General features: G+C 52.6%; 2 protein-coding genes, 1 long non-coding RNA gene and 1 other non-coding gene across 7 annotated transcripts in view; 1 reads left to right on the top strand and 3 right to left on the bottom strand.

Moving 5' to 3' along the window:
• Nucleotides 1-3,235: 3,235 nt before the first annotated feature.
• SYNE3 (spectrin repeat containing nuclear envelope family member 3) lies at nucleotides 3,236-100,840 on the bottom strand. Of its 4 annotated transcripts, none has more exons than XM_041759170.1 (18): nucleotides 100,392-100,840; nucleotides 65,241-65,398; nucleotides 55,663-55,835; nucleotides 54,419-54,728; nucleotides 46,110-46,271; nucleotides 43,661-44,008; nucleotides 39,916-40,052; nucleotides 38,600-38,774; nucleotides 29,363-29,545; nucleotides 27,922-28,065; nucleotides 26,964-27,098; nucleotides 23,497-23,658; nucleotides 23,171-23,343; nucleotides 22,625-22,754; nucleotides 20,909-21,067; nucleotides 16,902-17,051; nucleotides 15,820-15,858; nucleotides 3,236-5,060 (listed from the first exon to the last, which is right to left on the bottom strand). In XM_041759170.1, the coding sequence occupies exons 2-18, from the start codon at nucleotides 65,382-65,384 to the stop codon at nucleotides 4,842-4,844; spliced, it is 2,943 nt and encodes a 980-aa protein (XP_041615104.1). In that variant the 5' UTR covers nucleotides 65,385-65,398; nucleotides 100,392-100,840; the 3' UTR covers nucleotides 3,236-4,841. The 4 variants fall into 4 exon arrangements, with proteins under 4 accessions (XP_041615104.1, XP_041615103.1, XP_041615102.1 ...); XM_041759169.1 differs by having other exon boundaries at nucleotides 100,377-100,408; XM_041759168.1 differs by lacking the exon at nucleotides 100,392-100,840 and adding an exon at nucleotides 99,574-99,647.
• A 13,572-nt stretch (nucleotides 100,841-114,412) lies between these two features.
• LOC121493764 lies at nucleotides 114,413-116,717 on the bottom strand. Its single transcript, XR_005988548.1, has 4 exons — nucleotides 116,399-116,717; nucleotides 115,967-116,105; nucleotides 115,037-115,194; nucleotides 114,413-114,917 (listed from the first exon to the last, which is right to left on the bottom strand). It is a non-coding gene; the product is annotated as an uncharacterized LOC121493764 (long non-coding RNA).
• Nucleotides 115,965-116,242, bottom strand: LOC121494095. The gene has a single exon (XR_005988732.1).
• Nucleotides 116,718-116,853: 136 nt separating the features above from the next.
• GLRX5 (glutaredoxin 5) overlaps nucleotides 116,854-121,896 on the top strand; it is a 9,708-nt gene continuing 4,665 nt past the window's right edge. The window contains exon 1 of the mRNA XM_041760003.1: nucleotides 116,854-117,168. Coding sequence (XP_041615937.1) covers nucleotides 116,874-117,168 — 295 coding nt within the window. The 5' untranslated portion in view covers nucleotides 116,854-116,873. The remainder of the gene's footprint in view (nucleotides 117,169-121,896) is intronic.

The following is a 121,896-nucleotide window of genomic DNA, read 5'->3' as shown; positions in this document are numbered from 1 at the left end:
AGAACACCCTGCACCCCTCCTTAACCCCCTCTGCCCCAGGCACAGACTCTCAAGGGGGTCCCCCGGTGCCCTTGTTCTGGAGACTAACAGCGGGCAGGAGGTGGGGAGGGGCAGGGGACAATCCTAATTCTTGGCCAAATTGATCGAGGGAATGTATACTTCCAACCCAGAAAATCTCCAGGGTGGAAAAGTGGGCTTCTCAGTTTGGTATTTCCAACCACAAATTTTTTACCATGACCCATGATTGTGGATGAATCATTGTGCCAGGAATAGAAATGACAATAAACATGCAGCATTTGAGAGCTTGCACATCCATGGCTTCCACCTTAGGCCTTGCCAGAAGCTTCCAGAAACCTTTTCCAAGACACAGCACACCTCGAGGAACCACCTCTTGACTGAGCACAGCCCGTCCCGGCTCCTGCTGCCGTGCCCAGGCCCTGACCTTGCCTCACAGCTGCATGGTGACCTCCAAGGGACAGACATATCGGGTTAGTGTCACCAGGTCTTTGGGGGCAACGATAGCAGAGATTGGCTCCTGAGGACTTAGCCAAGGGAACTTCCAGGGGAAGCAAGACACATGCAGGCCACGGCCTGGGCCATCCCAGCACCTCCTCCTTCCAGCTTCTGTGATGGTGGCTGCGCCACCTCCAGGAGGGCAATGGGCAAAGTCAAGCGCAAGGACTCAGTTTGGTTTGGCATCTTCTGTGGCACAAACCCTTCCCCTGGGCTGTGAGCTCCCAGAGGGCAGGGCCTGCAGCCCCTGGCAGGGCTTTTATTCACCTGAATTCTCCAGCACGAGCCTGGCACAGACAAAGGACCTGAGAACGCCTGCTGCGTTGGCTTAAAGACAAAGGCACAGGGACCCTGCCTGGCCCCGTTGTCACAAACCACCGGACTCGCACTCTGTCCACTTCCCAGGGCTCTTTCCTCCCACTCTGAGAGTCCAGCACAAGGCATTTCTTGAGCTGCCCCCTCACATCTCCTGGCCTTCTCCGGCAGGGATCTCCTGGCCTTCTAGAAAGAACAGTGACTTTGGGGAAAACCAACATTGACTTGGCAGCTTTTAATTTTGTCCTCTAAGGCCCCTGAAAGCATACCCAGAGGAGGCTGCAGCTCACCCGCACCGCATTCCTCCAGGCCGCCCAACGCCAACAGGAGGAAGGATGCTCCAGAACAAAGGGTTGTCGCTTAGATGAAACATAGAGCAAACCTCCAGGCTTTTGTCCTTATTATGACTATTATTTTCATTTTGTCTTCGGTCAGTGAAAACTTTGCCATTAGTCCTTGTTTCTCAGATAAAAGTTGAGAAGTAAACACATACAGCCTGGTCTCCCTCCCTCCCTTCCTCCCTCTCCTCTCTCTCTCTCTCTCTCTCTCTATAATTGTAGCAAAACTGAAATTTACTGTCTTCACCAATTTTAAGTGTACAGTTTGTTTTTTTTTAATTTTTTTTTAAATTTTTGTTTATTTATGAGAGAGAGAGAGAGAGAGAGAGGGAGGGGCAGAGACACAGGCAGAGGGAGAAGCAGGCTCCATGCACTGGGAGCTCGATGTGGGATTCGATCCCGGGTCTCCAGGATCGCGCCCTGGGCCAAAGGCAGGCGCCAAACCGCTGCGCCACCCAGGGATCCCCATAAGTGTACAGTTTGGTGACATCGAGTGGCTGTCCCCTCCTGCCTTCGACGCCCATTCGCCATCCCTTCCTCCATTGGCTCTGTCTGCCGTCTCTAACCGGGACAGCTTCCGGGCAGGTCCCCAAAGCCACGCGGGGCTGCTCAGCGCCCCCTCGGGGGTCAGGCCCTGGTTCAGGCTCCCGGGAGATGCCATCACCCCCGGGCCCTGTGCTGCCCGGCAGCCTGAGCCAGGGCCCCGCGAGGCAGGGTAGCCCGAACCGCCGGTGGCACAAGCTGCCCAGGTGCAGATCTGCTGTCCCCCAGTGCTGCCTGGGGACATGCATCCTTGGACACTGGGTCCTTGCTGGGAACTCCAGCCAGACGCCAGGAGGTGAGAGGTGGTGAGAGAGGCGAGTGAGTCCACGGGGAGCCACTTCCTCTGTATCCTGGGGGGGAGGGTTGGGGTCACCTAATGCACCCGCCCCTGGGGATCTTCACACCAATCAACAACCACAGCCGAAGTCCCCACCCGGCGCTGGGCACTGGGCTTCCCTCCACTGGGGTCAGCCACGCCTGGGGCGCACAGGACAGAGAGGTGCTCAGCCCCCCCACGGGCAGAGGTTTTGCCCTGTTTCCCCTGCCGCGGGAAGCGACTGGTGTGCGGTGTCTGCAGAGGACCCCGTGACTGTGCCCCCCGGGCGCCCCCGCGCAGAGCCCAGGGCCGGGCCTGCAGGGAAGCACCCCGTCCAGTCCAGCGGGCTCGCTGAGGGGCACGTGCACCCGGGCCCCCAGCCCCCTCCCGCGGCCTGGGCTTTGCACGGGGCCACCCCGGGTTCAGATCCCAGCTCCCCACGGCTGGTGTGTCTGTCTTGACGTGTCGGCTTTCCCGTTTCAGAGAAAGCAGGTGAAGGTGATGCCGCCCCGGGCGCTGTCGCGGGGGTTCGGTGGACGCTGGCTCCCCAGGCGCCTACCGAGGGGCCGGGCCCCGCCTGCACCAGGTGCGAGGCGCTCTGCGTTAGGGGCAGGCCGCCTCGGGCCCATGTGGGCCCCTCGAGCCTCCTCTGCTGCCGCTTCCGCGCATCCCACCCCTCACCCTTGGGTCCTGCCTGCATCTCTCCCTGTGGAGGCCCAACTGAGGTGGGGGGAGGGAGGAGGGGAGGCAGCTGAGGAGGGGACCCGCACCTTTGATCATACTCCTCTTCCTCCTCCTATCCCCTCCCCCCTCCTCCTCCTGTCCCCCCTCCTCCTATCCCTTCCTCCCCCTCCTCCTCCCCTGCCCTCCCCAGTCTCCCCTCCTCTCCCCTCCCCTGTTCTCCCCTTCTCCCTCTTCCTCCGCCTCCTCCCTCCACTCCTCCCTTTTCTTCCTCCTCCTGTCCTCCCTCTTATCCCCTCCCTCCTCCTCCTCCCTCCACTCCTCCCCTCCTCCTCCTGTCCCCCTCCTCCCCCTTTCTATCCCCTCCCTCCTCCTCCTCCCTTCCCCTCCTCCACTCTTCCTCCTCCTATTCCCTCCCCTTCTCCCCCTTCCTCCTCCTATCCCATCCTCCTCCTCCTCCCCTCCTCCTCCTGTCCTCCTCCATACTCCTCCCTCCTCCCCTCTCCCTCTGCTTCCCCCTCTTCTTCCTTCTCTCCCTCTTTCCTTCTCCCTGTCTCCTCTCTCTCTCCCTCTCTCTCTCTCTCTCTCTCACACACACACACACACACACACAGACACACACACACACAGCTGGGCTGGGTGGAGATATTCCCATTTCTCTCCACTGTCACTCTGGGGACAGAGGAAACAAACACACGCAGGTCCCCCTCCGCCCCCCTTCTGGAAAGGCACCTGAAAGCTCTTGGCGGTGGTCGTTCGGGGAGCTAGGAAGTCATAAACAGCCTAACTGTCAGCATCCACTTTAAGCAGAAGAGATGACACTTGAGAAGCACCAGCAAGTGCTGTTGTTACTTCACAACTGTATTTGTAGGAAAGTAACGAAAATAGCAATTCTCTCTTTAAAACAGTTATGCAAACAAGCAGGCTCTGCGGCCTCATTATCAAAGTTTAAAAAACACGCAGGGACGTTGCCCCTGGCCAGCCCACCCATGGCCTCCCCCTCCCCGGCGCGGGCTCATGGGACACAGCTGCCTGGGCCTGAGCGCCTGCTGGATGCGGGGGGAGGTCGCACCACAGTGGGCCTGTGCTCGGGGCTCGGGGCTCCGGGTCGGGGTGCCCAGCTCCTCCTGGGCCTGTGCGGTCAGGGCTAAGCAGTTAGGGCCCTCGGGGCTGGGGAGGGTGGGCCCGTGGGTGCAGGGGTGCGGCGGGCAGGGCCCTCCCCGGTCCTCGGTTTCCCTCCCTTTACAGGCCCTTTCCACGGCTCGACACCTGCCAAACCCACAGGCCTGCAGGACCCCCTCTTGGTCTCCTAGGAGAGGAGAACAGACGAAATCAGTTTGGAAAGAGTGAGCGCGAGGCATTTACTAAAAGGACACTTAGTGTTGATTTAGGGAAAGCACGATACAGTTCTAAGGCAGTTAGGAGCCAGCCTCCACCATCGCTGGGTGCTGGGGTCCAAGGCTGCGAGGTGGGGGCTAGCGCTCCCGCCCCCCACCCCCGCGCACGGAGCCCCCATCACGTATGCTGTTTTCGTGCCAGGTCTGCTCGCTATAGTTCTTCTCCTCCTCCCTTGACATCACTCTACCACTTGGCACTTTTCACTGCGGTCACCAGGCCCGCCATCGATAGTCACCATTTCTGCTTCAAACCCAGAGAGCGTCCTCTGTTCTCACTGTGCACAAAACAAGAGTAACTGGGGGCCGAGCGAGGGCCTCTGTTGCTCTGCTATGTCCGCAGCTCAGGGGCCTTCTCACCAACATCTGGGCTTGGGGCTTGGCTTCCCGGGCAAGCGGTTGCCCTAAAAGCAACACATTATGATTGCTCCTATGATGGGGGGCGGGGTGGGTGTGTGTGCAAACGTGCCCCGAAATCCCGCTGGACACACCAACTGCTGGACATCCTCCCACCTACAGACAGACGTCGTATATGAAACTAGACACGCCGAGCAGCCACATACAGAGGCTATAAAAATTCTATACATTCTTTCCGAGGCACACAGAGGTACGCCTTTCGTATAAATAGACTAAGACAACACCGTATAAAAAGTGGTTTTGTTGTGGGAACATCAATAGAGTATTTACACCTCCGGGGCTGGCGGACGGTCGGAGAAGAAAGTCACCTGCTGCCCGGGCGGCTTAGGTGGGCGGCGGGCCGCTGTAGCGGAGCATGAGCCGGAAGGAGCGGGCGAAGTTGTTGGCCAAGGTGCAGCTGCGGTTCTCCTCCCCGACCGGGAGCAGTAGGAGCAGCAGCAGGAGAAGGAGCAGCAGCAGCTGCAAGGGCAGCGCCACGCAGCACGCCTTCCGGAAGAGGGAGCAGAGTCCTCGCCACCGCCACTGCCACCGCCACCGTGGAGTCTGCAGAACAAAAGCAGGCGTGAGTGGGCTCAGGGACCCCCTGACCCCGCGCTACCGAGCAGGAGGAGAGGGTGAAGAGGCCGCTGGCCCAGCAGTGGCTCTGGGCTGACCGGTGGGCCTTATAGGCCTCAGTTTTTCCGACTGTGAAATGGGGCTAATGTCAGTTCTCCCAGAAACAAAGATCTCTGGTTTTCTCCAACAAAGATCTCTGGTTTTCTCCAACCATTCCAGGTATGAAAGGTAGAAAAAAATGCAGAGTTGCAGGCTTTGGTTGGCTATTATAGAAATCTTTGCCTGGTGGTAAGAGCCCTGGTTGTAAACCTTGAGAAGGTGGCTCAACTTCTCCAAACTTCAAATTTCTCATCCATAAATACGGACAAAAATGGTACCCACGTGACAGAGTCGCCGTGAGGGTTCATGAGACAGAGCCTGGCACATAGCAGGTACTCAAAGCTGCTGTCATGATGAGCATGCCTCATTAATACGATCACTATCTAAATCATGGTCATTACTACCATGCTCATCATCATTTCCTCCTCTTCCTCTACCTTCTTCGTCACCACCTGCACCATCAACACCACCGATATCACCTGAAGGTCAGACACACAGGTCGGAACGCCTAGTGAACTTCCTTGCTGCAACAAGAAAGTGACCAAAAGACATTTCCTAAATTCTAGAGAAACTAGTTGGGTTGTGGCCTCATGGGATGTCCTCACCGCCAAAGACTACAGGCCCAAGAGCTGGTTACTCACGGAAGTAGAGGTCTCGTGGCCAAAATATAGCATGATGCAGGGCAGGGGCCTGTCAGGAACCTGGCTGACTAGGTTCCAGAGCAGACTGTCACACAGTATCTGTGTGACCTTAGGACAGTCAGTAACCTCTTTGAGCCATTTCCTTCTCTGCAAGATGGGGATAAAATATCTACCTCATGTGCCAGGTTGTGGTGAGGACTCAAAGCAAAGTACATTTACGTGCCAATTTAAAAGTATATTCGCTTCTATTAGTAGGACTGTTATTACAGAATGGATCTGTTGGCTCCCTGAAGAACCAAAGGGTCACTCTCCAGGACACTAAAGCCTGCAGTCATGTGATGGTGAGGATGATGGTGAGGATGATGGTAAGGATGGTGAGGGTGATGGTGAGGATCATGACGATGATGTGATGAGGATGCTGGTAATAATGATGATAGCATGATTATGATGGTGACAATGACAGTGGTGACGGTGATGGCAATAGTAGTGATGATGGTGAGGATAATGATGGTGATGGTGATGGTGGTGTTGATGGTGATGGGGATGGGGAAGGTGGTGATGATCACGGGGAGAATGATGACGGCGATAGTGGTAGTGATGGTGACAGTGATGATAATGTGGTGATGGTGAGGATGATGGTGATGGTGATGGTGATGGTGATGGTGAGGATGATGATGGTGGTGGTGCTGATGCGGATGAAAAAGCATTGCTGAATGGGAGTGTTCCTGGGAGGTTCTGACCTGGGCACTTCTGACTCTCTAGCTCTCACACCTGAGTCACCTCACCTGCTCTCCTGCCCCAACAATCTCCTCCAGGTTGCTAACCCTTGACCCTATCACTCCAGCTTCAAATGTTCTCACTTGCTGAAGCCCTTTGACACTGATTTTGCAAAAACAGACTTACAACCCACAGGGCAGAGACACCCTCCTGGCTGCGCTGCAGTGACTCCCAGGAGCGGGGGGAGGTAGGTCGCCGGAGCAGCTGAGTGCGCAGGAGTTCCCACGGCTGCCGGGCTGGGTTAGACCTGGCTGGCATGTGCTCTGTTCACTGGCACATGCTTGGCTCACGTGGGGCTGTCTTAGCCTGCGCGGACTCTAACTTGACTCCTTGACATTTCACACTGACTGTCTGATTCCAAATCTCTGACCCACCCAGGAGAAAGAAAAAGAGAGCAACATGCTGCAGGCCCATGGTAGCCTGGCTTTACAGCAAACTAAAAGCCTAATATTAACAGTTTTTCAAATGGAAAATCTGTTTACAGTGTCCTGTTTGTTTGCACCTACATTCCCGGAGCTAACACTTTGCTTATTTAAGTGAGGAGAGGTGCCTCGGCCATGATCCTCTGGGGAAAACATCTCTGAAGTTTCCAAAGTGTGTTTGCATTTACAAGTGTTAACAAGAGGTGGTCTTTTTCAAAAGACTCCCACAGTCTGCCCAGTGGCTCTTCGCTTGGAGCTCACATCTTTGTTGTGAGGGACCTGTCTTCTAAAATGTTCTTTGAAATAAAAAATGCACTTTCGTATGATCCTTGAACACTTAGAACACACAACACACACACACAGGCATGAGCTACCGTTACCTTCCTAGACGCCAACAAAGAAGTTGATAATCTCAGCTCTTCCCAGATCTGGGAGCTGCTCCGTGCCTCAGTTTCCCCACAGAAAGTACTACCTGTGTCCCACCCAGTCAGAACTACCCCAAGACAGAAGGGAAGCGATAAACTCCCAAACCCTTAGGATATAGAAGTGGAGGCTCGACAGCACGTGGTGGTAGGGAGGAACTAGGAGACGTTATATAGGGTAACTACATGCTTGGGGGTCCTTCAAGATCTCATGCAGACTGGAGACTCTAAGGAATTTTGAGGGGTTCAGGCAAAACGAGTTTATCACAGTAACTCTGACCTAATCTTCTACCCTTGATGAGAGGCGATGTGGGGGAAAAGAAAGGGTTTCGAGTTCTGAGGTGTCCCCTGGCTCTGCCACTCCCTAGCTGTGTAACCTAGGACAGGTCGTCCAGCCTCCCTGAGCCACAGTTCCGTCATCTGTTGGGGAGAAGTCAGAGATTGAGGCCTGCCTGCCAAAGTCAGAAGGATAAATGAGGCAATGCATGCTATGCTCAGTAACTGTCCACTCCCTTTCTCCTCCAACTGGTGGAGACAGGGGCAGATAGGCCACTCCTATGGCCCTACAAGCTTCCCCCTTTACCTGATGGAGCCAGGGATCAAGGACCCAGGCCCATTGGAGAGTAAAGCACTGGCTTCCTTAAATGCCATCTCAACAGTCCCTCAAGGGCCCTCCTGCCACTGGGCCTTTGCACAGGCTATCCCTGCTGTCTGGAATACTAATCTCCCTCCTTTGTCTAATGCACCTGGTGAGTTTCTACTGATCACTCGAATTTCAGCCTGTGAGTGGCGTCCTCGGGGGGACCGTCCCTGCTGTAGAACACAATAGCCCCATTACACATTTTCATAGCCCCAGTACCTTTCCTTTGGATGACTGATTAAAGTCTGTGGTCCCCTGGACTCCCCTTGACCTTAATTTTGCTCAACAAATATGTGCTGAATGAATGAAACAGTGAATGAAAGAGTCCCTCCTCCCTTCCTGGGCATCTGACCACCTGTTGCTCCCTTGGTGCCCATCGTGTGACCACGCAGGTAGGCAATGACCACTGGCTGTGGCTGTTCTCACTGCTCAGAGGCTCTGCCATTGATGGACACCCCGAGCACAAGCCCCAGGCCCAGCGGCTTTTGTTCTGCCCCCCAGCCCGCCCCGGTCTCCCCGCGAGGTCACACAGACAGGCACAGCACCAGTATCGTTCCACGCCCAGGCTCTGCCCGCCATCCTGCGTGGCATTCTCACGGGGAATAACTTAGCCACACCACCAACAATGAAGGTCAGCCCAGGCCCGGGGTTGCCAGTCAGCCTTGAGCTGTTGAATCTGGTCCCATCCCGAGCCGGGGCTCTGAGTATGGGAGTCACACTGCATCACCCCTGGGGCTCGCAGGGGCTTTCCTGGGTGCAGGCTGGTGCTCCTTAACCACCACAAAGGTGCTTCCAGGCCACCGCCAAGAGTGATGGGCAGGGGCCAGCTTTCCTCTGTTAACTCAAGATGGGCCAGCCCCCAGGCCTCCGTGATGCTCTCACTAAGCAATTTGTCTGGTCCCTGAGGGTCCCTCTGGTGGCCTGCAGTGCCACATGCAGACTGGCTTCCTCTCCCTGGGTTTCCCTCATAAGGGGACCCCTCCCCATCTATGCCAGTGGGTCTCAGGACGGCCAGGGTTTCCTGGGCTGGGGCCTGCTCACCATGCCTGTGATCATTTCCTCACTAACTGCTCACTGCCGAAGCACTGAGGTAGCCCCAGATTCACCTCCCGTGAGACCTCAGGGGCTCTGGACAGTTGCCAGGCAGGGACAGGATGGCAATGGCTGGGGTGGGGCTAGGTTCATTTTATCTCCTCCCTGGGTCATGATGCACATGATGGTCAGGCCACAGATAGTATTTTTCCAGAACCTTGAGTTGGTTTTGGAGGGAGATGGGAGGTAACACCATCTTAGCTGGCCTTTAGGAGGTGGTTTAGTTAATCAGCGGCAAAACCTCCCTCTGGTTTTGGAGGGAGATGGGAGGTAACACCATCTTAGCTGGCCTTTAGGAGGTGGTTTAGTTAATCAGCGGCAAGGACCTCTGGAGTGAGGAGAGATCTTGTCATTACTCAGGCAGGGACGGAGACTCATTTGGGAGCAGATGTATGTGCATATGGCTTCTCTTCTACCCCATCCCCTCCCTTCATTCCCTCATATCTCTCATCTGAGTTCCATCCATGGCCAAGCTCTGAGCTTAGGACCAAGGTCAGTGAAGGTCTAAGATGACCTAGAGACATCCAGCTTGGGAATGTGAGTGGTCATGACATTTTTCACTGATACAGGGACCAGGCTTTGGTTGGGTGCAGGGAATACAAGGAGGTCAGCTTTGGACATGCTGAGTCCAAGGGTCTATGGGACTCCCAAGTAGGCATCCAGCAGATGGTCGGGCCTTTGGGACTGAAGCCAGAAGGGAGACCTGGACTGGACAGATGGACCCAAGAGAGTGGGAGGCCTGGAGTCAGCAGCAGATGCAACTGCCCAGATGAGTCATGGGAAGAAAGAGGCTGCAGAAAGCCCCATAGATCCAACCACTGAAGAAAGAGGCCCTGTATTTCCAGCGTCTCTAAGCAGTGCCCCACAGATGACTTATTAATTACAAACCAAAGGATAGCACTGTACAGGGGAGAAGCCTGGCAGGCACCCCCTTAGTCACGTGGTCAGAGTTAGCATCAGTGATGTTGGGGCCATAGTAACATCGTGTGTCTCCCAGGAAGACGCGCGAAGAACACAGCATCCCTTCTATGACATTCCTGCCAGAAATGCACAGCCCGATTCCAACTGCAAGGAGTTATCAGGGAAATGTGCCTTGAGGGACATCTTATAAAATCTCTGACCTGGACTCAAGGTAAAGGTCAAGAAAGATGGAAGACTAGTTCTAGCCTTGAGGAAAGCAAAGAGATCTCCCAGCTGAATGCAATGGGTGGCCCTGGACTGGACCCAGCACGGAGGAGAGAAGCCTATTAAAAGGCCATAAGTGGAATATTAATATGATGGAATATTACTCGGTGACAGAAAGAAATGAGTTATCAAGCAAGCCAAAAACCAGACAGGAGCCTTAAATGCATATTATCAAGTGAAAGAAGCCAATCTGAGAAGGCTCCATGCCGTCTGATGCCAGCTCTATGATGTTCTGGCAAAGACAAAACCGTAAAACAGACAGTGGTTTCCAGGGGCTGGGCTGGGGGAGGCATGATAGGTGGCACATGGGGATAAAAATCAGGGCAGTGAGGCTGCTCTGCAGGGTAGGAGGATGGAAGAAACGTGCTATTACACATTTATCAAAATCCATAGAATACACAACACAAAAAGCGACCCCTGACATAAATTACGAATTTCAGTTAATAGCGATGCGGCAATATTGGCTCAGTGATTGTAACCCACAGACCATAGAAATGCAAGATGTTAATAATAAGGGAGGAACCCTCCGTATGATCCACTCGACTTTTCTATGAACCTAAAACTGCTCCTCCCCAAAAAATGTCTATTAATTTTTTAAAAGGCTATGGAGGCAGCTTTAAAATTTTGAATGTGGGCTCTGCCTTACTTATTTCATCCACACTGGGTTTTGTCTACACCAAGTATGTGAACTGGGAGAAGTAAAGAGAGAGGCACCCACGAGAGTGAGAAGAACAGGAGCGGCTGTGGGCGGGGAGCGCGGTCACCAACCCGGCTGCCCAGAGGCCAGAGACACGCTCACTGGGCGTCGTGAAGCAGTAGCTCCTGTTACGTGGCTGGGGTGAATTTCAGAGGAGCGGGGTGGCCAGGGCAGGGGTGCTCGGTGATGGGAAGATGAGCACAGAGAGCTTGCCTGGATTTCTGAAGTCAAAGACAGGTTTCAAAAACTTGATGTCAGAAGAGTTTGCATGGACTGTGGACTCTCTCTCTCTCTCTCTCTCTCTCTTTTTAATTTTATTTCTTTATTTGACAGAGAATGAGAGAGAGACAGCACAAGCAGGCAGAGGGAGAAGCAGGCTCCCCGCCGAGCAGGGAGCCTGATGCAGAACTCGATCCCAGGACCCCGGGATCACGACCTGAGCTGAAGGCTGATGTCAACTGACTGAGCCACCCGGGCGCCCTGCGTGGACTCTTTCATATGCAGGCAGTAGCCAGTCGCTTCTGGGCTCGGGGGACAGACAGGCAGACAGGGCCCTGGTATAACACAGCACACAGGTTGAGGCCCATCCCGGGCTCTCTCCTTTTCAGGGTCAGAGACTGCACATCCCCAGCAAAGCCCAGCCCCTTGGCCAAACTTAGCCCCCAAAGCGACACAGTGGATCACAGTGCGACCAAGTCAAGTCACATCTCCTCTGCCCCCACGCCAATCGGGCCTGCTCTCACGGATGGAGAAGGTGCCAAGAGGCTGCGCTGCTCCCACTAAAAGGAGAAGGTGTTTGTGAGCAGCAAAGGCCGGGCAGGTGAGCATTCCGGCGTGGTGCCTGGCACACAGCAGAGATTTTTCTTTTTTAAATCATAGTTATCACGAAAGACGCTTTACCATCTAACGTGGGAAACTCACTAAGGCTTCCTGAGACTCCGCAGCAGAGTATTTCGTCTCATCTGGGATGCCTGTTGTGAGGTGTGTCATTATTAATATCACAAACCGCTCAGAAAGGACACAACCAGCCGAGGTGGAGCCTCTGACCGGAGACTCCTCACAAAGCTGGGTACCTGGGGGCCGTGCCTTCCGCGCCAGGGGAAATGGAAAGGGGAAAACGAGGAGATATGAGGTATCATCTCGGTGCTGCGTGAAGCGAGGGGGATTCCTCTTCTCTGCGAATGTGAACTGCAGCCTGGAGCTCCCAGAGGCTGGGCGTTTGCATTTACACAAGCAGTGTGAGCCAAGGGAACACAAAACAGAAGGCCACCCGCAAGCAAAGATTTTCAAGCTCAAATCCTCGCTGAAAGGAGTAATCATAATAAGCCACCCAATATTCCAGAAACGTGAAAATTTTTTTTCAGAAACAAAAATCGTGAGCCTTAAGACCTATGAGATACGATCAAATAAATAGGATGCTGCTTTGGGTCACTCCATGTCTGGGGAGACATCCCCAGAGCTCCCAGTGTGCACGGGAGGTGTTTGCTCTCCGCTCCCGCAAACTGGCACACTTGGCCCTGCCCCACTTCACCCGGGCAAACAGAAACACTGGCAAATCTGTTCTTCAACTCAAAGTTTGCCTCAAGAAGGACTGCACCACCTCCCCGGGCCAAGGCAGGGATTCAGCTGACTCACGGCCCAATTGCAATTTAAAAAGCAATTACATTTCATGTGCCTGAATGCTGCAGGCCTGTGTATCCGGTGCCATGGAGCTGGCAAGTGTGGAGGCAGCTGCAAATTTAATAAATCTTAATTATCGTGTTTATACAAACAAGCAGGCTGAAGCCATTGACGTCGTTGGAGCTTTCGATGACTTGGTGCACGGAGAGAAAAAAAAAGTGTGGAGAACCAACTGCTCATAAATAATTAGCTTTGGGGCAGTTTTTTTCCCTTTCCTTTTGGACTAAAAATCACATATGAAATGTTTTTAAGCTGGCAAGATTACAAGGCCTGAAGACAGAGTCTATATTTTGCCTGTTAGGCCTGCGTGTGTGTGTGCACGCGTGCTCGTGTGCACATAGGTGAATGCACATACATTGAGCAGCAAAAACCACACGAGGGAGGTGTCCTCCCACCCCCTAGAAGTATCATTGCTGCCTTTGTTCTCATTAAGATAAGCAGGGGCAGGGTCACAGAAGTCTTACATGGCAATTATGAATCCGCTGTGTTCAGGCTGTTACAAGAACTCTGCCTACTGTTAGCTCAGTGGACCCTGTTTCTATTCATCAGAAAACTGTGGCCGAGTGTCTCGTCAACAGTCACACCCGCTAATGGTGGATCCTAGATTCAAATCCAGTTTGCCAAGCCGTGGTTCTCAGAGTGTGGTCCCAGGCCAGCAGTAGCAGTGTCACCTGGGACCTTACTAGAAATGTAGTTCTTGGGCCACCTTAGACCCAACGAAACAAAAACTCAGGGTGGGACCCAGAAATCTGTGCTTACTTGGTCACATAAGTGAGCCCAAGATGACCTCTTGCACATCGGTTTGCAGGCTGCTTACCTCTTCACAGAGGGCTTCACAGAAGCCAGCCTGCCAGCACCAAACTCAAATTTTCACACATCCAATTATTTTAAACATAGCCTGAATAAGCCTATTCTTTAGCCACGTAGAGCCTCCTTGCTTTGCATACCCTACAAAAGTGTGCCCAACATCTGCCCCTATAAAGACCCCAATCCACTGCTGCCCTTTGGAGCACCTGCCCCAGAGATGGGCCACTACGCAGAGCACCACAGTCTGGACCTGCGAGCCCTTCCTCCTAGGTACCCTCACCCAGCCAGGACGGGTCGTTCACCAGGACAGGTCTCTGCTCTCATGCTCACTGGTGGATCCCAAGTGCCCAAATCAGTGCTTGGCACAAAATCAGTGCTCAGGAAATCCTTGTGAAATGAATGAATGAATGAATGAATGAATGAGAGACAACAAATGAACACAGGGCTGTGGATACTCCACATTAAGCCAATCACAGGCTGCCAGGAAACTGAGCCTGTTCTGGAGGCCTGGTGCCCACAACCACGTGTCCCCCCTACTCGGAGGCATTCAGTAAGCACTTACTGTGTGCAATGCATCAGGGGACCCAGACAGGACTCCCATGGATTGTGCCTGGGAGCTCCAGATCAGATGGGGGCTCCCCAGTGAGGGCCTTAAAGTGTGGAGGCCTCCAGGAGCCACGAGGCTGCACTGTGTGAGCTCCCCCCCCCCCCCACCGTCCTTCCTGATGCTCTTGTCCGTTTCTTGAGGAGACTCTCTGTTATTCCAAATGGAGGGGGCAGGGGAGGAGACCGGACTTTGGTCTCTCTGAAGAATTCTACAAACAACAGTTCACACCACCTACAGAATTCATTCATGAAGTCAGTAACGGCAGCGTTGATAATTCCATTTTGCAGGTGGGGAAAGTAAGCCCCAAGAGGCAAAGCGACTTGCCCAAAGCCATAAAGTTAGATGATGCGCTAGGCCCAAAGCACGGCATTGGTCTTGCGACTGCCCCACGCAGTCCAGGGGACACCCACTCTCTTGCATGTGGGAGACATGAACAGCAGCTGGGGTGGGGGGGGGGGTTCCTGGGTGGCTCAGTGGTTGAGCATCTGCCTTCAGCTCAGGGCATGATCCTGGGGTCCTAGGATCAAGTCCTGCATCGGGTTCCCTGCAGGGAGCCTGCTTCTCCCTCTGCCTGTGTCTCTGTCTCTCTCTCTGTGTCTCTCATGAAGAAATAAATAAAATCCTAAAAAAAATTAAAAAAAACAACAACCAGCAGCCGAGACCAAGAAGAAATCCTGCAAGGCACCTGGAAACAGATGCCATGGCATTAGGGATCTTGAGGAACCCAGAGCTCTTTGGAGCAGAGCATACTGAAGGCTCCCTTCATTATGGGCCAGTGCTCGGCAGAAAAACCAGTGTGTTCCCTTGGAAAAGGTGACGTCAATTTACTCTGGGTTTTCCCTGAAGTGGGGACACCCACCAGGGATGCGGTCTCCAAAGCACAGTGTGGAAAGTCAAGATGAGGGCTTTGGAGCCCGAGGCCAGAGACCACCCAGAAGCTGCACGCCTGCGCTGAACGAACCATTCCAATCCTGTCATGCCTCAGTTTCCCTATGCTCAAGTGGAGGGAATAATGCCTCTTGGAGTGTTGATGGGACGGTTACATGAGATGCCCTAACCACGACTCAGCACAATTCCTGGCACAAAGTGGACAGTCACCACGTAGCATCTAGAGTAACAGTAATTGTTCCTCGTTATGATTATTATCATTACTGCTGCTACTGTGACTGCTTCGGCCTGAAGCACACAGGAGGGGCTCTGAGCACTTCTTGGCGGGCCTACATGGAAACACCTGCTGGTGGAACAGGACAGGCACAGCCATGCCTGCTCTTTTGTCCTCCACTGAGCCCCGTATGCCCACCCACTGCTCAGTGGCCACACGATCCAGGGTGCCTGGAATGGTCCGGGTTTCCTGAGACAGTCCGGGTTTATACCTGTTGTCACAACATAACTATCACTACTGTCCTGGTCCATTCCCACCACATGGTTTTGCCTGAAAAACTCTAGGGTCCCTCTTCTACCACGGGGGTGTCACAGCTGAGTACATTCTGCATGTTCCTGGGGCTTCCCAGGAACAGGGGGCCCAGCACAGGGTAGCCCAGAGCTCATTCCCTAGAAATGTTCTTCGGGCCTCATGGAACCTTCCAGAAAGCCCAGGAGTTTGGCTTCGGCATCGCAGGCCTACCAACCTCCAGACGCCCTGCCCTCTAGCGTGTGGAACAGATGGCAGACACCGTACCTTTTGGAATCCGGTCGGCTCCCCTGGAGAACTCTGTGTCTGTTATTTTCGGGAAGGAGAGGAAAAGGGGAAAAAAGACGTTAAGTGAGTGAAACTCAAATCCCAACAGAGCCTGTAATGGAATATTCGTTCTGTCAGGGGAGTGTTTCTTTAAAACTTCTGGTCATCTGGATAGGCTGAACCAGCAGGTGATTCGATTTAATGAGCTTTTTAACGCACTGCAGGCCCAGGTGGGATTCCGTCTGGGAAGGCCTGGGCCGGGGCCACCTGGCCAGGGCTGCGCTGACACCTAGTGGCCAGTACGGCTGCTGCGGGGACCGCTGAGCTGGCTTGGACGCTTGGCATCTGGGGTCTGAGGGCCCAGGGGGCCCTCGGAGGCCATCTCAAACAGCCCCCCATCTCGAGCTAACCCTTGAGCCTCAGTTTCCCCCATTGCTTCTTAGGGAATAACAAGGGTACCTCCTTTATAGGGTTCTTATGAGGACGTCGCATATCGCAAAGCCTCTCATGGCTATTGCTATTGTTTTGCTTGGGGCGGACACGGGGACACAAAAGGGGAAGGCACTTGTTCTGCATCTAGAGCAAATGAGTGGAGGAGCAGGGCTGGATCCCAGGGCCCCGGGCCCTGGGCCCCAGGGGAGCACTCTCCTCTATTGCGCCTTCCACAGCAGGGCGTGCTCAGTGCTGGCTCTACTCTGTGACCCCAGGAGTTGGGATTCTCAGAGTCTCGGCTCTCCCTTTAGAGACTGGAGATGGTGACTCTGCCGTAAGGACTGAACGGGGTCCTGAAGGTTTCAGCTTGCTAGATGGCGAAGTGCTCCCCAAACATTAACATGATGGCTACTGCCGTCACTCCTGGAGCATCGGCCACAAGGGGTAGCAGGATGGCCACATGACACCTCACAAGCCAAGCACCTAGGACCTGTGAGCCTCTGTCGCCTCTCTTGGAGTGGTCACCTCAGTCTGGTGAGTGGAGGCACAGGACAGAGTGCGTGTGGCCCAGCGAAGTCTCCCCAGATGAGCCCAGCCTCAGCCAGAGTCCCAACCCCGGAGTCCAGGACCTGGGCTTCCTCAGCACCTACCAGCAGGTAGCCAGAGTCCTTGAGTTTGGACTTGTACAGCATCCACCGGTAACGCAGGTCTTCCAGTTCGTCTGAGGTCCCCCTTGCTGGCCCGAGATGAAGGAGGTCCTCGAAGAGTTGCTGACCTTCTGGTACCCGAGTCTCTAGCTCCTGTGGGGAAAAGGCACAGCTGCACTGCTGACCTCCACGGTCACTTCCGTTTCTGACATTCTAGAACCAAGTCTTCCGGAGGGCTTGACATAAGAGTTGCCATCATTATAAAAGCTACCATTGATGAACATGCTTTTCTGTTGGCATGTTTAAGCCTGACAGAGTGCTATTGGGATTGGACAGATGTTTCTATCCAAATATAGTACATGTCACCCCAGGATGGCACCTTTCATCATCAGGACTCCCAAGGGGTAGTGATGTGGGGTTATGAGTGGAGCTCTAACTGAGCATGTGGGTCTGAATTCTGGTTTTGTGGCCTACTTTCACCCCATCCTACTCATAATGTGATATGGGCAGTTTGCTTAGCTTCACAGAACCCACTAGAATGTGAGCTCTACAAGAGTAAAGGAGCTTAACCTGGGGCAATTGCAAGTCACCTCTGATATGGTTGGAGTTGGCGGTGGTGGCACGAAGTGAGCTGTGGCCGAATGTGAGGTAGGAGGTATGTAGGGAGGACCTTCTGGTCATAGTCCCCTAGGTAATCGGATCAAACCTGTCACTGAGGACAAAGTATTAAAAACACTTAAAGGGAATCAAAGAGCAAGAGAGAGAGGCACCTCAGACTAAAATCCAGGAAAGGAAGTAAAGCCAGTGTTCAGGCCTGCTTTTGACAATCTGGAAGAAACAGTTGTGCAACAGATCATGCTTTTGCCAGCCCCACAGGGCTATGGAGACAAAGGTCAAGGTCTGGGCTCTGCAGAGGTGGAGACTCTCATAACCCACTTCCCCTGTGGCTGAGACTCTTAAAGGTGAATCAGAAATAAGCTCACACCCTATGTGCACTGCAGTCCAGCTCTAAGTCATCAGGGGTGCAGGGAGCCTCCAACTCTGAACCTGGATCTGCTGGTTTCAGAACAATAAAGGCCTCCTTACCTGGCAGCCACAAACAAAATCCTCTCTGGAGAAGAGATGATCCTTAATCTCAAATTAACCCTATATCTAGTTTGTCAAATACAATGCCTGGCACACAATCAAAAGCAGCTCCAAACAAGCAAGACTCCAACAACAAGAACAGGCAGAAATAACACATAGAAGAAATGCTCCTAAAATGACTCAAATTATTAGAATTATCACACATACTCAGTAGAACAGCTCTGTTTACCGTGCTTGAAGAATTAAAAGCCAGGCTTAAAAAGTTCAGCAGGGAACTGGAAACTACACAAAGTAACACAGTGGTATTTCAAGAAAATTGGGTAGAAATTTTAGAACTGGGGAATACAGTATCAAAAGTTAAAGGCGTAACAGACGCATGTAATAATGAATGAGACACAGCTACAGAGAGAATTAGTAAACTGGAAGGTACGGTAGAAAATGCCAACAATCTATGTAAAAAAAAATGTATTACATATAAATTTCAGCTTACCATTTGTTAATGAACTGGAAGACATTTTTCAGTTTAAGAATGGTAGTTTTCAATTATATGAAAAATATGACATATAAGAGTGCATGTTCTCTCATTTAAATTATACTATTGGCATTTATTCACATAAACATGAACATCTAGAAAACATATACAAAAAAGGGCTAAGTCACTTAATCCAAAAGAAACAAAAGGGATAATCTTTTATTTTTTTTAAAAAAATCCAATATAAATAAATACAGATTAAAATCGACACAATAGCTTCCCACTGACGAAAACTATAGGTAGCACCGTAGTTCTGATAGAGGTTTGGGTATTTTCCTTAAGCCCGAACTCGGTTATAGACTGGTGTATTGAAGAAATATTACCTAGCTTTATAAAACTTATGGAATAAAGGACTAAGAAAGATGATTTATGCATAATGCTTACCATTCCCTAGAGTCTTATTTATGGTCTCTTTTTTATGAGAATTAATTCAGAAAAAATGTATCTGTCATTACCAATTTATCTACATCATCACGCCTCTCATCATTTTGCTTTGACTAACAAAATCTCCCTAAAGGAATATGTACTGGAATATGCATTTTATGCAATTAGGAATACAGTGAAGTGCTAAAACTATATTTAAAATATAACAGGGTAGTTTGCAAATACTATGTTGAAATTGTGTAGACAAATTTTGTTTTGCCAAACACTGTATGGACTGGGAGTGACTTTGGGATCAGAGAAACAAAAATATTTGAACTTCTTTTAATTGTAGCAAAAAAAAAAATAGTTGATAAAAAATATATAACAAGGTAAAAAAACTGTAGCCTTATAAGTACATGTCTAATTTAATAAACCTTTTCTTTGAAATAATATTTTAATAAAAAAAAAAAAAGAAAATGCCATTGGGAAGAGACCAGAGGACTAATAAGACACAAGAGAAAGTAGGAGACATAGAGCCCACAGGGAGAAAGAATATCACATTTAAGCAGCATCACGGAAGGAGAGGAGAGGGGGGACAAGGAAGAGGGAATAGGAAAGAGACAATATCAGAGAATTTTCCCGAAAGACTCTAGACCACAGATTCCAGAATTCAGATGAATCCCAAGTAAGAAAAATGAAAAGAAATCTAAACCTTAACATTTCATAGTAAACCTGTAGAGAAATAAGAAAAAAAGGGAGGTGGGCTGGGGCCTGGTTGAGAATGACCTCATGTAATATGCTCAGGGTTAGGGGCCGGGGGTTGGACTCTATCCTGAAAGGTTTTATCAGGGGAAGGACAGAGTCAGGTTTATGATGCTGAAGGGCACTCTGGCTTCAGAGTGAACAGTGACCTGGATGGGAGCCCAACAGGAAGAAAGGAGGCCAGCTGGAGCTGATTGCCATAATCAAGGTCAGAAATGGTTAAGTATCTAGATTAATAGTGGTAGCAAGAGGGCACAGAACAAAAACATCCCAGAGGTGGCATTCAGGAGGGCTGGAGGACTAATTAGATGTGGGAGTGAAGGAGGAAGAAGAGTTGGGGTAGAAGGATTGCAAAAATGGCCACGATGCCCCCATCCCGCCTCCCCCCTCCCATATCTATGCCCTTTGCAATATGACCTTGAGTCCTTCCCATAAAGAGGTGGAGTCTGTTTTCCCTCTTTGTGAATCTGGCTTGGCCTTGTGATCTTCTTCATCCAACAGAATACAGGGGAAGTAATGTGCCAGTTCATCCTCTAGGCCTCAGAAGCCTTGAGCTGCCCCACAAGATGATGAGAGATGTGTGGTCCATCTCATGCCCATCCCCAGCAGCCCGACAACTCCCAGAAGTAGAGCCCACCCAGCCGACCTATAACTGACGGCAAATCAGGGAGCCCAGCCAAGACCAGAAGCATTGCCCACACGGGCTCAGCCTAAATTGGCAACCCTCAGAATCATGAATTAAATAAACATGTGCTGTGTGAAGCTACCAACTGTTGTAATGGTTTGTTACGCAGCAATAGCTAGCTGGTATCAGAGCGGCGGTTAGTAGTGATATGTTTCAAGTTGGGGAATATAGAAGTAGGCTCAACGAATGAATGGTTCTTCTAGAGCTTTTCTAAGATATGTGAACCAAAAAAGTTTAAGAGCTATTATTTAGGGGCAGCTGGGTGGCTCCGAGGTTGAGCATCTGCCTTTGGCTTGGGGCCTGATCCCGGAGACCCGGGATCAATTCCCACATCGGGCTCCCTGCGAGGATCCTGCTTCTCCCTCTACCTGTGTCTCTGCCTCCCTCTCTGTGTCTCTTATGAATGGATAAATAACATCTTTTAAAACAGGAACTATTATTTATACACACGGGAAAATGGCTCATAAGCCACGTATGTGATTGTTTTTTTTGTTTTTGTTTTTGTTTTTAAGAACTCTCTGGTAGCAAACATAACCCGGGAGGCAAACTCTGTGGAAGAAGGGCCTTTCCGTGGGAACATACCCGTAGCTTCGTTTCCCTGGTCTTCAGATCCTTGGCTGTGGCCATTCTCATTGCGATGATTCTAACCAGCTTAGTGTTTTCCACCTCCAGCCACTGCTCAAAGTCCCTCAGGAGCCGGGAGAAACCTTCACGGCCGCCCTCTCCCTGGAGCAGATTTGCCTGCAGACACGCACAGCACAGCACGACCAACGCATCAGAGGTGAAAACAGCCTACTGGCCCCACGGCCCCGCGTCCTGGGGGTCTGCAGTGACGCAGGGAGCCCAGGATGCTCAAAGGAGGTGCGAGAGGCCTGGGGGGAGGAGGCTTGTCTCTCCATTCAGTGTGGCCACGTTAGGAGTTGCATTCTGATTTGGCTCTGGGGGTCCTGTGGGGTTGGGTGGTCCAGGGTCTCTGCCTCGGCCCATACTCAGGGCCCCCGGGGCTGTGCCGCAGGACACAGGTGCCAGCAGACATGCAGGGACACTGTGCTTTCAGCCCCAAGCTGCAGGAGCTGCGACAAGGGATCATCGCGGTCACCTGCTGGCCTCCTGGGGGCAGCCACCCCCATTCCTAACCGGGATGGCTATAACGGTGGTCACCCTTCTGCTCTGCGTGTCCCCCAGCCCCAGGCTCTGTGGCCAGAGTGAGCTGTCCAAAATGCAGGGCCGTTCAGCTGAGTCCTCGGTGTGGTCGGAGGGCCCAGATTCCGGCCCTGCCTCACCCGAAGCCTGAGCCGCAGACAAGCCTTGGCCCCTGGCGCTCGTGTGGCCTCCCTCTGCGTCTCTGCACACTCGCTGTCTCCTCTGCACGGCACACAGCCCTCCTCTCTTCTCCTCGACTCCTGCTCTGCCACGACGATTGCCCTGACGGTTCATTTTTCCCGGGAGGACTTTGCTGGCCCAGAACTGGGTCCCGATCCCTCCGCAGCCGCTCCTACGGCGTCTGCCCCTCTGCCCTTGCCCACCGCGCTCTCTGCGAACCCTCACTTCACTGCCTGTGGTTCCTACTTCCTCGCTCCTCGCAGCGTGGGCCACATGGGCACCACCGTGAGCTCCGGGAAATGCAGTCCTGGGCCCTGCCGAAGCAGAATCTGCATTTTCCTACACCTGGGGCGCCCTGCAGTGGGAAAGGCTCTGCACTGGAGTGGAGGTTCCTGCGGGTTCGAAGCGCTTCTGCTCCACTCAGAGCTGTACCCCGGCCCTGAGCGCGGAGCTCAGAGCACAGCGACCCTCGGCTGGTGATTTGGGGTAATACGAGAATAAGGGGCAGGATGAGAGCTGGCGTGTGGTTTTTGAAGCACGAGAAAGGAACATCTTTTCACTGTGGTTCCTTTCTTTAAAAGCCATCAGGAAGAGGGATGGACACAAGGCGTATTTGAACAAAATACAGCTTATGGCATAAAAAAAAATGTACCCACCCTGCAAGATTTCAGTTTGCAATCTGGGGCCAGCTGGAAGCTCTCACCCTGCGGGGCCACCTGCTACTGTTTCTGAGGGGTGAGAGCCTGTCCATCCAAGGGACGCCCCGACCTTCCCCGTGGCTGGGGCTGGGGTCTCTGTGGCCCTCTGCGCAGTGGTACAAGGAACAGGGGCAGGTTCACCCGGGAGGGGACACGGCCGCCGAGTCCTGAGCTGTGTGTGTGGCCCCAGGCAGGGAGGGAGGCTTTGTTGAAGACCACCCCCCGCCACTGACGCGGGCCCCGGTCTCCCCCTGGAAGCCCCACCAGGTAGACACACCTGACGGGGATGCCTGGAAACAGGATTCGTGGGATCGATGACAAACCCGGCCTTTGGGATGTTGTTGGTGAAAATCATCTTCTTCCCCGAATCCACTTCCGTCCTCTGCAGCTGCTGGTTTCTGATGAGGCTGAGGAGACAAATGGCCCAGGCCCCGGGTGATGTGATGGGGACTCGTCAGGTCACAGAGATAACAGAACTGGGGCATCACGGGTTAGGAGTCAATCCTTTGGGTTTGCTAGAACGTTCCCTGGGCACATATATTTCCAGCTTCCTACTTGAGACCTACGTGACTCTGTCATTAAAGTGCATGTACCCATTGATGCGGGGGAGGGCTGCAGGCTAACCCCCAAGCGGGACACTTCCCTGCTCCCACTGCTCCTGCTAGAATCACCCTTGGGCCAGACTGGAGACGCACGGAGGTGCCTGGTACCGCGCTTGGCACACAGCAGAACGCCAGGCACCTGTTCCACGGGGACCGCTGAGCTCTCCTCTGGATGGAAAGGGCTGTCACCCAAGAGCAGGCTCAGAGCCAGGGACCCTCACCTCAGCAGGCTTTCCTCCAGCAGCCTCAGGGCCTGCCACGAGGCCGCCAGTTCCTTCAGCTCCTCCTGGACCACAGCGGCCCCTTCTGGAGAAGACTTCTTCATCACCAGCTGGCCGTGGGCTTCCACCAGGGGCAGCTGGGCCTCCTTCTCCGGGAATTCAGCCAGCAGCCTCTAAAGGACACACGTGTGCACACACGCACACACACAGTGAGCTCTTGGGGCAGGGGTCTCTGCTCCCCAGTATGGCATCTTTGGCCTCCCAAGCCTGCTTTCTGAGCTGCAAGTGAGCTGCAACCGGCATCTCCCTGGGGAAAGACACCTTACCTCGACTTGCACCTCTCGGGACTGGGCGTCCCATGGGCCTGCCTCCTCCTGGTGTGACTCTAGCTTCTGGGTGACCATGGTGATCCACTGCTGCAGCTCCAGCAGCTCGTGGCTGAAGACACAATGTTCCTGCACGCTCTGCTGGCACCTGTCCGTGAGGTCCTGTAGCACAGCCCCCGGGGCAGGGGGGCGCAGGGCACCCTGAGTGCTGTGGGCACCACTCCATCCTGCAGGACCCCCAGACCTGCCCCAGGGCGAGCTGTGCCCCATGGCCCCCCACCCAGCAGGAACACAAGAGGCTAGTCCTCTTCTGCACAGTATAGGGAATTTATTCTGGAAAGACAAGCTCTGGTTGAAAGTATCTCTGAGCCTGTCTTATCTTTTATAGACAGTTCCCTGCCTGGATGAGGGTGTGGGCCATCGGAGCTCCTGTCCACCACCGCTGTGAGAATAAATCATACACCTTTTGGGAAAACCATAGGTCAGTATCTACTAAAACTGAGCACAGACACCCCTCTGACACAACCATTTCACCTCTGAGTGTATACGTAACAGACACAAACATACTGTCACCCAAGGGCATGCGTGTGGTGCTGCTCATAATAGCCCCAAACTGGAAACTACCCAAGTGCCCGTCAACAGAAGTATGGATAAATACGATGACGTATATTCAGACAATGGAATATTTTACAGCAGCAAGAACGAGCAATCTATGCAGTAATCTAATACAACATTATGAATGACTTTCCAGCCAACATGTGGACAGCTAGAAGCCAGACACAAAAGAAAACATTAAAATAACGTATAAAATCAGGCAAACCCAATGCATGGTGTTCCATGTCGAAAGTCAGGGTTACTTTCAGGGACCAGGAGTGGTGGGCAGTGATTGCCGGGGGCAGGAGGGGCTCTGGGGGCCTGGGGGAGCCAGCAGTATTCTGTGTCATGATCTGGGTGCTGGTAATGCGGACGGGTTCAGTTTTTTAAAATCCATCAAATTGCCCACTTAGATGTTTGCTTTTTCTATATAGGTTTATACGTTGACAGTGTTTGAAAATGGTCTTGCTTTTTTTTCCCCTCTCCTCTAGGTCAGCCACTCAGCTCTTTGAGGCTGGGGCCTATCTTCTTCTCTGTATTCAGGAAAGGAGGGCGCCTGTCCTCCTGGTCACCCAACCTGGGGCCCTCCGAGGCCTCCCTCTCAGCCCACCGCAGACCAGACCTCAGGGGCTCTCTGTGATCCCTCCCCAGGCCACCACAGGCCCTGCCCTCCTGCATTCCAGACACTGGCTGACACCACTGGACGCCAGGCCCACTAGAGCTGGGGACACAGAGACGGTGCGTCCCACCTTTCTGCAACAAACCAGGGATGGGAGCCTCAGCAATTGCCTAAGACTCCACTTCTCCACACTCTCGCTACCACCACCCCTCCTGTCCTGTGTGCCTTTAATGGCCGTGGGTTGCATAATGGGGTATGTGCCCCCACCCCCAGGGGGAGACAAGAGGATCACCTGGGCTGTGGGAGGACTTATTAGAATTTCTTAGATTTAAAAAGCCCTAAGTACCGCAGTAATAAAAGGAGGGGCAATACTTCTTTGAAGAAATATATATTTATGTTCATGTTCTGTCTCCTGTTCTGAACATGAAAGACTCCTAACTCTGGGAAACGAACTAGGGGTGGTGGAAGGGGAGGTGGGCGGGGGGTGGGTGGTGGGCACGGAGGGGGGCACTTGACAGGATGAGCACTGGGTGTTATTCTGTATGTTGGCAAACTGAACACCAATAAAAAATAAATTCATTAAAAAAAAGAAATATATATTTAGACAATAAATCAGGAGGCATGAGAGAATTTGAATATCAACATCCTGCAACTGCTAATCACGCTCAGTTAATGCTGCTTCTACTTATTATCACGATCGATCTCATGCATCATTTAATGCAGGCATTAAAGCTGATGTTTGGTGTTTCTCTGGGCTCCATGGGCTCCCACGCAGCAGGGACAGTGATTCTTATTTCTCTAGGCCCCCACCTTGACCCTGAGACCGCTAGTGGCTAATTTATTAAGGGGAGTTAAATCAGTTCATCTAGACCTGATGCCTCACTTAGACCAACGGGCTTGTGCAGGTGGAGCTGCTGTGGTTGCTGAGACGACGATGGCGCAGGGGTGACACCTGCAGATACAGTGAGAGGCGCAGGTGCTGCCATCCGGCGGGAGGTCCCCCCCATGGCCGACAAGGTTTCCCCGAGCCCTACCGGTATCCACGGTGCTGAAAACCCTGCGATCGTGACCCCAGCTCAATGACGTTCCCTGGCTCAAGGACAAACATAGAGGTTTTCTGCAGTCCTAATAAACACACCGATCTTCCCAGGAACGCCTCTACTCCGTCAACGGATGGAAGGCTGTGCTTTGGTTTCACTGAAACTTCACCGAAGGTCGTTCACATTTCAGAAAATCTCATAAAACAGGGGCATTTGTGGCTGCCACCCAGAGGGGGCGCGTCTTCCCTGTGGCTGCTTTCAGAACTCACGTGTTGAAAGGCAGCATTTTATTTTATTCTATTTTTCACATCATAAACCAGCCAGTTTATTATTTTGTCGTAAGTCGGGTAACGTTTTACCAAGCAGACTGGTGTGCCTGCACCAGCATGAACGGTGCATGCTCTTCCCAGAAGCAGTTACGTGGAAACCAAGTTACTATCAAGTTACTTGCAAGTATGAAAGACAGCATTTTAGTCTAACTTTCCTTTTCTCTTCTCAATCACAGGAAGGGCGTTACGTTAAATTTTAAGGTGTGCGGGGACCTCACGCTACCCATGAATTTTGGGGTGGCATGGGAATATTTGTTGTTAAAATAGGCCGGGTCCCCGTAGGGTGGAGAACCCCGTTAGGCTAAGTGTTCTGGAGGCTACTGGAGGGCCGGCCCTACAAGCCCAGGGCACTTGTTGCAAATGCAGACCCGGCCCCGGTGTGAATGGGTCGTGGAAACCTGTCCTGGGCCAGTGTGGGAGCTGCCTGCACCCTGTTCCCTTCCCAGGGCTCCAGGGCCCCCCCAGGGCGGCCGCTAGAGGGCACTGCAGGGGAGGCTCCCCGAGGCCGAGGCCGAGGCCGCGCTGCAACTTTGAACCTGCCTGCTGCACCCCGGAGCTGCTGAGGTGGGGGGTGCTCAGAGCAGCCTTTTCTGTTCCTTGGCCTCCTGGCACACCTGGAATTGTATCCGAACTTGTTTTGCTGACTCATGACTCGTTTACCCACTAGAATATAACCCCCCGGGGGAGCAGGGGCTTTGGCTGTCCGGGCCTGCGCTGCCTTCATCCTCAGGACCCAGAACACTGCCGGGCATAATGATGGGCTGAATGAATGAGGGAGAGAAGAGAGGAAGGGAAAAAGACAAATAGAAAGGTTTGAAGGACTAAAGGAAGAAGAAAAAGCAGAGAGGGACCCGCTGTGTGTAGGATCCCGGGTGCCCCGCTTACCTCCAGACACCCCTGCAGGGCCTGGTAGTCGGTGGAAAGCTGGTCCATTTTGTGCTGGTGGTTGGGGTTCCCCTGGATGAGAGGCCTCATGGCCTCCATCTGTGCCCCCAGGTCCAGGCCCTCTTCCTGCAGCCCCTGCAGGAAAAGGAGCGAGTGAGGCTGTCCTGTTTGCCTCTTGTCATGGGAGCTGATCGGGTGGTGGTGGGGCACGGGGTCCTCTGAGTGGGTGAGCTGGGGAGGATCCCTTCATGATGAGGCTCCCCCACCCCAGTGGCTGCACTATACGGCTGTCTGATGGGCCCCCTCTCAGATTTTTAAAAGGAGACATAAATATTCTAGGACACCAGCTTGGGACGTATCTCTGGGGGTCAAACTCCCATCTGAATTCTGACTTCATGACCACCTCTCACTATGAAGAACCACACCCCAGCTTTAGTTTCAAAGGCCCCAAATGCACCATTAAAAAAAAAAAATTTGTAAATACAGTTTTATTGGGACACACCCTCTCAATGTATGCATGAGCTACGCTCGGGTCTTAAAAGGATACTTGTGTCACACGCATTTAAAATCCCGCAAGTTCCTTATCAAGCCGATAAGTACTGACAAGTCAGCCAGTGTATAGTCTGTTTTTTAAAACATTTATTCTCACTTTCGAAATCCAACAATTTAACTGAAGGCCTCTGTACTCATTAGGAACCCTTGGCAAAGCAATTTAAAAAAGAAATGAATACCAAATACCAACGTTAGACTTTGGAATCACAGAGTAAACATCATTTTGCTGGGCTCGAGAATCAGCAGTGTGTCGGTACTAAGGGTCCCGCAGAGGCCAGAAACCACCAGATAAATCAGCAGAGATTCGGAGGAAAGGTCAGAGCTCAGGTGAGGGGCCCGGTGGCTGCTGTGCCGCAAGTCACTGCCGCAGGAGGGGAGCCGCTTCTGGGCCCCATCAAGCCCTTACCTGCAACCTCAGGAGCTGGGCCTGTTTCCCAGGAAGGTCGTGCCGAAACCCGTTCTCGGCTTGGACCCTGGCTTGGAGGTCCGAGAGCTTCTTCTGGAGGGGTTGGAAAGTGTCCCCAAAGTCTCGGTGCTGAGCCAGCAAGCTCTGCGGAGACACAGAATGGGCAGCATAGAAATGAAGAAGTCTCCTCGCAGGCACCTGTACAACCGGCCACTCACAGTCACACTGCTCTTTCCCCAGCCTTGTCCTGGCCGGCTCATACCCACTCGGGCATCACCTCCTCCGGGAAGCCTTCCTGGAGCCCTCCTTGGAATCTCCGTGCTGTCCTCCCGGGACAGTTGCTCTGCTCTCTGGTACAGAACGGACGTCTCCTAACAGACGCACCAGAACCCACCAGAGGGCCCTTTTTGCAGAGCTTTATCGGGACACAGCCACAGCCACTCATTTATAGCTGCTTCCCGGCTACAGAGGCCGGGCTGCGGAGCTGCAGCCGACACCGTCCGCCCCACGAACCCTAAGATGTTTGCTGACCGTCTGCTGTGCGGGGGGACGGGATCCTGGACGGGAAGGAGGCTCTCGGCCAGTGCCCGGCCCCTCTCAGGGTCCCGCTGCCAACAGCTACGTTGTCACGTTAGCAGATGCTCAGCACACGTTTGGCACGCAAAAGAGTACACTCCGCACACATGCCGCCTTGCGCCTCGGATTCAGGCTCCTTGTCCAGAAACGTGCTCCTAATAATACTGGCTTTCGGTTCTAGGGTGCTTTACATTCTACAGGCGATTTTCTCTGCATTTTCTGCTTTGACTCCCCTCCCTACCAACCCCTCTGGAGAAGATGGTTGTGTTTGACAGCAGTGTAGACAGGGTTTGGGGGGGCAAGAGGTGGGGGAGCTGGTGGGGGAGGCAGGGGCCAGGGAGGCAGGGGTGGAGAGGCAGGGGTGGGGGAGCTTGTGGGGGAGGCATGGCTGGGGGGCAGGGGCCAGGGAGGCAGGAGTGGAGAGGCAGGGGCGGGGGGCAGGGGTCAGGGAGGCAGGGATGGGGAGGCAGGGGTCAGTGGTCAGGGAAGCAGGGGTGGGGGGAGCCAACTGGGGAGGCAGAGGTGGGGGCAGGGGTCAGGGAGGCAGGGTTCAGGGAGGCAGGGTTCAGGGAGGCAGGGGTGGGGGAGTTGGTGGGGGAGGCAGGGGTGCAGAGCAGGGGTGGGGGGCAGGGCTCAGGGAGGCAGGGATCAGGGAGGCAGGGGTAGGGGGAGCTGGTGGGGGAGGCAGAGGTGGGGGACAGGGGTGGGGAGGCAGGGGCAGGGCAGCTGGTGTGCAGGACAGCAGTTGGGAGGCTGGCACATCCGTGGCACCCAGCCTAGCGGTGAGGAGCGAGGCCCGGGGCCCGAGGGCTGGCCAAGGCACCCAACGGCGAGCACCCCTCCACCCCCCACCCCGGACACGCACCTGCAGCTTGCTCTTCCTCTGCAGGAGGCTGTTGTGCAGCAGGTCCCTGTCCCGCACGGAGCCGGCCACCTGCTCCAGGAGCGCCGCGGCCCTGTCAGGGCCGAAGAGGCTCCTCAGCACGTCTCTCTTCAGCTGCAGCGCGGTCAGCTGCTCCTTCAAGCGCGAGCTCTCGGCCAGGGCGGCCTAGGAGGAGCAGGGCCCCGTGAGCCTGGCTGCTGGTGCACACGCGTCCCTGCACCTGCCCGGATTGGGGGGGGGGGGCACAGCACGCTGGGAGGCCCTGCGTTTCAGGGCCAGCCTGATTCCTCTCTTGCCCCCCACTCCCATCTCCCCCCCCCCCGACGCCTGGGCAAGAGCCTCACCTCCCCTCCAGCCATGGCCACCGCCCGGCGACCCTTTACTCGGTGACCCCCACCCCCGACAGCAGTGGGACCACCTCTCGGTGCTGTTTAGGACACACTGAAGGGGCTAGGGGCTTATGGGAGCAGGAGCAGTGGGAATCCAGGAAGGCTCCCCAGAGGAGGTGACAGCGATGGAGTCGTGTTGTGTGGAGCTCACCAGGTGAAGGAGGGACCTAAAGGAGACTTATGGGATGAGTGGCGGCAGGCTCCGTGCAGCCGGAACTCTGCACAGCCCAGGCCCCACCTCCCCCAGGAAGCCTGCCCTGACCACATCCCCAGCCTACACTCACTCTTCCCGCCCCCAAGCCCTGGGCCAAGCCTCAGGGTCCTGCCGATTGGGGTCAGCACCTCTTGCTGCTCTGAGGGCCCAGGTCCCGGGGGCCAAGGGTCTTGTCTTTAGCTGGCCAGAGTCCTTCCGTTTACACCTGTGATGTTACTGAGACGCTGAGCTAGCCACGGGGCTGGGAAGGGAGAGCGGAGACCCCCGCCAGGTAGGGAACCGCGATCGGAGGCAGAAAGTGATCATTTCCCTTAAAGTCCCCACAGAGCCCTGTGGGCGTTCGAGGCAGAGCTCAACACTCCCAGTTGGGGAAATCCGAGAAGGCTCCCCAGAGGAGGCAGCTTTGCCAACAGCTGGGACGGCAGAGAGAGTCCCCAGGGGAAGGGCGGCATAATCACAGCTGACACGGCTGGACCGGTGTCACCTCCCCGCATGGGCACGTGGTGTGTGATCGCCGCAGAGAGGACAAGCCTCCTTAGGGAGAGGGTGACCTGTGCTCCCTTTTCAGCAAATCTGGACACAATACCACAGGGGTTAAGAGTTCCGGCTGAGAAGTTGCCATGGTGAGTGTGAATTCCATACTAGTTGGGAAGCCTTGGGTAGTTCCGAGACTCAGTTTCCCCATCCATAAAATAGGCGTAGTCACACCCAACTCACAGAGCTGCATGAGGCTGAAATGAGGTGAGGCCTAAACAGCATTTTACGTGGTCCATGACCCGCGGCCCCCTCAGCTAGGGCCACGCCACCAGTGCTTATGGGTTGAATTGTGCTCCCTGCAAAAAGATGCGAAGTCTTGGCCACCCACCCTTGCCAACTACCTCAGAATGTGACTTTTTTGGAGACAGGGTCTTCACAGAGGTAATCAAGTTGAAATGAGGTCATTAGGGTGGACCCTAATCCATGGCGACCTGGGCGCTTATTAAAGAAGGAAATCTGGGGACGCCTGGGAGGCTCAGCAGTTGAGCATCTGCCTTCAGCTCAGGTTGTGATCCCAGGGTCCCGGGATGGAGTCCCGCATCGGGCTCCCCGCAGCGAGCCTGCTTCTCCCTCTGCCTGTGTCTCTGCCTCTCTCTGTGTGTCTCATGAATAAATAAAGAAAATCTTAAAAAATAAATGAAGGGGGGATCCCTGGGTGGCGCAGCGGTTTGGCGCCTCCCTTTGGCCCAGGGCGCGATCCTGGAGACCCGGGATCGAATCCCACGTCGGGCTCCCGGTGCATGGAGCCTGCTTCTCCCTCTGCCTGTGTCTCTGCCTCTCTCTCTCTCTCTGTGTGACTATCATGAATAAATAAAAATTTAAAAAAAATAAAATAAAAAAAAAATAAATGAAGGGGGGAATCTGGACCCAGACACACAAGCGCGGGGGAAGACAGTGTGAAGGCACAAGGAGGGAAGCTGTCCCTGTGACCGCAGAGGCCGAGGTTGGCGTGGCGGGTCTACAGGCCAATGAACACCAACAAGCACCGGCAAACACCAGGAGCTGGAAGAGGAAGGGAAGCATCCTCCCCTAGAGGCTTCAGAGACAGCACGGCCCCCCGACAGCCTGATTGTGGACGTCCAGTCTCCAGAACCAGGTTCTGTTGCTCTAAGCCACCCAGTTTGAGTCCTTTGTCACAGTCATCCCTGGAAGCGGCTATTTCAGCCATGCCCCACTTTGGGGCCCGGTGCCTCCGTTTTAGAGGAAATTTGCAGGTCCAGAGGCTACTCTGAGCCTGGGTGTAGATGCTGAGCCAAGACAAACAGGGCTGGCAGCTTGAGCCTGGCCCGTGAAATCCATCCTTCCCGGGAAAGGCTGGTAGAGTGTAACGCAAGACAGGATCCTGGGCAGCAAACGGCATTTAAACACGGGCAAACCACAGTCCTGCCCACTTTTCTAACACACGAATCCGCAAAACTCCTGCCCTGGGAGTCCTGAGTCACGCTCTAGAAAGGCCCAGGTGGGGATCCCTGGGTGGCGCAGCGGTTTGGCGCCTGCCTTTGGCCCAGGGCGTGATCCTGGAGACCCGGGATTGAATCCCACATCGGGCTCCCGGTGCATGGAGCCTGCTTCTCCCTCTGCCTGTGTCTCTGCCTCTCTCTCTCTCTCTCAACCTGTGAATATCATAAATAAATAAAAATTTAAAAAAATTAAAAAAATAGAAAGGCCCAGGTGCTGGTTAGCTTTCTGCCCCAGCGAGAAGGACAGGGTGGAAATGCAATCGGGATCCAGTGGAAAAAGCACTTGCCATGGAGTCAGAGACTTGGGTCAAAGCCAGCCCTGACATCGAGTTACCTTGAGCAATGCCTTCCCCTCTGAGACACCGTTTCCTTAGCCGTCAATTGATGAAAATAAAATTTTTCAGCCTGCTTCACAAACCCGTTCCCAGGACCCAGTGTGACATCAGGAATAAGAGCATAAGATGAGAGTCTAGAGCCCACCATTCTGGCCTCAGCTCTGCCTTTCAAGTGGCCTGAATTTGAACAAACACCCTAACTTCTCTCTGGCTCTGGTCCCTTTTCAGCAAAACGAGGAGGAAAATGATGGAAATGGAGACCAAAATCTGTGTACACAGGTATTCAATGCATACAAATTATGACAAAAAAAAAAAAGCTGGAAACAACCTAACTATTGCAAGAATGGAAAACAATATTATGCATCCGCTTACACTGATGGCTTTTTGGAAACATTTTACCCTTTTTCCCTAAAATTTGTTTAGTTGAAGTGTAATAGACATATAACACTACGTTAGTTTAAGATGCACAACATAATGATTCAATACCTGTATGCACCGCGATGTGATCACCACCATAAATCTAGTACCATCTGTCACCATACAAAGTTAGACTTTTTTTTTTTCCTTATGACAATGAGAACTTTTAGGATTTACTTTCCTGGCAACTTTCAATACGTCCTATGATATTGACTGTAGTCACCATGCTGGACCTGACATCCCCAGGACTTATTTATTCTAGAACTGAAGTCTGTATCCCTGCAACCCCTATACCCATTTTACCCACCCCGACACCCCATCATCCCACTGGCCACCTCCATTCTGTTCTCTGTTATCTATGAGATTATTTTTTTAGATTCCACATAAAGGCAGGACTGTGTAGGCAGGATCTCTTTCTCTGTTTGACACTATCTCATTTGATATAATGCCCTCGAGGTCCCCCCATGTTACTGTAAGTGGCAAGATTCCATTCTTTTGGGGTTTTTTTTGTGGCTGAGTAGCATTCCATTATATACATATGATGTGTTACATATATATATATATATATATTATCCTCTTTTATCCATTCATCCATCAGTGGACACCTGGGTTGTTTCCAGGCCTTGGCTATTGTAAATATTGATGCAACGAATGTGGAGGTGCCAATAGCTTTTCAAATGAATATTCTTGTTTTCTTTGGATAAATACCCGGAAGTGGACTTGCTGAATCATACAGTAGCTCTATTTTTAATTTTTTTGAAGAACTTTCATACTGGCTTTCCACAGTGGCCACACCAGTTTATATCCCCACCAACAGTGCACCAGGGTTCCCTTTTCTCCACATCCTCACCGATGCTTGCTATTTCTTGTCATTTGATGCTAGCCATTCTGACAGTTGTGACAGGTGCGAGGTCGTATCTCATTGTGGTTTCCATTTGCACTTCCCAGATGATGAGCCACATTGAGCATCTTTTCGCGTGCCAGTTGGCCATCTGGATGTTTTCTTTGGAAAAACGTCTATCCAGATCCTCTACCCAAAGTTTCTGCTGAAAAATCTGCCTAGAGCCTCATGGAGGTTCCCTTCTATGTAACACATTATCCTTCTCGTGTTACTTTTAAGATTCTTTATTTTTAACTTTTGACATTTGAATGATAATGTGTCTTGGTATGGGCCACCTGGGGTTCATCTTATTTGGACTCTCTGTGCTTCCTGGACCTGGATGCCGGTTTCCTCCCCCAGGTTAGGGAAGTGTTCAGTCTTTATTCTTCAGGTACGTTTTCTGCCACCCTTTCTCTCTCTTCTCCTGGGACATCTATCATGCAAACGTTATTCTGTTTGAGGTTGTCTCCTAGGGGCCTTAAGCTATTTTCATTTTTAAAATTAATTCTTTTTGGGGGGCACCTCTGTGGCTCAGTGGTTGAGCGTCTGCCTTCAGCTCAGGTCATGATCACGGGGTCCCGGGATGGAGTCCCTCATCGGGTTCCCCGTGGGGAGCCTGCTTCTCCCTCTGCCCATGTCTCTTTCTCTGTGTCTCTCATGAATAAATGAATAAAATAGTTTACAATTTTTTAAATAAATTTATTTTTTCTTTTTGACACTCAAGTATGTTCCACTGCCCAGTCTTCCAGATCAGTGATCCCTTCTTCTGCTGCATCTAGTCTGCTTTTGAACCCTCTCATGTATTTTTCATTTCAGTCCTTGTATTCTCCAGTTCTGTGACTTCTGTTTGGTACTTTCTTGTATTTTATATTTTTGGTTGAAGTTCTTGCTGTGTTCACTCCTTCATCTCCCAAGATCAGTGAGCATCTTTAGGACCATGACTTGGGACTCTTTATCGGGTATATGGCTTATTTCCATTTCATTTCTGAGGTTTTATCTTGCTCTCTCATTTGGAACATATTCTTCTGCTTCCTCGTTTTGCTTGGATCCCTGCATATGTTTCTATGTTTTAGGCAAAGCAGTCATCTCTCTCAGTCTTGAAGGAGTGGCCTTGTGTGGGACATAAAGCTTATTGTCCAACCCTGACCTTGCTCTTGATTGTCTCTGGAACCTTTGTGATGGTCTAAGCAGCCTGTTTTGTTCTTTTTTTTTTTTTTGTCTGTTTGTTTGTTTGTTTGTTTGTTTTTTTAAGTAAGCTTTGTGCTCAATGTGGGGCTCGAACTCATGATCCTGAGCTCAAGTGTGGCATGCTCTGCTGAATGAGTCAGCCAGGCACCACCAGCCTGATTTATTTGTAATAGCTCCAGTTGTTAAGGGAGTACCAAGACCTCCCAGCATGCCAGAAGAAGGGATCGATTGGCTCCCAGTTTCAGGCTGATTAGAAGCCAGACCCTCGGGCAACAACTTTTATGCAAATATATATAGTTCTGCAGAATCACAATTGTAAACCTTGCTGGTCTCCAGGCCAGGTGATTTGGAGGCATTCTCTGCACAACAGGTGCAAACATTGGGGCCCCAGAGGAGTGTCTAAGGTCATCTCTGGGAGATGTCAGCAAGCCATAGCAAGGCCAAGGGATAGTGCAAAGATGTTGTATCTCACCCTATGTTCTCTGACTGCACCTCTACAGGCCCCTCAGTAGGTGGCAAAAACTGAAGTCTGCTCCTGAGGCTGAAGCTCCAGGACAAGCAAAGAGGATTTTTTTTTCACTGAAAGACTAAAGGTATGTCTCAATCTGCTGTCTGGGCAGGGCCCCAGGATCTGCCTCCCAAAATCTGCCTCTCTGATTGTTAGAGTCCTGGGGGACCCAGGAATGTAAGCCCTCACCCCTACCCCCAGCCACCCCAACTAGGAGATCAAGGGGCTTCCCTTGTGTGAATGGCAAGCACTCACCAGCTTTACAAGGCGGCAGGAAAGCACAGGGCTGGGGTGTATGTACTGGTGCTAGCGAGGCAGAAGGAGAGTGCAAATGGCACCTGCCCCTAAGATGAGCAAATGAATCTCCTTCATATATAGTCCGGGGGCTTTTTGAACTGCTGCTATCACCCTGGTCCCTGGAGCAAGTGTGTTTGTGCGCAAGACTTTAGGAAAAGCATCTCAGTGCCCTACAGCCCTTTGGGTTTCCTGGACACAAGCCCCATTAGTTTTCCAAATGAGATGTTTTGGGGATTTACCTTCCCCCACGTATGCCTCAGGGGTTGGGGTGCTTGATGTGGGGCACAAACCCCTTGTTCCTCCATCAGAAGCTCCAGATTGGAGATCCTTCCTGACTGTGGGTTGCTGCGCTAGGAGTTGAGGTTTTTGGCCAGATGCTGTCTCTGCCTCTCCTTCTCATGTCAGTGATGCCCTTTGACCATCAGATATGAGGCAGCTGCACAGTGAGTTTTCAGGGCATTTTCAAACGGAGGTTATTCCATGTGTAGCTGTAGATTCAGCATGTCCACAGGAGGAGGGGAAGTTCAGGATCTTTCTATGCTGTCATCCTGGACCATCTCTCTGAACCATTTTAAATGACGCCAAGAAAAAGCTCAGATGCACCAACTAAAAGTATCCTGATGCTCAACAGTATAGCATGATCCCAAATACGCAAAAGTTGTTAATTAATGAATGAAGGCTTCTGTCTATTGGTGACCATATTGCACAGAAATGACTAGATGGATTTTCATCAGACCTAAAGGGTATATATTTTGGATTGTCTGACCTAACAGTGATTTTAGTGACACACAGAAAAGTCACTTTTGGGAGCCCTGAGGAGTCCCTCAGAAGGATGGACAGTCATCTTTCAGAACATGGAAGAAAGAAGCCCCCAGGACCCTCAGAAAGAAAAGCTATGCCCCACAGTTGAAGAACTGGACAGAGAAAACCAATTCTTATGCCAGCATGAGCCCCAAGTGGAAAATCATGAGAACAGATGCTCCAAAATGCAGGCACCACTCTGTGGCTCAGTAGCGTGTTTAAGGGTGAGGACCCCCAAGAAATACCAAGTCAGGTAGAAAATATGATGTGTCCCCTGACATGTTAACAGTGGTCCTACGGCTTGTGACATAATGGACGCATTTTGTTTCCTTCTCCACAAATCTTTACATCTCCAAGCAGGCATGACCTTTATAACCAGAGGAAAATTAATACAGAACAAGGCTTATATCTCATACTCTTTTGTGCCTCCTCCCATTCAGGGTGTCTTAGAATCCCTGGACCTGAAAGTATTTTCTGGGCTTCAGAGCTGCAAATACCATAAGGCAGTATTGATGGGCTAATCAGAGCTGCCACGCTGATGGACATTTGTGGTAGACACCACTGTCCACTCACCCAACACGCATTCCTCCTTCCTGGTCACCAAACCCAGCACTGTGTTTAGATGGCCTCCCAGTTAGTGGTGTTGAAATACATTTCTAGGCTCAAGGTGGGGCTCTTTCACCCTGGATGCCAAGGCAGCAAAGTGAAACTCCCAGATAAGTTTTGAGTTCCCGTAAATGCTCTGCTTGACCAGAAACACAGTATATCTAGTCTGCGATCCCCAAATGTCAAGCCAGCTCTGGACCTTCTCCCCCCAAACAAGGCTGACTGACCAACAGCCAATCAGATATTTCCTGTCTTTCCTTGTTCTTTATTCTTTATCTTATTAAACCTTCCTGCCATCTGCCCCATTTTGCAGTTCTCCAAAAGGAGGCTGTCCACTCGTGAAGTGTTAAATAACGTTTGTTTGTATCATCTAAATTGTCTTCTTTGGGATGCCTGGGTGGCTCAGTGGTTGAGCCTCTGCCTTTGGCTTAGGGTGTGATCCCGGGTCCTGGGATCGAGTTCCACACTGAGCTCGCCGCAGGGAGCCTGCTTCTCCCTCTGCCTGTGTCTCTGCCTCCCTCTCTCTGTGTGTCTCTCATGAATAAGTTAATAAACTATTTAAAAAATTAAAAAAAATACATTGTCTTCTTTAAACACATTTTAAGGGGATGCCTGGGTGGCTCAGCAGTTGAGCATCTGCCTTCGGCCCAGGGTGTGATCCTGGAGTCTTGGGATTGAGTCCCACATCGGGCTCCCCGCATAGAGCCTGCTTCTCCCTCTGCCTGTGTCTCTGCCTCTCTCTGTGTCTCTCATGAATAAATAAATAAAATCTTTAAAAAAAAATAAAAAATAAACATATTTTAATATAGGGTTATGTCTGAAATTGGTAAAACCAGTCTTGGCAGTCCCATCATCCTCAGCCAGTGATTGGTCCAGGGACAGTCATGTGCCCAGCTGAGCAGAAAAAATGCAAGCCCCACTGGGGCTTCTGGGAAAGAGGGTCTGCCTCCCTGTTGGAAATGATGAATAGAGAAACCCTTTTGCCCCCTTGCTGTTCCTTCTGGAACAAGATGTTCCTCAGGTGAAGATGCAAGCTTGCTGTGTGGCAAGCCATCTTAGGGCCAGGAAGGGAGATATAGCTTAGGGCTTGGAAGAGTCTGGGTTCTAGAAGATACTGTTGAGCTATCAAGCCATCCCTGGAACCACCTAAAAGCCTCTGGGTTTTAAGCTACCATTGGTCAGAATTTCCGTCACTTGTCACCTGCATCCTAATTGATACACACACAGGAAAGGGAATGGCCTCACATGCTCTCCCTCAGGTCTGCTGGTGCTTCCACCAGAGGACCAACTGCAGGAGGATCTTGAAGGGAAGGGGTGTGGGAGGGTCAGTACACAGTCCTGGGGTCATACCAGGTACCAGACTTTGCCTTCTTCCCAAGAATTGAGGATGACCTTTGTCACTGATAACATTTACTGCGCAGACTTGGGACTTTCCAGGTAGGGTGCAATGAGCTCTACCCACGTACCCGGAGGCCCTTCCCTAGAAGGGACTTTCCCTAGAAGCCCGGCTACCATGTCATGCCTGGCTGGTGGCCTCCCTCCTCCCCCCTGCACACTGGTCAGCCCTCCTGGCAGGACCACGGTTACCTCGATCTGGGGCAGGAAGGTGTGGATGGAGGGCAGGTCTGGCAGGCTGGCAGTGACATCCAGGAGCCTCTGGGCCAGGGTCCTCCATATCTGCAGGTCCTGCAGAGGCCGCTGGAAGCGCTGCCACAGCTCCACCCCCGTGGCATTGCGCAGCCTGGTACTCTTCCCCTTCATGCTGCGAGGGCCATGGAGGGGAGAAACCAAGACAGGAAAGCGTGGCGTCAGTCCAGAACAGAGGTCTCTCCCGGGACCCCGGGGGGATCCCAGCCTACACTGTTCCCACGGTGGACTCTCCCCCGTCCACAGGCTGCTGGGAGTGGCTATGGGGCCTCAGAGGTCTACACCTCTGGAGAAAAGTACACTGGAAGCAGCCCAGCCTCACGACCAGAGAGCCTCGAACCTTGGAGAAGGAATCATGCAGCCCCTAGCCTGGTACTGCCTACCCCCAGACACCCGCAGAAGCTAACGCAAAATCTCTTCCTGAGTAAGAGACCATCATCCTAGGCCCAAATCATTTCTAGAAATAATCTTCCAAATACAATAGCCAGTCAGAGCGAGCGAGCACATAAAAGCTCAATAGGAGAAGCTAGAGGGAAGGGGGAGGCCCCTTGGCTCCCCGTGCACAGAAGGTCACGGCCCTGCTACCACCTTAGCACCCCTGCAGGGGATCCAGGTCCCTGCTCTCTGGTACAGATGCACAAGCAAGGCGGGGCAGGGGGGTGGCTCTGAGTTCATCCTAAAGGAACCTCTGCATCAAGCAGAGGGATGAGAGGTGCTTTGGATACCGGGACATTTGTGCTGTGCTCCCAGCACCTCTGAGGCTCACGTAGCACAAGCTGCTCCAGAATGCAAAGATACAGTGTTCAGCTCCAGGGAGGGCAGACATTTGATCTACTGACATTTGCAGGGCTAGGAACTGGAGCCCCTGTTCTGCTGAGCCCATGGGCGGAGGGGGACAGAGAGGTTGCTCTGAAGATAGGCTCAGACGCTGTGTGGGCACCATCTGCAGGGAGGGGGACGGTGTCTGTCTGTTGAAAAGCCCTCCCTTTGGGCCATTGCTTGGTGGACGCCTCCCCTGTGCTAGGCCACATAGAGACTGGATGGAAATGGGTGAATGAGCCACTCAGCATGGAACAAGCAAGTCTAGTCCTCTTTCTGGAAGCAGAATGCCAGTGGCTGAGGAGTGCAAGAGTGACCAGGTTGCAAGAGAAAGCCAGCACACCTGGTGGTGGCACCCTCGATGAGGTCAGAAGACCCCTCGAGCGTGAGGTCCGAGGCACGCCCAGGGGCTCCCCTCCCTCAGCCGGCCCGGGTACCTCTGGAACTCCTGGAGGGCAGCGACCACGCTGTCGGAGAGCGGCTGCAGGTCATGGGGGAAGGCGACGAGCTCCTTCAGCTGCGCCTGCAGCCGGGCCACCCGGGGCTCTTCGGCGGCCAGGGCCGTCCGCGTCGCCTGTGGCACACAGACCAAACCAGAGGGGCGTGGGAGGTTCAGTGACGGGGCGATGAGCACAGCAGGTGGGGGTGTACGAGCCTGGGAGAAGACTCACCTAGGGCAGGGGCCGGGGTCCCTGGAAGCTCAGCCCCTGCTCTCCTGCTCTGTGCCCCGAACTTGGCATTTGCTGCCACCAAGCTGGTTTTTCAGGTATCACCACTGACCTCAGCGTTAAGAGTCATGAGTCCTCATGACACCTCACTGAATGCTCTGGGGTCCCATTCATTAAAGTTGCACAGACACCCTAAGAAGTAACTCTCCGTGTCCCCACTGCATACCCAAGGAAGCTCCGGCTAGGAGTTATCTGACAGTTGCGGAGCAAGTGAACAGTGGACCTGACGTGGGAGCTGGGCCTTCTGGCTCTAACACTGCAGCACTAAAGGGAAACGACAGTCTAAAGAGGCCCCGTGAAGCCGGTTAGCATCCTGGCAGGACGAGGGCATTTAGTTCCCCTGAGCCCTCTGGAACTGCTCCACTCACTGGGCTGCACATCCTGGCACAAGACAGGGCCTGCTCCTGCTGTGCTGGGAAGTGCGGGGGGGGGGGGGGGGTGACTTTGACCTTGACTCTCGCTGGGCCCATGTTCAGTAGAAGAGATGGGGTAGCGGAAAGTGCTGGGCTCTGGAAACCTTCTCGACCCCTTCACCGCTGGGCAACCTTGGGCTCTTCCCTCATTGGCAAAGGGGGGCCACCCCCATACCCAGGTACTGGGCACAGAGCAAGAGAGCAGCTGTGCCCCTCCCCAGGCACCCCACATGCAACTTCATGCCTCGGGGCAGATCCTCCATCCACGGGGACCGGAGGCAGCTCCAGCCAGGCTCAGTCTTGGGTGAACCACAAGTGAACTGGGATGGGACCAGGGTGGGGCTCAAGGGAGCAGGCTCAGATAGAGGGACTGTAGGCAGCAGCTGGGGGAAGGAGGGAACACTGTATAGGCAGCAGGACGTGGAATCTTCCCCGGGCAGCCTTATTCATCCTCAAAAACTACTCTTGTCCATACTTAATCGTTAAGCACACGCAACGAAATCTGCACAAGTTTTTGTAGAAGATGGAGAAGACACAGTTGGGGTGTATGAATCGGCAGTTTCCACACCATTCAGGAAGAAGCCCCAGGGAGGCTGGCCAGCCTGCAGGCAGGAGAGACGTGGCCGGCGCGGGGCAGGGGTCTGCAGCGAGGAGCAGCCTCGTGGGCTGCCTCGGGAGAAAGGCCTGTCCAGCCCACAGGACGGTCAGGAGTCACTATGGGGCCAGACAGGTCACAGAAACGTCAGGGGAGCAGGGAGGGACCAGCATGGGAGGCTGCTGCCCGAGTGCCGGCCTGGCTAAGAGCTGCCCCTCTCTGGACACAGCTGCCTTCACCCCGAAATAAGAGGGGGCACTCCTGGCCCTGCTGTGCACGCCATACCCATGACGTGGGCATCTTTAGTTTCTGGATTGCTGGGATGCCCGGGAGGGGACCGTGGGCAGCGGCTGTGGCCGACTCTGGGTTAGCCACGAAACCACTCTGATCTCAACCCTCGCCACTAGAAGTCTCCCTGGCGTGGATGAATGGCGCTGCCCTGCTCCACGTGGGGACGCCACCCCCCACTCCCGGCCCCCGTTCTCGGTGAGGGAGGGTTTGGGATGAGAAGGTCACAGCCGGACTGAGCTCCAGCGCCCTTGTTCCTGGTCCTCACCTCTCACTGCGCTAGTTTTCTAAAACTGGGAGCCTGAGCTGGCGCAGAAGCACGTGCTCTTGAGTCAGGCTGCCCCGGTTCGAGTTCAAGTCCCTGCCTCCACCTGGAGGGTGCATAACCACAGGTGGGTCTCAAACTCTTGAGTGCCTCAGTTTCCCCATCTGTAAAAGGCGGTGCCCCCCGACCCCCTGCTGCCCCTGGCAGAGGTTTGTACAGCTCTCAGCACTTTCCCGCGTCAGTTTGGAAGATGAACACGATGCTCTTTCAGCTGGGGTCCTCGCACAACCTGCTTCTGTGGGGCTGGCCTGTTTCTTCAAAGAGGGAACAGTCCAAATCTCCTTCTCAGTGCAAGCGAGGATTAGTGCACTCTACCCTTCCGTTGCTCTGCAGGGCCAAAGCCCGTCGGGCTGCCTCGCAGCCACACACCTGGCCTCATCCCACTCCGAGGCCGGGTGGGAGCAGGTCAGGCCTGCCTGTTCTTACTATAGAACACGTAATCGGTGCAAACAGCCCCGGTGTGAATGCTGCTTTCAGAACAAGAGTCTATAGTGATAAATTCCAGACTTCCCTTTCATTGACTTCATTTAGTCTTGACTTGCTGGTCATTGAGGCCACGCTGGAATCGGGTGGGGCAGAGAGTTCTTAGGAATGTGGTCGGCCTCCTGCCTCAGGAGAGGCTTCCTGAAACGCAGCTGGCCACAGGCAGGTGGCTGATGTGATGGGGCAGTGGCGGGGCTTCCTAGGCCGGGCCCCGTCCCCCGCCCCGAGTTTATATTCTTTGACCTTTATCCCATATCTTGTGGGAAAAGCCAATACTCTGGGAGCCCCAACCTTGGCAGGTGCCATGCTGAGCACATCTGAAGCTCCCACGTGTTCATTCCTGCTCTGCATACAACTGAGGTTTAAAGCCCTTCTCCCAAGCGAGGAGAGAAAGCAGGACCTGCACCCAGGCAGCCTGACCGGAAAGCCCCCGCCCTTGACCCCTGCACTCCCCACCTCCACCTGTGCCGAGGCGGACAGTCCTAAAGAGGGAGCAGGTCCCTGTGCGCAAAGTTGGTCGCTGCAGTGGAATCTGGTCTACTAGGAGGCTCAGGGAGCCCTAAGGACTATGCGCCTTGTTTCGACCCACACGAAAATATTTTTGCATCTGGGCAAGCATAAGAAGGAAGACAAAAAATAGAACAACAATGCAGAGTGGAGGTGGGATCTGGGCAGCGTTTCTTTTAGACATTTCCCCTAATGGTACGGACATAGAGCTACCCCACTGAGTTAATGAGTAAAGATAGGAGTAGGGGAGGGTGTCAATCCTTATTTAAAAATCTCTCTGTCCATAGGTCAGACCTCCTGAGCATACACGTGGGTGGGAGGAAGGCAAATATGCTCCGACCACACATGGTGTCCGGGTGGGAACCCACCCCACCCTCGCAGGGTGGGCATGGTCCGCTTGCTCTCCCCAGAACCCCATCATCTCTACACTATACAACTTTCCCTCTGACCTAACTCTTCTTGTTCTGGGCTCAGGAAGTCCACCCCATGTCCCACCACTGGGCAAGGGAATGGCAGGCTCCAAGCCAATCCACCTCTGGTCTTATTTACCCACTGACTCATCGTGTGATCCTGGGGATGTTGTTGTGGGGTGAGGGGGCAGGGGGATGGTGAAATCTCTCCAGGTCTCAGTCTCCTCATCTGGAAAATGGGAACAAACACCCAGTTTGTATACTACACCCAGGGAACTCAGGTTACCAAAGATCCAGGAAAACCAGAGGGAGTGTGCCTAAGGCTCAGCTTGGTTCTCCCCGCAGCCAAAGGAGCTCCACGTGGCAATGCCCCGAGGCCCCATGAGGCCCCACGGCACCCGGAAGGTCCACGTCTTAGCCAAAGCCTGCTTACCGAGTAGAGCCTCCAGCGGGCCACCAGCTCCTCCTCTGTCCCTGCCTTCTCTGCGGGCTCCAGGCCCTCCTCGGCCAGCCTCCGGAGGTCCTTCTTGAACTCCACGAGCTCGGCCTCCAGCTGCTGCCGCTGCTGCTCACAGGCGCCCATGGACCTGAGCAGGCCCTGCAGCCGCCCCTCCTCTTCCTCCCAGAGGACCCGCAGCTTCTCCAGAACTCTCCTCATGTCCTCCAGCTCCCTGGTGATCTTCTCCGCACCCAAAGGAGAGGTGTTCTGGAGCACGCCCACAGCCTGTTCCTCCAACCTCCTCAAGGACTTCTCACCCCAGGGAAAATCCTCAGCGATGTCCTAAAGGGGGCAGAGGGGGGATGGAGAGACACGGGAGGGGAGAGAGAAAACATGTATTGCCTTTTCCAGAGCCCGTGGGGATGTCATAGCCTTCCACTCACCCAGATTCCCTGGTTAGGGTCCAAGGTGCCCTTCCAAGGGGTGGACTGTCTGCCTTGGTAGCGTTCACTCGCGACACAAGGACAGAATTCCCTTTCCTGGGTCATTTATGCCCATTTGATTAAGTCAAGGAGAAAAATCTCTGGCTTTAACCTCCTCTGATACTTGTTGATCTTCCTTTTTAACAAAGAAAGAGGCGGCCTCAGGCTTGGAGCCTTTGGCTCACAGAAGTATGGAGCCAGATAGAACCTACTGATTCTGTTTGGTTCCATTATATTTTTTTATTTTTAATTTTTTAAATTTTTTTAATTTATTTTTTATTGGTACTCAATTTGCCAACATATAGAATAACACCCAGTGCTCATCCCGTCAAGTGCCTCTCTCAGTGCCCCTCACCCAGTCACCCCCACCCCCCACCCACCTCTCCTTCCATCACCCCTAGTTCGTTTCCCAGAGTTAGGAGTCTTTCATGTTCTGTCTCCCTTTCTGATATTCCCTACTCATTTTTTCTCCTTTCCCCTTTATTCCCTTTCACAAGATTTTATTTATTTATGCATGAGAGACATAGAGAGAGAGAGAGGCACAGAGACACAGGCAGAGGGAGAAGCAGGCTCCATGCAGGGAGCCCGACATGGGACTCAATCCCGGGTGTCCAGGATCACGCCCTGAGCTGAAGGCGGCACTAAACCCCTGAGCCACAGCACCGGGGCTGCCCGGTTTCATTATATTTATTTGGAAGGTTATCTACTAATTATGAGTGAGTGCTGGTTTTGCATTCATGACAATGACATCAATTTTCCCTTCAAAGAAAACACTCAATTTGCTTTTAATTACAAACAAATTCATATAAACGCCTTTGAAACTATTTTATTTGCAAATGCTTTCAAAATATTTTACTATTTTATCAAAGTGTCACTGCATGGAGTGAAGTACATAGATCTTAAACATTACTGTTCAAATGGTTTTGAGAAATATTCATGCATATGCAGTCCACATTGTTATCAAAATGTAGAGCATTTCTAATATCCCAAAAGCTTCTAGAACTCCACATGTCTGAAATCATAAAATATATTTGCTTTTGAAAGTGGTTTCTTTCAGCGTAACATCCTTTAGATTTTTCCATGCTGTCATAGATAGCAGTACTTTGTCCCTTTTTTGTCAGTAGAATTTATCCATCCATCCACCATCCATCCATCCATCCATCCATCCATCCGTCCATCTATCTCTCCTGTTCCACGATATGTTTATCCAGTACTCTGCTGATTAAAGTCTGAGCTGCCTTCAGTTTGGGACTATCACAAAGAAGGTCTGATGAACATTATTATACTAGTCATGTAAGATTTTTTTGGTCATTGTTCACTGGTTTTTTTTAAAAAAATAAATCACCTTAAGTACAAATATTAAATAAATGGTACAGGTGCCGTATATCTGCGGCAAAACTTATAAAGTGGTCCTAGAATTACTGAAGGTAATCTAACACTCCCTTTATAGAGGAAGTCAGAAGCTCATTGGAGGTCACAGGCATTTAGGAAGGCCAGGGCGGACCACGCTTCTCCCCACTGTAGACCTGATTGCTGCACCAGGGCTCCTTACCCACAGCACTACTGACATCTGTAGTCGGATAACCCTGGAGGGAGCTGTCCTGTGGGTCTCTGGCCCCCATCCATTAGATGCCAGTTGCATCTCCACCACCCAACTGTAACAACCAAAAGATGCCTCCAGACATTTCCAGAAGTCCCCTGTTTGAGACCCCTTGGTCCAGACCATGCTGCTGTGGCCTTGGGTTTCCAAATGCCTTGCTGGCTCAGAGACTTCCAGAAAGCAGCCAAGGCCCCAAACATATCGCCCCAGATCCCATGCTTCTCCATATGTGGGGTCCATGTGCCATGGATTTTGTGTCTCCCAGGGCTCCCAGCACATCCTATTAGATAAACAACACAGAACGCCCATATTCGAGCGTTTCCTCAGTGGGCCCCCGTGATGGAGAAGCAGCCGAGTTTACCTGCAGCATGCAGAGACGGTGCTTGGTGGACAGTTTGCAGCTCCGCCCCAGGCAGCTGCTCACCTTCTCCATCACGGCTTTCAGCCACAGCTGGAACTCGTCCACACCCGCCTGGAAATGCTCGTGCTCCCGCGTCACCTGTTCCAGCAGATCCACTCTGGCCTGTGGGAGGGGAAGAGAGTCATCACTTATGCAGGTCCCCAGCCCAGGCTGCTTCAAGGAAGGCCTGCCTCCGTGTGTGTGTGTGTGCGTGTGTGTGTGTGTGTGTGTGTGTGTGTTTATGGGGTGTGAGCTGAGGTCAACCCTCTGTCCTTTCGCTGAAGATCAAGAAGTCCCAGATGCCCCTCTCTACCTTATTAGCAGTAAACCAAGAGACTCTTGGTCAAAGCCTGTCCACACTGGGCTTGTCAACTATACGGCTGGCTTTTTTTCCTGCCACGTCCTGGGAATGGCACTCAAGACAGGGGCGTTGTAACAATTCCTGCTACGCAACACTATCATTGGAGCACTCACCACAGTGCCAGGACTGCTCGAGGAACTTCATGTGCATGATCATCTCATGGAGCTCTCCTGACCACCCCATCAGCTGATACCATTCTTATCCTGGTTTGACAGATAGGGAAACTGAGGCACCAAGCGGTGGACCAAGATCTCGTGGGTAGGAAAGCACTGAGATTCAAACCCAGAAGGCCAGATTGGGCCAGCAGCATTAGTGGCCCAAGACTCCAGCAGTGTCTTCAGGGCACACAAATAAACAGCAGGCGGCCCCCATCTCCTCACAGGGACAGCCCTGTTGCCAGTGTAGGCTGCAGTCACCTCACTTTTTAGACAATCCCACTCTTGTCCTAACCAAGCAGGGACAAGATGGTGTCCTGAGGGCAGCTGTCATCTGGGAAATAGCAGTGTCTCTGCTATAAGACCTCTGTTCCCAGGGACTCTGTGTCTCAAACACACCCCTGATCACAGCCCCATTTCCTAAAGCCTTCCATGGCTCCCCACTGCCCACAGGCCCAGATCTCAGTGTCCAGGGCAGGACCCCACGATGTGGCTGTGGCCCTGCGGTCAATACCCTGGGCTTGGAAGCCCAGAGCCCATGACCTGAACCCTGGTCTGCCTCATGCCTGAGTCTCCCCATCTATCCATGTGGTTAATAGTCATTCCCACCTCTTTGGGGTGCAGTGAGATCCAATCAGTCAGAGCTCACACAACCCCAGAACCACGCTGGGCAGCTATTCAGCAATTGATCCCTGTGAGCCTTTGATTATCGTCGCTCACTCTCTCCTGTGCTCCTGGCATATCCAACCAAGCAGGACGGGGCAAGCAGGCAGCTGGGCCTGGATACACTGACCCTGCCTCTTCTCTGACCCAGCCTGCTGCCCCAGGCTCAATGAACGGCCTTCCCTCTGTCCTGTGCTTCCCTCCAGGCCTTGCTCACACCTTGTCCAAGGGCTCCCTACACACCACGCTGCCCCTTGTCGACTTCCTCCCCAGGGCCCGCAGGGTGGCTCTATGAATGAACGCGGCCCTAAATGGCAAAAAGAAATCACATGGAGAGTGGCCGACAGAGGGAAGTTCTTAAGGAAAGTCAACAAGATGGGAAGAGGGGATTTCCTTTTAATAAGCACCCACCACACGCCTGGAACGTGACGAGCACGATCGTACTTTGCCATCACGATGATGCCAAGCCTGCCCCGCTATGCAGATGTCCAGGCTGATGTTGGGAGGTCACATAACTCTTCAAGGGCCTTATAGGCAAGATGTAAATGGCAAGTGCCTGGCTCCCAAAGTCACTGCCCTAATCCAGAGGTGGGCTGACTAGACAGTGAATGATGCGGACTTTTTATCTGCCCTGTGGTATCTGTGGTGGCAGCCGGCTCCGTGCTACTTACATGGTGGTTCACAGCTGCCAGAAGCAAACATGTAAAGCAAGCTTGCATTCTGGTAAAACTCAAACGTGGACACTGAAATGTGAATTTTGCAACATTTCCACATGTCCTGAAAGATTCTGCTGTTGATTTTCCTCCCTTTAAGCCATATGAAATCAGGAGATGGGGTGGTGGGGCCCCCAGGCCCTAGTTTGCTGGCCTCGGCTCTTAGCCTGGAGCAGGCCATGTCCGGAAGGGCGCTGACCCTCGACAAAACCAAGTCAAAAGTTCTCAAATGGGAAGTAGGGACAGATACATGGATTCACAAAACTTCCCTGTGTCAATGTGCCTTCCCCGGCCGGTGAGAAAGTCCTCAATAAACCCAAAAATACCAATGCATTCTTTTAGACCTTTCCAACAACCATGACAAGGAGGAGAAAATATCCTCACGTGAGAGATGGGGAAACTAAGGCACAGGACCAAGTCTTTTGGCGAAGAGCTGGCTGCCTAAAGGATTGAGGCTCGGAGCAGCAACAGCAGCACACAGCAGGTGCCTGAATTTGAAACGTGGACCAGGAGACAGGGGCCACCTCCTTCATGCTTCGCCTGCTGGCCCCCCCTCCCCACATCCACCAACACTCTCCCAGAGCTCCCCCCATCCACAGGCAAGCCTCATTTATGAAATAAAGTGGGTCAGGAATAACAAGCAGAGAATACGAGCTGGGCCCCGGGTTGACGCTGATGGTGATAAATGTCATAGCGAGGCAAAGCCTCTCCCCTGAACATGCTGGCCGGAGGCCCTGTGTGTGAGCAATGAGGTGCTGGCCCTGGACGAAGCCAGAGTCAGTAAAAGCCTCCACGATCCACGATGCAGGCGCTCGGAGCACAGCGCGGCCGAGCAGGGCAGGCGTCCAGGCGAGCTCCGGGCCAGGCATAACGAGCACAGAGCACAATTCAGCCACGGCCGGGCAGCCACGGTGCAGGATGACAGCGGTGACAAATGGGGGAGTCCTCCACCTTCCCTCATCAGACCAAACAATTAAACCGTCTGTGGCGGGCAGAGCCGTCGGGAATGTCAAAACCCAACCAATTAACAAGGGCAGCCAGGATTTATGCCTCTGCAAGCCTGCGCCAACGGCCTGGATCCATGGCCCAGATGCCAGACAGACACGCCGCCCGGGGAGGAGGAGGAGGAGGCTGCTGTGTGCCTGGCCCTCCACAAAATGTGAATTAAAAAACTCATAATAAACAAGCAGGACCCCGCTGGCAACCAGCCTGCTCTGTTCTTGTGTCTCAAGATCTGGAGTGGACGGCGCGCTATTGCTCGCTCCCGGGCCTGGTCCCAGGACCTCCCTCCCTTCAGGGGCAGGGGGACGTGGGGTGGTTGCAAAGGCCACAGTCCAGAGGTGGCCTCCACAGTGCCTCCCTGTTCCTGTCCCCCTCAACACCAGGGGCTTTGCTAATGAACATATCGGAAGTCAAAAATGGATTTTCAGAGGGTGGAACACTGGCCTGCTCACTAGCTTGAGAGACGCTGAAGTGGACTCTCATTGGTGAAAGTCAAGGTACTACACAGATAATGTCTGCTGCAGACTGAGTGGTATGCCCCGGATCCATAGATTGATGGTATTTGGAGGTGGGGCCTTGGAGAGGTCATTAGGGTCACGTGAGGTCATGAGAGTGGGGTCCCCATGATGGGATCAGTGCCCTTATAAAGAGAGTCAGCAGAGAGCCCACTGTTCCCCTCTCTCCGCTACGAGAGCAAGAAGGCAGCCGGCAACCAGCCAAGGGAAGGCCCTCACCAGGAGCTGAATCTGTCAGCACCTTGATCTTGGACTTCCCAGCCTACGAAACGGTGAGAAATACATTTCTGCCGTGCGAGCCCTCCGGTCCAGGGTGATCGGTTATGGCAGGCGGAGCCGACCGAGACAGCACCACGGAGACCCACCCTGAGAACAGGCCTGGATCCCTGGGGATTCCTACGCGGCCCTCATCCTGTCCCTGGGCTGGGGGCACTTCAGCGGCCCGCCTCAGGATGCCTCTCTTACCCGCCTCACGGAGCCTCTCATGCCAGGTGAGGCCTTGGTCGAATGTCCAAGGCAGGGGACCAGGAGGCATGTGGACCGCGGGACATGCAGCATCCCCACCTTGCTTAGGCTAGAGCTGGGGCAGTTTCCTGTTGTCTAGGGCTGGAAGGCTGGGCTGTGCCCCTGGGCGTTCCTTGGGGGGCAGGGGCTATATCCCATTTTACCAATGAGGACCCTGGGGTTAGGAGTTAAATATCTTACTAAGGACAACGCCAAAGTTGGATTTTCTTGGTTGCTTCTCAGTCCTTCTGAAGGCCATGCCCCCCTCTGGAATCTGATGGAAGCTATGGCTCCTGTCCCCGGGAAAAGGCGCTCATACAAGCTTGCATATGATTTCAGAGGACTTGCAGCCCTGCCCGGCCCCTCTCCGGCCGGCACCTCTGGTCTGCCACAACCCTCCTGGGGGAGACAAGAAGCAGCTCCGGGGCTCCCCAGGCCCTCCCCGTCCACGGGCAGACAAGACTCCCTGTGAGTAGCGACAGAGTCCCAAACCTCTGGTGGCCAAGGAAGAGAAAATCCAAGTGTCCGTGAGCTTTGGCCACAAGCTGGAAAAGCCAAACGGAATTTACTCCTCCAGGCAGGATCAGGTCACCCTGCAAACACCAGCGCCCATTTCTGAACTGACCCGCACGCCTGGGGACTCCAAGGGCCTCCACCCAGGGGGAGACAGCTTCCAGCCCCACCCCGTCCTTCCCTGCCCGAGCCCCCTGCACTCCTGCACCCCAGACCCTGCTCGCTGACCTCTGCCCCCTGGGAACTCCTGGGAGCACCGTGCTCCCTCCTCCAGGGGCTCCAAGCCTCCCACTTACAACTGCCTTCCTCCTTCTCAGCGTGACCTGCAGAAGCACAGGGGTGGGACCTGAAGCACCAGTGAGGATAGAGCCTCTCTACCTCGAGAGTCACCTAGAACTTCTGGATCTTTCTACTGGGACAGTGGTGTCTGCCACTTAGATGTTTTAAGTCTGCAGAATGGGCCCGTCAAATCTTCTCTATCTACCCCAGGAGAAGGCTGGGAGGACCCAGTGAGGTCAAAGACACAAAGGGACTAAGGAAAGATAGAAGCTGCCAAGAAGAATTGTGATTTCTATGATTTGTGGGTTTTTTTGGATCCAGTGAGAGAAGAGTCCCCGGAGTGACCCTGAGAATCTCTGAGGTGATCATGTCCACATGTAGGCCAGGAAGGGCACTCACCCAGTGCCCCCGGCATGTCCCCTCCACACACGCACACACATGTATGCACACACGTGTACACACATGCAAATACACACAGGTCTAACCACTTTCCATTTCCTGTCCTCAGCACGCCGCACGGAAGGCTCTCTGCTGATTGACACGAACACCTGTTTCCTGTAAAGTCACAACTGGGAGGCCACGGGGGCAGACACCTCCTCTGTCGGGGCCCCAGAGGCAGCTCTAGAGAGAGAACCACCGCCCTTGCCACTCGGGACTTGGTGAGGGCCAACTGGCTACACATGCAAGAGCCACACTCCCTGCTCTTCTTGCTTGTCCATCCTGGCCCTTGCACAGCTACCCCACAACCCCCTGTCCCTGCCCTCTGGGGCCTCAGGAATTGAGTGCCTCCAAGCTGAAGGGTGAGGCCCTCATTTATTCAATGCACAGCTCCGAGCACCTGCTGTGTGTTAAACTTCACTGCGGTTGCTATTTATTCCCCCTGCTATTGAGAGTAGAGAGGTTCTTTAGGTAGGGAGGCCACCTGCCAGGCTCCAAGGGGCTCACCTGTGAACCCATTCAGTCCTCAACCTGCTCGAAGGTAGGGTGGGCTGCCCCAAGGCCACACAGCTAGGAAGCAGCGGAGCCTGACTTAAACCCAGGTCCCTTCACAAGCATGCAGGGAACGGAGTCCTGTTCTTCCCCCCCCCACACTTCTTTTATTAGGATTTAATTTATTCATGAGAGACAACAGAGAGAGGCAGAGGGAGAAGCAGGCTCCCTGTGGGGAGCCCTAAGTCAGGCTCCATCCCAGGACCCGGGATCACAACCTGAGTCAAAGGCAGACGCTCAACCACTGAGCCACCCAGGCGTCCCTATTAGTATATTTTAAAGAGACTCTAATTGTTTTTCTTTCCTTCTGTAAATGTTTCCCTCCTCCCAGATTTGGGCTCTGTCCGCAAGCATCCTGAGTATACACATCATTTACAGTCTCCATCAGATTGTTCAGGCAGCTGAAGTTCCAGAGTCTGACACTGCCGTCCGCTGCGTCTCCTGACGTGGTGGATCGTTTCCCTGGGGCCTCTGTAGTTTTGAGCTGTGAGCTGGCCCCAAGCAGGACTCTATCTGCAGACCACCACCTCCCCCCACCCCCGTGATTGGGGCCTGAACCTCTGAGGGGCCTGAGCCTGTTTCAGCCAGCCTCCCCACCCCGGAATTCACCTGCTTGGCTTCACAGTCATGTCAGTGTGCGGGCTCAGGAGTTCCCACGTCCAAACTTGAACCCCAAGCCAAAATTATGCGAGAGGCCCCTGGCCCCATACTCTGAAGGGTGATTATGTTTTCATTCGTTTGGGTTTTGTTTTATCCCAGAGCCCCAGCTGAAACCTGGACTTCCTTTCTTGTGTTTGCACATGGGGAGATTTTTCTAGTTCACCCTCAAGGGTTCTCACATTTTGCTGCTGCCTCTGCTTCCTCTGGGCCCAAAGTCTTACTTCCTTCTCCAGCCTGAGCACTAACCCCAGGAAAACCTCAGGCGCACCTATGAGTTTAGCAATCTAGAACATCTTTGCTTGTGGTCCACACGGTGTCTCCTACCTTGGTGTCTGCACACACGGGTCTGCATTTAAGCGACGCCTGTTAAATTCTGTGCAGTATTTTTGGTTGTCCGAAATGGAAGGGTATCCGGGCTTTCTAGCCTGTCATATTGCCAGGTCCTTTCTGATTACAATTTAAGGACAACAATCCTAAAATGCACAGGGATATGGGAATGCATCAGAAGAACAGGACTCTAGGGATGCCTCGGTGGCTCAGTGGTTGAGCACCTGCCTCTGGCTCAGGGCCTGATCCTGGGGTCCTGGGATCGAGTCCCATATCGGGCTTCCCACAGAGAGCCTGCTTCTCCCCCTCCCTGTGTCTCTGCCTCTCTGTCTCTCATGAATAAATAAATATAATCTTTAAATAAATAAATTTACTAATGACTGGGGCAGCTCAGCCAGTTCAGTGTCTGTCTTCGGCTCAGGTCATGATCCCAGGGTCCTGTGTTCAAGCCCCACATCAGGCTCCCTGCTCAGCGGGGGAGCCTGCTTCTCCCTCTATCCTTCCCTCTGATCATTCTATCTCCCTCTCTCTCAAATAAATACACAAAATCTTTAAAAAAAATAAATCTATACTAATAATTCAAATTGGTAAATTTATGGACTGGTTAAAACTCAAGGCTATATGGACTCTGCACTCAGTGGGAAGTCTACTTGAGATTCTCTCTCTCTCCCTCTCCTTCTGCCCCTCCCCCTGCTTCCAGGCTCTCAACAAATAAGTAAGTAAATAAGTAAATAAACAAAGTCTTAAAAAAAAAATCAAGGTGTGCGGATGGAGACAAAGAATGGGCAGAAGGATTGGAGGAAGGTCCAAAGAGAGCAGAGGAGGAAGGGTGGAGGGCGGTAGGAGGGAGGGACCGGGGAAGAGGAGATGAGCCAAGCATCTTGGCAAGGCCGAGCATCCTAGTGCATCAGGCAGTGTACACAGCGTACATATGCTAAGCACCACACGTGTACGCGGCCCTGGGTGGCACTAGGTGTATGGATGGTACATCACAGGCTGTTGGGTGGGTAGAGGCAGAGGGGTGGGTGGTTGAGTAGATGGAAGGCAGGGGTGTGGCAGTTAGGCGGTGGGTGGGTGCGTGCATGGACAGTGGTGACAGGCAGATAGGGAGTGAGCAGGTGGTGAAGGGGGGGACAGGGGATAGGTAGCAGACTGCAGTCACCTGAACGAGCAGGCGGTGGGTTGATGGGTAGTTGGAGGAGCGTGTGGATGCAGGAGAGGGAGATTAAGTGGTTGTGTAGACGAATGTGAGGCTGGCTAGGCTGGTGGGAGACGGCTGGATGAGTAGGATGACAGAGGGATGGGAGGGTGGGTACACAGAGAGAGGGCTGGGGGGGTAAGGAAGGGTGGGGGTGGGGGGATAGCGAATAGCAGACTGGGCCGTTTGGTGGGGAGACAGGTGAGTGGGGAGGAGGGTGTGCAGGTGGACACGTGGTGGTGGCCGGGGGGTCAGCAGGAATTCGGTGAGTCGATGGCGAGTACACAGGGGATCGATGTCTAGGGAGCAAAAGGGTGGCTGCATGGGGAGACAGAGGCAGGTAAGTGGGCGCAGGGGTGAGGAATGAGTCCACCACCGCATCTCACGCACCTGAGCTTTGGCCTTCACGGCACTGTACTCAGCCTTCATCCTCTTCTGGGCATCCTCATCCACACTGGGGTCCCCGATCCTGTTGAACAGGGAAGCCGCCTCCTCCAGCAGCCGGTCAAGGAGCACCGCCTCGTTGCCCACGTTGTGCAGCAGCACCTGGGCGTGGCTCAGCTGCCACTGCTTCTCTTTCAGGCCCAGCTGCAGCTCCGCGGGGACTTCCAGCACCTCCAGCATCTTCTGGAACCAGCGGTAGAACTCATCCCGAGCCAGCAGATACTCGCTCCAGTGCAGCCACACCCACTCGATGCGGCTGTGGACAGAGAGCACGGGCCGTGAGCCCCCTGCCCACCTGGCCCCGGTGCCAGGGGCACAATGACACCGTCTCGGGGCCTCACAGTCACCTGGGCGGCAGTATCTGGGGGTTTGTCACCGCTCAGCAGGGCTGAAAGCTGGGGGCCCGTGAGTGGGTCCCAGAGGGGCCCGGAGCTTGCTGCATCTCCCTGCCTCCTGGCCCACCTCAGTTTCCCCATCTGTTATATGGAGATGGCCTCATCTATCCAGCCAACATCAAACCACTTTGGAATTCCAAGTGAAAGGGTTCAAAAAGCAAACAGCACCGTGCAAAGTCACCCCGGCTACGCAACGTTCTGGTCTTATAAAGATGGAGGGGATGTCAGCAGCTCCTGTCTGCTGCAGGCCTACTCTGCCTTGCCCTTGACATTTGTTATCCTCTTCCATCTTGCTGACAGCCGCCAAGGAATGCTTGATTATACCCATTGTCCAGATGAGGAGCCTGAGGCTCAGAGAAGCCAAGTAACTTTCCCAAGACCACACAGCAAATAACCAGCAGAGCAAGAGGCAACCTCAGGTCTGTGTAACCTCCCCTCCCCCCCTGGCCCCCAGGTATAGGCAGAGAATCTAGGCTAAATTGCTAGCAAGGCAAGAGCCTTTTCACTCCACAGCCACTCTGCCATCGTGCTGGAGGATGAACACATGGCAAGTCTACTAAGACTTCATTGTTGGCAAAACACGATGGGCTCCCACTGTCCATTATCATCATTAAGCTTGATTATAATTAGAAAGAGGCGGGCGGGGCTGGCCCAAATCCCAAGAGAACATCATGTTCTCAGCCATCCCAGGCCTGGAGAAACGTCCCTTGGGTGGAGGCCCCAGGACAGTGTGGTGGCGGACGAGGAGGGTCCGTGGCAGCTGCAAAGGCCTGGCAGGGTCCCCAGCCACCCTACCTGTGACAGTGAGTCATGTAAGTGACCGTCTCCTCCCACTGGGCTTTGAGGTCCTTCAGCTGGGCCAGGATCGCGGGCTTCTGGTCCTCATGGCAGCACACCAGGAGGGCTTCAGCCGCCCGCAGCACCAGGTCCACCTTCACGCGCCCCTCTGGCTCCAGCTGGCATATTTTCTGTTGTGGACACAAATACCAGTTTCCAGGAATTAGACAAAATACAAGCAGCCAGAGCTTTGGCAAGACAGTGACTTGATGGAAAGAGCCAGGACTCTGAGGCCAGAGGAGCTGGGGTTCAAATCAAAGGCCCCTGCACCTTCTCCTGTGACGGTGGGCAGTTAGCTAGCGGCCCTGAGGCTGGAAGCGGGGAGCCAGGGAGATGAGCGACCACCTTCAGGGCCGTCTGATGATCTACCTCCCTTCCCTTCCCTACTTGGCCACTTCCAGCTGTGTGAACTCAGGCAAGTTTCATCATCGTCCTGGCCTCGATTTTCTCATTTGTAAAATGGGATCATTCTTAGTACCTAGCTCCCAGATTTTTTTTGTTTCAATATGAAATGAGAAAATGTGAGGTGTATGTCGCAGTGTAGGGGGCTGTGAGGATCTGCCTCTCAGATCTACTGCAGGGAGTGGGCTTGAGCCAGGGCCCCTCGGCTGCTCCCACCAGTGATGAGGCAAGAACGCCAAGGCAGGCCTGTTCCTGTGGGGCTTTGGGCTCCTCTGATGGGTGACTGGTCCCGGAGGCCCCAAGGCCTGGCCAGACTCCCTTAGAATCACATCACAATCCCAGACACTTCCCGGCCTCCTGGATTGGGGGGTCAGACCTGCATTGGACAGATCTCCCCATTCCCAACCTCATTGGGTTCCCAACCTGGTTTCTTTCATAGACATTTCCCTATCAAATGTCTTGAGCTTTTTTTTTTTTTAAAGATTTTATTTATTTATTCATAGAGACACAGAAAGAGAGAGAGGCAGAGACACAGGCAGAGGGAGAAGCAGGCTCCATGCAGGGAGCCCGATGCGGGACTCGATCCCGAGTCTCCGGGATCATGCCCTGGACTGAAGGCAGTGCTAAATCACTGAGCCATCCGGGCTGCCCTGTCTTGAGCTTTAAAAAAAAAAAATTATTTAAATTCAATTTAATTAACACATAGTGTATTATTAGTTTCAAAGGTAGAGATCAGTGATTCATCAGTTGCGTATAACTGTTCATTCCATCACGTGCCCTCCTTCGTGCCCATCACCCAGTTACCCCATCCCCCACCTCCCTCCCCTCCAGCAACCTTCAGTTTATTTCTCCGAATTAAGAGTCTTTATGGTTTGCCCCCTTCTCTGTTTTCATCTGATTTGATTTCTCCTTCCCCTCCCCTCTGTTCACCTGTTCTGCTTCTTAAATTCCACATATGAGTGAAATCGTATGGTATTTGTCTTTCTCTGATTGACTTATTTCCCTTAGCATAATACACTCTAATTCCACCCAGGTCATTGTAAATGGCAAGATTTCATTGTTTTTGGTGGCTGAGTAATATTCCACTGTGTGTGTGTGTGTGTGTGTGTGTGTGTGTGTGTGTGTACACAAATATATAGACCACATCTTCTTTATCCATTCATCTGTCAGTGGACATCTAGGATCTTTCCATAGATGGAAAAACTATTGGCTATAGTGGACCCTGCTGCTATAAACATTGGGGTACAGGAGCTCCTTCAAGTCACTATGATTGTATCCCTTGGATAAATACCAATTGCTGGGTCATAGGGTAGCTCTATTTTTAACTTCGTGAGGACCCTCCACACTGTTTTCCAGGTGGCTGCACCAGTTTGCGTCCCCACCAACAGTGTAAGAGGGTTCCCCTTTGTCCACATCCTCGCCAACACCTGCTGTTCCCTGTCTTGTTAATTTTAGCCATTCTGATTGATATGAGGTGGTATCTCATTGTGGTTTTTGATTTGTATTTCCCTGATGCCCACTGATGTGGAGCATTTTTTTTTTCATGTGTCTGTTGGCCATGTGTATGTCTTCTTGGGAGAGATGTCTTGCCATGTCTTCTGCCCATTTGTTGACAGGATTTTTTGTTTTTTGGGGGTGTTGAGTTTGATGAGTTGTGCTTAGGTTTCAGACATTAGCCCTCTACCTGATAAGACATTTGCAAATATCTTCTCCCATCCCATAGGTTGTTTTTTAGTTTTGTGGACTGTTATCCTTTGCTGCACAAAAGCTTTTTATTCCTAGGTATCTTAGGGCTTTCGGTGCAACTGTAAATGGGATCGATTCCTTGATTTCTCTTTCTTCTGCTTTATTGGTCAGTGTATAGAAATGCAATTGACTTCTGTGCTTTGATTTTATATTCTGCGATTTTGCTGAATTCCTATATCAAAAAAAAAATCTACCAATTTATTTTGCTGGAGGCTTTTGGGTTTTCTACATAGAGTATCATGTCGTCTGCAAAGAATAAAAGTTTGATTTCTTCTTTGCCAGTTTGGATGCCTTTTGTTTCTTTTTGCTATCTGATGCTGAGGGCAGGACTTCCAGTACTAAAACATCTTGAGCTTTTAAACTCATCTTGGCATTGGCCTCTTGGAGGGCCCAGACGAATACACAATGTCTATCAAGTAGTACACCTCTGATTAACATCAGCTCTGGTCCTTATTGCCATTATTTATTTCTTTGGCAACTAAAGTATGGTCTCTATAGTGAAAAGTACAATTGGATCCCAATTCCAGAGCCTTTCCCCCTACCTGCGAGACCTTCCTCATGGTACTTAGATGCTCCGGGCCTGTGAAATGGGGGAAGAGGACACTGACATCACCCAGGGTCATGGTCACATTTCCTGATGCTGGGAGAGCCCTGGGCACACTGCCTGGCCCACGCTCCACTGTCAGCTACTGACTGTTCACTGCTAGTGCTGTCTTTTCCCACCCTTGATCCCTCTTTACTGAACAACAATTTGCTGATAGCTCAAGCTCTGTTGCCCAGCCTGTCTCCCTCGGCCTGGCAGCCAGCCTTCTCAGAATGAAGTCCCAGTGGGCTGGCTGTCTCTGACTCTTCTCTGTGGATGGCATTGGGCCGGGGCCCGGTTGGGGAGCCAGATGCTGCTTCACTGATAGCTGTGTGCCCCCAGCAGGCCCCTGGGTCACTCTGGGTCTCCCTTTGGCACCATGAGATAGTGATAACAATTCCCACTTTGTCTACGTCATAGGGTTATACCATTAATTTTTTAAAATACAGTTACTAGGACACCTGGGTGGCTCAGGGGTTGAGCATCTGCCTTGGGCTCAGGGCATGATCCCAGGGTCCTGGGATCAAGTCCCACATCAGGTTCCCTACAGGGAGCCTGCTTCTCCCTCTGCCTATGACTCTGCCTTTCTCTCTCTGTGTCTCTCATGAATAAATAAATTAAATATTTTTAAAAAATAGTTACTTAAAACATTGATGTGTTAGTATACTTTGTAAAAGGCTGAGCTATGATGTAGATTCTTTTCCAACATGTGCAAAGGGGCAATGGTGTCAATCCTTTTTGTTACTTCCTATGAGAATGGCCTACCGTGATGATGATGATGATAGAGAGGCACTTCACCTCCTACCTGTGCCATCAAAGAGTGGCATTAAACAAGCTCCTTCCACAGGCTGCCTCTGTGGTCTAGGTGTGTGTGTGTGGGGGGGGTGTTGGTAGGCAGGGAAAATAGGGAGCGGGGAGCTACCCCAAAAGGGGGAAAGAGGTTCTGTTGGCTTGTTGATCCCGGCCAAGCGTCAGGATGCATCAGGACGCCAGAGGATCATGGCTGCAGCAAGAACCCAACAGAGATGCCAAGTCCTGCTCAGCAGCAGGCTGCAACGTAGGCGACAAAGCTACTATAGCGGTTAGCGTGGACTAAAGATCTGAGGGCCACTGCGGAATGTTCTGGGCCGAGTGAGATTGCCCATCCCCTGCACAGAACTTCACACCACTCAGGAGCAGGGGTCCCACAGTGAGCTCAGAATGAATTACTTGCCATCCCCTGGGATTTAATTTAAGGACCTGGTATTTCTGACTCCCAGCGTTGAGGAGTAGACGTAATGCCCACACCCCGAACTCGCAGGAGGGGTGCCACGGGAACTGCAGTTTTACAAACAGGGGTGCTGGGAAGCCACAGAAGGCTGGAGCTTTGCGGGCCAGTTCTCTGTGGAGGTTGGAGCGGCCTCTTCTATCCCTGCTGCCCAGATGAGGCCCCAGCAGAATCCAGCTCCATAAACCAGGGAGCCAACAGCCGTGGGGGAAGAAGCTAAGTTCTGTCTCTCCATCACCCCCAGAGACAGAGCCAGCCGGGCCTGGAAAGTCCCCATGAGGACAAGAGCCCCTTTCCCACATCCTGTGTGACCTCCCCTAGGCCTCTGGCCCTTTGCGTTTCTGACTCCCTGCTCAGAGGGGCGTAGGCTGGACCCCTAGGTCCCCTGCCCTTGGCAGGGAGTGCTCTGCGGCTTCCCTGCCAAAGAGAGAAGAGCCGGCCAGGCCCAAGGCAGGCGGAACACCAAGCCCCATCTGGCCTGAAGCTGACACATCTGCCCACAAGCTGAAACATCAACCAATAGGATATTTGCTGTGGGTCCGGGACCAGGAGGCCGGAGGCCGGGCCTAAGCTTCTAAGAAGCAGATTCCGCCTTTCTTCACTACTGTTGTGATCATGCTCTTCGGTTGGTGGGAGGCTCTTTTCTAGCTGATTAGCAGCAAGATCCAGGAGTGTGTGGCAGGAGGGACTGGCCGGCTGGGAAGGGGTACTTGAACTGCAGCCACAGAATGACCCTGATTGGAAGGAGCAGTGAGGACCAGACTGGTGGGGGTTGGAGGAGAGAAGGCCTCAGAGGAGAGAAGAACAAATAGATAAGGAAAGCTGGAGGAACGAGGTTAGTCAGGGCTTGTCCTCAATGCAGCCAAGACCAGGCAGGCGCTGTGCTGGGTACTATGCTCAGTACTATACTGAGTACTATGCGGGGCACCATGTGCAGTACTGTGCTGGATACTGACTTGGGTACTGTGCTGGATATTATGCTGGGCATGTGCTGGGCACTGTGTTGAGTACTACGCTTGGCATTGAGTTGAGTACTGTGCTGGGTCCTATGCTTTGTACTACATGGGGTACCAAGTTAAGCACTGTGCTGGGCACAGCGCTAGGTGCTCTACTAGGTACTATTCTCCATACTCTGTTGGGCACTAGGGTCCCAGATGAACAAATAAGGCCTGATGCTTGCAGGCTGTGGTGGGGTCTGCAGCTGAGAGCACAGATGACTGTCAATGAGCCACAGATACCACAAAATAATGATCGGAGCTCCAATGAGGGATGTGGGGAAACACAAGGAGGCTCCGTGCGTAGGTGGCATTGGCACTGAGTCTTAGTGACACGCAAGCATCTGTGATGGGGGCTTGAGCAGAGGCAGAGAAGCACGATGTGTTCAGGCACAGTGTGTCCAACATCTGGAAGCCAAGTTCTGGGAAATGCAGCCTGTGTCGGACCACACAGGAGCCTGGAAGGCAGCTAGGAAGCAGCACAGCTGAGACTAGGCCCCGAGTGCAGGGCCACGGAGGCTGGGAACCAGTGGGCAGAGAGATAGGACACTGGGACTTGGGGGACAAGCTCCTGGAGGCTGGGCATGGGCAGGGAGGGTCGGCACACACGTGATCCTGCCATCGAAACCACCTCACCCATGGGGCTGGCTCTGCCAGGGTGCCTGCACTTTGCCAAAGGCACCAGTAAGTCATTCACCTCCAGGGTCCCTCCCTCCTGCAAGGTGACAACCAGCACCCCCACCTCCACCCCAACAAGCTGAAGGTCCCGAGGTGCCACGGCCACAGTGGGGATTCGAACCCCAGCTGGCCAGTCCTATTTCCCAGGAGCAACACTCTCTCCAGTCTCCCTTTGCAGAAGGCTTCCACCACCATGAGGGTCCTAGAGCTGCCGACACCCCTCGTGCAGAAGGCAGGGAGGGCAGGACGGCATGGGACGTGCTCCTCGCCCCGTGGCTATGAGGCATCAGAGCTGGATTGGAACTCGCATCCTGGCCCTGAGGCAGACAATTACCAGGAGTGCACATCACTGAGCCGCTGGGGTGCCCCCCACCAGGCCCCAGAGAGAGGTCCCATGGACTGGGGAGGTAGGAAAGTCACCAGTTGCTCCCTTCACCAGAGGGCTGGGGCGAAATGTTTTTTTTTTCTTTTTTTAAAGATTTTTAAATTTATTTATTCATGAGAGACACAGAGAGAGGCAGAGACACAGGCAGAGGGAGAAGCAGGCTCCATGCGGGGAGCCCGATATGGGACTCGATCCCCGGTCCCCAGGATCAGGCCCTGGGCTGAAGGTGGCGCTAAACCACTGAGCCACCCGGGCTGCCCAAATGTTTTCTTTCTTATTGCGAAATTGGTTTTGACATGTCAAAGCCCAGAAAATAGCACGCCTGAGCCCCGTGGGAGAGCCTGCGGGGGAGCACCCAGGATGTGACCCCTCCGCCTAGGTTCCAAGTCCTAAGGACCACCCTCGCCTTGGCTTATGCCTGACCCACACCCAGGGCAATGAGCTGCCAGGGTAAGGGTGTGAGGCCCCAAGGGATTAGTTCCCGAGACACGAAGTACGCAGGGCTGCGGTGTTCCAGGACAGACATCAGGAGATGGGGCTGGGGCTAGGAGTGCTTCATTTCACAACTCGGCCACACCCACGCGAACGGGCATTCCAAGTAGAGGCAACGGCACAGGCCAGAGGCTTGCTGAGAGGACCTCGAGGCTCTCTGCTAACAGGAGAAGATGGGACGGGATCAGCAGGCTGAGAAGCCGAGGCCAGCAAACAGAGTCGTGTAGACAGTGGGAGACTCTGATGCCAGGTGGAGTTTGGTTTTTTCCCTTGGTGGGCAATGGGGAGCCATGGAAGGCTTTAGAGGAGGGGAATAACATCAATGACATCATGGGACCCTCGTGTGGCGTGGATTATGTGCATACCTGTCCCCTTCTTTTTTTTTTTTTTTTTTTTTTTACCTTTTTTACCTGTCCCCTTCTATGCGGTGAGCCCCTGAGTAAGGCGCCCCTCACCTGCCTCCCTGCTCCAGGTGCCCGCACAGGGATGGCCAGTGACACTCCAGACTCAACCCTGGGTTCAGGCCCTGACAAGATCAATTTCTTTTCTTTTCTTTTTTTTTTAAGATTTTATATATTTATTCACAAGAGACCCAGAGAGAGAGGCAGAGACACGGGCAGAGGGGAGCCCGATGTGGGACTCGATCCCAGGACCCGGGGATCACACCCTGAGCCAAAGGCAGATGCTCCATCACTGAGCCATTCAAGTGCCCCCAAGATCAATTTCTTGAGTTTTGGCTCATCGCTGTGTCTCAGAACCGCATTTTACTATTGAAAATTAGGGACAATAAAACCACATTCACCAGGCTTTTGTAAAATTAAACATGAAAGCGGATAGCGCAGCCCCAAGCACAGAACAGGTGTTGAATGAGTGTCAGGTCCCCGCTCCCAGTGATCCGGGAGGACTCATTGTTTGATAAATGCCTGCTGGTGACAATAACAGTGCTGATGGTGACAAAGGCCAAGTCTGACGAGGGAAGGGGCTTTGGGTTGCCAACTCCTCTCCCCACTCCAGGCTCGCCCGTCTCTTCAATCCCTGACCATCCAAGTTTCCAATCCACCATCCCCTTGTTGCAGAAGAGACGTCCAAGCTCCCGGGCTCGCTGTTCCAAGCTGTCACCCTCTGAGCCCTGACCACCCCTCTGGCCCTGTCCCCTGCTTCCGCCTGATGGCTGGTGCTCCCCTATAGCCTTGTTGAGGTTCTGAGCATGTGCTACAGACTGTGCCCACCTCTGGGCCTTTCCTACACAATTGTCCCTGCCTGGAGCTCCCTCCTCACCCCCCTCACCCCTGCATCCCCCAAGCTGATTACCTCCTCTATGTTTGAGCTTCAACAGCAAAATCACTTGTCCCCAGAGGCCTCCCTTGATCACCCAGGCTGGGGAATGTGACCTCACTGGGGCTTTCCAAGAGCCCTGGGTTCTCTGCTCACTTCACTGTCCAATTGGGAAGCCTATGACCATGACGTAAAAGCGTCTCCATCTTTCTGCCATGATGGTCACTTGGTGGGGGGGGGGGGGCGTTTACCAGGCCCATCAAGCACCTGGTCTTGGTTGTCATAGAAGGACATGTGGCTCAGGATGGCGAGGGCTCAGATGGCGCTACACCAGGAGGCAGGCAATGTAAGCCATGGAGAGAGGCAGGCCCCCCCACGCCTACCTTCGCAGGAAGAGCAGGGCTGTATTTAATTAAGGTGTGTGGCAAGGGGCTGCGTCGGGAGCAACCTGAGGGCAGGGACCAGGGATGAATCCATCACCCGGTGGTCCCGCGGCCACAGTTTGACACCTGACACGGGAGGCTAGTGAAAAAAATGTGACTCAAAGTGGCAGGTCTCTGGTCCACCAGAGCTAGGCCAGTGAAGGCATGAGAAGCACCATTCTGAGATACTTAGCCCTACCCCTTTCTAGAAAGGAAGCAAACTGAGGCCCAGTAGGGTCAAATGACTTGCAGGGGCTCACACAGCCAGCAAGAAGCAGAGCTGGGAGTTGAACCCAAGATGTCCAGACTCCAAAGTCTGTCCTCTCTCAAGCCCAGTGAGCTGTTCTATCAAACAGAACACCCAAGAAACTAGAATGCCCTGCTCTCTGCCCTGCCAGGCACGGTTCTATTGTGAATACCCCGTCTCTGATCATCTGCGAAGCACATGACGCTGCAGGGAAGCAGAAAGCTCATCTGACAAGGACTCAGAAGATTCAAATTCCAGGATGGAATATCCCACCCAGAGACCTTTCCACCTTCGACAAGTCACATGACCTGAGACCCATTTTCCCCATATGGAAAAACACGGACAATGGCTCCTCCTTCATGATGTTGGAACCTCAAATGATGAGCCCTACCAATGTGATATAAATGTCTTAATTTTGACTGTCCATTTCTAAAAAAAGAGCGTTAGATATTTTCAGTAAGAGGCACAAAAGAAAGAAAGCACACAGTGTGGGGTCAGCCCCATTTCTAGCCTGGTCGGGAGACCAGTTTGTGTAGGAAAAGGTTAGCCTCCCTCAAAAGTGACCATGGTGATGTGACAAGTTAGAATTGTGCAATATCCCAGTGAATGTGACCCAAGAGACGCCTATGTCATGGCTTTGCTTATAGATCGGAAAGTGAGGCGCAGAGAGGGACGGGGACTTGCCAAAGGCCACAGAGCACTTTAGCATCGGCATGGACACTATGACCTAGGTCTCTGATTCATTCATTCATTCATTCTTCCCCTTGGCCCCAAGCCTGGAGCAGATGCCGTCGGATGGGGGCACCATAATGCCAGGCCAGGCACTGGGCACTAGCACTTCCGACAGGTGTAGCCCCACACACTCTGAGCCCTGCTTGGGGAAGCTGGGGGGTCACTTCCAACTGGATAGAGCCCCTTCCGCACCTTCCTGAAGGCCGATCTGGGCCCACCGAGACCTAGCAGGGACAGTCCAGGAAGGTGGGGCCCAAGAGGGAGGGACGTGGCCGAGGCCATCGGGCTACGGAGGCCACGGCCTCTGCCTACCTCGGTCTCCCGCAGCCTGGCCTCCAGGGCCGCCCGGGGCCCCTGGGTGTTGTCATTGACCTGCAGCCGATCCTGCACAGCCCTCATCCACTCCCAGGCGTCCTCCACACTCCTGTCGAAGCTCTCCTGGGCCAGCTGAGTCATGGCACCTGCAGGGGCTGAAGACAAGACCACATGAGATCAGGCCGGCGGGGCAGGGATGCTGGGGACAGCTGCACAGCTGGGGAGGATGCACGGCGGCAATTGTGTGTGTCAAAAGGCCAAAGGACCAGGGAGGAAAGCAGGCCTCTGCTGTGGCCAAGCAGGGAGAGGGGGGCCCAGGGCACTGGGCTGGCGAAGATTCTCTCGGGCCTCTCAGCTTCCCTGGCCCCCCTCACCCTACCTTGGGACTCAGGGCCAACCCACTCCGGTCTCTGCGGGTTGGCGCCCCTCCAAAAGAGAATCCCCAAACACATGTGGTCTGAGATGGCCACGACATAATGAATCACGATCTGCATGGACCCAGAAGCCTCAACCTAGGAAACGATTTTTGGCATCGGCCAAGCTGACGCCAGCCCCGGAAACTCACCGGAATATAAAGGTCCCAGGGCCAGGGCAACCATGTAGCCAGGTGTCTTGTTGCTAGTTTGCCACCAGCTTGGGTCCACCGCAGACCATCACTGGTGTTTTTCCACCGAGCTACATACCACCTGGCTTGTGGCAGCCACGGACAACCAACTGACCTTACACTTGAGATGAGCCCCACCTGCTCTGGCGTATTAGGGGCCACCTGCCTGCCAGCATGGACACCCCCCCCACCACCAGGTAAACCAGCCCTCCACGACGCTGCCCTCTGCTCCCTGACCCTCACCTTTTAGCTGCAGACACAGAAGCTCAGATTTTTGCACTTAACTTTCTTAGAGTCCCATGAAGCCCAGGCAAAACCATTCTGTACTCCAGTTCTAGCTGTCTGCTTATGGCAACTATAACCTGCTTTGGATTAAAGTTATTTATATCTGCATCTTGGGTGAAGGGATTGTGTGTAGCTTATCCGCAACCTCCCACAACGCCTTGCACAGAGGAAGCGCTCTGCAGATGTTGAAACAGCCCGGAATTGGTATAAAGTTTAATGCACCATGGAAAACAGAACAAAACGAGAAATAAATACGCAAATGCCCAACAGTGGGGGGATTAGGTAAGGAAAGTAAGGCACACTGCATTTCAGGGTATCAAGCGGCCCACAAAAAGTACATTGAAAATGAATCGATGATGGGGAATTCTTACGACACAATGATACCCCAAAACTAGGCAAAACTGTATATTTAGTAGGTACGACTCTACAAGGAATAGAAGCAAACAAAACCACAAGCAACTGCGCTCATGGGAAGAGGTCGGGCAGTCCTGCCATGACGTGTCCCCGTGACTTAACTAGAGCAGAGGGGGGTGTGGGCTGAAGTGGCTCGAGCCGGGGCCCATGTGACCTCAGGCCTCTCTTTTCCTGGCAGTGTCCTTGGAGGCCAGTTGGTCAAAGGCGATTCGCCTGTAGATGGTGGAAACGTGCAGCTGGGGGTTTTGTTTCCTTGTTTTTCCACAGACGCTTTGTGAGTTTTCTAGGGGGCAAGCATCACTTTACAAAGAAAAATTAAAAGCAACAACAAACAAACCCAGTTTCTTCACATGATTGAACTGTGTGCCGGCCCTTCCTTCTGGTTCAGCAGCTGGTAGCTCAACAAGCATTGACTGAGAAACTGAGATGCTGAGCACCCCCGCCGGGTGGGCGCCGAGCTAGGCCTTCCAGGCTGGAGGATGCTATCCACGCGCGGGGGTGGGATCTGGGCCTGCAGTTCAGAGCTCAGTGGCCCGTCCAGTTTTCCTTTCAGAGCTGTTTTGATTTTTTTTTTTTCTAGCAGTTTAATATGTTCCCTGAAGCCACTCCCTGTCTTTGAAAGCTTCGTTTGTAAAGCACATTAGGATGCGCGCGGTTAAATTGGTTCATTGTGTCTTTAATCTCTTGTCTAGCTTGGGACTTGATTGGCTTCCAAAAGCTCAGCTTTTACGTAACTTTACAAAGCAAAAGGAATGGGAGGGGCAGAGAGGAGTCTCCCCATGCCTCTGATGGTGGGGACAGCTTAATCACAACAGCAGGGAGGCCTGGGAGGGCCCTTCTGGCTGGAAATGCCCAAGGCCTGGGAGCTTGCAGGTGGCGTTCAAGACACCGGGGCCTCTTGGCCTGTTTTGCCAACCGTTTTGTTCCCATTCAGAGTCCTGCACAGGAATGAAGCACGTGCTCCCAGCCAGGCCTGCCTGCAGAGGCCCCGGGAGAAAGGCTGCGCACTGAACGCATGCGTGGGCAGCAGGTGGATGAGCTGCAGGCCAGGGTGCGGGTTTTGAGGGATGTGGGACCGCTCTTGCACTTCTGTGGGCTCCTTCTCTGAGCAGAGGCTTGGAATGCCAACCATAAAATGCAAAGATTTACAAAGGAAATCAATCATATTAAAACACAGTTATCGGGAGGCCAGGGTGCCTTGGCTGGTTGAGCATCCCACTCTTGGTTTCCGCTCAGGTCGTGATCGCAGGGTCCTGGGATCGAGCCCTGGGTCGTGCTCCAAGCTCAGAGAGGAGTTGCTTGGGATTCTCTGTCTCCCTCCTGCTCTTCCCCTTCCCCCCCGCCCCCAGCTCACTCTCTAAATAAATAAATAAAATCTTTTTAAAAACCCATAGTTATCAAAGGACTAAATTAATGAGATACACATGCATGCGTGCGCACACGCTTTTTTATTAACGCATTAAATCAAAAGAGCTAAGAGTGGGGTTTATTACTACCCTAATTTTGAAGTAGTGATGGGGAAGGACAACATTTCAAGGTATCTCCAACTGCAATGCAGCATAAAAGCGTATGTGACGTTACCCGAGCTGGTCATGCGAGAGGGGGCTTTGCTTTGGCTCTGCCCCTGGCACGACAGCAGGAACTGCTCACAGGTAGAGGTTCGCAGCAGTAAGACTAAGGTCTTCACCCCTAAATTCCATCTGTAGCTCCCTCTGGGTCCCCAGAGCTTGGGGGGGGGGGTTCTGCTCTACGCCTTCTCACAGCCAGGAGGAAGGAGAGCCTATTTTGTTCCACAGGGTGGAAAATTTTCAGCTAAAAATCAAATGGGCAGGAGAAAAGCCAAGCCCATCCACAATTGATTTAAGGAGCAGGACTGCTGGTCCTTGCAAGCATCCCTCAATTGAGTTTACTGGGAGCCTCGTGGACTTCCCCGGGTGGAAGCCAGGGGCAGAGGTACAGCCCTGGGTTGGGGTGTGGGGGGACAGACCACGTGAGCTTTGAGAAACAGCCAAGGAGGGCCTGCCTGTCACCTGGCCTGGAGCAGGTGGGATAAGTGGAAGGCTCCTGCCCCGGGGCGGGGGGCGGGGGCGGTGTGAGGCTGGAGCGTGGGAACAGGGAGATGGTGACCAGGGGACTCTGGACAGGGGTTGGGGTGGCAAGGGCCAGATCAGAGCCTTCAGAGCCACGTCCAGGAGGCGGGGCTGGCCTCTGGGGACAAGAGCCAGTGAGGGTTCAGGTCGAGGGAGGGCATGACTATCTCTGAGCTTCCAGCAGGTGCCCCTGACCAGGGAGGGTAGAGAGGGGCAGCACCCACGGGGGTGGGGGGGCAGCTGCAGGAGGCCACGGACTGGGAAGGAAGGCTGTGCGAGTGAGCACGGAGGTACGCATGCCTCTCCGGAGGAGCACCAGCATCCTTGGCAAGTTTGTTTGTCTTTCTTGGATTGGTTGAATGGACATAGTATTAAAAAGGGGACTATGTATTTTCCAAACTATTTGGAAGAGAAGAAAGAAAGAAAGAGTACTCAGGGTTTAAAAAAAAAAAAAAAAAAGTTTCCATTTCCAAGTCCAAGCAGCAGCCCTGGGGTGCGGCTGCAGGTGGCAGGAGGCTGGGCCTCCAGGAGTGTGTCTGGGCTATTCTGAGGTGTCGGTGACAGGGCCGGGCAGGAGGACGAGGCCCTCTGCGGCTCGGGCTGCTACTGGTCTACCGGAGGGGAGAGAGACACAGCCAAACTGCCCTGGTTTCCAGCGTCCTGTTGTCACAAATGACAGTGGGAAGGGACAGGATATTTTTGCCTTGACAACAGACGAGCCAAGCCAGGGCACAGAATAAAGCCAAGTTGGGTCACATCACGTGTTCAGAGGGAACCTGGGTCAAGAGCCAGAGGTGTGCAAGACCCACATGCTAGCAGGAGACTGGCGAGACTGGTAGGCTTCCTCCAGATCACAAGGGGAGAGCTTAACCAGAGCCTGGGGGGGATAGTTCAGGAAAAAATGGGGGCAGAAGCGTGGTCAGTACATGTGCTGTGTGCAGAAAGTGTTGGAAACATGATGTACCCTAAGGGGAAGAGAAGGGCACCAACAGGGCTGCCATAATAAAGGGCCTACACTGTGCTAGGCTTGGCCTTGAGTCCTCGGGGCACCCCTGACCTGCGAGGGAGGTGACATAGGGGGCCACTGGGTAGAAGTGGGGCTCCCCCTCGTGCTGTGTGCTGTGGCTGCACAGTGGGGGGAGCTCACCCAGCCTCCTCCTCTCCGCCTGCGCCGTCCTCTTAGAAGGTAGGGGGGACTCATCAGGAAGGCAGGTGTTCAGAGGCCGGGGTGTCCCCACCTTCTCCACGACACTGGAGGGACGAAGGGCTGGGAGCTGCTGGGCAGCAGGAGCTGGGTATCGCCGGACACTGACTGCCCACCGGGGCTCAAAACCCTGTCTCCTGAAGGCTCAGTGAGCACAGGCCCCTCCCTCCCCATCCCTTCCCCTCCCAGGATGCTGCAAAGCTGAAGCCAGAGGGTGGGGTGAGGGGCCACCTGTAAGGGGCAGACACCATAAGGACCAGGCGGGGGCAGTCCCCTGCCTCAATCCCACGTTCTCTGGGAATGCGCCAACACTCCAACTCAGCTCGCCCTTTGGTGATCTGGGCGCTGTAAGCATCCTGTTAGGACCTAGCCAGAGGGAGGGCCACAGTCAGGGCCACAGAGTGGCAGTTACGTGGCTGGCCACTATTGGTACCAATTTACAAAGACGGAGACAGGCTCAGAAAGGCAAAAAGGCCTGCCAAAAGCAGTGGATGTAGGATCAAGGATAATAATCGTGATAACCAACAAGTATCTGGCATTCTGTGTGCCTGACTCTGGGATGAAGGACTTAGAGCTATTAGCTCATTTATCCCACAAGGCCCCAGTGAGAGACTTGTTATTACCCCTCCATTATTGCTGAGAAAATTGGGGATCAGTGATACTAAGAACACTGCCCAAAGCCAGAGGGATGTAGCAGAATGGGCAGGATTTGAATTCAGGACAGAGTCCAAATTTGCTCTTAAACACCATGGCTCTATGCAGCTTCCACGCCCTTGCCTGCAGACCCACACCCCCGAGGGTTGCCCATGCAGCCCAGGGAGCCTGGGGCGGCCAGCCCTCTGCAGATCCTCTGTGATGAACATCTAAGTTCCAGGGTAAATCCGGGCCTCTGCTCAGAAAGCTGGCCCCTGCTGCCACGCAGCCTGTCATGCAGCGCCTGGTCACTGGCATTTGTTCCGGGACCCAGAAGGCTTCAGGATGCAGACCTGAGTAAACCCGGGCCCCCATGGCAGGCTCTATGGGCAGTGACAGCCCAGTGTGCCTGTTCCGCCGGCCTGGCCGGGGGCCCCCCCGCCACGCACTGACCCAGAGCCCGGGGAACGGGATGCGCTCCCCTTCGGTGACTCATCCCTGCCCTGCCACAGTTTCCACCGACTCATTCCCACTGCTCTCACGCACGCGGATGGAATTTCAGGAACTGAGCATGCAGCTGGGTTTAATCCCAAAGCTTATCCCGAGTGGATTCTGGGAACGCGCTCTTTTGTTCACGGAGGGCAGACGATGATGTGGCGAGGCCACCGTTCGGAGCACCAGGATGCTCCTGGGGGATCCTCTCTCGCGTGGCATGCGGAGAAGGTGATTCTGAGAGCAAAGCGTGAAAGGCGGGGACAGAGCTTCACACCACCTTGTTTCATCTTGCAACAGCCGCTAAGGTGTCTGAGTCCAGAGCTGGGAACAATTGCTGGGCTTTGTCCCGTTTTGGAGGGAAGCACAGGCTCAGAGAGGCTGAGGGATGGGTCCAGAGCCACACCGACAGGACACCACGGCCCCCCTCTGCCCGCCGCCTTGTGAATGCTCACACCAGACACCCCGTGTCGTAACAGGGTTGTAGGGTCCACGTGACAATTCCAGCCACAAAGAGGACCGGCCAGGGATGGCTTTCACAGCAAGGGCTCTGAGAGCGATTTTCAAACAGCCCCCCCATCACGGATAAATGGTGTCTGGCAGGGAAAACCAGCTGTTCTCTGGCCCAGTTCGTGCCCCCAACATTGACCGTAAAACAGCATTTCTGATTTCTCTAAACTGACCAAAGCCAAGCTCTCCATCAAAAGGCACAGTGCAGAGGATGCCTAGATTTCTACCCAGAGGACACTGACCTTGGCAAGCCTGGTCAAAGGTCAAATATGACTATCTGGGAGGGTAGAGAATGTACAGGGCAAGGAAAAGAGAATGCAGGGTGGGGGGCAGCAGAACACGTCCCTGGGGTGGGGCAGGTGGCTCCGAGGTGTGGGGCCACGGCTCCTCGGGCACAGGTGTGCAGGGAGGGCAGCCAATCAGAGGCCTCGAAGGGGAGGGCTCCCTGTAGGGATCCTGAGGGGGTTCCTGAGAGGCACCGGCCCCAGGGTCCCAGCCAGCTGCTGGCAGTGTGGGCAGGACAGTCAAAGGTCAAGGAGGCAGGGACTGGCCATCAGGCGCAGGTCAGAGAGTGCTGGGCAGGGCGTCAGAGCACCAGTCCAACCTGCCTGGGACACAGGGCCTCACACCACAGGCATGAAGTTGCCCAGGCCAATCGATGTGGTCCTCCTGGCCTCTGATTCAGGAGAGAACAGTAGGTGGGTGTTGGTTTTTCACACAATGGGCCGTGACTCAATCCCCTGCCTGGTCAGTAAAAACCTACTCGCACTCCCAAGGACCCCGGGGATGACATCACCAAGGCTCTGGGCCTGGAGGACAGTGCTCCGTCACTGCCCAGGCCCCAAGGCCCCTCCCTAAGACCTAGCCCAACGGGATGGAAGCCAGGATGGGATGTCAGCCCTTCTTAGTCCCTGCACCTGCCCTGACCTCCTTCCCTCCTCACGTGATCTACGGCAGGCAGCATCTGTGACAGCAATGGCAGTGACAGAGGTCCCCTGCCCCTCCTCCAGGCCTCACAATTTCTCTCAGGGAGGAATCTTCCCCAGAGAGGGGCGATTCCAGTAGTCGCTCCTGAACCCACCAGACCTGCCTGGCCTTCCGGCCTGACCTTCCTTAGCACTCCCCCCATTCCCCACTAGCACCCCCGTCTTTAGACTGTCTGGATAGTCCACACGGTAGCCCATGGGGGCAAGTTTGGCCACAGCCACTGCGCACACCTTGCCACACACCTCCTGCAGCTCCCGGATCCAAGAACACGTAGGCAAACCTCTTCAAAGGAAAAATCAGGGCTGCACAGTAACACGTTCTCAGAACCCGCTCTGAGCAACTCGGACTTTAGAAACGAGAGCTTTCTGGGGCCCCTGGGTGGCTCAGTGGTTGAGTGTCTGCCTTTGGCTCAGGTCATGATCCCAGATCCTGGGGTCGAGTCCCACATCGGGCTCCCTGCATGGAGCCTGCTTCTCTCTCTGCCTGCGTCTCTGCCTCTCTCTCTCTATGTCCTCATGAATAAATAAATAAAATCCTAAAGAAAAAAAAAATCCTAAAGAAATGAGAGCTTTCTGCTAGATGAAAATGTCTTGCAGTTCGAAAGCGTTGCACCGATGTGTAGTTTTTAACTTTTTATTTGTTCTTAGGGGACAAGTTGTAAAACTTCTCATAGAACCCGTGGCCTCCGGAAAGACGTCTTCCTCAGATCCCAGTTTGAGAAGCCCTGCATGGGCGGATGAAGTGAGAGCTCCTCTCCACCCTCAAGGATGGAGCTCCCACCTAACCAGAGTCCCACCTCGCTGCACCACGCGGGGAATGTTTCCAGAAGCTTAGAGCCTGGGTGCTCCCCCTCCCTCTCCCTCCGGCTTGGTTCTGCACAGGGAAGTCCTCCCCTGCCACACCCCTCCACACCTGCTTCCCACAGACTCTTGCCTGTTCTCCTTTCCAAGATCCCCTTAACAGCCACCCAGAGGGGGAGACCTTCCAGGCTCTCTCCCCCCCTACCCCACACGACGGCCCTGCCCTTCCCCTGGAGCCCAGGGGCCCTGTGCATGCTGCCATTTATTGCAGGTTTAGTAAGCACTTTCCATGGATTTTCCCCACATTCTCCTCCCGACCTGGGAGGCAGTTATGATCCCTACTGGTTCCATCTCACGGAAAGAAAACTGGGCCTTTGGGAGGCACGGCCCGGCTAGTAAGCCACCGACCCAGCATGGGAGCCCGCAGCTGGACTGCGCTGTTGGTGTTTCACCGTTCCTGTTTCTAGACTTCTCTGAAGAAGGCCAGGGTCAGACTCCTCTGGTTGACCCACTGACTGGAGATGGGGTTGCCTTCCTTTTTAATAGCTTTCCTGGGAGCATAACTGATGAATAAACACATGGTCACGTTGTACCATTTGTAGGTCCGGGCAGGTACAGCCATAAAACCATCACCCCATTCAAGATAAAGAACACGTCCATCCCAGGTTCCGGATTCCTTCCCCCCTCTGCCCACACCCCGTCCCAGGCAACCGCTGATGTGTGCACCGTCCATAGAGATGACTTTGCCTTTTTCCGGAGGATTTCACATAAAGTGAATGATGCACTATGTATATATGTACGTACGTATTTGGGGCCTGGCTCCGTTCACCCGGCACAACTACTCTGAGATACCTCCCTGCTGATGCCTGGTATGGATGGCTCATTCCTCTCCGTGCTGAGTAATAATATCCCCCAGTCTGTGCAGACCGCAGGTTGTTTCTGCAGTCCTCCCCCGGAGGGGCAGTCTTCAGCTTTTCTGAACACTTGTGTGCAGGCATTTGCTTTCCTTTCCCTTGCAGAAACACCTCGGCGTGGAGTGGCTGGCTCACACGGTAGGTGTTATGTTTACATGTTTTAGAAACTGCTAGACTGTTTTCCAAAGCGGCCGCACCCCTGTCGGTTCCCACCAGCAGCGTGCGAGGGTTCTGGTTCCCGCACATCCTCCCAAGGCCAGGTGTTCCAATCTTAGCTCTTCTAACAGGTGGGCAGCGAGGGCTCAACGCGGTTTTAATCTGCAGTCCCCAAGGCCAACCACCTGATGGACTTGCCACGGTACCTAGAGCTGCCTTACTAAGCTGCCGAGCTTTGCAGAGCACTTCCCAGGCACCCCTCCCTTGAAGGGTGCTGGTGGCTCAGCTCCTGGCCCCAAGGGCTGCAGGCCAGAGGAGTGAGTAGCTGAGTGACAGGGGTACACAGCCAACAGGAATCCGCTCCAATTCCAAGGGCCTGCCAGCCGGCTCCTTGAACAGGTGGTTCTCTGAGGCCAAAACCCTTGAACCAACAGCCAGAAGCATGTAATGTGCATTGGTCTCTCTAAGCTCTAAAACAGGGCTTCTGTGGGGGTCCTATTCTGTGCTCCCTCAGCTCCCAGGGTTCGAAAGCAACATGCATGGCTGCACAATAATTAATTAACTAATTAATTGCACTGAATTAATTGCACTGAACTAATAATTCAGTGGCTGCCACGGGGTCTCCTCGCACCAGGGATGGAGATCAACAATTTCCCCAACTGTGCTGGTCTCGGCCTATTCTTGTTTGAACTCAAACTTGCACCTGAACGCGGCCCTTGCCTGTCTTGATCAAGGTGCCTGGGACAGACACTGACATATAGTAGGTACTACAAATACTTGCCAAGAGATAGGTAAATCTGGAAATTATAAAGAATAATATTTACTGTCTATGGCCACACCCCTGGAATGCACCTGATCTTGTCTGATCTGGAAGCTAAGCAGGGTCGGGCCTGGTTAGTACTTGGGTGGAAGAATAATATTTATGGGGATGCCCGGGTGGCTCAGTGGTTGAGCACCTGCCTTCGGCTCAGGTCATGATCCTGAGGTCCTGGGATCGATTCCCGCATCAGGCTCCCCATTGTGAGCCTGCTTCTCCCTCTGCCTGTGTCTTTGCCTCTCTCATGAATAAATATATAAAGTCTTAAAAAAATGAATAATATTTACTCCCATTGGCACTTAGTAGCAGGTATTTGATAATTATTAGCTTGATGCTTTTTTTACTAAAACGAAGAAGTATGGAACCAGAAGGAGCATCTCTCTGGTCTTTTTTTTTTTTTTTTTGCATCTCTCTGGTCTTACTGGTCCTTGATGTACACAGGCTGTGGGTTCAGGGAAAAACCCGAGAAAGGCAGGGATGGGAAGGATAGACAACAGCAACTCTGCTAACCCAGTATCAGAGCCTTCCTGCAGGGCATGTGGGCCCCGGCATGGGATTAGGGAACACTGGCTCTGATGTCTCCTTGTTGGTAAAGTGGAAGCAAGAGTTTCCACCTGACTTCCATCCTCTCTGAACTTTATTTTATTTGTTTTAAAGATTTTATTTATTCATGAGAGACACAGAGAAAGAGGCAGAGACACGAGCAGAGGAAGAAGCAGGCTCCATGCAGGGAGCCCGATGCAGGACTCGATCCTGGGACCCCAAGATCACACCCTGAGCTGAAGGCAGATGCTCAACCCCTGAGCCAGCCAGGCGTCCCCTCTCTGAGATTTAAATCGGAAAGTTGTCTCGCAGGGAAAGAGCATATCCAATTCACCTCGGGACTTTTTCTAACACAGTCACTCTTAGTAAGGGAATTCTATGTGGCCAAGAAGCCCCACTCTATCCAAATGCCCAGGACTGTAATGATCATCTTCTCTGCTGGGGGCAGAAAGACTAACTACTGTGTTCCCAGGTCACAGCCCCCAATGGCCATGGGCTATCACCAGCCATTGTGAAGCAGGCGGGAGTAAATGCTGGAGGAAATGCTACACTGCTCTAACCCTCATCTCCAACCTGTCGCAGCTAGAGACCTTCATACTAGCTCTCTGTGCCATACCCTACAAAGGAGGTGCTATTATGAGCTCCATGTTACAGATAAGGCAACAAAGCACAGAGATCTTAAATGACTTTCCTCCAAGCACGCAAAGCTAGAATTGAAACTTTGACAGTCAGGCTCCAGAGGCTTCTTCTCCTTATCCCCTTATCACTTTACCTGTGGCAAGTGGTCAGTACTACCTGGTTGGCGTGTTAGGGATGGCTGGAAAGCCAAAGGTGTCAGTTAAGTAACAGCCACAGGTAGGTGGTGGGTGAAAGGTCTGTGAAGGTCCAGAACAGCTCAAATAACGTTCTCCAAATACTTCCTAGAGCATTTGGGCCAGGCCTATGGCCTTATCAGCGAAGCTATGTTTTGCCATTTCCCCCTTGCACCTACAGCCCCTGGTCCTGGTGCACCAATCAACATGCCCCACTTAGCTCCATGACTGCTGGTGGATGTGTCTACCTTCCCAATAGACTGTCACCCTTGAGGGCGGAGGCCATGTCTCATCTGCTCTGTATACACAGAGCATATGTGGCATGGAAGAGGTCAGCGGTGTTGCTTACTAATTGAGCGCAATGTCGCTGTTCTTGGAAAAACAGGGCTGGCTTTCATGGGGCCAGCCTGGGCTAGGGAGTCGCCAACACTGCCTCCAGATTTGAGAGTGGCTCCAGATCTCCGGCTGCAGGGCTGGTCTCACAGGATGATGGGATACCCCAAGGAGCCAATTCTGCAGAGACCTCCCTGAATCTCAGCATATAACAATCGGGCCACTTCTGAGGAATCCTCTTAGCTAGCTGTGCCATTCTATGAATGGGAAGACTGAGGCTTACAGAAAGAGACCCACCCAAGATCTCGCTCGGTGGTAGAGCTATGACCAGGATTTATCTTGGTATAAATACATCCTATGTAATGCACATTTCAAATTGACCCACTGATAAAGAAACAATGAACAATTATATTTACAGACAGTTAAATTTCAACAAGGGTGCCAAGAAAATTCAATAAGAAGAGTCTTTTCAACAAATGTTGTTGGGACAGCTTGATAATCCCATGCAAAAGATAGAACTTCGACCCCTACCTCACACCATAGACAAAAAGTAACTCAAAATAGGGGAGACTGTGTGGCTCAGTCAGTTAAACATGTGCCTCCGGCTCAGGTCATGATCCTGGGGTCCTGGGATCAAGTCCCAGATTAGACTCCCTGATCAGCAGAGAATCTGCTTCTCCCTCTCCCTCTGCCCCTCCCCTGCTTGTCTCTCTCTTTCTCTGTCAAATAAATAAATACAATCTTTAAAAATATTTTTCTTTAAGAGTAACTCAAAATAGATCAAAGGTCAAATTATAAAAAGCCAGACTATAAAACTCTTAGAGGGAAACATGACCATAAATCTTCCCGGCCCAGGACTAGGCACTGATATCTTAGACGTGACACCAAAAGCACAAGCAACAAAGGAAAACTAGAAAAATTGGACTTTATCAAAATTATAAACTTTTGTGCTTCAAAGGGCACCATCAAGAAAGTGAAGAGAAAACCCAGTGAATGAAAGAAATTTTGCTAATTATTTACCTGATAAGGTACTTCTATCTAGAAAGACAAAAACCCAATTATACAATGGGCAAAGGATCTGAACGGCATTTCTTCAAAGAAGATGTGCATACAAATAGCCAATAAACACATCAAAGGATGTTCAACGTCATTAGCTATCGGGGAAATGGAAATTAAAACCAAAATAAGATACCACTTCATACTCATTAGGATGCTTAGAATGAAAAAGACAGACAATAACAAAGTATGTGCAAAGATGTTGAAAAAGTGGAAACCTCATAAGCTGCGGGTGAGAATATATGATGGTGCAGCCACTTGGAAAACAGCCTGGCAATTCCTCAAATGACTGAACATATAGTTGTTACCAGAGGATCCAGCAATCCCTAGGTATCTACTCGAGAAATTACAGTATGTCCCCACACGAAAACTTGTACGCAAATGTTCATGATAGCCGAAAAAGTGGAAACAACCAATTTACCCAACTTATGAATGGGTAAGTAAAATGTTATATCCTTACCATGGAATATTATTCAGCAAGAAAAAGGAATGAAGCGATCCATGATGCCATGATATAAATGCCCCTGAAATATGATGCTAATGAAAGACGCCAATCCCAAAGGGCCACATACTGCATGATTCCACTTACAGGAAACGTGTAGAACAGGCAAATCTATAGAAATGGAAAGTACGTGGGATCCCTGGGTGGCTCAGCGGTTGAGTGCCTGCTTTCGGCCCAGGGCGTAACCTTGGAATCCCGGGATCGAGTCCCACATCCAGTCCCACATCGGGCTCCCTGCCTGGAGCCTGTTTCTCCTTCTGCCAGTGTCTCTGCCTCTGTCTCTTTCTGTGTCTCTCATGAATAAATAAATAAATAAAATCTTTAAAAAATATATGGAAAGTAGGTTAGTGCTGCCTAGGGGGAGGATTGGGGGGAGGATGGGGGTGGTACAGTTTTCCCCTTGGGGTAATAAAAATCTTTTAAAAATGATCGCAGTAATGCTTGTACGACTCTGTGAACATACTAAAAGGCATCAAACTGTATACTTTAAGTGGGTGATTTATATGATATGAATTATATCTCAATAAACCTGTTTTTTAAAGAAATAATCAGACTCTGAAAACTAAGAGGGTCATTCAAAAAGACCTAGATTAAGTACTCATCTTTGCTTGAATTTCCTTAAAAATATACCCATATATACACACATATATGTATATATATACACCCACCAAAAGGCCTCCAAGACCCTTGCACACCTCTAGTGACGGGTGGCTCACTACCTCTTCCAGGCAGCCCATCTTCTTTTTACATAGCTCAGGGGATAAGGAAGTTCTTCCCTCTGGGAATCCAAACCCTGCATCTTACCAGTGGTGTGCCCATATATAAGGAGCTAAGGGGCTAGTTGAGATCTTTTTCAAAATGATGAACCTGTACCTTCCATCCATTGGGCATGTATTAGGTGCCAGCCAACATACTCCTCCCTCTGTAGGCATGCATCACCTCACCTGACCCTTAAGATAACTTTGAAGGTTGTTATGATAGTCCCTTCTTTAAAGATAAGGAAACTGAGTCTCTGAGAGTTGAAATAACTTCACTTTAAAATCTTAGGGGTGCCTGGGTGACTCAGTCAGTTAAGCATCTAACTTGATTTTGATTCAGGTCATGATCTCAGGGTCGGGAGATAGAGCCCCACGTTGGGCTCCCTGCTAAGCATGGAGCCGGGTTAAGATTTTCTCTCTCCCTCTGTCCCTCCCCCAACTAGCTCTCCTGCAATCTCTCTCAATAAAATAAAAATAAAATAAAATAAAATAAAATAAAATAAATCTCAACTGGTCACTATAGTCGCCTAAGAGGCACATCTGGGATTTGAACCTGGGTCTGTTGGACTCGAGAGCTGCAGCCCAGCCAGCCACTTGAGCCAGACTGCTTCTGAGAGCCTGACACCATGTCAGCATCCACACCAGGCTTACAGGCATTATATGAGTGGCCTAAAACTTTCAAATCACACACTGGAACAAACATAAAGCAAACTCTGACACTCCAAAGAGGGGCTGGAGGCAGCCCAATGGGCTGAGCAAAGTGCTAGCCTGGGAGCAGGAGGTGGGGCCAGCGGCCAGGACCGTATCACCATGACAAGCCCGCTGACACTGCGCAGTCTCAGAGGAGCAAAATGAGGCCCTGGGAAACGTTCCAATGAGTTTGCCAGGGTTTTCAACTCAAGGACGCATCATCTGGTACTGGGAATTCCCATGAAGAGCAAACCCTCCCTGGGAGAAGCTACTCGATTCAACAGCTTTTGCTGAGTTAATCATAAAAATATTTTGTTGTACTCGACAGTCAGGTCTCAATATTCAGTTCCACCTTATAGATGAAGACATTGAGATGGGAAAGTTGCATGGCCTGCCCAGGGTCCCAGAGCTAGTAGCTGGAAGATGAGGAGTCAAATCCAAGATCATGTGACTTTAGTATCCAGATGTGCTCAGTGCTGAGGGAGCCTGGTGCGGCCTGCAGGTTACAAGGCTCATGGTCTGCATGACCACGAACTCTCAATGAAGGTGTTCCAGGTGCCCAAGTGGAGAAGCACACCAGAAGTCATGAGGCTGACGAGGAGACCCAGGGAGGGGTCTGCAGAGAAAGGGACACCCTGGCTGATATGTGGAGGATAAGCAGGATCTGGATAAGATGCAAAGCGGCCAAGAGCATGACAAGTGGATGGACCAGTGTGAGCAAAAGCTGGGAGGTGAAAAAATGCAAGGCCAAGTTCTGGCTGCAGAGCGGGCTTGGGTCACTGGAAGGGTGACAGAAGGAAGTGGGGTCTGAACCGCAGGGGATTCAAAGGGGTGCACGGACTTCCGTCTGCAGGCAAAAGGGAGCCAGTGAGGGTCCGTGAGCAAGGGAGTAGCATCGTCTGATCAGTGACAGACCTACAAGCGGCCAGACAGCATCCGCCCAGTCATCTGAAAACAACGTGGGAGCGAACAGGCTCCTTGCAACCTGGCACCTCGGGCCACATGCTGGGAAATGCCTCGTAAAGTGTCATTTCCCTAAGGCAGCCTTCTCATCACAAACCTGCTCTTCCAACACAAGGGCAAGGGTTCAAGTCTACAGATCTCTTCTGGACAACTGGCTGAAGGTGTGAACATCTGACGAGCTGTGGAGAGCAGCCTCCAGCCCCCCACCAGTGTCTGTGCCTGAAGCCTGTCCTCGTAGCTGGGCCCTCAGCCAGCGACGCACCCGGCCACGCACTGTGGCCAAGGCTGTTTGGTGGGTAACAGGTGTCCCGCCTCCTCTACTGTCCCCACCCCGGGCTCATCTGTGACCTACAAATGCCCTGGGTGGGTGTCAAGTTCACCATGGATCTCGACTTTTGGATGCCAGAGGGGGCTCCTGTGGGTTGGGGAGAATGTGAGCAAAAGTTCCTACATGGGAGGCCACCTGCTGTGTGCCAGGCGCCGGACAGACGCCGTGCATCCATGACCCACAGACATCAAGGCAGGAATTACTACGCCACTTTACAGATGGGGAAACTGAGGCTCAGCAGGGCCAACTGTCCTGCTCAGGTCAGAGAGCTGCTGAGGCACATGCCTGTCTGGCTCCAGCCCCCATGCCAGGCTGCAAAAATGGTCAGCAAACTGAGGAAGTGAGTCAGAAAGGCAAAAAAAGGGGAGTTCCTTTTTTTGAGTCAGAACAGGATTTCCCATCACACATCAGGCTGCCTGCAGAGGCAGACGAGCTGGGGGGCGAACCCCGGCTGCTGAGACCGACCAAGCGCCCAGCACAGCGAGCGTGGCTGAGATGGGGACAAGCCTGAGACGGGCTTGAGGTCACCACTGATGAGGCCTGGTGACGCCTTCCCAGGGGGCCTCCTGGGTGTGTGGCTCAAAACGAACCAGGCCGGAGGGGGACACCAATCCCAGCTGCAGGGGTCTCGGGCCTAGGGTTGGTTCCAGAAGCTGGAGGCTGAGAAAAACCCAGCTCTTCCTTCTCCCTCTTTGCAACTTCTCATTCCATCCAGACAGGCCAGGGAAAGATGAAGGGGATGCTCTCAAAGGACCCCGAGCAAGAAGGCAGAGGCTTGGGTGGGGCTCGCCTCATCCTCCAAGCGAGAACCACATGGGGCCTGGGTTCCCTAGTTCCAAAGGTGGGGAGAGGCCCGGTGCCTTTAATGGCAAATCTTGCTTCAACGCCTACTCTGCGTGGTGGTCGGTGGGTGTGAAGATCACAGAGGGGAAGAGAACTGACCGCGTCCTGCACCTCGGGGTGGCCGGACAGCCCAGTCTCCCTTTTCTGGAAGATGGGCACGGCGATCAGCGTTCCCACGGCCTCCCTCCCAGCTCCATCTCCAAAGCTCCTTTCTCAACCAGAGACCTTCTATAATCCACCAGTTCACGCGTCCTGTGGGAAGCACTCACTGAATCCACCTTTCAGAACATCTCTATGGACCAGGGATTTTCATCTGTCCCCCGTGGCCCTGTGGGAAGGCCCCTGGATGGGCCACAAGGGCTCCTTGAGCCTGGAATCTTCTGCTGCATTTTGGGTCCCCTGGTCCTCCTGGTGAGGTCTGCAGGTGTCATGAGGCCCCCTAACTCAGGGAAGACTAACACCGAGCCTGTCACACGCCACCCATGGTGTTAGCCATCAACAGTTATAAGTGACCCAGAATAAGTGACCCACGGGTGGAACCATCCTCGACCGTTTCTGTGTTGCTGGACACTTCACATGGCGTTTTTGTTGTCGTTGTTCTCAGTGTGACTAGAGAATTTGCAAATTTATTGCTTAATTGAACAAGTGAGCAAGCCCAGACCCCTCTGGCCACAAAGCAGAGCCCCTGATCAACTCTTGCTGGTTCCACCCACGTGGTATTTTTCTGACCAGGACACATCATTCTCTTGGCCCTGCACGTTCTTTCTCTTCAGCATCGGCGGCCAACCCTCTTTTCTACAAAGAAACAGAGTTTGTGGTCACAGGGCCCTAGCTGCCTGGCTGGGGACAAGGAAGACCATAGAATAGCCAAATCTGCGTGATGTGCAGAGACTGGGCTGAGCAGGGCAGGGGAGTACAGGGCAGGGTTCATCCTGGTGAGTCAGTGCCCTGGAGCCCCTCACAGCCGGTCACAAAGGCCCGCCTCTTCTGGAAACTTCCTAAAAGCTGCTAAGCCTCCAGAGCTAGCCTGCTTAGCAGATTGAGACCTAAATCAAGTTAACTCCTCTGACTTTACTTCCTCGTCTGTAAAATGGGAGTAATAGGGGCAACCTGGGTGGCTCAGTCGGTTAAGCACCTGACTCTTGATTTCAGCTCAGGTCATGGTCTCAGGGTCATGAGATCGAGCCTGGCGATGCACTCAGCACTCAGCACGGACTCTGCTAACCCTGTACCCCCCTCTCCTCCTCCCCCTGCTTGTCTCTCTCTCTCAAATAAATCAATAACATTTTTTAAATTATTTATTTATTTATTCATGAGAGACAGAGAGAGAGAGAGAGAGGAGGTTGAGGCAGAGGGAGAAGCAGGCTCCATGCAGGGAGCCCGACGTGGGACTCGATCCCGAGTCTCCATGATAATACCCTGGGCTGAAGATGGCACTAAACCGCTGAGCCCCCCGGGCTGCCCCCAATAAAATCTTTAAAATGGGGGTCATAATAATACGATCTTCCTATCACTGACCTGAGAAGAAAGGCAGTTCTATTGGTAAAGTGCTTAGAACAGCGCAGGGAAGCAGCAGGTGTTACGTAAGTGCTCTAAATAAATAATAAATTTACAAAGGAGGGAAAAACACAAAACAAAAGCAAAGATGTGAAATAACCGTCCAGGAAAATGGCAACGATCAGGAAAAGTTTGTGAGATCATTTCATGGAATATTCTGGGCCATTTACGATGAAAAAAATGTGACGGCTGACACGTTGGCATGAGGTTGCAGCTAACAAAAAAAAAAAAAAAAAGACTCCATGCATTCTAGACCAGGGGTCGGCAAACTTTTTTCTGGAAAGGATTGGGAGTATCCCAGGTTTTGCAGGCCAGATGGTGCCTGTCACAACTACTCAGATCTGTTGTGGTGTGAAAAACAGTCAGGGGCAATATGCAAACCACGAGCATGGCTCTGTTCCAGCAGCTTTGTTTATAAAAACAAGTGGCATTTGGCCAGTGGGCTGTGTCGCTTGCCAACTCCTGCTGGTAAATTTTGCAAAAGCTGTGTCAAAAAAAAAGAGAAAGATAAAAAGGGATACGGAAAAAGACAAGAGGTTCTCTTAGAGCAGTGGAATCATAGGTACGTTGTTGAAATTCCAATTTCTTTACTGCTTAAAAAAAAATATATATATATATATATTAAAGGGTTTTATTTAAAGTAACATATTGTAACAACATAATAAGAAATTTTGCTGTTCTGTTAGATTTTCCAAATAAGTTCAGATAAATATTAAGCCCAGCAGTCACATTAGGCTGCACAGAAAAGATAGAAACTTTGAAGTAAAGCCAGTATCGGACTGAATCAGGCTGTTTCCAGCTGTTAGCATGTGACCTTGGGCAAGTTTATTGACCTCTCTGTTCCTCGGTTTCCTTGTTTGAAAAGCGAGGATGACAAGGGTACCAACAAGCACACAACAGCCTGACACTGAGCGTGGGGCACATCAGGGCTTGCCTCTCAGACCCACAGGGACCCACATGGGCCAGATCCTGCTGACCCCGGGCCTGTGGCATCACCAAGAACAAGGCAGATGAGAAAGCCCGGCATTCTTTCAAGGTAAGACAAAATGCTCTCCCATGGTCTTCAGGTTTCATTTAGAAAACAGAATAATGGGGATCCCTGGGTGGCCCAGCGGTTTAGCGCCTGCCTTCAGCCCAGGGTGTGATCCTGGGGTCCCCGGATCGAGTCCCACATCAGGCTCCCTCCAGGGAGACTGCTTCTCCCTCTGCTTGTGTCTCTGCCTCTCTCTCTTTCTCTCTCATTAACAAATAAAATCTTAAAAAAAGAAAGAAAGAAAGAAAGAAAGAAAGAAAGAAAGAAAGAAAGAAAGAGAAAACAGAATAACTTGAATTGTTCATTCCAGATGGGAGTTCGCGGAGGGAGGGAGCCCTGGAGGCTGTGCTCAGTGAACCCTGGGGAGACCCACAGCCCCGCAGAGCCAAAGCCATGCCTGGTCCCTGAGCGTTAGGCATCAGGGTGCTTCCACTCCTGTGCCAGAAGCCTGCCAGGCTTGCAGGAGGCAGAGGGACCAGACTCCTCTCTCCTTGGCAGAAAGGGGCATTTAAGGGGTCACGGTCAAGGCCTTTTTGACTAAACCCTCCAGAGCTCCATAACCCCCAACTGAGAAAATCCTCAAGGCTTAACAGCACAGCTGAGGTCCTTCTCCACGTACCTCTGCAGCCTTACCTCCCACTACTTCCCACTTCCTCTCCCTGCAGCAGGAGCTCCCTGGGGCTTCTCCCCTCGATGCTCTTCTTTCCCTGGCTACGCGTACCGTACCCATCGCTGCCTCCAGGAAGCCCTCCAGGAGTTTTTAGGGGCAGAGGGCTGGGAACTACCATTGGTAAACACCTACTGGTGTCAGGCACTGTATTTGGTGTTTATGCACACCAGCTCGGTGAGGTCTCCCCGCCACCGTTGAATAGGAATGACTGCTTTTTTATAAAGAAATCAAGATTCAGAAGGGTTACATAACCCGCCCAAGGTCACAGAGCAAGCAATCCCGCTGTCTTCCTCTCTCCTCTTGGCAGAGCCCAAGAGGTTTTACGTTGTCCCCATTCTGCTGAGGCTGCAAGGTGAAACCCACTGGGCTATCCAGAAGAGCCCACCCCTGTTTCCCTAACCCCTGCCTGATATCTGCAAGCCTCACAGCACCCTGGAGACATTCCCCCAGGGGAACCTTCACCTCCCTGGAGTCCAAGGTCAACTGTTAACAGGCTGTGCAGATTATAATTAGCACATGCCTGTTCCTGCCAGGACTTCAAGACGCCAGGTTGAAGATGTGTCTTTGGGAGGCCAAGGGCCCCTGCTTGTGGACTGGCTTCTGTTCCTCTCTTACCTCTCAGCATGAGGGTGCTACCCACAGAGGCGAGTGACATCCTCGTGGACTCTGAGGTGCCACCCGAATTCCCCGGACCTCAGCACCAGGGGCTTCCCACACCAGGCAGCAGGTGGAAGCCATCCCCTGGGGCGCAGGCAAGCGGTGTGTGTCCCAATCTCAGGGTGCTATGGCCCTGCACCCCTCCTGGAGGGGGACCTGTGTCTGGGCTTGAGCTCCCCATCAGTCCCAGGGGACATACTCCACTGTCACATGCAACCCACGGAAGGTGATGAAGCCGTCAGCCACCCTCGTGATCCCCCTTGGCCCTCTCCCCGGCAGCGCCCTGCCTGGGGCTGGAGCGAGTCCAACCCCTTTCCTAGTGGACAAGCCTGGGCTCCCGGGCTCTTGCCACCAGAGCCTTCACAAGCCCGGGTCCCTTCTCGCCGTTGCCCTGGCAAGGCCACCACCCAGCGCGGGCGGAGAAGGGCGGCCAGCACGTGAGCCTGGTACTTTGTTCTCTCTCGGGAGGGCCAGACGCACCCTCAGCTCCCACGCGAGGCACAGGACACCATCTGACTTTCCAAACTGTGTTTCCCACCACCCCCCTCACACAATGCTGGCTTTCACAGATTCCCTTGAAGGGGCCGATGGCCTGCATGCCACCAACCCCGAGCTGACCACACTGAACAGCAGGGCTGCCTCCACCCCCAGGGGAAGGTGCCTTCTTGCTGCCTCCATGGGAAGGCGCCGCGTGGGCCAGGCCTGAGCCAACACCCACCCCCCACCTCCCCACACGGAGCAGTGGCCTGTCCCCAGCCTGTTGGCAATCGACAGGGGCTCCGTGACTTCCCTCCTCCTTTGCATTTTCTTCTGAACATACGTGACCTTCTAATATGGTCTGTGCAGTTACTACCTGCTTGTTGAATCTAGAAGATCCTAGAGCCTTCTAGAAAGGAAGTTCCATCAGAGCAGAGGACCTACCACTGCTCCCATCCCACTTCCTGGCACAGTGCCTGGCACACAGTAGGTCCTCAGCAAGGAGTGAATGACTCTCTGCTCTGCGTGTGCAGTGCCATTCATTCCTTCAAGAAACCTTTACAGGACCTACAGGTGCCAAGTGCAGCTGAGGACACACTACGGCAGGGGGGACCTCCCCTTGAGGGACTCACAGTGTATGGGGAGAAAGATGCAGAAACACAGGAGCCCAGGTAGGGAGCCGGGTAGGGTTTAGCTCAGAGGGACATGGTGTGGGTGGCAGACAGGGCTTGTGGTGAGAAGGCAAGGAATGCGTCACAGAGGAGGTGGCCAAGGGACGGGGAACAGCACACGCAGGGTGGCAAAGCATGAATGAGCACTGAGTCCCATGTCGCAGTGTGGTGGAGACCCTCAGCCCTCCGCCATTCACCCTCCAGCATTTACAAAATGCTCTGTGCCCGGGACCCACAGAGGACCCACAGGGCTGGTTTCTCCCGTCCTGCACCCACAGCCCAGGGGACAGCAGAGCCAGGGATTCCCCACATGCATGGGCTCTGAGCAGACATGGGGCTCAGGGGAGGGCAGACGCCTCTTTAACTGCCCCGCCGTGACGCAGACTGCCCCAGGCCACAGTCAGGGTTGTGTGACTGGCTGACCCAGGGAGACCAAGCATCCTGGTTTGCCCAGGACTTTCCCTGCCTTTGCCCTGAAAGTCGTGTATCCCAGAAAATCCCTCAATCTGGGGCAAAGTGCATCCACCTTTCTTTCTCTCCCAAGGCCACCCCCTCCGACTCTTGACACCGCTGTCCCCACCCCAACCTCTCAGCCACTCACAAGTGGGGGGCTGGGTTCCCAGCAGCCCGCGCGTCCAGGTCCAGGCCCCTCGTCCTCAGGTAAACACAAGGGAGAAGGAGATGCTCCAGGTTACAGACGGGCCAGCTGATTGGCGAGTCTAACGTCAGTGCGTCCTCACTTCTCTGATGAAACCTTCAGACAAGTGCAAGGGGTGCAGGAGACCCCAGCTCGGCCCACCTTCACCAGCTCAGAGCCTGACCGCAGCTGGCCCACTGCACCCATCTCTTCTCTGCTTCCCTTGTCTGGGCTTTATCTCCAGAGGCCTCCACAGTCCAAGGTCAGGCTTCCTCCCCAGCCCTCTTTTGTGCATTCAGAGCAAGGCCCACTGCGGGTGCCTGACAAACACGTGCTCAGGCTACAGGCCGCTAATTATGACATTTCCATCCCCACTTTACAGAAGGGAAAGCCAAGGCCTAACACCGATTAGGAACTCACTGCCGGTATTTGTTTCCTAAGACCCTGATGATTCCATTCTTCACATGCAGCTACCCTGAATCCAGTCTTCTAGAATCTTCTAGAGCCTTCCCCACAAACCCCACAGAGACTCGGACACCACAGATGTTCTCACTCATGGGGAGCCGGTAAACTTAAAAGACTTCCCCAGATGCCTGCTTCCAGGCTGGGACTTCTATACCAGGGCTCCCTGTAGAGTGACAAAGTTCTCCTTAAGATATTTACAAAAACCCTCATCCTGGAGCCCCCTATAAGCTGCTGGAAGTCTGTGAGGTCCCCCAAATGATGCTCCTCCCCCAAAGAATTTAAGGCAGACTATAGAGGAGTTACAAGAGCCTGGCTGTAAAGGGAAAGATGCTGACTACATTAACCCCTTAGCAAGTATATAGCTGAATCAGATTTTTTTTTTCTTAAAGATTTTATTTACTTATTTGAGACAGAGAGAGAAGCAGGCTCTCTGCTGAGTGGGCAGCCCGATATAGGGCTGAATCCCAGAACACTGGGATCATGACCTGAGCTGAAGGCAGATGCTTAACCGACAGAGCCACCGAGGCACCCCAGCTAAATTAGATTTAATCCCCACTCTGGTGCCCTGCAAGGGCATTGCATGGGAAGAGCTGGGTCCTTCAAGTTACACAGCCCTCTAGATCTACTATGTATTATCAGCTGTGACCTTGGACAAACTCTGTAACTTCTCTGGGCCTCCTTCTCTGTAAAGTGCTGCTGTGCCAAGCTGCTGGCTACAGGGAAAAGGTACTCCCATCCACCTGCGCTCCTGAAGGAGGAGGGAGGCCATAGCTGGCCTTCCTGGAGAGGGTGCCTGGTATGTGATCAAATGCGTTGATCATTTCACTGATGTGGCCACTATTCTTGCCTCTCCAGATGGAAGAAGGGAGGCTCAGAGAGGCTGAGCCACCTGCCTAAGGTTGCACAGCCAGCAGAGGACAAATGTTCTCCCTCCAGTTGCCTCTCCTCCTCGACACTAGACTTAAGGGTTAGCTGAGTGCCGGCCCTAAGTCATGGCTTAGTTCCTACTAACCAGTAGGCTTAAAAGATCGAGACCTGTTTCCGAACTAGTTTTCAGAACTGAAATGATTAGGACAGTGACTTAGCTCAAATCTGCAAGACCCGCTCAGCCTTGCAGAGGGGGCTTCTAGAACAGGTGCCTGCAAACCGTGACCTATTGCCGGTTTCAGTATACAGCTTTCCGGCTAAGAACGATGTTTCTGTTTTTAAATGGTTGGGGAAAAAAAGAAAATTGAAAGAGCAATATTTTATGATAGGTAAAAATGACCTGAAATTCTAATTCCAGTGTGCCTAAGCGAAGTTTTATAGGCACACAGCCACGGCAGCGTTAGCTACAACAGAAGAACTGAATAATGACAAGAGTCCGTGTGGCCCACAAGGCAAAGAGAGTTAGGATCTGTGCCTTCACAGAAAAGGTTTGCCGATGCTACTTATCCGCTCAAGAGAAATACTTCACCCCACCCCCACCTATCAGCAGAGCATTCCTGAGACGTCTGGAAATCTAGAAGACTCCATACCATTCCTTTCAGCAACAAGTATGCAATCCACGATATCCGGAATGGGCTGACCAGTTAAAAGACAACAAGAACTTCATGCAATCCTAAAAGAAAGGCACTCGGGCCAGTTTGCCAGTGGTAACAGGTGGCTGCCACCAGACACAAGCAGAAAACACGGGCTGGGGCCGGGCTAGGTTGGTTCACCTGAAGTTGGGTTGCTACGTCCCTCCTGGATAATTTAAGCAGTGGGGGGGCAGGGGTGAGAGCCCTTCTCCATCTGCGAAGTCAGGGCCTGGGGCCAGCATTGCTGGGGCAGTGGATTGCTCACTTTGCTCCATGACCTGGTTCACCCGCGTGCCAATGGGGGTGCCAGGGCCCTGTGCAGTCACATCTTGGTAACTCTGCCTTCACCAGGTTTATGCAGCAATGTCTCCGGAGAGGTTGGGGGAAGCCCCAAGTGCTGCACAAGAGGATTCCCGAGATGCCACTATGATGCAGGAGAGGTAGAGACCCACTGCAATGGAGAGAACCAGCTGGCCTCTTTGGTGGCGGGGTCACTGCATAAAGCGAGATGGAGAGACCTTATGCGCAATCAACCCTGAATCTGCTAACCAGGGCTCCCCTGGGTCCAGGCGGCTGATGTGAACAGTCTGGGCTACCTGTCCATTTTGTCAGGCCGTCCACAGTGAGCACCCCTCAGATCCTCAGGATGTGGGGTCCGGAGGGGCCCTTTGAGGTCACCCAGTTACAGCTTTTACATTCTTCGGCCACCTGTGCATCACACCTATGATTTTGGCCACAGCTAGGGATGCCCACTCTCATTATTTTTTTTCTCGTTAGTTTTTTTTTTTAATTCTACCCATTTAAAGTTAAATTTCTTTCAAAAGGAGAATTTTTTTATCTTGACATCAAATAGAGAACCAGAATGAGGATCGGTCACCATGTACAGAACATCATAAGGGATAAATACAGTGCACATCAACACCATTTCTTTAACTCCATCTGAAGCTGTTGCTGGCTTGTGCCTGAGGCCTGTTCATAGTTAGGGATGGGCAAGCATTAGAGCCAGACTGGCACCACCCAAAATCCAGTGGTTTTCAACCAGCCCCTCGCAGCAAGATCACCCAGAGAGCCTTTAAAAAACAGAGATAAGTAGCCCTGGGGCCAGAGATTTGTACCTTGGCCTACCGTGAAGCCCAGGTGATTAGAAAAACATTGCATAATCAGAAGGATAAAAGGAAAAAATCAAAGAGAATTGAGAGAGGAAGATGAGAAGGGAATTATTGTCACTCTGCTCTGAGGACATGCCACCACATTCATCCTCTCTGTGACCCGTCCAAACTCAGTCCAAGCTCAGACCTGGTTTACACCCCTGTACTGTACTGAGGACCTCAAGGCTCAGCGCTGGGATGAGACTAGAGGGCCTAGTGTGGTGACTTTTTCCTATAGTCAGTTCTATAAAAGAAAGACATCACACTGGCCATTAGGGATGGTGGGGACCCTAGGAGGGAAATGAGTGATCAAGGTACATATGTGGCCTGCACCTGGTATGCCCCAAGAAGAGTCTCCCAATGTGGGGCAGGCTCTGCCCAGCACAGCCCTGGGACCAGCCAGAGCAAGGGCCTCCGCCAAGGACACCTGAGCCAAGGGCTGACTCACCAGCAGCTATGCGGATCCAACCACCGTGAGTGCCGGGCCAGAGGCAGGCGGAAGTGGCCAGCTCCCTCGCACGTGACCCACACTGCCACCAAAGTCACTTCCCCATCTAGTGAGCACCCCAGGAAACAGGGCGTGCGCAGAGAAGCTGGAAATGGAAGAGCCAGAGCCGCTGGGACCAAGCACTCCCTGGGAGCTGGGAAGTAATTCCTCGTATACAAGGTCCAAGCAGGAGGTCTGTCTTTGGGCACAGACGAGTGACATTTTGGTCTGTGGGCTAAACTGGCAATATTAATGACCCCTTACTCCAGATGGGGGGTTTCAGTTTGCAACACATGCCCAGACATACTCAGCATGGCGAAGAGTATAGCGTGTGTCCCCAGACCTCACAAAGAAGGGAGCTGAGGTCCCAAATGACCTTGCCCTCCAACAAAATAAAAGGGTCCCTGCTGGTGCACCTGCAGCCCCAGGGCTTCCCTGTCACTGAGCCATGCCCCACCCCTCCACCGCCCCGCTCCAAGATTGGACATTCTGTTTTAAGGGCCCACCTTACCCACCACATTGCTTCCAACCACAGGGCACAGATGTGCCTCTGGAGCCCTCCTCCCCCGTCCAGCTCAGTTGACATCAGCATGTTGAAGGAAGGCAGTTCCCAAGGCACATGGCTTCCAGAGCAGAGGGGCTACATCCCAGCCACAAACCTGTGCCTCTGGCTCCCAAACCAAAGTGGCTCCAGCGAGGAGCTGCATGACCAACCCCGCTGCTACCTATAGGGGACAGGATGTATGTGGGGATGTACGGGCCCACCCTCTCACCTCGCCAAAGGAGCACATCAACAAGCAAAGCCTGCTGGGAGCAACTGCTCCCCGCCCCCCAGCCCCATCAGGTGGTTTTACCCAGAAGGAAGTGGGGACAAGAGATGCCACCAATGAAACTTTTATAAATCTATTTTCTAAAATTATTTCGGAGCCAAGTTGAATTTGAAATCAGCAGGCAAATTACATAAGCCAGACTCCACTGCCACCCAGTCCCTAATAAAGGAATTTAACCTGGCACCCCCACCTGGCTCATGTCCAACCTACAACCGCCAGCTTGTGGTCACCAAGTTCTCAACAGCGAGTGAGCAAGCCGCAGGCGGAGCTCCCTGGGACCAAGGGAGAAAAGGGTGTGGTCGGGGTGGTCAGGGTGGGGTGCTCCAGGGTGGGCCCCCACTCTGGAAAACCTGTGGCATTCCTGAACCCACGTGATACTGGCCACACAGAAAGGATTTCCTCTGAGGAATGGCTGGTCAGCGTGCGAGCCACTGTGGGTTGTGGAGAAAGAACTAGATGCTCCAGGAGGAGGCCCCAAGTTCTAGATGTGACTCACCACGTCCTGCCCAGGGCACTCCCAGCAGGGAACATGGAAAGGCCAGTGAAGGCTGGGGGTTACCTGCATGAGCCGGGGGGTCTGATAATCGGACCTAAATTCTAACTCCACTGCACAGTAGCTGAGGGCAGGTCCTCTAACGTCTCTGTAAAACGGGACCCTCAGAGCCTGCCTCTCGGGCTGCTGGGAGGATAGAGAGGGGGAAAAGGCAAAGAGCACTCAGAGCTACGTGGCCACTCTGAAGTGTTGGGCAGATGCCAGCCATCACGATCAAGCGTGCAAGGCCCCTCAGGTTGGCAGCCAGCGCCCCTTGTCAGTTTGTATTTCCATTCATTCCTTCTTCCATTTCATAAATAGGGATTGAGCAGCTACTCCTATGCCTAGGCCCTGGGGACAGAAAAAAAATCCTTGCCCTCATGCAGTTGATGTGCTAGCAGAGGAGATGGACGATAAGCCCAAGAGCAAATATGAAAGATGATTTCAGGTAGTGATAAGTGCAAGTGCAAGAGATACTCAGAGAAGGAATGGACGTCAGACGTGAGTTCCAGAGGGGCCAAGAGATGTCAGATCCCAGATAGGCTCCAGGTCCAGCGCCGGCCCCGGAGAGCCCAGGAAAATGGACAGCTCTCCAAGTGGCCAATCTCCAAACAGGGCCACAAAAGGGAGGTGTGGACCCTGGAGCCCACCATTCTCTTAAGTGCTCTGGAAATCACTAGGGTCTGCCCCGTCCACTTCATTTGGGGGTGCTCATTAGGGTGGCATCAGCCTGCCTACAGTTTGAAAGATCTGATTAAAGGAAAAAAAAAAAAGATCTGATTTTAATTAAATCATAATAACGAGCCAAGGAAAAACCCCTATATCTCTGCCCTCAAGGAGGTCACAATCCTCGGGGAATGAACACGGGAGCTGAAATTTAAATACCAAATGGAAAGTGCACTGGGAACAGGTGAACAAATCACCAGCCCCACTGGGTGGCCTGAAGAAGGCTTCCAGGAGGAGGAGGAAGTATCTAGCAGGTGTTGATGGGGAGGACCCGGAGGGGGCAGGGTGGGGGCAGAGGTCACAGGGGGAGTGCAAGTCAGGAGGTGGAAAAGTCTAGGATGGGTTTTCAGCCTTGGGGGACTAGGAGGTAGCCCAGATGGTAGAAAGCCTGAAATGCCAGCCGGGCAGCCTGGAGGCCTGGGACTTAGTCCTCAGAGCAAGGGGTGCCACTGGCAGGGATAGGTGGCAGATTGTGATATGACTTCAAGTCCCCCAACACCCAATGGGGGGGAACGCGATCCTTGGATGAGAGGACAGCCAGACTTCAAGGCCCCTTCGAGCTCTCCTAACTTCAGCCTCCCATTCCGAAGGGCAGGAAGGGCCCTTCGAAGAACTGGCCCAAGTGAAGGTCAACGTGCCTGGGGTCCGGCCGGTGCCACCCATCATCACAATAGGGCCAGCGCTTTGAAACAAGGGAAAAGGTGACCCCAGTGAGTCAGCCTGCTGTATTATTTCAGCAAATGTCACTTGGGAGGGGCTCAGCCCTTTACAGACCTCAAATAAAACTCTTGGCTTAATTAGAGTCCAGCCAGTGAGCCCAGGAGCCCACCTATGCTGTGCAGGCCTCGGTGATGAGCCGGAGGGCCTAAGCCCAAAGACAAGCCTCCCCGTTTACATCGCACGACCAGCCCACGTTGGGTTACAGCAAGAATGCAGACAAAAAGATGTTCAGGGGAGCTGGGAAGGGTGTCCAGGGGCCAGAAGACACCATCTCAGATCCCGGATCGGCCCCAAGGCACCAGAGGGACTTGGCCAGTCACTTCCACTCGCAGAGACTGTTTCCCCATGGGTAATGTTAGAGGCTCGGGGGAGATGAACCCAAGGCTCTGGCTGGCTGTGGCAGTCTCTCATTCTCCACTGCAGCTGTCACTTCTAAACACACACAATCTCCGCAGGCACATACAGGGAGGGCTTGTTCCCCAGCCTCTGAAAGCTGCCTGACTTGCGTAGTTCCGTCTCACATCAGCCCTGCCCTGTGGGCAGGCACCACCAGCCCTGCCAGGCCCATGATGAATGGGGTCACAGTGTTGCAACTGGCCCCAGGACACAGAGCAGGGGAGGGGGGTACGGCCCCAGGTCTCCACTGCGCAGGTGGGCACATGTGCTGACACAACAGCTGCCTCTACACCCGCTTGCACATCAGGAGAACCACCACCTAACATGTCAGTCCTGGGGCCCCTGGCATCCCGAGCCCCACTGGTCATGACAGATCGCTCTGCACCAGGAAGGCCCGAAGAAGGCTTTAGATTTGTGCAGAAGGAAGGTGGCCCGGAACTGAAGTGAGCGTTCAAAGCACCAGGGCCAAAAATGGGATGGATTCCCCAAATCCAAGCACACTGCAGCCCTGCTTGATCAGAAGGAGGAAGGCGTGGCAGTGAGAGCCATCAGCCTCCAGAGCCTTCTGTGATCTGACGGTTGGCAGACGCCACCCAACCAGGCTCGCGGAGGGCATGTCCCCACGACCCGCCAGCTGGGCTGGGCCACTGGGGATTGCAGCTTCTGGGGAGTGAAGGATGCGTTTGTGACACAGCACACGCGAAAAAGGATCTCGTCTTTTCAGTTGTTCCTCTGGTGGGACTCACGCTCCATCACTTACCTGCCCCGGGATTTGGGGCAAGGCATTCAACCTCTCTGAACCTGTTTCCCCAACTGAAAAAAATGCAGGGAGCCATACCCACGGCAGTAGGTTGTTCTGATAACTGATGAATATATCACGTGTGCCCCACAGAGAACAGGAAGGATGTGAGTGGCTGTCCTAAGAGAGTTTTCTAGCAAAAGGAAAGTGTGGGCACTGCTTACGGATGTCCTTTGATGATGCTTGTGTTTGTGTTAAGTTCTAGAAGTGTGGGCTCACGGCACATCGTAGCTTTCTTCTGACTCTTCAAAATTAAAATGATCACACTAGTGTAATCTCAGATATGACACCTGTTTCCCTGTCTGTCCCGAGTAAGAGGCCATGGCCCTTGTCACAGTGGTGGCCTGGGTGTGGCAGGTGGTGTCCGATGAGAGTCACACAGGTGTGGCAGCCCAGAGTGAGCTGTCCTTCCTGCCCATGTGCCTAATGTTGACCTTGGCCGGGGCACTTCCATTAGCTGTAAAACCAGCAGGTCGGTCCAGGTGACCCGAGGTTCCTCCCAGCTCAAACATTTCAGGATTTTCTGATTCATCTGCATAAATCATCACCCCGAGACTTTAGAAACTCCTGTTGATAATCTGAGATTGCCGTATTCACACCGTCTTCCAGCTGTGTGACTTCAGAAGAGGGAGTCATTTCTCCAGAATTAGAAGTCAGGTGTCTGTCACACAATAGGATTTGTGTTTTATTTTCTAAATCCAGCCGGATTAATATTTGAATCCACGGGAAGAGTGTGATTTCCTAAGAGGGCTTTGTGAAATGTTTCACACTACCTCTAATTTTATTTGCGTGTAAGATTTGATATAGACAATGGAATATATGTATGTGTGTGTATGTATATATAGAAACAAATATATATTTGTAAATGATGATGCATAAAAAATATTTTTAAATAGCACCCACGAGCGTGCCACTCGACAGAAGAAACAGCATAATGGATGCCACCAAGGGTGGAGCTGGCTCCTTCCTGACCCTGTGCCCTCTTCCCCATCAAAGATAACCACCCTACCAAAAATAATTAAAAAAAAAAAAAAAACAAAGATAACCACCCTGACTTGGGGTCACTATTCCCCTGCCTTTTATAAAACCTACTTAAATCTATGGAACACGATCTACATAGAGAAGTGTACATAAAACACACACATGTCCTGACAAATAGTTACAAGGCGAATTCCTTTGTCACAGATCCATGCCCCCACACCCCACCCCAGTCTCCTCTTACCACCCCCCTCAGTGGTCATCTCTGACTCATTAAAGGTGATCGTTTCTCACATTTTGCCACTGCTTTACTTCTCGTGTACTCATCGCTAAACAACTCATAGTGTTTGTGTTTTGAGCACCTCTCTGCCCGGCCTTTCAAAGCCTTGCGGAGATGCTGGGATTCCCTGCCCAGCCAGAGGCTGCAGCCTAGAAATCCAGGCAAGAGGTGCAGGCGGCAGTGCATTGTTACAGTTACATCAGGAGGATCACTAATAAAACCAGGGTGACTCCTCCTATGATGTGTTCCCACTCTGCAGGGCATTCTGCTGAGCCTTGCCCCCAGTTGTCTCATTTATCCCCACAGCAACCCCACACGGAGGCCCTGGGGCCTCTTATCTCTATTTTAGAGATGACAAAACTGAGGTTTTAGCTGCTGGGACTGTCATCCGCCACGCCCACCCCTTTTTACCTGCTCATTACCTGCCCAGCCCCCAGAACGCCCTCTCCACATCCAGAGGCAATGATTCCCTGGGGGTGGAGAGGGTCAGCTGACAATTCCAAAACCTCCATCTCCTCTTCCCAGGGTCCTCTCTTGGTGACCCTGTTGAGCTACTTATTCAACATTACAGAGAGAAAAAGTTCAAAATCCACTCTTTCCCAGCAAATACCAATGTCTTATTGGTGACCAAAATCTTGCCTCGTCAATACTGTTCTCCTAATGATCACGATGCTGCTATTGTCTGAGACACGCTTGTGGGGTGGAAGCAAGAACACCAAGTCAAGAGCCCAGAGTTCAACTCCTGGCCTCTGAATCTGTCTCATCTGTAAATGGGCCAGCAGTGGTGGCCTTGGCGGCTGTCAGGGCCATAGGAGAGACAGGAAATGCTTTCTAAGAGCCCACAGACACATGGGGTCCCATGGCAGGCCCCTCTCAAATCTCTCCGCCTGGGTCAAAGACCAGCTTTCAGGAGAGCACAGCCACGTGCCACTGGACAGACATGGGGATTCAAGGTGGAGAGGAAAGGGCAGAGCTGAGGTGGGCAGGGGGTACTCAGGTGTCCCTGCCAGGCCCCATCATCATAAACTGTGACAGCCGCTTGTATATGCTGTGTCTGGCCCCATACAAAACGCTGTTCATGGAGCACCTCATTGAATGCTCACAGCCCCCCAGATGGGGACACTACCCCTGTCTCCTGGAGAAGAAAATCCAAGCTCAGAAAGGTGCAGTGACTTTTTCATGGCCAAGGCTGGACTGGACCCAGGTGGTCTAACATGCTCACCCCCATTCTTAACAGCTGGGCAACATGGAAGGCCCCGCCGCCTTCTTGGCTCTCGGGGGCCCCCGGGTGTTTAGGGGGTTGTGTTGGACCTGTCCAGTCTTACCTCCCCAGAGCGGAAGTCACCCTGCGGCCAAGCCAGGATCCCCCAGCTGTCCGGGCCCCAGGTTTTAGCATTACAAGGCGCAGCGGCCACCCAGGCATGGACAGGTTCACGGCAGCTACAGAACATGCAAAGCAGCTGTCCTAGAGGGTTGTTCCCATGGAGACAGGAGCTCAGCCTCACCCTGAAGGGTGCCTGCAGGGGGCCAGCCTGCACCCTGAAGCAGAAACCAGAGCCTGGATTCTCTCCCCTCCCCTCAGTGCCGTCGGCAAATCCTCAGGCCTCCTCGGGACCCCCAGCAAGACAGGAGTTCCAGAAATAAGCCTTCCCAGCCCACTCCCCCTCCAGCTGCCCTCAGAGGGGCCTCTCTAGCTGAAAACAGCGCCCCGGGGCCAGCAGGCTTGGCACAGCTGTGGCTGTCGTGCAGCCCAGCCTGGTCCCTGCCTGAGGAATGTGCAGACCCACACGTGTCAGGGAGCCCCGCTGGGGCACGGTTACAGGAAACAGAGCAAAACAACCCATTGGCATCAACTCTGCCCTCCCGCCTCCCAGCTCCTGACCCCTGGGGGGGGGGGGCAGCTGCTGGCTGTGCAGGAGGCAGGGCCCGACCCTTTGAGAGAGCCAGCTTCTGTTCCCGTCCCGCTCCGGGCAAGTCCCTCCCCACCTCTGGGCCTGTTTTCTCTCTTCGTGGTGGATGAAGGAGGTTGTCCCGCCAAGCTCAGGAGGGCAGTGATTTTGTGACAGGCTCCCTTTCCCGGGAGGACAGTCCCTTTGCCCCACTGCCTCCTCCTGCCCTCACTCACCTGGGATGGGGCAGGCTTCCCCACTGGCATCCCTGAGCTGTAGCAGGTCCCTCATTGGTGCCAGGGGGAAGTTGACCCTTCAGAGGTGAAAGAGACCAGGAACCTAGGAGAGGGTCCCAGGGCAGCCTTGGGCCAGAGCTGGGGGGCCAAGGTGACCAAATAACAACACTCATCATCACCGGGCAGCAGCCTTATAGCTCTGAGGCAGAGGTCAGCGGCCCTGCGCGGGGCACACTCACCACTTCTGAGTTGACCATCGGGTTACACCCACCGGGTCTGCTGCCTGGAGTCAAGATCTGAAGGCCCTAAGGGGAGTGGGCAATCCTTTGGGGCTGGCTGGTGGGCCCTGCAAGAGATCTTTGGCCCCCTGCAGCCGCCTAGAGGGATGAGGCTCAGAGAGGCCCTCAGAGGGGTTTGCCCAAAGCTGCACAGCGGGAGGCTCGGGCTGTCCCAGGCACTGCGGGGCGGGGGGGGGGGGGGGGGGGTGCCCCGGCCCGGGAGGACCGTCCTGGGCCCCGGCCCGCGGTGACAGGTCGGCGGCCCCCAGCGGAGGCTGCAGGCGGAGCCAAGCCTGGAGGGGACACGCTGCCCGGGATCTAGGGGCTTTCCCTTGGGGGTCGGGCCTCCAGGGCTCGGGGACCCGAAAGGTTCGAGGACTTCGCGGGCTGCAGGGACCGTTGGGTTTAAACTAAAAATACCCGCGCGCCCGCCCGCAGCTGTCAGCCGGGCCCCCGCCCCCGCGCCGGGCGCGCCTCCCCGGGGCCCCCCGACTCTCGGCGACCCCGAGCGCCCCGGCCCGGCCCTGCCCCCGCCCCGGCCCCGGCCCGGCCCCGGCCCCGCACCACTCACCGGCCCGGAGCGTGCAGGAGCTCGGCGCCGCGGGCAGCTCGGCCCCGCTCCCTCCTCCCTGCGTCCCGGGCGGCTCCGGGGCGGGGCCGGACACTCGCCCCCAGCCCCGCCCAGTCCCCTCGGGGTCCCGCCCCGGAGCCCTGCCCCCGGGGCCGAGGAGGACGCGCCCTGCTCCGCGCGCCCCCGAGGTCCCCGGCGCGCCCCTCCCGCCCCCGGGGCGCCCATCGCAGCCCCCTCCCGGGGAGGACGAGGTGCCCTGGGGCTCCCCCTCCTCCCCCGCGGCCCCGCGCCCACCGCTGCCCTCTCCCCCCGCCGGGGGCCGCCCGGGTCCGGACCCCTGCCCGCCTCCACTGGGGGTCTCATCCTTGGGGATGGCGCGGAGCTGCCTCCCCCCCCCCCCGCAGGGAAAGCTGGGTCTGGAGCGAGTTTCTCTGGCGTCCGGACTTGGGGAGAAGGCTGGGGGGGGCGCAGGCCTTGCCCCCCTGGAGAGCCAAGGTGGGGCCAAATGCAAGGGCGCTCCTCCCGGAGGCGCGAAATCCAAGAAGGAAGTGACACCTATCAGCTGGCCTGACAGTGGGGGCGCCCCATCCGGTCCCTCCCACCCCACAGTGCTGCAGCCTCCACGCCATCTCCGGCCCGGGCTCAGGTGGGAGCCCCCCCCACCACCACCACCTCCCAGGATGCCAGGGTACGTGAGCCACAAGCAACGTGAATTCTAAGCATCCTCTGGACCTCCCACCAACGCAAGGCCCAGGAAAGTCTCCCAGCGCCACACTCCCACCCTAAAGCCGCATCCTTCTCACCCTTCTTCTTCTCACCCTTGATCCGAGGCTCCGCCAACTCTTAAACCTTGCAGCAGAATGTCTGAATCTTATCTGCGAAGTGCCTTTGGCTCCCAGCGCACTGGGGCCCTTTGAACTGTCCCTCCACCCCAGCCCTGATCTTTGTCAGAGTAATTACAGGTTTGCCTGATTGGTTGTCTCCTTTGGACGGCGAGGAGAGCCGCTAAGGACACAGCTCGTGGAGCTGTGTACCTGCGGGGACTCCAGGCTTCGCAGTTCAGGCGTGGCTTCACCCATTTTGCAGATGAGACAATGGAGGCTGAGCTTGAGGAATTAGGGAGCTGGCCCAGATCTACTGCTTCCAAGGGGGCGTCTTCCACTTTTGTTTCTTAGAGCGGTTGGCAGGTCCTCCATCCATATTTGTGGAATCCATCAGTGTCCTAAGACAAAGATTAAATTGTCAAACAGGGCCAGATAGTACTGGGGTGTGCATTGGGGCGGGGGGGGGGGGGTGGAGGTGTGGAGGTGTGTGTGTGTCTTTTCCCAGCTGAGAGCAAAGCCACAGCCCAGAAGTCACACTGTAGACCTAGCTGGGGCTAGAATGCCAGTGTCAGCCACACCTCCTAACTCAGAACTCTCTGTTCATTAAGCTATAATTATTCACAGGGTCATAGGAGTGGCCCATAAAGGGCCTTTCCCATGCTTCCCCTTGACCTGTTCTAGAAGTCCTATTATGTTTCTCATTATCACCCAGACTCCATCTGAGTGGCTGTCGCAGGGGTCACATTAGCCAAGCTGAAGGTACAGACAGCAATGAACCATTATGATACTTGGCACTTGGATAATGCTCTTTGCCTTTCCAGACGCTTTCACAAGGATCTCCTCATTACCTCTCTGCCAAGGTTTTCCAGCTGGTTAGGAAAAGTTTAATTAGTTCTGTCTTAGGATGGAAACTAAGGCACACAGGTCAGGTGCTTGGCTCAAGGATTCAGATGGTCCCTTTGGCACTGCTGGAAAGAAGGAGAAGCGGGCCACCAGAAGTCCACTTCCTGGAGTGAGAGATGGTTTGGCACAGTTGGGGTAAAGAGCTCGAGCTCTGGCGCCAAACTGCCCGAGTTGGCGACTTTCTGCTCATTACTCGGCCTTGGTTTCCTCTTCTGTTAAGGGTGCCTCATCGTAAGAGTCCATCTTAAGTGGTTTTGCGCCTGGTAGTGCGAGCACCCCGCTCGTGTGAGCTGTTCTGGGCAGAGCACGATCACGACCAGCTATATACCAGATTCTGGTATACAGCTATTCAGACATTTCCTGAGCACCTACTATGTGCTAATCCCTGGGGATACGGAGAGTGAGGCACAGGCTACTACTACTGCCAGAGGTCAAGGTCCCAGTGCAATGATTCTGTGTCCACGGGGCTGTCTCTTGAACGGGACAGGGGTGTGCACAGAGATGCCCTGACCATCTCCCTGCTCATGCAGTCCAGAGCACCACCTCAAAGCTACGAGGCCCACATTCCGGGCCCCCCTCCCCACTCCTTCACTGAGAGACCCCTAGTAAGCCATGCAACCTCTTAGATCCTGGCTTCTCTCAACTCTTAAGTGGGGGGAGCAAGAATATTCCATAGATGAAAACATATGTGATAAACAATATGATATATGAAGATCTCAGTAGAGTTATTGTCACCGTTGTATTACCTTTGACTTTAGAGGGCTTGGTGATTTGTGAGGACACTCTCCCGTTGCCCTTCTTAAGCCTGACATAAACACAGGACCTGATTTTTTTTTATTAATTCTGTGGCAGGCTCCTGCCACTCCAAAGTAGTCCACAGCGGAGCGGAAAATGTTGAGTAATCAGTGTGGGAGAAATGGGGAGTTTGCAGCTAGGGAGACTCGAAACCTTCACCTCACCTTGGCATGGCCCACGGCTACAGAAAGGAGTGGAAGCGAAAAGTGCTCCGGAAAGAAAATTCTGGCAAAGGACGGAGGGGAGAGCCCCCGCAGCATCTCTGGAATTGAACACAGGAAACCCCGCCCTGAGACCTCCCTTTCAGAAGTGGCTCAGAGAGGGAACCACAAGGAGGGCCCTAAAATTATGCCATTCGGAAATTCTGACTCATTTGCCAGTGGGGGCTGTTTGTGCAGCGTACAAAATGTCTCCCAAAAAAGTGAAATTTTGACTGCTCCTTCCCTGCTCCCCCCTCTGCAGCCAGCATGTCCACCCCCCCCCAGGGGGAAGCAGGGGCTGATTTAATGAGCCCGGGGAAATGATTCAGGTCTGTTACGCATTAGCAGTGGGGTAGCGATCTGGACAAGCCTTATTTCGCAAGCCTGCTTTTTAGTTGTTTGTGTGTTCAGTCCCCACAAAAAGCTTAGGACAAAAGCTGGAGTGGCTCTCCTGGGTAATCCAAACCCCTCGTTGTATGTATGGGTAAACTGAGGCAAGATGGCAGGAAGGAGGGCCCTGCCCAGGGGTTTTCATTTTCCTGTCCCTAGCTTGACTTCCCCCTTCATGATGACTTAAATAAATGCTGTTGGCCACACAGCAACGAAAAGCTCACACCGGGGTGCTCGTTTCTGGGGTCCCTCATCAGAGAAGCCCCAATGAGGGTGTGGAGGGCTGGTTCTCATCCTGGCTCTGCTCCCAGCTGCTTCTTTCTCTGGTTTCTTTCTAGCCAGTCCTCTGAGAGTAGTTTTGTCCCTTCCCACTCTTGTCCTATTTTTGTACCTGTAGGGAGAGGGGTCCGCCAGCCTGGTTTGTTCTCAGGGTAAGTTTGTGTGCCCAGCAGCAGCAGCCACCCCATACCTGGGCAGGGGCACCCCTGCTGGAGGGCAGTAAGTCATCTCGGGCTCTAAGCTTGGAAACGGAAGTAATTCAGGATATTCCTCTAGATACACTAATTGTACTGTGCTTTTATAAAATAAAAATCTAAAGTGATTGGAAGCAAGGACTCGATCCTGGGACGACCGGGTCCGGGTCCTGGTTAATGCTGCTGGTTAGCTGTGTAACTTTGGCTCACCTCTGAGTTTCTGAATCTGTGAAATGAGAGAATTGGAAAATATGATTTTTCAGTGACTCCTCCCAGCAGTTAAAAAAAAAAAATGTGAATCTTGATGGCATTAGACAATAATGTCGTTTAGCATGATTGAACACTGCTGTTAGTCCATCCCAAGGATTAAGTACTAATGGAAACAAAAATGTTAAGTACAATGGACAAACTGTTTTTTTTTGTATATTTTTTTATTGGATTTTGATTTGCCAACATATGGTATAACACCCAGTGCTCATCCCATCAAGTGTCCCCCTCAGTACCTGTCACCCAGCCACCCCATCCCCCACCCACCTCCCCTTCCATGAGGACAAACTTTATTCCTTTTTTGTTGTTGTTGTTGTTGTTGTTTTTTTTCCAAACTTTATTCCTAAACAATAAAACCCTTCTGGAAGAGGCTTGCCATATTTCTCCCATCGATGGGCAACCCAATCTATTCTTTCTGCTTCTGATGGGGATGCCATAAGCAGTTTTTAAAAATTAAACATTTGAAAAAAAATTAAACATTTGATTAGGAGACAATTGTAGATGATGCAGTTGTGGTAAATTATACGGAGAGACCCCTGTATATTTTACTATATTTTACCCAGTTCCCCACCCCCACCCCCAATGTGATGTCTTATAGAACTATAGAGCATAATATCACGACCAGGATGTTGATGCTGACACCATCATAATGCAGGTCTTCCCACCCTCCAAGGGTCCCTCATGCTGCTCCTCTCCCCTGCTTTCATCCCCTCCTTAACCCCTGGCGACCATTAATCAGCTCCCGTTTCTATAATTTTGCCATTTGATATTACATTTCTGTTACACAATAGTGTATAAGTGGGATCGTACAGTACGTAACTTTTGGGGACTGGCTACTTTCGCTCAGCACAATTCACTGGCGATTCTTCCAGAGTGTTTCTGTATCAAACGTTCCTACCCCTTCATTGCTGAGGAGTGTTCCATGGCTGGAGGGACGACTGTTTGTCTAGCCATTTGCTCATTGAAGGGTATCTGGGCTGTTTCCAGTTTGGGGGCTTATGGTGAGACAAGCAGCCCTAAAGGTGAGCATGTTAGCTAACTTAGCATGTTAGTGTTGGGGGAAGTAGCTGTATATAATGCCACACCACCAGATCTGTTCCTACTTGTTTATAGTGATGCACACACTCTTGGGATGTTTATGTGTCTGGCGGATACTCAGGACAGGGTTGTGCATCATAGGAATCCAACAAAAACAAACTACATGGTTCCCACCAGCAGGAACTTACAATCTCTGGAGGAAGCAACATTAAGACTCAAACATCAAAATAATACTGAAATAACTAGACAACACTGCATGTCATCAAATGCTAGACTGCACGGTACAGAATTGAACCTTAGAGGAATCCAGAAATGGGAAGCGTGAAGGCCTAATTGTTTAGGGGTAGGCATTCTGGGTGGTAATGATATTTAACACTGATTAAGGGCTTACCAGTGCCATGTACTGTACTAAGCCTTTACTTACATTAACTCATGTAATCCTAATTGACACCCTGCAGGGCAGCTACTATTATTTGATTTTACGAATGAGGGAACAGAGAAGGTAATGACTTGCCCATCATCACACAGCTATCATGGGACTGGGTACAAATTCAGGCATTCTGGCCTCAGGCCACGCTTAATCACTAGGCCTTCTGTCTCGTAGCAATAGCGGAGGACCATTTCCTGGTCATGATTCAATCTCCATCCGTTTCTTTTCTTTTTTTTCTTTTCTCCATCCATTTCTTACACAGAGTTTGGTTGAAGCTGAAATGTGAATCTCTGGCCTCATCGGTGTGATGGGTTTCTTAGGGGCCAAGGTTATTGATGAAAAATTAATTGTACTTCGCAAAGAACTGCACCAGCTTTAGTAGCCTCCTGCATGTAATGTATATGCCATGAGAGGGTGAGTAGCAGCCTGGAAGTCTGTCCTGGGGTAAGAGGGGACAGTGGGGGGCAGAGTGGGTGTGTGTAAACAGCAGGATTGAACCCTCGGTTTGTGTTGATTACCTGTGTATGCAGCAAGAAAAGCATCAAAGTTCTAAGCTTTATACCCTAAACCTCCCAGGCCTGGCTGAGTGCGTTTCAGATCATGAACGTGGCTTCGTGTCCTCTGAATTGCTGTATACCAGGAAGGCCACGTCCACGCTCTGCTCTCTCCGTGGCTGCTGACACAGGCGAAAAGTGTGGTTTCTCTCCAAATACAGCATCCCATGAACAGAAACTTCACCAAAGAAGACATAGACATGGCCAACAAGCACATGAGGAAATGCTCTGCATCGCTGGCCATCAGGGAAATACAAATCAACACCACAATGAGATACCACCTCACACCAGTGAGAATGGGGAAAATTAACAAGGCAGGAAACCACAGACGTTGGAGAGGATGCAGAGAAAGGGGAACCCTCTTGCACTGTTGGTGGGAATGTGAACTGGTACAGCCACTCTGGAAAACTGTGTGGAGGTTCCTCAAAGAGTCAAAAATAGACCTGCCCTACGACCCAGCAATTGCTCTGCTGGGGATTTACCCCAAAGATACAGATGCAGTCAAATGACAGGGCCCCTGCACCCCAATGTTGATAGCAGCAATGTCCACAATAGCCAAACTGTGGAAGGAGCCTCGGTGTCCATCGAAAGATAAATGGATAAAGAAGATGTGGTCTATGTATACAATGGGATATTCCTCAGCCATCAGAAAGGACGAATACCCACCATGTGCTTCAACGTAGATGGAACTGGAGGGTATTATGCTGAGTGAAGTAAGTCAATCGGAGAAGGACAAACATATGGTTTCACTCATATGGGGAATATAAGAAATAGTGAAAGGGATTATAAGGGAAAGGAGGGAAAGTGAGTGGGAAAAATTAGAGAGGGAGACAAACCATGAGAGACTCCTAACTCTGGGAAACGAATGAGGGGTAGTGGAAGGGGAGGTGGGCGGGGGGATGGGGTGACTGGCTGATGGGCACTGAGGTGGGCACTTGACGGGATGAGCACTGGGTGATATGCTGTACGTTGGCAAATCGAACTCCAATAAAAAAAAAAAATACAGCATCCCATGCCGCTCTCCCTTATAGCTTCATCCTTTTGGTTTAAACAACAGGATACCAGCAACCTGGCTTATTTGTTTCTGTTTTGAAGTCTACATGCAGCCTTGAGAATATGGGTGTTGCCAGCCCTGGGGTGGGCGGGCAGGGTGAAAACCTCATTGGATGAGAATCTCCTGGCTCTGCATCCCCCAGCTGGCTGGGCCTGGAGGGCCACCTCTCCCTCTGCCCCTCATCTCTCCACATTGAGAAAGTGGGGCCAGTTTGGCCTTGTCTTCCCTATAGGAGCTGTCATGAGGATAAGGATGATGAGAATGTGCTACAAACTCGCCCTGTGCAAATATGTGCTACCGTGGGAAATCTGATCTTGCAGTTACTATGCTTTGCAAACACAACTTCGGGCTAGAGGCCAACTCAGGAAGAGGCTGTGAGTAAGGAAGACTTCTCCACTGAGGAGGCAGAGGGATCTTTTATTCTTTTGCTCCCTGCAGACACGTTTTTGAAATCTGCTGAAGTGCTCTCTGCTTGCTTTCGGCAGGCTTGGCTGTTCTGGATCTCTGATAATGGGGAAGGGCTGTGTGACAGTCAACGTGCCCAGGAAGCCGGGAGGCCTCTGAGCCCCATCTGGCGGGCAGCGGAACTAGGGCAGGGCATTTGTGCCACCACCACCCCCCCACACACACCCCAGCAGCACATGGGCAGGCGGGGCTCTGCTCTTTGGGGAAGCCCACACTCAGGGCCCTGTGCTCCAGTGGCAGGGGCTTGTATCTAACAGGTCTGTGGTCTGTGTGACACCTGCTGCTCTTGAGGACAGTTTGACAGCCCAAGACGATTCCCCAGCAGAGGATCTTTCCCTGCAGGAGCCTCATCCACAAAGTGTTAGAATCTTGCTGCAAATGGATGAACCCAGACACACGGATCGAGTGCTCTCCAGATGGACTCTGCTGCAAGTCGAGGCAGGAGCTGCCCCTGGCCCAGGATTTTATTTTATTCATTTTCTTATTATTTAAAGGATTTTATGTATTCATTCACGAGAGACTCAGAGAGAAGCAGAGACACGGGCAGAGGGAGAAACAGACTCCCTGTGGGGAGCCCAATGTGGGACTTGATCCCAGGACCCCAGGATCATGACTTAAGCCAAAGGCAGACACTCAACTGCTGAGCCACACAGGTGAGCCCTGGCCCTGGATTTCATTTTATTATTTTTTTAAGATTTTATTTGTTTATTCATGAGAGACACAGAGAGGGAGAGAGAGAGAGAGAGAGAGGCAGAGACCCAGGCAGATGGAGAAGTAGGTTCCATGCAGAGAGCCCGATGCAGGACTGGATCCTGGGTCTCTAGGATCAGGCTCTAGGCTGAAGGCGGTGCTAAACCACTGAGCCACCCGGGCTGCTCCCAGCCCTGGATTTTAAAGAACTTTCATCCTCAATTTCTTCCTTGATATTGTAGAGTCGGGATACAGAGAAGGATGGCAAGTGCCACTCATCGTGCCTCCTGGCTAATTAATAAGCCCTACTCAGCAGAGAGAAGCAGCCCCGTGAACAGGCAGGAGAGAAGGCCACACACACATCTCAGTGTCCTTGGGTGTTTGAAAGATCCTTGCGGGCCGCGGGAGTCAAGGCTGTTCACCATCCCCACCGAAATGTTTGCTTGTTTGTGTCGCTGCTGAACCTGAGCAAAGGGACTGGACCCTGTGTGCTTGGCTTACGAACTCTGGGTTCACATGTGGACACAGAGATGACAGCCGGAAGCCACCTTCCACATCCACTGGCCTGGCTCCTTTGTGCTCCAGAGGCCCTGACAGGTCCACGGAACACCCTGATCACCTCGGCCCACAACCGTGCTCACCACAGTTGCCAGATCATCCAGGTGACACTCACTCGGGTTCTTTCTGGCCTCTCCACTTGTCTCCCTTCAGTCCCATGGCCCATCCTTCCCAACTGTACACATTCTCGTTTCTTCTGTTGTTCCTTTGATCGCTTTTCCTCCCCAAATCTATAGCCCAGACCCATAGAGGCAACAATCTGAGTATAATGTGCCCCTGTATTTTAGCTACAACCTAATGATTTCAATTCCCCTTGGAATGTCCAAAAACAATATGTGACTTGCCTTTCAATCCCTGCTCCCTTCTCACCGGCCTCCAAGCCAGGAACCTGGGGATCAGCCCAAGCCCCGGCTTTCCTTCCCAGCCCGCTCCGCACCTCCTGACAGTCCTAAGGGAACCTCTCACACTGGTGCCCTCTGCTCACCCCAGTTCCTGCCTGGGGTCCCCCTCTGCCACTCTGCTGCCTCCTCTCCATCCTCAACATGCCTGCCAGGGGCAGCTTTGCAGAGCTCTGCAGCTTACACTCTTCCTGTGACCTTCTCTCTGTGGGGAGGAGATCCCAAGGCCTTCAGCTACGTGCACATGTCATTATCTCCCTGGAGCACGTCTGGGCTTCTGAGCCTTCGCCCTGGACTGCCCTTCCCTTTCATTTTTAAACATTTTTTTTTTTTTTTTTTAGATTTTATTTGACACACAGAGAGAAAGAGCACAAGCAGGGGGAGTGGCAGGGAGAGGGAGAGGAAGAGGCAGACTCCCAGCTGAGCAGGGAGCTGAAGGTGGGGCTCCATCCCAGGACCCTGGGATCATGACCGGAGCCAAAGGCAGACAGTTAACTGACTGAGCCACCCAGGTGCCCTCATCCTTCCCTTTCAAACAGCAGCTCTTCACCCTTCTTTCGACACTCAGTCTGCTCTACCGAGCTTTCTCTGGTCCCTGAGGCACTGACTCGCTGTACTTGGGGCCCCTACTGGCCCTAGGACTGTGACATTCTTGCATCTGTCCCCACCATATGACTGAGGCCCTTGGGAGCAGGAGTGTCTCACTGCGCTCTGTGTCCCCCTTAGCACATCCCCTGCTGGGATGTGTCTTCACATCCTGCGGGATCTGTGGGCGGTGTTAGGAGTTTTGTGCAATTTGGGGTTTCTGCGATACCGTCCTGGATTGCTCACCGTTGTATGTGTTCTTCTCTTGAGAATTATGCATGGAGCACGTACTAAGAGCCAGATATAGTGGTAAGGACCAGGGGCAAAATAATGAATTCTGTTTGCCTAGAAGCTGGTTGGGTGGGGGTGGGGGGCAGAAAAAAAATAAAACTGTGATCCATACAAAACCTCTGAAGGGCTTGGCCCCCAACAGCAGGGAAATAGTGCTGGGCTGTAGGATATAATTTCCGATGCCTCTAAGTGTGCGTCCCGGATTGCACAATACAACACCATCCAAATGTCGTATGGACGTCCATACTGTTTATCTCCCATAATGATGGAAAAATGTATTCCTTTAAAGTTTGTTTATTTAGGGGCGAGAGAGAGTGCACACAGGGAGGAGGAACGGAGGGAGAGAGAATCCCAAGCCGACTCCCTGCCGTGTGCAGAGCCAGACGCAGGGCCTGGTCCCGAGACTGTGAGATCACGACCTGAGCCAAAACCAAGAAGCAGACACTTAACCGACTGTGCCACTGGGCACCCCTGAAGTTAACTTTTTAACACAACCCCTTTAATGAAGCCACGTGTGTATACCTTGTGTAGGCAATCTGATCTGTGCTATGTTTCCCTGACTTCTTAGCCAGAGCTCGTGGAATACAATGTCCCTTTTCTTGGTGACTTGGAATTCTTATACAGGGCTCTTAAGCTCAAGGCATAGGGACACGTGAGGGCTGTTTGCCCTGCTTACATCAAATGCTCCCAGAATGCTGCTTAAAAAAAAAAAAACTCCCAGAGTGTCGGCTGCTTCATTTGTAGAATCTCCTGTTCACCTGGGAGTCACTGCTTCTTCCTGCCCTTCGCGTTAGCCTTTCAGGTTTACTGCTTCTCCTGCGTGGCGACTTAGAAAAGTCAGCAAGTTAGCCCTTCCCTAAAACAACAGCACCTTGGAGGACTGGAGGAGTCTTCCTGGAATCGGGCAAGCTGATGACTTCCCAGACACTGTGTGCAAGGACAGGGACGGCAGATGTTGGCACCTGCTGCCCTGGTTTCCTAAATAGACTAGTGCCCCCTACCTGCCTTGCGGGGAAAGGCAGACACTCAGGAAGTGAGTTTCACAGACCATGATTTTCAAAGAAGTGCCTTACTTTTGAACAGGAGCAAAAATCCCTTCGAGTCAAAGGATCTTATTGGCCCTGTCCCTAGCCAGCAGGATGTGTGAGCTATCACAGGGCTGCAGCTGCCTGGGAGTCTCTCATCCGCCACCATACCCCCGTCCCTATGTGCTGTGCAGACAGGTCCCCGCAGAAAAGACAATGCCAGGTCACACTGCATACCTGCAAGGGGGAGAGGGCCTAAAATACATCTTCTCCTAAAGGCTTTTCATACACAATTCTCTTGCCCCCCCCCCCCCAATTTTTGCAAAGCGCTTCTCTTTCCTTTTTTTTTCTTTTCCAGAGTAGAATTGGTTTATAATATAGTCTTTTGTTAAAACCCTGAAGCTCCAGCCGACAGAAATTTGGTAGCAATTAATTATATCTCAGTAGGCTACACTTTCAAATAGTATGAGGCTTAGAATTAATAAAAAGGGACTTTTCTGGCCATAAAAGAAAAATAATTATTTAAAATCCTGCAATTTCTCCCTGTCAGGGAAAACAAAGTTAATGTCTCCTCCCATTTCCAACCCGGCCCCGCTTCTCTGTCAAAAGGGCTGAATTTCCCCTCCTTGGCTGGATGGATTATTGCAGGAGGCTAAGCAACGGGGCCCCACAATGGCAAGATTTAATTGAGGGCATGAAATTATGCAGACTCAAAGGCTGAAGTACAAAGTGAAATTCTGACTCATCCTAAAGGATATTTATGGCCTTGGCAATACATCTTAGCAATCATTCAAAAGAAAACAATGAAAAATTTCCAAATGTTCCTCTGGCTGCAAACTTGGGTGATCATTAGAGGGAGATATAACCTTCTACTAACAGATAAATCTTCAACAACAGGTTTGACACACAACAGCACTGGCTGCTTGCTTTTTTACATTCTGGGCTCTAGGCACCTTCTCAGAAGCTGGGATATAGTAACAGTTAGAGCTATGGAAACTATCTGCTGGTAAAAGAAAAATAAAAAGCACATAATGCAAAACATGAAAAGTATCATTGAACAGAGAGCTGAGGAAAATTCAACATTTTATCACTTATTATTTTTATTTAAGATTTTATTTATTTGAGAGAGAGAGAAGGAGCACAAGCAGGGGGAGGGGCAAAAGAAGAGGGAGAAGCAGGGAGCCTGAAGCAGGACTCGATCCCAGGACCCTGGGATCATGACCTGAGCTGAAGGCAGATGCTTAACCCAATGAGCCACCCACGTGCTGCTATTTTATCACTTTTAATCAAGTCTTAACATGGTTCCTGGTTACCACTTAATTCTAAATGTCACCGTGTCGGAGGTTATGATTGGGGTTCTCTTCCTCTGAATCAGATGAGGTTCTCAACAGAGCAAGATCCAGTGCATGCCTGACTTTAAGTGCCTACAGCCAAGTTCGTCCTTAATGTGGAAAAACACATGGGAACAAGGGACCACAGAGCTCGTGAAGTGAAAAGCTACGTTGATATTTTTCTCATTGGAGTTTTGGATTGAAAGTGCTGCCAAATCTGGAAAAAAAAAAAAAAGTGCTGCCATTTTATTTCAGAGCCTAAAAATCACATCTGTATCCAATACACACACAGCAGGATAATTCGGGAATATTTGATTTTCTGTGGGACTGGCTGGTGATGCTACGATTCAGCAGTTAAAAAAAAAAAAAAAAAAAAAAGAGCTTAGAAGGCAACAAAACACACGGAGGAACCCAAAGTGCTCCAGTCTGCCAAAAAGATGTTACAAATAAATACTGGAGAGAAAACATAATTTGGAGGCCGCTAGGGTTAATGAAAAGTTGAAATGAGGTCATGTGCAAGAACAAAATGGTAGGCTACACGCGCAAGATATTCTTTGGGGGATGATTGTTTAGGAGAGGAATGGAGTGCAAATAGAATCCTTTCAAGTCTGCAGCCCTTATATAAAGACATCTTGGAGTCAACGTAACCCTGGAATAGACTAAGCTAGACATCACGAACAATTTTCACAGACTCAGGAAGAGGAAGACAGGAGGGGTGGAAAATCTCAAGGAGAAGGAGCTCAAGTCTGAGTGATGTCAGAACTAGAACCCAGGCCACACACCTCGAACATTCCAGATCCCGGGATGGAATCAGGTGCTGGTGTGGCACCCAGGCTTCTCATAAAGGCTTCTTTGGCGAATTCGTTTCCACCTGCATCTCCCGAGGTTGGCTCCAGACCAAACTAACCCAATTTACAGCACAGCAGTTCTCCCCGTTTCACCCAGGCGGGGAGAGCGGGACCAGTGGAAGTGGACGCTAATGAGGCCTGCCTTCTTGGCTCTAGGCTGAGCCCTCGTGAGGTGGGAAAGAGATTAGCAAAACTGAAGCCACTCCCATGGCCAGAGCAGTATTTATAAACCCAGCTGTCTTCTCAGATAGAGGTAGTTAAGAATCCCAAAGGCATTTCTATCTTGGCATTAGGGGTTGGCAAAAATGCTCTGAGGTCTGGGCATTGCCTTGGTTTCTCAAACATTACACTATTTTTAGGATGGCTGGGGAATCAAGCTAATTCCATGATTGTAGTGATGCTCTAAAATTACTGGAGAATAGTGAAGTGCACCACTGAGAAAGGGCTCGGGTTCCAGCTCACATCTGTGGAACTCTGGGTCTCAAATGCTATTTTAGCTCAGGAATGTTTGGTGGCTCAACCCCTGTGCAGTCCAAGCAGGCACTTTTCTCTAAAAATGACACTTATAGAATGTGCTGCCTGGCTTGGACCTACCATGTCCCCATCACAAGTGCTAGGCACAGAAACACACCCTCTTTGCAGGGACAGAGCAGGGACTTCAAGACTGAAGTCAGGGCATGGGAAAAAAAATGATGCTGAGCATCCGAATAATGTATCGTCTTAGGCTCAACAATCCTGACTCTTCATTGAGGGCTGATATAAAGAAAGTAGCTCAGATTTGTAAGGTTTTTAACCATAGGTTCAATGGTGAATTTGCTGTTAGAGGGGTGGGCAGAAAGGAGGTTCAATGGTGAATTTGCTGTTAGAGGGGTGGGCAGAAAGGAGAAATTCTGCCAAATATAGTAAAACCTTATCTATAAATAAGCACAGGGAGAAAACATTTTTAGGATGCTTGAGTCAGCATGTGTACACACGACGTGATGATTTGGTTTGCGGTCTAATTACACTTTGTGACCCAAATCCCAGGATTCAAAGAAGTTTCTGTGTACTTCCCACCCCCACCTCTCATTCATGTCTACATGAGAGAGATCATAAACTGATAAAGGTTCCTGACTTATGTGTTCAAAACAACCAAGTGCGTTGGAGTCTAAGTGCGGATTTCTGACAACTGTTACTTAAGAAGTATATTTCTGTCATGCTTTCATTATAGAATTTTTTCTTTTAATTCTAGTATATTTAACATGTAGTGTCAGATGTTTCAAGTGTACAACATAGTGATTCAGTCACCGTAGAATTTCTAAAGAGAAACCTCAAAACTAAAATGCCGAATCATATATAAGAGTTTGATGCTTTGGAAGAAATATTTTGAATACCAATGTTTTCACTTCTTTCTTTACGTAGAGTGTGCCATGATCAGGGGGACGGGCAGACAGAGGAGGAGAGAGGGAATCTCAGGCCGACTCCAAGTGGAGCCCAACTCGGGGCTCAGTCTCGTGACCCTGAGATCATGACCTGAGCAGAAATCTAGAGACACTTAACAGACTGAGCCACCCACATGCTCTAAATCAGTGATGTTTGGTGCCAATACTCCAAGAGAGGTTTTAAGTCAAAAACAGAAAGGAATACATTCCACATACGTAATATTTCTTTTTTTAAAGATCTTCTTTATTCACGAGAGACACACAGAGAGAGACAGAGGCAGAGGGAGAAGCAGGCTCCATGCAGCGAACCCGACGTGGGACTCGATCCCAGAACCCTGGGATCATGCCCTGAACCGAAGGCAGATGCTCAACCACTGAGTCACCCAGGCATCCCCCACATATGTAATGTTTTATATTTTTGGTTACTTTACTAAAAGCTTGAAATTGAGACCCACTGTTTTAATTTCCTTGGGCTAGCTACCTGATTCGTCTTCCTGCCCTTGATCATGCTATCAAAGCTGCCCCACTGCGTGTCCTGAAAGAGCAGCAATGTGCTTTCCCATATCCTGAGGTGTCACCTATGTTCTTACACTCTACTGCATGCAGCAACTCTACTTACTGTAGAGTTCGAAAAAACAGGCTCTGTATTCTCTCTGGTCAGGGTTACTCGTAATCTTTAACCACAGCTCTGTCCTCAGTTTAATAAAATGTCAACCAAGAAAGCCGACTCTGCTTCCAAGCCACGGTTACTCACTGTCGCACGTCTCCGCCTTTTCGGAATCTAAGTCTTGCGAGCTCGTCTCTCTATCCCAGTGAACACAAAAACAGAGGAGTTTAGAGGAGGCAATGGACAGTTTTAGATTTTTCAGGAACAAATTATCAGCATTTATTAAAAGCAAACAAACAAGCAAACCCAAACTTACCGAGGAGAAGTTGGGCGGTTTGGGAAATCATATATTCTCTACGGTAAGTACACCAGATGCTGCTCTTCTGCAACAACACCTGGACTTCAGCACCCCCATTTCCTATATTATTTGTGCTCGTGGTGCGTGTTGCTCGGATTTACCTTGAATCCATGAATCTGGTGGGGGGGGGGTGAGGGAGGGAGGGAGAAAAAAAAAGATTCTTTAAGAAGCCGATCAATGGGGGATCCCTGGGTGGCTCAGCGGTTTGGACCCTTTGGTCCGGGGTGCGATCCTGGAGACCTGGGATCGAGTCCCGTGTTGGGCTCCCTGCACGGAGCCTGCTTCTCCCTCTGCCTGTGTCTCTGCCTCTCTCTCTCTCTATCATGAATGAATAAAAAAAAAAAAAAAAAAAAGCCGATCAATGTACGGTCCTCCATCAGAAAACCATCCCACATCCATAGCATCAACAGGATGCTATGATACAAGAAAGATACAAGAAATCTATCATACAGGAGAGGATGCAATAAATGTGTCGCCGAGGAGCACTTGCGAGTCTTGAGTTTATTCTCAATTTACTAAGGTTGGAGTCTTGTGCTGAACAGTGACTTGCTAACGGAACCCCCGGGGCAGGGGGGGGGGGGAGGGCGCTTTTCTGATTTTAAGCCGGAGAAGCTCCAAAAACAGAAGCAGGTCACCTCCAGCCACAATTTTTAAAACACTCTTCAAAATCCCTAAAGATTTTAGTTATTCGCGATAGACACAGAGAGAGAGAGAGAGAGAGAGAAAGAGAGAGAGAGAGAGGGGCAGAGGGAGCAAGAAGCAAGCTCCATGCAAGGGAGCCCGACGCAGGACTCGATCCCAGGACCCCGGGGTCACGCCCGGGGCCCAAGGCAGATGCTCAGCCGCTGAGACACCCGGGTGCCCCCCCCCCCACTTTGTAAAACTGACTTGTAGCAGCGCTTAGTGTCCAACAGAAAGCACTCCGTCTGCTGAACAATATCTTGACTGCAGAGCTTCTCTACTGTTGGTCGATAGATAACGACACTGGGCACAGTCATCATCACCGTGGCAACAGCACCGGGTACAGCTATCGGAGGAAAATTGCACATAGAGCCGCTGGCCTCGGGGCAGCCATGCCTCAGCTTCCTCCGGGGGATGCTCTTTCTGCGAGTCCGGTGTGCCCCCGGGTACCAGCCACCCAGCGCCGCGCCAGGACTGCAGACCGTGCGTCCGCCCGCCTCCCGCGGGAGCCGCGACCCTCCGCGACCCGCATCCCGACCCCGCTCCAGGCCCCGCGCGGCCACCCGGGGCGCAGGCCGAGGCTGCAGAGGGCCGCCCCGCCCCCACCCCTGCGGAGGCCGGGACCCCGCGCCCGCTTACCGCGCTGCCACGGCAACGGAACCGGAACCGGAACCGGAACCTCCGCCTGGAAGTGCCTCCTTCCCGGCGATCCTCGGAGCCCGTCCGGCCTCGGGAGACAGGCAGCCGCCCCGGAGCCTCCCGGCAGGCCCGCCTGCGCCCCGGAGGGAAGTCGCCTTCCGTCGCGTTCCGCCCCTGCGTGCCCGGCGTGACCCTGACGGACACCCGCTGTGTCCAATCAGCTGACAACGCGATGGCCGGCGGCCAATAGTGAGGCCGCAGGATGCGGCTCGGGTTTAAGGGCCGCCCCCACGTTGTCGGGAGGCCGGATGAGCCCCCTGATTGGTAGGCTCCAGGAAGTGCGGGCTAGCGTTGCCCAATCACGGGGAGGAGCTCGGAGGCGGCCCAATGGGGTGCTCCGGGGGGCGGGCCCTGGGAAGGCTCCCCGGGGTGCGCGGGGGCGAGCCGAGGTCTCGGGCGGCGGAGCGCGGCGGCGATGAGCGGGTCCCTGAGCCGGGCGGCGGCGGCGCTGCTCCGCTGGGGGCGCGGCGCGGGCGGCGGCCTGCGGGCCCCGGGCGTGCGGGCGGCGGGCTCGGGCGGCGACGGCGGGGGCCGCTCGGCGGCGCAGCTGGACGCGCTGGTGAAGAAGGACAAGGTGGTGGTCTTCCTCAAGGGGACCCCGGAGCAGCCCCAGTGCGGCTTCAGCAACGCCGTGGTGCAGATCCTGCGGCTGCACGGCGTCCGCGACTACGCGGCCTACAACGTGCTGGACGACCCCCAGCTCCGGCAAGGTCAGGGCCCGCCGGGGCGCGGCGCGGGCGCGGGCGCGGGGTCGGGGTCGGGCGGGGGCACGGCCCACCCGGCCCGGGGGCTGATCCGCGCACCTGGCACACCTGCCGGCCTGGGCGTTCGGAGGCCCCAGCGCTTCACCGGCCCCCAGGCTGCACCGAGAGATGGCTGAGACCGCTCAGGCCCGGTCCGGGGAGAGTGTGCCCCGCGGGGGGGGGGGGGGACACAACACCAGGAGGTCCAGGCGCCTTGGGGGACACGCTGAGGATGCTGACCGGCCTCGTGGATGAGGGGCTGGTGCTGTCGGTGGTAGCGAGGGAAGGCCGGAGTCGCTCTTGTCACAGGCCGGCGGGGTCACTGACTCACCTGGTGCCTGAGGCTTGGGGTTGTTGCTGCAAGGAGGGGGTGGACCCAGCTCTGGGGCTGGTCTTAGTTGCGATCGCTTGCTGTGGGAGACAAAGGCATGAGCTCAGGTTTTTGAAATTTTGCAGGCAGGGCGGGGTTTTGGGGGGGTTAGGGTTGGGAGAGGCTCGTGGGGAGCAGCAGCATGGGGAAACGACCCCGAGGTCCCAGCTAACTCAGGCTTGGAGCTGCAGGCAATAGTGGCCAGACAGGGTGTGGGAGCAGATGCAGCAGGTCTCATGGCTTTTCGCTGGCTCAGGGGAAGGAGGGGAGGCCTCCACAGCTAATGAGTACCTCTTCTGCTGCTGAGCAGCATGCCAGGAACCCTACGTGCATTCTGCTCTTTATCCCAGTGGGGGAGGAGAAAAAGGGTAGAGGAGTGGGTGGATCTGCCCCTTGGTTGGCTAGGGTCCTTGATCAGAGCTGGTGGAGAAATGAGGCGGCTGTGCCTGCACCTCCTGGAGGTGGCTTAGTATCCTGCATGCCAGTTAGAAACCTCCAGGGACAGAGGCCTGGCATCTCCCTGAGCCTGCTGCTATTCTTTAGTTACAGTGTTCTAAAAACAGTTTTAAGGCACCAGGTTCCCTGTTATTATTCTACAATAGAGTTCTGCATTTCGTTATTATGTACTTAGGACCGCTATTCCGAAGTTGAAATGGTTGACCAAGGTCCTTCCTCCTTGATGGGACAGGCTGATGTGGTGGAAAGGCTTTGAGCTGGAATCCCACTGCGGTCAGTCAGCTCTGCAACCTTAAGTCGCACGATTGCATTTTCCCCTTTTGCTAATAGGAAGATACCGAAACCAAACTTGACGACTTTAGGAGGAGAAAAAGAGAGAGTAGAACATTTTAGAAAGTGCCCACCATTTTATCTGGCACACAGAATGGTAGTTGTTTTATCATTTGGACTTTAAGGTCTTCAGAGTTTTTTTTTTTTTTTTTCCTCCCAGATTAATCCCTGGGAAAGTCCTGGTTTTCGTGGGTGGAAACTAGGAGGAGTGAAGGGAGATTAACATTACCAGCTCTACGTGATAACTGCCCTGTATTGGGCTCCGGATCCTTGTTTTCCTGCTAGAACACCACCCTTTGCTAGGCCCTGGGGTGTTTTTTAAGGAGGGTGCTGCAGCCTTCACCTAGCAGTGGCTGCTCTGCTTCAGAGATAAGATAGGAGAAGCTACTCTGCACTCTTTCAACCGGGTCCTCAGACGGGTTCCCTACAAATGGCTAGTATGGCTGTTAATAAACAAGTCGTGTCATTGATAGCTTGCTTAGTGCACGGTTTTGGGGATCTTTGGTTTGTGGTTTCTGTTCTGCTTATTTTTATCTTATTTTCTTTTCTTTTTTTTTTTTTTTAGGATTTATTTATTTTAGAGAGTGCGAGCACAAGGGGGAGGAGTGGAGGGAGAGAAATTAGGACTTGAACATATCTTTAGGGGGGACACAGCTCAACTCACAACACCAATCTTTTTTCTTTTTAACCATTAATTTATTTTAGAGAGAGCGCGGGGCAGCACGCACACAGGAGAGGGTGCAGAGGGAGAGGGAGAGAGAATCTCAAGCAGACTCCCTGCTGATCGGGAAGCCCCACACAGGGCTCCATCCCATGACCCTGAGATTGTGACCTGAGCCGAAATCAAGAGTTGGACGCTCAACTGACTAAGCCATCCAGAAGCCCCATGTTCCCCCACTTAATATAACTGGAGATGAGGTATACTGGAATATAAGAATAAAGTCGGAGCAGAAATAAGAAGATTTACGCATAGCACTTAGGTTCCTGTCTTATATTTCATGCATCTGCCTTACAGCCTCACGTTCAGGTGTTCAGACAACTGCAGTAGGAGTTTAGGTCTTAAATTTCTTGAGCATTGAGTTTCATCATTTTCATGCCCAGTTTGTTTCATACCAGATTGTTATCTTTGTAAAAATAAACGGGTTGCATATCTACTGAACATAAAAAGTACACCTCTTTTGTTGCTTAGAAAAGTAAACATGCATGCAAGTCTTAAACTTCAGACTGGGGCAGGGTAGTGTGAGCACATTCCCACAGTGGGGATGAGTTTAGCCAGGGTGAGACTTTATAAAACGTGAAGACTCTTCATCTCTTTGCTTTCTGCACTTTTGAGTTTTACCAAGAGAAGCTGACAGGCGGCCTGATGCTTTTGCTAGCCAACGGTACATCTCTGCACCTTTCCCAGACCCAAGGTCACTGCTTGTAACTGGAGAGGGGCTCCTGCAAAATTGCCTTTCCTTTTCCTTGTGCCAGAGCTTTACAAAGGGCCCAAAGCCTGAAGAACACAGACAGTTGCTGTCTTCCTCTTCTGGGCGCCAGGTCCCGGAATATTGGTCCAGAGAGGTCTCAGCCTGTGACCCAGAGAACAAAGAAGACTATGAGGTCTTCCTCAGGTCTTTTATTTCTCCTGTTTATCTGGAATACACACGGAAGGTAGTACCTCTGGGTCCCAGTAGAAAGATTTCAGCATATCCTAATCCTTGTCTTCACAAAGAATATCTTTCATTTTCTGTTGTAAACGTATCACGCTCATTAAAGAAACTTGGAAACGCTGAAAGTAATAAAGAAAAGAAATTACCTGTAATTCCGTATACACCATTGTCAACATTTGGATCTAGTTTCTAATCTTTTTCTTTTTTTTTCTTTTAACCACCTTTCAGATCATACATATCTGTGCATAGTATTTTGCCCTCCTCAGAGCAGGCAATATGTCTTATGCAGCTGCCTAAGTACCCTGTATGTTGCTTATGTAGAGCAACTTTCGGTGATTTTTTTTTTAAGATTTTATTTATTTTGATAGAGAGCATGTGTGCATGAGTAGCGGGAGGTGGTGAGGGAGAGCCGGAGAATCTCAAGCAGACTCTGTGCTGAGTTTGGAGCTCGACTCGGAGCTCGATTTTGCAACCCTGAGATCCTGACCTGAGCTGAAACCCAGGAGTCAGACGCTTACCCCACTGAGCCACCCAGGCACCCCTCACTGATTGTTTTAATGGGTAAATAAACACTACTTATATTTGTTATGTTGTAAACTCTGTTCCATGCTATTGAAAACATAAACACTCTTAAATTTTTGCCTGCACAGATCACCATTGTATTCCTTGAATCAGATGTTGTGTCTGTGGAATGAATAGCCATTATCCTATTGTTGAATGTTTATTAGGCATTTGAAAATATGCTCCGCCTTTTCAGTATCAGGGAGTTTAAGGCAACAGGAACAAATTTGTGACACTTGAAAAAGTTAAATGGTGTGTCTGGGCGTGTTTGGTGTTCCTGTTATATGCTGCAGATGAGAGTATACATTGGTACTAACTGTGGAGGAGTAACTTTCAGTACCAGGTCAAGTTGAAGGTGAGCATAGCTGAAGACCCAGCTGCTTCAGGCCTGGGTATACAGTCTGGAGTGGGAGTTGGCAGGCCACCTTCGTAGAGGGCCAGAGAGTAGACACTTCAATCTGTGTGGACCCCGGCGTCTCCCTTGCACACACTCCACTCTGCCGTTGTGGCATGAAAACAGTCAGGGATGGTATGTAAACAGATGGGTGTGGCTTGAGTCCCACTAAAACGTTATTTACAAAAACAGGAAGTGGGCCACAGTTGGCCCAAAGACCATAGTTGCCATCCTTTTATCCAGAGAGGAAGACCCCCGCATTTGAGTTACAAGACAGATGGAAGGATATTCATCAAAGCACTGCTTTTGTAATACTGAAAAATTGGCAAGAGAAGATCTAGGTCTATTAGCCCGGATAAACAAACCGTAGTGTTGTCAGGTCCTAGAAAACTAAATTGTAGTTGAATTAGAGCTAGATGTATTCCATATGACTCTCACAAAGAATACAATGTTTACTCATGAAGTAAGTTGCAAAAAATGTAATTATGGCACAATGCCATTGGTGTCCACAGATGTTAGAGGTGGCGAAACAGTCCCATGTAAGGCGGATACACATGTAGTGCAAGTATAGTTCATGGGCAGGTGTGACACGCCAGCCACAAGCCAGAGGGCACCTCTGCTGATCTAGAACCTGGCCTTCGGACTCCCAGAAACCTGGATGGAAATCCAGGCTCCACCATCTACCAGCACTGTGACCTTGGTTAAATAACACCCCTGAGCCTTGGTTTCTTCATCTTTAAAACAGAGATAATTATGCACGTGTTGCAGGATTTGTGCAAAGTGAGGCTATGTGTGTAAAACCCTTAAAGGGTATGAAATGCAGTGTTTTCAGCAAATGAGTGTTTTTATGCTGCTCAGCAGGATTGATAGCTTTCTTATGTTTTTCCCAGTTGTGTGTATTTCTCAGAGAAGGCTGGCTGAAGGGCGGCATA

Source organism: Vulpes lagopus, chromosome 6 (genome assembly GCF_018345385.1).
Source record: "Vulpes lagopus strain Blue_001 chromosome 6, ASM1834538v1, whole genome shotgun sequence".
NCBI classification, from domain to species: Eukaryota; Metazoa; Chordata; class Mammalia; order Carnivora; family Canidae; genus Vulpes; species Vulpes lagopus.
The sequence above is the reverse complement of the archived record's forward strand: the minus strand, read 5'-3'. Positions and strand labels throughout refer to the sequence as shown.

Excerpts from the sequence above, each read along its gene's own strand:
- SYNE3 (XM_041759170.1), bottom strand. The coding sequence starts at position 65,384 with ATGACTCAGCTGGCCCAGGAGAGCTTCGACAGGAGTGTGGAGGACGCC. Across the intron at positions 23,344-23,496 it reads CCCGAGAGGTGCAAGTCGAG|AGGCTGCTGGCTGAATTCCC; the intron begins GTAAGGTGTCTT and ends TGTGTCCTTTAG. Across the intron at positions 22,755-23,170 it reads CTGGAGGAAAGCCTGCTGAG|CCTCATCAGAAACCAGCAGC; the intron begins GTGAGGGTCCCT and ends TTGTCTCCTCAG.